This window comes from Parasteatoda tepidariorum, chromosome 3, assembly GCF_982258835.1.
Source record: "Parasteatoda tepidariorum strain Cologne lab strain chromosome 3, Ptep-v5.0, whole genome shotgun sequence".
Classification (NCBI taxonomy): domain Eukaryota; kingdom Metazoa; phylum Arthropoda; class Arachnida; order Araneae; family Theridiidae; genus Parasteatoda; species Parasteatoda tepidariorum.
This window is the reverse complement of record NC_141757.1, coordinates 114230604-114336440: the sequence shown is the minus strand read 5'-3', so window position 1 is coordinate 114336440 and position 105837 is coordinate 114230604. Positions and strand designations below refer to the sequence as shown.

Below are 105837 nucleotides of genomic sequence, written 5' to 3'. Positions count from 1 at the left end.
TCAAAAAGATTATTGGCTCCATAAAGAATTGATTTATTATTTGTTTGGTCTGGTATTCCTTGAATTATGTAAGTGATTAGAGCTAAGTCATCAATATCTCTTTGAGTAGCAATTTCTTTCACTTTAAGGAAATACTCTTGAAGAGTTTCATTATACCTTTGCTTTCTTTTTTGCTACATTGCATGTACTTCTGCACTATTACAATTAAGTTCAAATTCTTCAAGCAAAAGATTTTTTAATTTTTCATATGAATTTTACTTCTAATTAATGTTAATGCACTACCCTTTAAGCATCTTTTTGCAAGTAAAAACTTTTGCATTTCTGAAAGCTTAAATAAATTTGCATGAGTTTCAAAATTTTCAATCCAAGAATTAATATTTTCATGTTCATTTCCTTTGAACATTGGAGTAACTGCTTCAACATCAGCGAAATTAACTATTAATTTTGTTTCTGATTCTCTATTATTTATGTCATTACAAGAATTTTGACTATAGGATTCCTTATCTTTATCAACACCAATTTTTGCACAGATAGAATTTAAACTAATTTGTGTAAATTGATTTGCATAAGTTTTAATTGGTAAATGTGGTTCAAAATCAGTTTGAGTTTGTTTACTTTCAAACTGATTAGTTTCATCCTCATCTTCAGAGGGATTTTCCATTACTACAGAATTTTTTAAGTAATCAAAATCACATAAGCAAGTTGAAACATGTTTTGCAATTTCCTTTTTATTTCCCTCACTGGAAATATTTGGAATGTTTGAAATTTTGACTAATTCCGAAAAATTAAAAGTATTACAAATTTCTTTCAGTTTGTTAGAAAATTCTTCATCATTTAGTTCAAAAGAAAATTCTGAAAAATTCAGTATTTTATTACGATTTAATCAAGATAAATCTTTGGGAAATAAAAGTTTGAATAATAACTTAATTTTATTTGCCGTCACTATTTTAATTGACGTTTAAACCACATTTATTTCCTTCAAAAATATTTTAAATGCACAATAAATACAATATTATATCATAATTTTAAAAAAAAGCAATATGAACACTAGAAATGCAATCTAATCATTAATAAAATACTATACTCAATTATTCAGAATAAAATATTTAGGTCATTTGACCTACGTAATCATAAATTTATCACTACTAATTATGAAGAGAAAAAAAAATATCACTCGATTTTAACACTTTTCCATTTGTAAACAACACTTCGACTTTCATTTTTGTGAAGAGAAGGAGGAAAAAAAAATCATTTTCTTATGAAAGGAACTTTTAATAAAGAAGCAAAATTTTTGGAGGCCTTACAATACGCGCACATACGTAGCTTTTCGGGATTTTCACTTTTTCACAAACTTGAGCACTAAGCAATTGTAGGGTCAACTCAATGGATGGGACACACATCAACTCAACTGGTTTCAGGGGACAATCTCGATCCAACATCAGCATTCCACTAGCGACGAGGTACATGTAGTTGGCGATGGGATGAGGAATCCTTCCTTTCCTTCTACGCTTTTTTCACCGTCTATGAAGCAAATTCTCCCCCCCCCCCCGGTGGGTGATGGGATGAGGTTATCCGAAGTCACAGCCGGCCTCTAAAGAACTGCGTAAGTTTCCTCCTCAAGCAACTATCCTGACATCTTATAATAACAGGGTTACAACCCCGTTATTTTTGGATTGCCATAGTTAAATTAGGAGAATTCAGAAGGCCATAATTCTTTACAAGCTTTTATTGAATTGTTCGATGGTAGAAGCAGAAGTCGCGCCCACTCTCCCAGATGGAGGGGGGGACACAAATACAGACAAATCTGACGAAGTTTAGTTAATGTACATCATACGGCAAAAGACACGCGAAAACCATTGCTCCTTCATTATATACTAACAGAAAAGAATGTGAAAAGGCTCAGTCAATGCATAGTTTGTAACTCTACGCATCATCGAAAATCATTTAATTCTTCCTAATATGGAAGGGAAAGAGGACAAGATTCTAAAAATAACTCCTCCTTTGAAATATAAATCTAATTATCATTCAATGGTATGTTTTCAGCCTTGAAGTCCCGAAATAGAATTTCTGCACCTATTCTTTACCAAAGACATTTTATGAAAACGAAAGAGTTTTAATGTTGTTATTAATACAAAAGTATTTATAATTTTTGCAATATATATATATATATATATATATATATATATATATATATATATATATATATATATATATATATATATATATATATATATATATATATATATATATATATATATATATATATATATATATATATATATTTGAACACTCTTTCCCGCAAAAATATCGCAATAAGCTTATAATTTGCGTAAATTACTTTAGTTATTATATGCAATAATTGCATTTAATTTCGCAAATCTATCTCAAATACTCATGGAGAAGTGGAGATTTTTACATAAAAAAATACATTTTTTACCTTACGTTTTCTTATTATTAGTTGTAGATTGCAATAAAACATACATACAATAAAATCAAGCAAAATATTTTGAGCAATTTCAATTAATTACAAAATTATCGTTTAAAAAGTTGAGAAAATTCTTTAAAATAATAATAAAATAATTATAATTTGAGTATTGCCGTAAATCAATTTACAGGTTTATAAATATTTTTATGTATTTGTAAATACATTCATTCATTCAACTATTCTCTAAAATTTCCTTCATTGATTCACCCCTAAACAAATTCATTGTTATTTATTGTTGACTTGTATTAATTCACTTATTCACTGATTGGTGTCCATTCATTCCGCACTTTATTCACTCTCTGTATCTAAAAGTGTTTATGATATCAGGGGCGTTTAATATGAGCATTCAAAGTAGCTCTTTTATATTTTTCCATAATTTTGATGTTGAATAGTATTTGGTTACTTAAGAAAAAGTCCTATTTGAATATCATGAAAATTTAAAAAAGTTTCTAGTATTTTACTATGTAGTTTCTTGAAAGAAAGCTCTGAATGGTAAGGGGTTTTGTACTACTAAGCAAGATTTAGTAAAAATAACCCCAGCATTACAGAGGGTTCGATTATAGTATGCTTCCTTACCCATGATTTCATTCCATATACCATCTCATTTTATTGTCCGGACAATCACAAAACTTCACTTTCACGATCACTTTTAAAAAGCATCAAAGTTACTTGGAAAATTGCTAGAAACTTTTTAAAGTTTCAAGATATGCGAATCGAACCTATAAGTAACCAAGTTATCGGGTCAAAATAACTAATAGTTACCAAATACGAATCACAACAAAATAATGAATTTTTTCTTAAATGTTTCGTGCGTATGAGCAGTATGAAAAGACTACTTTAAATGCTCAGTTCTAGCACAATTTTTACCTAACTCTTTTTAAATAATATTTTTGTTACTAATTAAAAATTACTCCTAAAATTTTGTTTAATTTTATTACATATTTCTACAATTATAGAAAGAAAACCTAAGGCAAAAAATTTACTGTTTTCCCTGAATATTTAAGCTAGGTTAACGAAATTTTGTGCAGTTATTGCACATGATAATCAAATTAACTGATTCAAATCTTAAGCTTATTGCTGTATTTTTTGGTACATGATGTTCACAAAGCATTAATTTATTTTCGTTCATAATTTATTGCCGGTGCCTCTGAAAGTTTTAAATTTTATTGATAAGTATGAGTAGGGTTCATGTATGGCGACATGGCTACAATTGGGCACTTGAATAAGAAGAAGATCTCCCATACCCTCACATGTGATCTATGACGCCAACTAAGCAAAATGGCGTATTAAAGTTGAGCTAAGTTTCACTACATAAGTTAGAATGTTAATTAAAGATAAGTTCATTAAATACAGAGTCGTATAGAGCATCGAATTTGTTGAAATATATTTATTTCTAATCTACTTCTTTTACTCAAGTTAGATTTATTATTTGTTTATGTATTTTATTGTAACCGTGATATATTTTTGTTTTGCGTACCTGGTAGGACTGGGCGATATAAAAAATTTTATATCGTGATGCATCGTCAGTTTTGCATCGCGATATAGCGATGTATGGCGATATAGTATTTTTGAAATTCATTTACTTGTAAGGCGCAAAAAGTCGGATTTCTATCAAAACTTCATACTCAGATTGATTTAAATCAATTTATGAATTTGATGTATATGTTTTGCTTAAGAAACATATTAATGTTATATTTTCTAAAAATGATCACGTAAATAACGAAAGACTTCTTAGTTTAAAAATCTATTATATATAATTCTCTTACGTGGCTCCTAAATTTTGGCTGTATTTCTTTTCCGCTGGTGGCAACGTTTGCTTTGTTTTGTTTACGTTTTGAAAACACCAAAGCATTCTGCCTTTTAATGATGTGTTTCTGATCTAAGCTATATAACTTTTACTTTCATTATTGCTATGACCCTCTTTGATTACATTTTACAATTTGAGGACTTTAAGCTGTTTTGTGGTTGAATACTGACATTTAGAAATGTGTACATAAAAAAATAATATTTAGAGGTTAAGAGTTGCCTCAGAAAAATTTGAATTGTTGAAATTGAATTTAAGAATGGAAACAATCGTTTTTGTGAAAAATTGAACTGTATTGTTGACATCAAAACTAAAAATATTGTGTTTCAACTTAATAATACTACCTTAATTTATACTTCAGAATTGCCTCGGAGAAATTTGAATTGTTAGCAATGACTTAAACAAAAAGTTTTATTTCAACTGACAAATACTATATTATAATTTTAACTTTTTCTATGACTATACTCCTTTTCTTACTCTTTTCTTTGTTTTTTTATACATTTATATTTTTGTGATAAAATAAAAAAACTTATAGTTGTTCTGCTTCTGAACACAGATGAAAACACAAAATGATGGGCTTTATCAACAATCAAAAATATATACATTTATTTCACAAATTCCATATTAGGGTGGCACCCTTCAGAGAATTAAAAATACAAAATTATCTTCATCGAAGCCGATGCTTTACATCCGGCGTTCAGTGGCAGACTACTATTTCATATTGTTTTACAACACATTGTTTTAGTCCTCTGTTGGGAAAGACTTTAAAACAAAACTTACAACAGTTACTTTTCTCAACAACTGAAATTTAGAATAGTGTGATTTAGAAAAATATGTAAACTGTTTGCAATTTCAAATTAATATTGAAATGCACAGGTTTAGAATTTTCTACAGTGAAAAGTTTTCGGAACTTCAGTATTCAAAAAAGTATACAAAAGCTAGACGCTAAGAACGTATCCAATGAGCGAGCAAAGCGAGCATTGGATTGCGAAGTAATCCGAATTGAACTGCGAAAGCAGTTCCGGGGGTTGGCGAGCACCAGCGAGCAGGGGGCGAAGCCTCCTAGTAAATAATAAAAGAATAAATAAAATTGAAATTTATCAATATATTTACCTAACACTATAGAAAGAAAATTTAAAAAATAAGTTCGTCAAAAATTATTTGTGTGCTTAAAACAAAGTGCTAAATTAATTAAACAAACAAAAAAACACTTTTAAAACAACACTATTTTTTATCATTATTATTTCACATAAATAATAAAGTAAAATTGAATAATTACCGAATTCTGAACGAAAAAACAAAGTAAGGTTTAGTTTCTCAAAAATAAAAACAAAAGAATTATGATATTCGATTATATATTCAACTGACAATATTGAAAGAAAATTAAAAAACACGATTATACTCCTTAATAAAACGAAGTGCTAAATGATTTTAAAAAAAGAAGCCGCAATCGCAAACATTACTAATTTTTTTGAATAAACAAAGTTGATTGCCTTATGTCCAAATCCAAAAGAGGAAAAATAAGTTTTGTTATAATTTTATTTATAAAAATGAAAACAACTAAAGATTTATAAATTTAAACTAAGTAATAAAAACCCATTAAATTATTATTTCATCCAAAAAGTTTTTATTAAATTAAAATAAAGTAAGAAATAGCCTAACAAATTTAATTACTTTTTAATTTAATTCTTTATGGGCACCTTAAATTAGATTTCTGTTTGTAATAAATTCAATAATGTAAAATAATACTTAAACATGTAATATCAAAATTAATTTTCACTTTTAAAAATAAAAAAGAAAGTTTTGTTTAAAAAAAAATTTACCTAATAAATTAAGAAACACTTCTTTATATATTCTTTTCAATAATAGATTACGTTCAGAACAAGGTAACGATCACAAAGTCAGTCCCACTAAAAATAATCTACAAGAAACGATATCAAGTCGCGACAAAGTCTTGTCCTTTCTTGTCTTGTATCGCTATATCGTATATCGCTATATCGTTATATCGCTGTATTGTATATCGCTATATCGTTCGTCTTCTTTACTCGACGGCTTAAATCAGATTTTTGATGCATCACCTGGAACGAAAGTCGCTGTATCGGCCTGCCGATACAGACGTTAAACCGATATGTCGCGATATATCGATTTATAGCCCAGTCCTAGTACCTGGTAACTTCGATGCATGATTGGTTTGTTTATGTTCCACTTGACTTCATGCCTGTTTTTGTGTTAAAACTCTGTGTAAATAAATAGTGAAAAACTTTAAATCTTTGAGAAAGAATTAAAAAAGTGTCATTTAAGATAATTTGATACTTGATGGGCTTGGCTGCTTACTCGAAACAGAATGGAAAGAACAGTTGTTAATGTAAACAAATGCCACGTTTCAACAACAATAGGAATCCAGATACCCACACTATGACCTATTGTCGCCAAATGTTCCACAAATGTCGCTAAAATCACAGACATAGGCGACATAAATTTGCCGTTTTTAAATAAGTTTGCAATTTACGAAATAATAATGAATAACATTCTTTTGCATCGAATTCTCCGCATTAAAATGTTTTTTTGTTCATTGCGTGATAGGAAATTTAAATTTGTAGTATTCAAAATGAATAACAAGAGTGCCAAGACAAAGTTTTTTTAAAATTTAAACGATGAAATTTCAAATTTACACGTTGTGTTGTGCTTTGCATTCATGTACTGACATTATAATTGTTCATCAATAAATAATATAACATCAATAAGTATTGTTTTTTGCTCTTTTTGATTGGACTTTATTTAAAATTTTATTTAAAATTTTATATTTAAAACTTCATAATTTTCAAATAATTATATTTCAATGTAATAGTTTTTCAGTTCTTACTTTCTTTGTTTTCCTCATTTATTTATTTATTTGGTCTCAACATTCTAATCTCTACATTGAATCTATTTATTAAAATTATTTTAGCTTTTTTTTACATTTAATTTTCATAAATACTTAGCTTCAATTTTTATGGCCTAATGAACCTAAAACGTTTTAGAGTGTTTCATATGGCGATTAATAACTTTGATGTGTACCATAACATGAATTATGGAATTGTAGAGTTTAATTTTTTCCTCAAGTTTGTCAAACATAATAAGTTTTTGGGCCACTTTATGAATACTTAAGTGGTCCTAAAGGACCACTAAATTTTCCTTGCTGCTGGTGTGAACCCTACGTATGAGCAATCGCATGATCTAAACACCTCTTAAGTTGTAAAATAATTCTCGAAGTATTTCTCGAGAAATTTTAAGCACTTCCAAAAGCTAAAAATGTCTCTTCCATTATTGTAGGGGGCTTTGTTACGAAATTAACTGAAATGCTGGTGAAAGGATTCACCCAATTTTTTTAAAAATTTAGGTGAGTTTAGCGTGATTATTTTCTCGAAAGATCGTTTGTCCACTAAGTTGTGTTCAAAATTACAAAATAAAAATGCCTCACCTTACACCTACAATTATCACTTACATTTATCACCTTAAGACCACGATGTTGATAAAATAGATTCGTGAAGTTGAAATTTTAACGTACTAAAAATTGCGCATCTCAATTTTTTATCAATAAATATAGTGCTTGATCAATAAAAATGTTTGATAAAGAAGATGTTTTCTTCTATATCTATATATTTCAAACTGCTTTTTTCATTAAACAGTACTAAAAACATAAACAAGAATAATTAATAACAGTAAATAATTTAATGAATAACAGTAAATAATTTCGAACAGTACCGGAGTCTCCAAAGTTAATTTAAGTTCAAGTTTCCTAAAGGAATATTCCTGACTTTAATCTTAACCTTATATCATTTAGTAAAATCATCAAATAACGACATAAAGGCGTTGTGTCCATCTATGTGGTTAAACAAGTGTTAAAATGCCGCAGGGGGATAATGTCGCGAGAAAAGTCTTCCATCTTTCCTGAAAAAGAGGAAGTTTCTGTCCTTCCTGCGATCGTTGAAAAGAAGGCGTGAAATTTCTAATCTAATAAAATTCTAATTTACTGCCCTCTCACCTCAACTCATTTCTTAAAGGTGAAGCATGCAAGGAATAATTTAAAAGTTAGGAATTATTTCTTATGATTAACGAAAGAATAATTTATATGCGTTTGATTTTAACATTTTATCAATGGTAATAGATTAAAAAAAAATCCTCAATTTAAGTGCCCTTACACTTGAATCAAAGCTATAATTTTCAACTATTTATGCCATCTTGACTCTTTAGAACTGAGAATATAACTAAAATATTTTCTTCTAATGCCCACTGATTGACTCTCGTCATTCAGGTATCGGCTGGTTTGTCGGCCACTGTTTCAGGGTTACCCTTTTATGTGGGCCAACAATAGGTGCTCCCACAGCACGGACAGATAGTACAGAGAAGGAAAGAACATCCATGCCTTAGTGCCCGGGACTCGAACCTAGGACCTTCCGAATGTGAGGCCAGCTCCCTGACCAATAAACAATCCGGTGTCCAATAACTAGAATATTTTAAAAGTTATTGAAAAATTTAAAGATTGCAAATTTGGCGACATCTTTTATCATAGATAAAAATTATCAAAATCACTATGCCTCATTGTCAATTTTTTTGCAAATTTTTATGATCCCAAAAATAATGCTGTATTGGTGTAAGTTTTCAAGTATTGAAACATTCGAACATAAACGCTCATCATTTTCTTAGAACTGTGGCATTTTTCCATATTGACTTCTAGCTTCATTTTCTGATAAAACATCGAGTGCGCTGGATATCGCTGCAGCTTTCGACCCGATAGGTTTTGACATGAAACTCATGAATAACTGTTTCAAATTCTCAGCAGTTACGAAAATAGCATGTTATTCACATAAATAAAATTCTCAAAATTCTCCAAATTTGCTTGATATCATAGGCGTAGCGCGAGGAAAAATTTGGGGGGCGCAAGAATTTATTTTTAGAATCTGCTATATATATTTTTTTAAGAATTTGACATTAATATGTCGCCTCTTGATTTCAGTAACATTTTAATTTTACAATGATAAATTTATATTAAAAAGGAAGAAAAACTTCAAAAACATAAATAAATTTGAAAATTTTTCATTGAAATTTTAAAATGAATTGAATAATGAATCAGAAAATGTAATCATTAGACAAATTTTCATCACATCCTAATTTTTTTCATTTAATGAAGATAATATACCCATTATATTATTACTTTTAATGTAACTTCTCGAAAAAAATGACAACATTTCAAAAGATATTTACAAAATTAAATTTAATATAAATATATGTTTATTGAACCTTTAGAACAAAACTATTTATTGCTGAGAAGTTCGTTAAAAATAACCACTGAAAATGTTTTATAACTTAAACGAAAGTAATAACTAAAATTGCAGTCAATATGTGAACACAATTATTTATACTGAAACCAACATACATAAAATTCCCAAGCATGTAAGAATATGAACCGTTTGAATAAAGTATACAAAAATGAAAGAAATGGAGTTATTTCAGTTTACATTCGAAAATTTGTTTGAGATTTTAGAGGATAAATCTAATTTTGCTTATATTAAACACTGAGCATACATTTCAGCATTTATTAAATGCTTTGATACAGGAAACAACTTAGACTAAAATCATTCTTCTTGAAGATTAGGCGAAATGATGGGTCGACATTTTGAGTCCTTCAGGTTCCATTAATTGTTTCGTTATTTCTTGCTCTCTGTAGTCATTAGAGCTAGTCCAGATTTGAAATTAAAAATAGATTTGAAAATACAGTTGTCGCATATTACATGAGATTATGGACTTTTATAGTTTCGAAAAGAATGAAACTTTATTTTTGATCTAGAATTATCATCTTTTAAATATAACAAAAGGTATAAGAAAACTTAATTTTAAAAGAAGACGGCAACTTTTATATCATTTTCATTGACATTAGGGAGCGAATGAATTAAAGTAAGTGATATTGAGTGATACAATTCAAAAATAAAATATTATAAATTAAGAAGAAAGGCAATTCAAAACGAAAGTATTTATTTAAAAATAAATATAAAGGAGAAGACAATTATTTACTTTGGTTTTCAGACAATTATAATGACTGACATTTATGCGCATAAGAATCAAATTATTCAAAAATGTGCCGAATGCTTAAACAAAGGCATTAAATGTGTGCGTTTAAATTATGCAACTAAACTTTTTTTTTTTAAAATTAAAGTAAACATACTAGAGAAGTAAAAAGTTATAAAACTTTGTTTAATAAATTCTTGTTTCGATAATTAAATTCAGTAATATTTATGTCTTATCAAATTTTATCGATTTTATTTATTGTTTTTCAGTTCGGTATATTTCTATGGCGATATTTGTTATATTGAAAGGACATGATTTTATTTCTTCCCTACCATCTGCAATTATTATTTATGCCCTGTTTTTATTTTGATTTAACACATAAATTAAAAATATCTACTAACTGATACTTTATCCAGATAAAATTAGTAAGTATACCGGTAAAAGTGACTAATTAGAAAAGTAACTATGAAATTGGTAAAATAAAATTATGTTTTATAATTAGACATTAATGTTATTAACACAATTTAAATAAATGATTTTTCTTTAATCTTAAAATAAAAATACTTCATTTACTTTAAAAGAAATCATTTTTGTTAAAAAATGGGAAAAAAAGATAAAGTTTTTAAGAAGATCTTTTCCTTTCGAGTGTTAAAATTCTAATTTTAAATTAAACAAACGATCTTGTTTTGAGAGATTTAACTTGTGGACAGGTACATTCCAGTAAATGGGTGCATTACCGAAGCAGGGCCGGATTTACGTATAAGCTAAATAAGCTGTAGCTTGGGGCCCCGAGATGGCAAGGGCCCCCAGATCCAACTTTTTCCTTCATTTTTTAAAGTTTTATTCGGAGCTGGAGCCCTCTGAAGCCTAAAATACATTTTTTTTCTTTTTTACATTGGCGAATGCTTTTCAAAATGTAATAGAAGTGTTTACAAATATAAAATAATTGTTACTCTTCACTTTTCTAACCAAAAGAGCAATAAAAAGGCCTATTGACTGATGAAAATATCCTGTAGCCTTCATAGCTACCAGTGATGAGAGTAGTCCATGGATCCTAAAAAGCAGTACTCTAGACTCCATGGAGTAGTCAAACAGCCGCCTCAATTTACACTGTGGAAAATGTTTTCAGCTTCTTTAAATTGCTGTGGGCTCTTTTGTCCTTCTCCACAGAAACACCCTTTTGTCTGATTTCTGGGCAAAAAATTTCTAGGGCTGTGTGAGAATCTTGTTTAGGGTCACTCTGTTTCGAGTTTTCCGTTGTGTCTCATTGCCGTTAAGGAGCCTCTCGTTTCCTTTTTGAAAAATATATTTTTTCCAATTTATTATAAAAGCTTTTTTTCCTTTTAATTATCCTAAATGTTTTAACTAGCTTAATTGTTTAATTTACTTAATTATTGTAATTGATTTTAATTTGTTATTTTCCAAATTAATCGTATATGAATCCGTGAACTCCTTTCTTTATTTATTTAAATGGTGGGCCACTATTCAATTCCCTCTTTGACAGGCCTATCTGTCAAAATTCTTGATTTAGTCTATTTTGGATGAAATTGAGATAACAGATGTGGTTTTACTTTAATTTTACTTACTGCTAATAGACAGAAGCAACATGTGATATTGCTTGATAGAGCATTGATCATCAGCTAAACAAATGTTTAAATATATAGTATGTAAAAAATATTGTTCAAACCTCCTGTCTGACCAAATTTTCCATGTATCGTCGAAATATGAATTATGTTTAATTTGTAAAATATGATATTTCGTACACAAAATTCATTTATTTAGTTAGCTTATGATTTTATTGTTTATTGATCATACTTGTTTCTATTTTTAACTCCCTGATTTTTGTTGTTATTATGTGTTTAAAGTTAATAAGGCATCTAAATTTTTTAATTTATAAGGATTTCAAAATTTTAAAGCAAAGTCGAAGTAACTTTTAAAATTGCAAATTGAAACTATTTATAAAATTTTGGCAGATTTGTTTTTATTTTAAATCTGTGCATTTAATTTAATAAAATAAAAACAAATAAAAAATAAGTTTAAAGAATACAAATAAATGACTAGATAAAATATAAAACTGTGTTGTCAATGAAAAGGAACATATCTTTTAAGCAATTTGAGTATTAATAAATTATTTAAAAATAAACAATTTTAAAAGGTAGAAAAGTTTTTTGATTTGTTTAAAAGGCAAATTTTGTCCCATCATTTGATCAAGAGACTATTTAATATCTGTTTCTACGAAGCAGTCAGTCGCGTGTGGGTGTGTGGATGATGTAAGTAAAAGAGGCATACAAAAAATGCCAATTTAACTTCAGTTAATCCCCTCGATATTATATTTTTAAACTCCTCGAAAAAATGTAGTAAAAAAGTTATACAAATTAATTGTCGCAAACATATTAATATTAAGAAAGAACGAATCAAAAATGATATAGAAATATGCTGAATCACTAATGAAACTGGCGGGATGAAAGACATCGAAACCAATTTGATTAAATAGTAAAACTAGAAAGTGTTTCAAAAATCCGGACATGCATCAGGCTTCAATTTTTTTACTGCCACAAAATTTATCAGGGACAATTCGTTAGATTTCAATAAGGGTTATGTGTTTTCTTTAATGAAATATTAAACATTAACTAAGATTTGTCTTTCAAAGCTTTTCATTCTGCAATAACGAATGTCAAGCATTAAAAGTATCCAGTTCAAGAATGTCAAGTATCCAAATGATTTCATTTATTAAATTTTAAAAAAAAAGAAATAATAATAATAAATAAATATCCGCAAGGCAGGTGTGTATATTTGGGGCTGATGATTATGAAATCTAACACAAAACTGTGAGATCGCGGGTTCTATTCCAGCTGATGACAGTTTTTAATTATTATTTCTTAATACTGAAAAATGTATTTCTTATTTTTTTTAAAGTATGCATGTTTAAAACTAATAATTTAACAAGTATTTAAAAAACTAGAAAGCTACACCCCCTGTTACTTTTGCATACTAACCGTCATGGTTGCTTCTGATTAATCAATGCAGATTAAGAACAAAAACGGGTTATTTCCATCTTTTTATTCTACGAAAATTCCGATTGAATTTCTATTTACATTTTGACGATGACTAAAATTTGGCAAATTAATAAAATTGGTACCTCCTACAGAGTTATTACCCAGTGAAGATGGACTCAAGGGCACTGAGTTCGAATCCCGGTGTTGACGGGTCGATACGAATTCTATACCCGGCTTACCCCAGCCACTGTGCCGAAATAAAATATCCTCAGTGGTAGACGGATCATAGGTTAGAGTCCCCTTGTTGTCAGACTGACAGTGGAAAGCTTTTGTGGTTTTCCTCATCATGTAACTTAAATGCTGGTCAGTTCCATCAAAACGTCCCCCTCCAAGACAAAAATTTCTTCCAATACTTGATCCTGGAGTTCCCTTGTGTTCTGAATTGAGTTTAAAATTACAAGTCTAATAAGTTGAACATTAGTAGTCGTAAACTCGAAATTGGGTTGGCTGTTCAATGACTGTTATAAAATAAACTAATAATTTGGCCGGTATAGCCTGGTTGGTAGGGCGTTGAACTCGTGTTCGTGGGAATTGGATTTCGAATCCAGCCGGGCGAAGAATACCCATGTATAAAATGCTGACTGGTGCATGTTAAATCTGCCGTGGTCACAAAGTTCTCTAAGTTCTCACAACAAATCAATACCTCTGGGTACTGATCCAGCTCTCTTGTCTTCTGGATTGAGTTCAAAATTATAAGGTGATTATTCAATATTACACGGAGTTAAACATTTGTAGTCGTAAACTCAAAATAAGTCGGTTGTTCAACGGCGGTTATAAAAAAATAAAACTACTAATCAAATTGTATTTTCTTATGTTCTTTCTAACTCCTTGCTTATTTTTGACACACCTTCATAATTTCATGTTTCTAAGTCATAGATCAGCAAAGCGAAATGTAACGTTGAAAAAATAAACAATTTAAAAAAAAAAAAAACAAAATTGCAAAAAAAAAATAATAAATAAAAAAAAATCATTTAAAATTCCAAATAACATATATTCAGAATTTTTAAAAAAAAAAGAAACTCTGTTAAACATATAATGGTTCTTCTAACATGCCAAATCTTCACTCTGTGCTTAAAATGTGCTTATGATGTTCTTAAAATGAGTTTCTGTTTTTTTTCCTCGTTCAAAAAATATGTGCAATAATAGAAAGGCTCTACAATTTATTCCCATCACAATCAAGCAATATTATCAAATTTTTATTAATATAATGTTAATATTCAGCAATAAAAAATACGACAGTTTACTTTAGGTGTATAGAAATAGAATTGAACTTAAAAGGGCCCCATCATTTTCAGTAGCTTAGGGCCCCGCCAAGCTTAAATCCGGCCCTGTACCGAAGTCTTAATTAGTAATCAACAACACTTTTCACCCTTTTTAAAAAAAATACACTGATATTCACTTCCTCCGCTTTCTTAAACAGTTGCTTTTACCAGCAGCTACAAGTTAGTATATGGAATAAAAAATGCCTAAATAACTTCTTAAAGCAGACGATTATTATGTCAATATTTTAAAATCTCTCTTTTTTTTTTAACGTGACCGTATATCGTTAATAAACACTTTAGAACAGGTGTTCCCAACTTACATGAGGCCGGGGGCCACAATTAAAAACACAAATCGAATGGCGGGCCGCAACTTTATAAAAATTTTATGTAGGACTCTTTTATGTTTGAAGGAACATTAAATATTACTGTCAGAATTTTAACAAGTTGTACAAATCAAAAGTATTGAATTACAAATTAAAATGAGAAGTAGATTTTTAAAAATATTTAATTGTTATATTAATAATATTTAAAAAAAATATTGAATAAACAATAAAAATTCGGGCTACAATAAATTTAATGTGCACCTATGTATTTAACAATGTGCAACAGATATCTAATTGGTAAGATATAAAACTATAAAAAGTTCGGTATTAAAACTTACATAGTAGCACACAAAATGTTCAATGAGAAAATTGAGGTTTGTCTGCTACAACCACCACAGAATAGATATTTAAATTTTAAATTTACGAATGTGTGTGTAAATATTTTCATTCTAAATGAGTGGTTTCAAAAAATTGAATCGGAGAATTTCTTCGAGAAAATTTCTAATATGCACTTGTTAAATTATGTTCACTAAATACAAAAAAAAAATGAAATAAAAAAGAGCAACATACACGATTATTTTTGTATTTGAATAAATATTTTTTTGGATGCAAAACCAGAGAAATAAATTTTTTTGCACCGTTGGTATGGAAAATTTAACAGAAATGAAGTAATTCGGTTTTTATTAACGAGAAAAGTGTTTTAAACCCATATAGATTTTTTACGAAAATTGTCTGCAAAAAATGACAACTAATATATTTCAGATTGCGGGCCACAAAAAAAGGCTTCGCGGGCTGGATGCGGACCCCGGGCCGCCAGTTGGAAACCCCTGCTTTAGAACAAACCAAATAAATAAATAAACAGTAAGGAGGAAAAGGTATAAATAAAAATAAATAATAGTGGATGTAATAATCTTAATTTTTGTTCAGCTATTAAAAAAAGATTTTTTTTTAAATATGCAATCAACTGCGGAAAAATTTGCATGTTGGTAAGACATTGGGAGGGGGCACGTGCCCTTCCATGCCCCCTGACACAATGGCTATGCTTGATATACTTTGAGCGATGCAGTTATCATTCGCCGAAATTATCATCTAGAATAATTTGCTTTTACATTGAAATTATTGTGTTCTAAAATGTATTAAATTTGACATACACCGAATCCTTGTTTTAATTGTATAATGAATATCGAAAATTGACCCTAGGAGATATGATTGTTAATTATACTCAAAATTAGCTGAATACTAACTACTAATTTCTAATTCATAATTGTAAGTCTTGTCAGATTTTTTTTAAAAATTGCATTAAACGTACAATTTTATTTATTGAATAAATACCTGCAACATTTTTACTTATTTAACATAAAATTTTATTCATTAAATAAAACAGTATTCATTAAATAAAACAATTCATTCGTCATTTTCCCGTTTTTTTTTGTGAACTTTTATAAATCTAATTTTTTAAAAAAAATATACAGTGGATACAGCTGACAAGGTCACCGACAAAATTGGTTTTTAGTCAAACTTCTATGCGAAGGAAATTTAAAGAAGAGCCCTTGAGGAATCGGCAATCAGTAACCGACAACTCTGACGAAATATAATCAAAATACCAGTTTTGAATATCTCCTGACATCTAGAAGTCAGAATTCATTTTTCGGTGTGACATCTTAATGAATGAATAGGATTATTCATGACCACCATTGAGACTTATGCAATCTATGAATACTCATGTATCTGATAAATTCCTCCGTATTAAATAACTCATCAATACGCTGATCATGTGAACATACCCATAATAGAAGTTATTTTCAACGTTAAAAGATAAGAAATGTGAGAGAAGTGGATTATTTCTTGGGTAACAATTTGATTTATTCTATTGTGCCTTCGGCGCCTAAGTGTCAAGCTGGATAAAAAAAAAATTAATAATAATAAAGAATTAGATCTTATCTCTTGAGGTTATCACTTATTAATGATGGACATGGTGCAATCTATGAAGGAACACCTCCGAATCGCGATCTATATCAATTTAGAATAGCTTCATACATCAGTTTGACACATCAATGTGTGCGGTTCGTGGAATGCTTCTTAGCTATGAGGATATAGCTTATTAATTTCAAAGGTATATAATGTTGGATGTCTCTTAAAAATTGCACAACTAAATAGTAATAATATTTAGACATGAAACACGTTCATTCGAGTATTTTAACCCTAAATTTTTATGTTGAAAAAATTGTGCAACTAAATGGTAATAATATGGAGACTTAGGCCAAGTCTATACTAGTATTTTTACCCCGCATTTTTATGTTGGACAAACTGCAACTAAATCGAAAGAATACTTAGAAATGAAACACGCTCGTTCGAGTATTTTAACCCTAAATTTTTAAGTTGAAAAAATTGTGCAACTAAATGTTAATAATATGGAGACTTACGGCAAGTCTATACTAGTATTTTTACCCTGCATTTTTATGCTGGACAAACTGCAACTAAATCGTAATAATATTTAGACATGAAACACGTTCATTCGAGTATTGTAACCCTGCATTTTCTTGTTGGAATATCGTTCAACTAAATGGTAATAATATTTAGAGTTTATATAAATATATTAACATTGCATTTTTATGTAGGAATACAGTAGCATTGGCCACTTTTCCTGATATTGATTTTTCAGACCATATTTTCATAAATTTGAGCAGCACTTCGGAGACGCAATTTATCAATTATAATTTTTTTTCTTTTCAGTACTAGCAAAATTTATGTTTTTTTTTTATGTGTGACTTTCAGTTAAGTAAATTTAAAGTTATTTTTCATATGTATAAAAATTCTCAAGTTCATATACAATGCAGCTCAATGATAATTATCTCGTGGTGAACATTTTATAAAATTGGCGAAATTAACAATAATTTTACAAGTTTTAATTTTTAATTCTCCATTACTTTAAAAAAAATGTATAAAGAAGAGCAGTTGAAAACCCTGGGGACTAATAAAATATTGAAAATGATAGTCCGTGCATTGAATGAGAGCTAGTCCAGTATATATTGTACTTTCTAAAAGAAAATTATTAAAATAAGCAGTTGTATTAGATTTTCCGACAACAGGTGCCCTCAATAGTACAAGTCGTAAAAGCATCGACTTGAATGAACAAGATAAAATCTTTTTTCTCTATACCGCAGAAATATACAGTCATTGCAATAAATACAGCTCATTGGACTTCTTTTTTTAGTTCAATTTTCTTCTTAAGTAAATATTTATTTAGATCTGAATTTAAACTTTTTAGGAAACAGGTACGATATGAGGCCATGATGGAAAAAAAAAAAAGGTTCTAGGATGTTAGGTCCAGCCACTGTGTCATTTATGAAAATCGTGAATCTGCGAGCACGAGGGGGTGTTCTGCAACGGCCACCCTCACATATCTTTAAAATTCTTATCCATAATGAAGACAAAAAGTATGCATAAATTACTGTTTAAGTTTTTGAAAAACGTAAGCGGTTTCAAAATTTGTTGGATTGACAGAGAAAATACACAGGACTCGAAGCAACATTAATAGAAATACCTTCAAGCAGAGATGGGTATTTGTCATTCAGAAAAATGAATTTTGAACAATTATTCAAAATATTTCCGAATAATGAATAAAGATTGATTCATTAGTCAGAAATATTTTGAATAAGGAATAAATCATTCATTATTTTCAGTCATTATTCGTTATTCATTAGTCAAGAATAACTGAATAATTTCACTGTTCAACAAAAATGGGCATGGAATATTCTAATTGACTACGATTGTGTGTCTTTGAATAAAAGGTTTGCCTACCGTTAAAGATTGAGACAAGATCTGAGGAAACGTTTTTCGTTCGTAATATTTGGGACAGCTGAGAAAATTCGATAGAAAAATGTGAAGTTTTCTCACCTTTCAAGATTAAGCTACGTTGCGCTGATATCCAGTGAAAACATGAAGAGACTGGATTGGTTATCGAGGTCTTCACGTCACGAGATGGAAACATCAGACTCGTAAAGTTAAAGACAGAAGAAGGTGGTGAAGTTCTACAAACAACATCGAGACTGTTTCCTCCTGAAGTTGGTGAAAGCGAGAAGAATGTTTTGGGCAATCGTATTTGAGTTTCTGGATGTAAAAGCTCAAAGTTGGGAGGATGTTGGAAATTGCAATTAAATTTATTACTCCCATCACTTAATTTCATCTCGTGAGTGCATGATCATCACGTGCTCAAGTTTAATCCCTACTCTTCCCACACACTGACTCGATGGAGAACTGATTAAAACTCCGATTGCGAAGCATGTTGTTCTTTTTTGTGTGCGTCCATGAATAATCTGTGTGTCCATATATTTGTAAATAAAATTTCATCTTGAATGTTACACTCTCAACTACAATTATTTAGATGTTTTATAGAAGTTTATGGAATATTAAGAAGTGTTCCCGGCCTTTTTGTGGAGGTAAGCTATCTCCTTTTTTGATATCTTTTGGTAATACCCAAAAAGTAATTTGATTTAAGTGATTTGGATCAGTGATTCGAATTGAGTGTTTGTTGACGCGTTAGCAGAGTAGCACAGTAGTGAGTGAAAGTGTTAACTCACATAAAGAAACTTGAAGATTTAAACATTTCTTTATTTCATACAGTACCATCTCGATACAGCGTACAACTGAAGATATTAAACATAAATACATCTTAACAAAAATGTTGGTACGTCACCGGAAAAAACAACACAGTGACGTGACATAGTGAAGAGACAAGACAAGAAGTCGACTGATCCCATGTTTACAACAATGCATGCATTATATACAGATTCCATAATTATATGCACGGATGACGTCACTTACGTTATCTGAAAAGAAAATGTCTGTTGCCACCACACGACCGAAACTTAATTCTGTTAACTTAATGTATTCAGAGGAGTAACAAACCACTCCAACAGTGTTTATAGTCCGTGGTTTGAACCAAGTTATTCTCTACAGATTCAAATCACTAATTGCAATCATGTGATTCAAATCACTATATGAATCAAGTCATTCTGAACTGTGATTGGAATTAAGGGATTCGAATCAAGTGATTCCAATCACTATTTGTCCTAGTTCGATTCAGGTGATTTTGATCAATGATTACAATATAAGCTTACCGGAAAAAAATTAGTCACCCTAGTGCGCAAGCACCGATGAATATAGTTAGGTTTCGTTAGAATACGCAGTGGTCGAGTGACGGGCTTAACTGCCTGCGCAATACCTCAATGTGATCAAAGGCAAGTAGCTATCAGTGAGATATTTTTGTTTTAAGCGGAAATTATGTGTAAATATATGGGGTAAGTGTAAGAATGTGACAGAGTGACGAAAAAGGGCAATTGTTTGGCCGTGCCCATGGTTATACGGTGAATGAAGTTGCTAGATTTGTAGGTGTTTCGATGCGGACTGTTCAAGCTGTCTACAAGCAGTGGTGTAATACACGTGGTCAACAGGAACGATGTCAGAATTGTGGTCAGAAAAAGATCCTGCATGAAAGGGACCGGGGATGTGTTTCAGGACTTGCCAATCAAAATCACTTCCGAATCCAACAGAAATTGCTTCAGTTAGTGAATGAAGGTCCATCCCAACTTGTTTATTGCGAAGGGAGCTGCATGCAATGGACATTTGGAATCGAACACCTTGTAAGAGGCCATTCCTAACACAGGCACATAAAGCTGCACAACTTCAATGGGCACCGAACGTGGACAGTGGCGGACTGGTGGAATGAAATATGGTCTAACGAATCACGTTTTTGCCTTTATTCAAATGACGCACGTCGTCGAGTGCACCGAAGATCAGGTGAAGCACTTCATCCTGACTGTGTGCAAGGTCAGGTTCAAGCTGGATGTGGGTCTGTTCATGTTTTGAAGGTGCTTTTCTCATTATGGATTGAGCCCCTTCACTGAGGTGGTCACTGGCATGAACCTACTTTTATTACTATTATTCACTTGAAAATTCTGGATGATCAGGCGTTGCCTTTCAGTCAACATCTTCATGAAGAGTATGCTGTCAATACCCCTATTTTTCGAGATGACAACAGCAAAGTTCATCGGGCTGGAAGAATGCGTGACTGGTTTTACGATTACTCAGACACTCAATTACATCTCGACTGGCCTGCAAAATAGCCTGTCTTGAATCCCATTGAAAATTTCTGGGACATGTGGGAACAACGGGTAAAACGCCGAAATCAGCATCCTCGCAATTTGATGGATTTGTGTGATCAAATCCGTTGCGAGTTGCGTAAACTGGATTCAACATACCTACAAATCGTCGTAGACTCACTTCCTAACCGAATCCAGGCGGTTATCGATTCCAGAGGTGTTACACGTTATGAAATGATATTTTTCATGATTGCTCTAAGGGTGACTAATTTTTTGTCCTGTGTGCCTAATCATGAGATGATTCAAATACAATTCAAACAAAGTGATTCGGATCAGTGATTCGTTTAATATGGTTTGAACCAATAATTCAAGTGATTTGAATTAGTGATTCGAATAAAGTGATTCAGATCACTGATTGGAATTAGAAAATTTTAATCTAGGGATTCAAATCACCATTCGAATGAAATGATTTGAAAAAGTCACTCGAATCAAGTTATTCAAATGACTAATAGAATCAAGTGATACAATGTGATTCAAAACAAGTGATTCAAGTCAAGTGATTCTGAAAAGTGTACAAATCAAATGATTCAGATCTTCATTCAAATCCAAAGATTCGGATCACTAATTTTAATGAAAGACCATAAAGACATTTTCTAATGGTCTCTCCCCACATTGGTGACCCGGACAGGGATGTTTATATAGAAGTGGGACTTTCTGTCAATTTAGGCATGCTCACATCACTTCCGAAAGTCACCAATGTGGGGAGAGACCATTAGACAATGTCAACCTTCATCTAGGAAAAGTTTCCCCACCATATAGAATCGAGTTGACATGCCTTATATACTTGTGAATTGGAATTGCATATTTGTAGTGGTAGGCGCACTACAAGCTTTTTTTAAAAAATTGCAATGCTACAAATTTTAAAAATTTAAGCAACAATTGCTTATTAGCAGTATAAGCTCTTTTAAGAAAGGCAATTGAAAGATTAAATAAAAAGTCGAGCTTTTGTTTAAATCATTGTGTTGACAATGAAATAGTTTTTTTTCTTTTATTTGAAGGCCATTGACGTATTTTTAAGGGTTTTCTTTTGCCGAAACAAAACAATTTTTCTCTATATTGCGTAATTTAAAAATTCTATGTGTAAAGAAATACATGGCGTTGAACTGTATTTTTACTCCACCTTAGGAGACAAAACATTTTGCAAGTTTCCATTTATTCATTTTTTTCGATTTGCAAAAATATTCTATTAATTATCTATTTATTTTCTAATATAAAATATTATTAATTTATTCTGTTCAGTTACTTGAGCTTTATTAGATTTTCTTAATTATTTAATAATAATAACGCCAGCCCTTTCATATATTTTTGGATCCATCAATGTTGTTTTTTTCCTTGAAACTCTTGTGTTAAATTGCTGAAATACTTAGTTTTTGTGTTAGAAAATTTCACGGAAGTATGTTTAAAAAATACAAACTCTAAAGTTTTTGAATGTGATTTAAGTATGAAAATAAAAAAAAAGTATTCTAAATATTTTTGCAGATTCATTTTGAAGAATCTCAAGTAGAAATTAAATAGAAAACATGATAACGAGGAATTAAAACGTGATGCTATTCCAACAAGTTTCTATTAGTTTATTCTATTCATTCTATTTATATAATAATAATGGCTAAAAATCTTAATTGGTTTTGTCCTTTTATTTGTTAAAAAAAAATTCAATGTCTCAATTGAAAAAACTAATTTCAAATTACTTCTTGATTTTGAAACAAAATGTATTACTTCTCATGATTTATTACTTCACATATAGATTTAGAACATTACATCATAACTTTAATTATTTTGATTATAAAAACATACTTGAAAATATTTCAGGTCAAAACATACTTTTTTTCTATTTTAATTTTGTTAAAGGAAAATCTGAAAAGATATTGAACAAACCCAGATCTAACAGAAATATAAAATTTATTTCCAAATTCGCTTTGAAATCATTTATAAAAAAGATTTATGTAATCGACATATAGCACAATTTTTTATTTAAAACTTTTAACCGGTAACAAAATTTGCAGTGAAGCACACAAAAAAAGTTTTCAAAAAACAATGTTAATCGATGCACACTTTCATTATAGTTGAGGTTAAAGTCGTTTGTAGCGATAAGTTGCCAAATCTTGTAGCTTTTCATTATTGGAGGAAAAGTTTTTGTTCCGAAATGGCTGATAAGTCGGCCTCTCTAATTGAGGGGCTCTACATTTGTCGTGATGTCGCTTATAGGCATCCAATTAAATCTGATTTAAATTACATGGTTAGGCGAAATCACTTCACTTTCTCGAGTTGCAAGTAATCAATATTTCCTCTTTGATTATATGCCATTGATTATATAGGTTATATACCATCCGCAGCACCATCTGCCAGAAAATGTTCGGACCAAAACAAGGAACTCTGGGATATAAATTTATGCTGTATCACATGAATTTGTTGTAAGAGTTATTTTATTTGTTTCTTATAATTATTTTTGTGAATTTTAATCATTATTTTAATTATAATTTAAAAAAAAACATCAATCTAATTATAGGACACTCTGTAGTTGTTGCATTAATCAAGGCAGTAAGGAAACTTGGCTGAAGTTTTCAAGTAGCATTTGGAATGAGCAGGAAGATTTGGTATTTTCTTGGAATAGAAACCCATTCTACAGACAGGTGCGCTGGAGCATTTCCCTGCGATAAAGTCTTCATAACTATCACAGATGCGTCCTAAGAATTTGCAGGTTTTGTTGAAACTGGCAATGTAGTAGTCAAAGCACGCATCGTGGCTACAATAATTCTTTTCCATCCCAGATGTCACTGAAAATAACGAAAATTTTCTTATCTAATGTGTAGAGGTGAAAATAAGATTATTATTTGTTTATTTGTAAAAATATGATTAAGCCAAAAAATATAAAAAATAATTTCATAGGTGTTTAAAAAAAATATTAAAAATGTGAAATATTTTTTTTCTTCATAAAAACTAAAACAGAAACCCAATAACGTTAATACCTGGGGAAAGTATGAGACCATCTTTTTTTGAAATTCGAAAAAATTGAGGAAAAAATAAATAAAAATTACTACTTCTGTTAAGTACTTAGAATTCACAAGCAGAAAATATAAATTTATTTATTCTAAATTGCAATTGAGTAATTTGTTTTATGAAAAAGCATAAGTTCAAACAACTGACGGATGTGAAAAAATATTTCTTTTTCAGAGTGTGGTTTAACAAAAAACAAATTGCTGTTCAAAGACTTAACACTGCTGAGCATAATTTTTTGTTGAATGTAATTGGTTACAGCATGAAAAAGAAGCAAAAATCTTCTTGTTTTCAATATCGTATTACAAGGAAGCAATTCCAATTAGTAAATAAATAACTCCATTAATTACATTCTCAGTGAAACTTTCTACACAATACGAAGCATTTTAAAGTGTGAAGTTTTCTAAATTTAATCTAAAACTGCTAAAATGGCACATTCAACAAAAACTTATGCATGCTTCATGTAATATTTTATGAAAACTTGGGCTTGATGATGGAAAAAGTTTAATACAGACGGGGCAAGTGAGTTAAGGTATTAATGGCATAATTTCAGACAAGATGCTTTCTAAATTAAAATGGAGAATTTTTTGAAAAATTTGAAAAATAATGGTTTTTCTTTTAATTTCTGTAATATTGAATTTGAAATCAGAAAGTGATTGAAAATTATTAGTTTCGTTTTTTCTTTTAATAGGGCATGATCAAGTCCTGACCTAGTTACCTCGGTTGAGCATTTCTGTAAATGATGGCAACTACATTCTTACTCTATTTCTTTTCTTTTTTCTTCCTTCTGCGCATTAAATTAGGGGGCGTTGTTTTTTCGTTTATTTCCATTTAGTTGATGCTTGGTTGTCAGTTGTGTAATTTGGTTTTGGGATTTGTTTTTAAGTAAGCTTTTGGACATTATATTCTTATCTATTAGTTTAGATTTCATATTTTTGTATTTGTTTTTTGTATTGTATTTTCTTTACCCGGACTTTGGCAAAGCCTTTGGGGTACAGAGAGTGCAACTTGGACGTTTGTCGTCCTCTTTTGATAGAAAAGGTTTTGCATTTATGATTTCCTTTGTATCCCCTGACGACCTCAGCTTTGGTTGTCATATTTTTCATTTTTTTTTCTTTCTTCATTCATTCTTTTGGTCTCAAATATGCTAATTGATTAGTGCTGACGATATTCTAAGTTTCGAAATCACACACAAAAACGTACTTTCTTTCAATAAACATGACTTTTTTTTCGTTGGATTCGGATTTCTGAGCCCTTAAATATAGGAGGTAGCTGCATCGAATCGAATTTCAAAAAAGCCTGATACATAATATTTCATTTCTCAGGAACTATTTGTCCCGCAGTGGACTGATCGTTAAGACACGGTTCCTAGCAGATCACCTAAGTCATGCATCACTGGCTGTGGTCAGTGTGCGGGTGGGTGACCACTTGGATCAGTCTGCGTAGGGACCGAGGTTGCGCGGTATTGGTCCTCGTTAAACTGTTCTACTGTAAAGTGCTCGACTTCGCGTGCAGGTCGTCGGGATACCGAAAAGGGGGTGCCACCCCCTCTGCAGAGGATCAAAATTGTGATGGCATGTCTTCGGATCATCCTCAGGGATGTTTCCCAACCCGTCGCCAATAGCCCATTGTGCAGCTCTAGTGCGACGTAAATGAGCAACAACAACAACTCAGGAACTATTCGCCTTATTTTGCTCAAATTTTGTATTTGTTATATAAAATTACATTCTTAAAAATGAGACAAAAAATTGCATAACTTACAATTCAGAATTTTTTTGACCATTTCTGAATAAAATAATAAAAAATAATAAATATTTACTTGAAGTTATTTTTGCATGGAAAACAATTTTCGATTCAAACAATTATAAACAATTTTCGTGTAAAAAATGTTCAATTCACTTTAAATATTCTAGAGATATAGCGAAATACGCAAAAAGTAAAATTAATATTAAGGGGTCCGAACTTTGAAACCCTCTCCTGACCAAGCTACCCCTCTATATTTTGATTGTCAAAAAACCAAATACGTTGGAAAGAAAAGACATGCTTATTCAGAGAAAGTAAGTTTTTGTGTCGGAATTGGTAATTTAAAATATCGTCTGCACTTAGTAATTAGCATATTTGAGGTCACCCCCTCAAACCATTAAGAATGAATACTAGAACGCGAAGATCCAATCATTAGAACAAAAGTTATTTAGGGGGGGGGGAGGGTTTCCTTTTGTTCTTTTTTTTTTTCTTTGGTGAACTGTACGTCATATACTTGTCAGTATGAAACCGGGTGAATAATATAGGCTAACCGTGTACTTAAATGTCTTACCCGTATCAATTTCTCCATTCTCAGTTCTATATTTTGCTCCAGGTACACATTTTGACTGAGACGGACCTCCATTTGGATAATAATCAATATCTGCAAAAGGCGGTCGTAATCCATATCCTGAAAAACCAATGAAAACAATGCGACGTAACAAAATATTAAACAAAAGGAATAAATTAAGAAATGCTCTTATGTTTAATTCTGAGCCACAGTGGCTCTGGTGATAGAGCGTTCACCTCCCAAGGAAGTCACCAAGTTCGAATCCCTGCGTTGGCTGGTGGATACGAATTCTGTTCCCAGCTCGCAAGAACCACTGTTCTGACATAAAATGTCTTCAGTGGTAGGGGAATCATGGATCAAAATCCCCTTACCGTCGAGCTGACAATAAAAGGTTTTCGTGGCTTACTTCTCCATGCAACGCAAATGCGATTTAGTTCCCCCAGAAAGTTCTCCACAAAGACTAGCTTGTCCCAGATTATGACCCAGAAGTTTCCTGGTCTCCTGGGTTGGGTTTAAAATTACGGGAGCAACGGAGTTAGCATATATAGTTGCAAACTCAGAATTGCGTCAGTTTTTCTACATCATTAATGAAATAAAAGAAACAAAATATTTTTGATTTCAAACAATTAAACGAAATGAGTGCTTGCGGTATTTTATTTCAACAATTCAACTTTTTACGAAAAAACCTACAAAATAAGCATTGGTATTGGATTACAGTGGTAACTCTCACATTTGTTAATATATTTGATAAGATTTTATTATTTTTTGAGTTATGCGTAAAGTCACTTGGATAGCAAATGTTGTTTTGCAAAAAACTAGTTTGATCTAGTTTGACTAGTTTGGTGGTGATCAACTCTTGTAAGTATCTGAATATTGGAATTAAAACAGACAGAAAGATATTTGAATGAACACAAATTGTTGAATTACGTATAATTATAGTGCTTTGGAAAAAAAAACGCATCTTATAATCATAGACGCATTTTTAAATACATTATTTTTATAAAATAATAAATAAATTTTAAGTAATTGTTCCCTTAAAATAAGTGATAGTCTATTAAATACTAATAATCGTAGGGAAACAATCAGTAAAATGTTTGATTGATTTTTTATAAATGAAAGAAAAAAATTATTTTTATTTAATTAATAAAAAAACTAAAATTTACCTTTCGATGCTATATAAATATTTCTTAAATAAGAAAAATAACATCTTTATATGTGAAAAGTAATTGAGGGGAAGGGTTGTAAAGTTGGAAATTTAGTTACTTAACAACCTCATAAAATAGTTTATACGAATAGTAATACCTTTATCTGTAATAGTTCCATCAGTGTGAATTGAGTCAACAAAATAAGCGTCGGTATTCATTGGTTGCAGGAGTATTAATAGTGATTTATACAATGGCCCAGCAGCATCCAGATCTGTCAACAAAAAAAAAAACAAAAAAGCCTTATAAATGAAAAAGAAAAGTTTAACACTGTAGATGATTTTGCTATCAAGATTTATAACACCAGATGGCGCTGAGCGCAAACAATGTATTATTATTTTTTCTGCACTTCCTAAGTTTCAATTTACTTTTACCACTGAACCACGATGGAATAAAATCAACTTAATCATTACAATTTGTGTAAATTATTGTTGAATTTGAGTTATGGTGAACTGGCCGAAAAATAGGCCACCTGCATGAAATGTAAGTTAACATTTGTTTTGGTCGCCGAAAAGTCGGTAATTTATTTTGATATTTCATGTATTGTATTTAATATACATGCATTTGTAATTTATTATAGTAACGGTCGAGCTGTTTACTTTTACAATGGATGATTTTGAAAAATTAAAGTCCAAATGAGCTGTAATCAGACAGCTGATTACAAAATTAATAAATAAAATTGACAAATTGTTATCAGAAATACTTCCTGATGATACTTTGTATGATTCACTAAATCAGTTAATTGAGAAAAAAAAACGAAACTTTAAAGGATCTAGATTTGAAAATTGAAAATTATTTTGATAAGAGCGAGGAATTAGAGAGTGAAATTATACAAAGTCAAGAGTATCAAGATCGAGTAGTGGCTTCTAAAGGCAAAATTGAAAGATATTTACTGAAATGCCAGACTACAAGACAGGAAGTAACGGCTAGTGGTAACAATAATTTACAAGAAAATTTAACTTATGGAAATATCTCGCACGTTGCTAACGTTTATTATAATCTTCCCCTTAACGTCCGGCAGGTGGCGCAGCGCCGCAACTGTTGTGTCTGTTTTGTTTTTGCAAATGTAAGAGAGCGTAGAGGTGCGCGCTAATGAGCCTGTGCAATTATGATATCTGTAAATATTTTTGTAAATAAATAATTAATATAATCAAACTCTTACTTCCTCCCCCCCCCAAACGAGCTACTTGACACATGAACAAATGAAATGGGATTACAACAAATTCAGAAGAGGGATGTAAACCCCGTGAAAGAACCTAACGTAAACTCAAGGTATGTCTTTCTTGATTTTAAAATTATGCATGAGTCGAGTATTATGAATTGAAGAAAGTATTACGTATTTTAAGAAAGTAAAAAGTATTTTATGGAAGTAAAACGTATTTTAAGAAAGTAAAAAGTATTTTAAGAAAGTTTAACGTATTTCTATAAACTATCAAAATGTCTTTTCTGGGAAAAGGCAGAAAAAATGATTTGATTGAACTGGCTAGCGAAATAGGTGAAACTGTACCACCCAATGCAGTGGTAATAGAAATTAAGAATATTATCACAAAAAGTAAAAATTATGAGGAAACATTCGTTAAACAAATTTTAGAACGGATAATTGAAGAAAGAATCCAACGCGAAGAAAATGAAAGTAAAGAAAAATTAAAACAGTTAGAGTTTCAAGAACGAGAAAAAGTTAGAGAATTGGAAGTACAAGAACGTGCAAAACAACGCGAGATAGAGGAACGACTTAAGCTTAAGGAAATCGAAGACCGTGAGAAACAGAGAAATTTTGAGTTGCAAAAACTGCAATTGCAAAACGAAAATAAAATTGTATGCCAAACGTCAAATGAAAGTAATACTACGGTGCCAGAATCAAATATAAAGACTATTGATTTTCGAAATCTAATGCAAAAATTCGATGTAAAGGAATCCGAGATTTCGTCATTTTTAATATTATTTGAGAGACAGGCAAAACGTGTAGGGCTAGAAGAAGGTGATTATGTTTTTCACCTGTTAGGATTGTTACCCCTCGAAATAACTCAATTAATTGCGAGAGAATCTGAGGAAGAGGCTAGTAATTACGCATTCGTTAAAAAATTATTGCTGAAACGTTTTAAGTTAAGTCCAGAAAAATTTCGTCAAAAGTTTGTTAGTCACGTTAAAGATTCAAAAAGTACATGGTCAGATTATGTTTTCGAAATACGTAACTTTTTTAATGTATGGTTGTCAGGGTTAAAAGTAAATGATTTAGATTCGTTAAAAGAACTAATAATTACGGACCAATTGAAAAAACGCGTCCCAGGTCTAATGCGAGAGCATTTTATTGATTCATGGCCTAATTACGTAAACGCAAATGAGTTAGCCAATAAATTAGACGAATACGATAGTGTGCGTTCCGGATTAAAAATAAACAGTGAAAAAAGTACTAAATCTGTAGGTCAACACGATGATTACAAAAATTATTCGCGAGTATCAAACTTCCCCAACTCAAGTAGATACGATAATAAATATGATAACAGAAATGCGATGAGCCATAAATCTTTTGAAAAGGAGAGTTCGTCTAAATATGATAGTAATAAATCGTTTAATTCTAAAATTCGTAATGAACCAAAGTGTTTTGCTTGTAATAATTTTGGGCATATCTCAAAAGATTGTCCGTATCCCTGTAATTTATGCGGATTAAAAGGGCATAGCAGAAAGAACTGTTTTAATAAGAATAAAAAGGAAGTTAATTTAAGTGCGAGTGACCCTGAATATTTCGCCTGCGCCGATAAATACACTGGTTATCATAAATTAAGGAAAATTCACAAAAATCGCGATAACTCAAGAAATTACACATGGAATTTTATGAAACTTACCCACAATATACAACACATAGTAAGGTATTAAACAACATAAAAAGAAATTATCAGACATTAATAGTAGTATAGAAATTAGCACATGTATAAAATAAACAAATTGGAAGTATCGGTTTGCAATAGAAAAAGTACCTTTAATATGGAATATGATTGCCTCTAGAAGCAATACAGCACAAACAGCGATGTGTGATGCTTTCAATTATGCGGTCTATCAGTTCAATAGGAAGTGAGAGCCATTGCTCTTGTAAAGCAGTTGCAAGCGTGGCAAGGGTCTGAGGGGGCGGATTGATGGCAGATACACGCCTCCCTAGAGCATCCCAAACGTGCTCGATAGGATTCAAGTCCGGGGATCGAGCTGGCCACTCCATGCGAGTAATTGTTTCCTGTTGAAGATAATCATCAACAATGCGAGCTCTGTGTGGTCTTGCATTATCGTCCTGTAACAGGAAGCAATCACCAATTGCCCCGGCATATGGGCGCACATAAGCATCAAGGATGTTGTCTCGATAAACCTGAGCATTCACGGTTCCCCTTGGAAAGACATGGAGGTATGTGCGCCCTCCTAAGGATATGCCTCCCCAAACACAGACACTGCCTCTTCCGTATGCATCTCTTTCACGGATGTTTGATGGATGATAACGGGTCCCAGGTTCTCTCCATATCAAATAACGTCTACTGTCACTTTCTAGACTAAACCTGGACTCATCCGTAAAGAGAACAGGCCTCCATTGATCTGACGTCCAGTGGACATGTTGTCGGGCCCACTGCAAACGGTCTCTCCTATGGCGTGATGTGAGCGGCACGCAAATGGCTGGTCGTCTCGCATACAGACCACCTTCGTGGAGCCTTCTGCGCACAGTTGACGTTGACACCAACCTTCCGGTGGCTGCAGCAAGAGAGGATCTAAGATGTGTCGGAGTAGCGGTTCTATTCCTGCGTGCACTTAATGTCAAATATCGGTCATCGGCACTGGTCGTAACAGTTGGCCGTCCTTGACTGAACCTCCTAGATGCCGAATCTGTGGTTTGAAATTGCCTCCAAAGTCTATGAACCACAGATGGACTCACATTTAGCCATCTGGCCACTTCTGATTGACTCTGCCCTGCCTCTAGTCTCCCGATGGCTCTCCATCGTAGTTCTTCAGGCAAATGATGCCTAGAGGTCATTATTACGAATTGGCTATCTCAGATTTTCAATGTCGCAATCACAGTAAAATTTGTGTGCTTTCTCTCAAACTTGGACTTTTATGCTCCAGGCAGATGACGTAAGCCGAGTGCAGCGCCACTAATTTGCATATTGCAATTTTACTCAGCTACTCTTAGTGGACAACATATGCAAATTTTGCACGGTTTGGCTTACTTTTGAAAGAGTTATCGCTATTTTTGTGATTTTTCCTTAATTTATGATAACCAGTGTATTTGAGGAGTGCTTCAATTAATACACGCACCGTCAGCTGTATTCTTGATACCGGCGCCTCTTCTTGTTTATTGAAAGAATCTGCGGCTAAGCATGTAGGGGTGTGGGAGCGAATAACGCCGTGTAAAAAGGATCTTTATGGCTTTGGAAACAAAACAAACCCTGCTTCGCAAAGCATGGGAGCAGTGTTATTAGATATTAAAATTGAGGATGTATTGGGAAAAGATATTTCTGTTTTGATCGTCCCGGATGCAGCACAAAACGTTGACTTAATTATCGGGAGAACATTCTTAGACCTACCTTACATCGCGTATGCTAGAGTCGGCGATACCTTGCATATCGGTTATGAAAAAGATTACCCATTCATTAAATTAAATTGTATCGAAGAAATGCCTTGTGTTAAGTTGAAAACGCAAGAAAGTACGAAAATAATAAACAACAGCGTGAATTTTGTAATGGCAAAAACTAAACAAGTAAATAATGGGTTAATTTTGATTCAAGGAAATGAAAGTAATTTTGATTCTTTACTAGAAGTAAGGGAGGGTGAGACGATTGTACCAATCATTAATATCGGAAATAAAGAAATAACATTAAAGAAAAATCAAAACATTGGTAAGGCGGATTTAGTGAACGAGGTGCTAAATGTAAGTAATTTTAATTCACTTGAGGATAATTCATCATTAGAATGTTTTAGTGTTAATCCAGTAAATGTAGAACAAAAACCCATAACTTTAGATGAAATAAAATTTAATGAAAACTTAACGGAACAGCAACGACAGGATATCGTTAAGCTTTTGAATAAATTTAGAGACTGTTTCGCATTAAACATTTCGGAGTTAGGTTGTACAAATTTAATAAAAATGGATATTAAGGAAATTGAGGGATCAAAACCCGTATGCATGAAACCATATAAAACGAATGCAATCGAAAGAAAAGCAATTAAAGAAATCGTAAATGAATGGAAAGAAAACGGTATTGTAACAGAAACGCGTTCACCATATTCGAGTCCTGTACTTTTAGTGCGTAAGAAGACAGGTGAAAATCGGTTAGTTATTGATTACAGAAAATTAAATAATCAAACGATAAAAGATAAATTTCCCCTTCCGAAAATCGATGACTTATTGGAACAACTACACGATTGTAGTCTGTTTTCAATTTTAGATTTGGCTCACGGTTATTTACAGCTTCAATTAACCGAAGAAGCGAAATTAAAAACCGCGTTTATCACTCCAGATGAAACCGGACAATTTGAAAGAATGATATTTGGTCTTACCAATGCTCCAGCAGAATTCCAACGTTTAATGTATCTCGTGTTAGGATGTTTATGTAACAAGGATGTTTTATGTTATCTTGACGACATTCTTGTTCATGCTAAAACGTGGGAAGAAATGCTAAATAAATTAATTAAGGTATTTGAGGCATTACGGGAAGCAAATTTGACTTTAAAATTTTCCAAGTGTGAGTTCGCAAAAAATGAAGTTGAATTTCTGGGATTTACTGTCAATAAGGATGGGATAAAACCGGGCTCCAGAAAGGTTGAGGTAATTTCCAAGTTTCCCGAACCTAAAAATGTGCATGAGATTAGACGTTTTCTTGTTTTAACAAGTTTTTTAGAAGGTTTATTCAGAATTACGCCATAAAAGCTAAACCCTTAACCGAATTAACTAAAAAGAATGAAGAATTTAAGTGGGACGAAAATAAAAAGAAATCTTTCGAAATATTGAAAAATGAACTGGCACGACAACCAATTTTGGCACTTTACAATCCCGAAGCTAAAACCGAAGTTCATACTGATGCAAGTGCAGACGGCATCGCAGGAATGTTACTTCAGTTGGGGAGCGATGATAAGTGGCACCTAGTTTACTGTGTCAGCAAGAAGACTACTGAACCTGAAAGGAATTACCATTCAAGTAAATTGGAGTTGATGGCCATAGTTTGGACACTAGAAAGACTCAGACAGTTTTTATTAGGTATCAATTTTACAGTTGTGACAGATTGTCAAGCATTAATCTACATGAATGCCAAAAAGTCAAGTAATCCCCAAATCGCACGATGGAGTATTCTAGTACAAGAGTACAATTTTGAAGTTCGCCACAAACCAGGCATTAAAATGACCCACGTAGATGCTTTGAGCAGAGCTCCTGTCTCAGACCCAGAAGACACCATGACAAGCCTTATCGAGGAAAAATTTGAAGTATGTCTAACACTGAGCGAAGATGAGCAAATTTTAATTATCCAACATACTGACAAGGAGTTAAAGACATTAATAGACATTTTTAAGAAAGATGAAGGAGAAAGATCTGCAGAAGAAAGACAGAAAATAAGTAATTATGTTTTCAAGAGAAATCGATTATACCGAAGAATGCTAGAAAAAGGAACGGAAAAACTACTCTACGTGATCCCAAAAAGTATGAGAAAAAGTACCGCTGTTAAATTTCATGATTTGATGGGACATTTCTCTCTTGACAGGACTGTCAACAAAATCAAAGAACTTTATTGGTTTCCCTACATGAAGCGTTATTTAAGGAAACACATATCCATGTGTTTTGAATGTCTAGTGAATAAAATTCCCGGGGGAAAGCAACAAGGACATTTACATCCAATTAAGCCAGGAAAAAGACCATTTTCAATTATACACATGGACCATTTAGGCCCATTTGTGAAGAGTTCTAGAGGAAATCAGGATTTGCTCGTTATCATAGATAATTTTACAAGATTTACCAGACTCTTTCCAGTGAAAAACACATCTTCTCAACACGTTTTAAAAGCTCTTGAGAATTTCGTTCAGGATTTTGGACTGCCTGATCGGATTATTAGTGACAGAGGTTCATGCTATACGTCACATCAATTTGAACAATACTGTCACGACAATGGAATAAATCACACATTGAATTCTACCCAACATCCCAAGGGTAATGGAATGGTAGAACGGGTTAATAGAACAATTCTATCCACAATAACAACATCGATGAGTGATCCACGTCATAAAGATTGGGATTTACGAATCAAAGAAACTGAAAGAAATTTAAACAACACCGTCAATAAAACTACTGACAAAACACCTTTTGAAATCTTGCATGGATATTCTCCAAGATTCACTGATGGTATCCTTCGAAAACTTGCCGACGAGAGTGCAGACAAATGGACTGATCCCAAGGAACTTCAAGAAGAAGCAACCAGTGTGATTGAAAAGAAACAACGTAAAATGAAGGACTACTACGATAAGAAAAAGTGTCGAACCATGACTTTTGAACCGGGAGAAATAGTGGTTGTCCGACGTCCAGCAAAAGCAACAGGAGAACCAACAAAGACTCAGCCAAAGTACAGAGGTCCTCTACTTGTGACTGAAGTCCTCCCCAACGATACGTACAGAGTGACCCAATTGGAAGAAAAAGTGGGAAATAGGTACTATGCAACAACGTCCCACGTGAGTCAACTTAAGGCATGGAGACCACCATTACACGATGATGATGATGAGGTCTCAGGTAACATATAAATTGGAAACAGGTAATATGAACTTTTTTTTTACTTCTAAGAAAAGAAATAACTTTAGTATTGAACATCTGAAACTTTTCATTTTGGAACAATTAAAAACAAACAAAAAAACAGAACTATTAAGCAAGTCAAAAAAGAACTGTAATAGAACTTTAAAATTTTTATTCATTCATATTTCAAAAAAATAAATAAATGTGTATTAAGTATGAAAAAAGAATGTTAATTGTCTATATCTATTATGTAATAATCGATGTATGTATCTTTTGTTAAGAAAGTGTCAATTGAGGGCAATTGTATCATCAGGATGCCCGAATATTATAATCTTCCCCTTAACGTCCGGCAGGTGGCGCAGCGCCGCAACTGTTGTGTCTGTTTTGTTTTTGCAAATGTAAGAGAGCGTAGAGGTGCGCGCAAATGAGCCTGTGCAATTATGATATCTGTAAATATTTTTGTAAATAAATAATTAATATAATCAAACTCTTACTTCCTCCCCCCCCCCAAACGAGCTACTTGACACATGAACAAATGAAATGGGATTACAACACGTTAAATTACCTAAATTGGAGATAAACAAATTTTTTGGTGATGCCTGTGACTGGCACAGTTTTTGGAATAGCTATACATAGTAATGAGAGTCTTAAAAAAATTTATAAATTTAATTATCTTAAGATGTATTTAGGCAGGGGGAGTTGCTTTGAGTGCAATTTCTGAATTTTCATTAACTGAAAGTAATTATGATTCTTCTATTAAGTTGCTAACCGAAAGATTTGGTTGACAAGATTTAATTATTAGTACTCATATGAATAAACTTTAATCCATTAATTCTGTAAGAAATTCACATGACATTAAAGCTCAACGTATGTTCTATGACGAATGTGAAATTCACTTTCGCAGTTTGCAATCAATGAATGTAACAAAAGGTAGTTATGGTAATTTGCTCTGTCCTGTTATTTTACAAAAGCTACCAGAGGATTTAAATTTAGATTACAATAAAAATAGAAAATCAAGTGTAGATTTTGACATTGATGAACTAATTTCATTTATTAGAAAAGATTTAGAATGTAGAGAAGCCTCACATGTGTTGTCTAATAGTTCTAAAAAACAAAGTGTTCATTTCGAAACACAGCAACGGTCGGAGAGTCATAGTAAACATAATTATAATCGAAAGTTCTCATCTTTCTCAGCGTTAGTTTCGGGATCTAACAACATATTTTGTTTGTTTTATAATTCCAAAAATCACGAATCGAAAGATTGTTCTCTGACCATCGAAAAACACTTAAAGATCAATTTCGCTGTTTCCGGTGCTTAAAGAAATATCACACATCCAAAAAATGTTGGAATAAATGTATTTGCACATTATGTAAGAAACCGCATAGCGAATTAATTTGTGATAAATCAGCAATAAATAATGAGTCGAAAGAGAAAAACAATACTTTGGCATCTGTTACCACTTCATGTGTTTCAAAATGAAATGATCAATTTACAGACTTCTTTAGCGTATTTGTTTTATGGTAATGTAAAGAAGTTGGTTAGAATTTTTTTTGACTCTGGTAGCCATCGCAGTTTTTTGAAACGTGATATTTGTAATGAGTTGAACCTCAGAACTATTAAAACTGAACGGTTTCATGTTTTCGGTCTTGGAGAAAAAATTTAAAAGAGGTGTTCTTACGATTTAGTGAAAGTGAATCTTCAAAACAAAAACGATTAAAAATTATTTGTTTGCATTGAAGCATTTGTAGTAGAATAAATAACGTGTGGGAAAATAGCCACACCCCATGAGAGAATTAAACAATTAGCAAGGGAAAATAATATTTTTCTTTCTGATACCGGAGAAATTGCCGATATAGACATTTTGATCGGCGCCGATTTCCTACATGACGTAATCTTTGATACGTCTTTGAGGCTGGGAAAAGGACTCGTTGCAACCGATAGTTTATTTGGTTTTGTGGTTCAAGGGAGATTCATGAATAATTGCCAATTAAGTAGGATTGTAAACAATACTATAATATCTGATGTTGATTATTCTTTGTTTTGGAACCTTGAAAGATTAGGAATAAATACTATGAACGAAGAAAATGTTGATAATAAAAGTGAATTGTTAAAAGGTTTTAATTCTGATTTACATTTTGAAAATAATAGGTATAGTGTACGACTTCTCTGGAGACCTAATACAAAACATTTCTTAAATGATAACTTTGAGCTGGCTTCAGAGAGGTTTGACAAATTAAAGAGGAGATTAAAAAATGATAAATCCTTGTTTGAAGAATATAAAAAAGTTATAAAAACTTACGAAAGGATGAAGGAATGAAGGGATAATTGAGAAAGTTAAAAACACTGACCCCCAAAATTATAAACAATGTTATTTACCTCATAGGGCTGTTATAAGAAACGATAAACTAACTAGCAAATTAAGGATTGTATTTGACGATTGCTCAACTTAAGGACTGGTTCCACTTCCCCGGAATTGACAATCCTGCCGATCTTAGTAGAGGTACTTCCATGAGTATATTGAAGAATTCTGACATTTGGTGGAAGGTTGTCCCTTCCGACCGAAATGTGGCCAGAATTGAAACTCCTCAAAGAAAATGATGAACAAATTGAGTATCGTAAAAATGAAGTCACCGTTATGAAATGTGTAGATGGTGAAGAACTTGAGTTGATAAATATCGCTAACTTTAGCAACCTCGAAAAAGTTGTTAGAATCATAGCGTGGGTAGTGCGATATTTGAACTGTTTAAAGAAAGTTAAGCCGAATATGGACACTTTGACTGCAGAAGAGCTCCGAAATTCTGAAGATATACTAGTAAAGTTTACTCAAGCAAAATTCTTTGAAAGTGAGATACGAGCTCTCCAATCTAGTTTGCCTATTCCAGCTTCTTCTACTATTTTCAATTTAGCTCCTTATCTTGATGAAAAATGTATCCGGAGAATCACAGGAAGATTGGACGAAGGAGATTATTCTTTTGATGAGAAAAAGCTTATAATTGTACAAAGACAGTCTAATTTTGCAGAGTTGCTTGTCAAGCGAGAACACGAAAATGTATTTCAATCTCTGGAAATGTCTGGAGTAGAGAGCACTCTAGTACAAATCCGGAGAAGATTTTGGGTGCCTAAAGGAAGACAATTAGTAAAAAAGGTTGTCTCGAAATATTTGATTTGTCGCAGATACACAGCCAAGACTTCTACCCAAATGACTGGACAGCTCAAAAAGATCGAATTAGTGAAACTCCTGCTTTTACTGTATGCGGAATTGATTTTGCCGGACCAATCTACATCAAGGGTGAAAATGGAATAAAGAAATCATATATAGCCTTGTTCACATGTGCAGTCATGAGAGCCATCTTGAATTAGTCACAGACATGTCTACCTCAAATTTTCTGCTCGCATTCAGAAGATTTCTCTCTAGAAGAGGTAGTTGTCATACAATTTACTCCGACAACGCCAAGACTTTTAAATGTACCGGTAAAGAGCATCAGAGACTATTTGATATTTTGGTAAATTCAGAATTCAAAAACTTTCTTGCTGCTAAAAGAATATCCTGAAAATTCATCGTCCAACTTGCCCCCTGGTGGGGAGGATTTTATGAGAGATTGGTAAAAAGTGTCAAAGAGCATCTAAAGAAAATACTTCGAAAAACTCTTTTAAATTTTGAAGAGATGACCACTATATTGACTGAAATCGAAACCATCGTTAATCTTCGACCCTTGTCCTACGTCACTAACGAAATTGGAGAACCGGAAATTCTTACCCCATCACAGTTTTTAACCTCTGGTAAAGAAAGGGCAGAATATCCAGCTCATTTCATAGAAACCATCCATAGAGAATCCACCAAAAAGATTCTTATAAAAGAAAAGAATACCAGGCTACATTATTAGCTAATTTATGGAAGCGCTGGAAGGAGCGCTGTTTGTTTAATTTGAGATCTGCACACAACTTTACTTCTCCTAACCTAACAAAATGTTTGAAAGTGGGAGATGTGGTTATGATGGAGGGCACCATAAAATTAAAACTATTATGGGACATAGGTATTATAACAAAAGTATTTCAAGGGCGTGATGGACTTGTAAGATCTTGCCTTATTCGCAAATCCAACGGCGAATATAAACGCCCAGTACAACTTATTTATCCTTTAGAACTCAATGGCTGAAATGCACAATGATAAACTTTAATAGTTTATGTTTTTTTTATTTTCTTTCAAGTGAATATTTGCATTTCATTTCAAATTTATTTGCATTTAAATGTTATTTTTTTGATATGTTTATGTTATTTTTGTCATATTTTTATGTTTAAAATTTTAGTGAACTCGGAGGAGTTCGAGTGGGGAGTGTAGATGATTTTGCTATCAAGATTTATAACACCAGATGGCGCTGAGCGCAAACAATTTATTATTATTTTTTCTGCACTTCCTAAGTTTCAGTTTACTTTTACCACTGAACCACGATGAAATAAAATCATCTTAATCATTACAACTTGTGTAAATTATTGTTGAATTTGAGTTAAACACAAACAATTATTTTCGCTATAGAAAATTAAAAGACGAATTTAGTGCTTTTGTTTAAGATAGTTCGGATATAAATGAACTACAGCAGGCAAAAGATTTAAATTTTCATTGCAACACAATATAGTAGAAATACTACAATATAGGAGGCTAATTGAATAACCCAGTTTTTTCAAGCATCCGCTGTTGTTTGTGCTAGATAAATTTAAAATGTGTTCAATATTTTATAAACAGTCTGACACTTCTTAGGCTTTTGCAGTGAAACTTCATAGCCTCGGGCTAATTATAATTCATTCCATGATAATTCATTGCTCAATTATCTTGGTTTATTTTTGACAATTTGAAATAAGTCTAGAATAGTGAATGCTTATTAAAAATCACACATTTAAAGTTTATTGTAATAAGCCCAAGTAACTTCTGTCTAATCTACACAAATTTCCTAATAAGATTAGCGTGAAGCTTAATGATTTTTGTGTGTTGTTTATGTAGATGTTGCAAACCGGGAAGCCGACGGTTGAGTTTAAATCTCAAATAATCTATGAATGGCAAATTTTTTATTCTAAGTGGTTGTAATTTAATTATGAACTTTCTTGCAATGTGGTTTTTATTTGGGAAAATTATTGGGTTGGTTTTTTGTATGCTATATTTAATATTTTGGTAATTTGCCTAGTTGTCATATACTTTGAGTATATCGGTCGCTAAGTTATTCTCGAAATCAAAATTAAGAAATCGTCAGCAAAGTCTGCAGTAATTGTTATTGGGTCTTCTTCTTTGATTAAGATGGTGTCTGCAATGAAAAGACACAGAATCAGGCGGAGGTTTGGAGGCAATCCTTTTTATAGCTTTAATTTAATCTATTCATTACCAATTATATGACTACTGAAGAGAAAACTTCAAATAAGATTTGTCAAAGTGTTTGTAGATCTCATCCAATTCAATCCATCAATTAAATGTTTCCATACGACACGCTATCAAAAGCTCCCTTCATTTCCAAAGCTGAATACGTGCTTTCAGATTTTGCTGCTTTCATAGATGGTGTGATGTGATGAGACTAGACAAGAAACAGCACGCGCTTCTAAATCTAACTTTATTCCTCTTTGTTTACACACACACACTGAACAACAAAATTAATAGAAATAATAGAACATGAATAATAGTGCCCTCTAGTGATGAGGCAAACTGAATTTAAGGCCGAACATGCCGCCCACCTTGAAATACTATTTCAAAATTCTTAAATGTGATACAAATGCAGTAAGACATTAAATGAATTGTTTACATGAATACACTTAAATAAAGACAGTACAAATTACAAATAGTATAAATTTCTGCTTATTTTGGTAAGAGACACAATTTTGTTACATTTCTTTTAAATATGCCATCTGATGTTCTAACAGTTACAACTCTAACATGGTTGTCAATATCGGGGTGTAATTGAACTACTCAGCACATCTTCCACTTGGTAGGTGGCAAATTATCATCTTTTAACAAACACAAATCATTAACTTCGATGTTTTTAGTAGGCAAAATCCATTCTGGTCGTTGTTGCAGTCTACACAAGTATTCCTTGTGCCAACGTTTCCAAAACTACTGTACCATTTTTTGAATTATCTGCCATCTTGTAAGATAAGAAATGTTAGATTCGGTATAATTTGGTTCGGGAATGCTTGTTAATGGTCTTCCGATTATAAAATGACCTGGTGTTAAGGCCGATAGGTCGTTAGGGTCACAAGATAAGGCAGTTAAAGGTCGAGAATTGAGACAAGCTTCGATCTGGGCTAAGAGGGTCTCAAATTCTTCGTGTGTTAATTTGATATCACCCACAACCCGTTTTAAATGATATTTCGTGGATTTAATGCCCACTTCCCATAGGCTCCCCATGTGAGGAGCGCCGGGCACGTTTAGATGCCAACGTATACCCATATAAGACAAAAATTTGTCAACATTTTGATTATAACCCTTTGAATTTGCTAGTCTTTCATATTCCATTAGTTTACTCTTAGCTCCAATAAAAGACCCGCAGTCACTGTATATGTCGCTACACTTACCTCTACGTGAAATAAATCGCTTTAGGGCTGCAATGAAGGCATCTGCAGAAAGATCAGGGACCAACTCTAAATGGATAGCTCTAGTTGTAAAGCAAATAAAAAGAGCTATATATGCCTTGAATGTTTTAAAGCCCCGTCCTTTAGTTGTTTTAATTTGGAACGGGCCTGTATAATCAACTCCACATCGTAAAAATGTAGGAGCTGGAGAAATTCGACTGGATGGCAAATCACTCATCATTTGGTTAGTGACAGATGCTCTAATTCTACAACATTTAACACATTTTCTAATTAAATGTCTGATAATATCTCTAGCACCCATGATCCAAAAAGTTTCCAGAATGGAAGATTGTACAAGTTGAGCACTAGCATGTAATAAATTTTGATGATAATGTCTAACAATGAGATCAGTTAAGGTATGCCTTTTTGGCAGTAAGATGGGATGTTTTTGGTCGTATCCGATATTTGCATGTCGCAAGCGACCTCCCACTCTCAGAATACCTGAATGATCCAAAAAGGGATTGAGAGTTAAAATTTTTCTTTTGCAAGATAAGGGTTGATTTTTTTGGAGAGCATTGATCTCATTATTAAACTCAACAGATTGAACTAATTTAATCAATACATTCATAGCATTATTAAGTTCATCACTTTTTACAAAACCAGTTACCTTACTTTTGGAGTTTCTGCAATTGTGAATGAACCTTAAACAATATGCTGTTACACGTTTAAGTTTAGAGAAATAGGAGAAATTGTTTATCAATTCATTTGGTTCAGATGAATGGCTGATTGTAGCAATTGACTGCACAGTACACACTCTTTCTTCAGGCATAGGCTCACACATTTGAGATATGAGCATATCTGTTTGGAAAGAAATCGGTTGATACAGAAATGTTGGACCACTAAACCACTGAGATGTGAATAATGTTGATGATGACACACCACGGGTTGCTATATCTGCTGGATTTGTATCACCACTAATGTGATGCCACTGATTTGGGGAAGATAAGCCTAGGATCTTTGCTACTCTGTTGGCAACAAAGGTTTTCCATCGGCTGGATGGCGATCCCAACCAAGAAAGAACGATAGTTGAATTTGTGTAGAAGTGAGATTGGGATATTGGAAAATTTAATGCACTGCACGTAAATTTCATCAGCTCTGCTAGAAGCATATATGGCAACGTTACTTTTAAAAAGTAACGAGTAAAAGTACAAGTATTTTTGAAAAAAGTAACGAGTAAAAAGTAAAAAGTTCTTATTTAAAAAAGTAACGAGTAAAAAGTACAAGTAAAAGTACAAGTACAAAACAAAAAAAGTAACGATTTAAAAGTACATTTCTAGGAAATCGAAAATTCAAAGTAACCTAAAATTTTATTGAATAATATTCTTATGTTCTTCAATGTTTTTGCAAAATTGGTTTTATTTATTTAATTATTTTTAATTTTGAAAGTTATGGACATTAATTTACTTTTAAATTCGGAAGAATGTTATAATATAATTTTATGATATAATCGTATAATATAATTTTAAAATCAAATATAATTTTAATATCAAACTTTTTATGGATTTGCACTAAAAAGAAATTTTATCTATTGATTTTAATTTTTAGTTTATTATTTTTATTTATTTAAATTACCATTGATTTAAAATTGTTTTACTCTATAGAAACGCGTTTTAAAAGCACAAAAATAAACAAAGCAAACATGGGATTTCAGATAGCTTTGTGATCTTTGAGCTGGTAAAAAATAATTGAATGTGCAGTATAAGTTGAAACAGAACAGTTTTATTTGTAACAATGGCTAATGCTGAAGTCATGCGAGAAAATCATTTTCCAAACATTTCTGCCAAACGGAATGATTAAAATTTGTAAACGAATTTTAGTATCAGCAGCTAAATTAATACCTTCGAGTTTTCAAGAGTTAAAATAGTAAAATAGTTTTCAGTAGCACAAATAGTTCCGAAGTTCTTAGAGATTTGACTGGGCGTTGTTTGACAAGGTCGGGCATAAACATAATTTTAGTAAAAAATGTACTAGGTAAAAATGTATTTAGTAAAAAATGTATTAAGACAAAAATGTAATATTAGTGAGATCAAAAAGAAAATTGAAAAACGTAATAACAAAATCCAACAATTTTTATTTAAAATGTATTAAACAAATGCATAAAACTCGAAAATGAATGAAAATAACTTCCTAATTAATATTTTTATTCATTTTGCAAGATAATTGCATTTTGACTGCATTTTTTAAAAAAAAGTTTTTTTAGAAAGCTTACCGAGTTTTAGAAAAAAGTAACGATTTCATTCGACATTTCCGTTACAAATACTTGTACTTTTTCCCAAAAAAAGTAACGAAAGTACAAGTAAAAGTACTAAATTTAAAAAGTAACGAAGTACAAGTAAAAGTACGTACTTTTTACTTGTACCGGTGGTACAAGTAATGAAAGTAAAAGTACTGCCATATATGGCTAGAAGCAAAGCTCCGCATAGTTCTAGTCTTGGAAGAGATTCATTCGTTAGTGGTGCAACTCTTGTTTTGGATACAGCAAGTTGAACACTGATTTGTTTAGCATCTAGCACTGAGCGACAGTATATGACAGCCGCGTAAGCCTTTTCTGAAGCGTCGCTGAAACCAAATAATTGAAATTACTTGTTAGGTGACAAGAGTCTTGGTATTTTGATGTCTTTTACGAGCATCATATCTTCTGCAAGCTTTGTCCACTCTTGTGAGATGTTTGGAGAGATCGTTTCATCCCACTGCAATTTATGCTTCCACAGTTCTTGCATAATTAGCTTGCATTTAATTGTAATAGGTGCCAACCAACCTAGAGGGTCGAATGTTCTGGCAATAGTGGAAAGAAGTAGGCGTTTTGTCAAGGTACCTTCAAAGGATGTTGGAGTAATCTTGAAAAGGAACACATCGTCTGCTGGGTTCCAAAGAACACCTAAGGTCTTTATGTTATTTTCACTGTCTAGGTCAAGGGATGTATTTTTCAAGCACAAGTCTGCATCAATTGTCTTCAGAAATTCATTGCTTTTTGATGCCCATTTCCTCAGACTGAATCCTGCGCTTGATAACATTTGCATTAATTGTGTTTGTAATTCATGAGCTTTACTGAGTGTCTCAGCTCCAGACATTAAATCGTCGACGTAAAAGTCTTTCATGATTGCATTGGAGGCCAAAGGAAAATTATCTGCTTCTTCTGCTGCTAGTTGTTGAAGACATTTTGTAGCAAGATAAGGCGTGGAAGCTGTGCCGTAGGCGATTCTAGTGAGTCGATAATCTTGAATAGGCTCAAAAGGTGAGTTACGCCATACGATTCTTTGAAAGTCAGAGTCCTTCAAAATAACCTGTCTGTACATTTTCTCAATGTCTGCTGTTAGAGCAATTTTATGTGTTCTAAATCTTATGAGCAATGTTGTTAAGTCATCTTGCAACTGCGGTCCTACCATCAATTTGTCATTAAGTGAAACACCAGTTGAAGATTTTGCAGAACCATCGAAAACAACACGGAATTTATCCCCGATTTTGTTTGGAACTGGGTGATGAGGGAGATAAAAACTAGATGTGGCTGGAATGTCAATGTCCGTTTCTGGTATTAATTCCATGTGTCCGAGATCTAAATACTCTTGCATGAATTTATGATACTGCATAGAAAGTGACTGATTTTTGACAAACCTACGTTGCAAACGATGAATAGCAAAATTCCTTGATGAACCAAGTTTTTCAGATGATTCACGAAAGGGAAATTTGACAGCAATTCTGCCAGTGGAGTCTCGAGAAAATGTTTCTTTCAAATGATTTTCGCATGCAATTTCTTCCTCTGAATAGGACTTTGCTTCTGTAATTTCTTCTAGCTTCCAGAATTTATCTAGCTGATATTCAGCTTCACTGCAACTAGCATGATTTGTTATGATTGTAAGTGTTTTGATAGGTGACTTGCTTTCTGTTTTTCCAGAATAACCCATCCAAAAATGGATTCTAGAGCAGTTAATGAAAGTTCTGGAATAGTTAAACGTCCGTTGAGCAATATTTCGCCAAAAACTTCTGCACCCAGTAAAATATCTATAGGTTCAGGTTGGAGACAATTTGCATCTGCTAATTTTAATTGTTCAAAATAATTTAAAACAGACGCATTGACCTCTGTTTGAGGAAGATCACAAGTTATTTTGGGTATAATTAAAGCTTCTGTTGTGATATTAGCATTTTTGTAAAATAATGATGTAATGTGTAGTTGAACTGAACCTGTAACCTTACCTACTCTTTGTGAACTTAGGCCATCAACACTGATGCTCGCGCGATTTCTTTTTAACTTTAATAAATTAACACAACTCTCCTTAATGAATGTGCCCTGACTGGCTGAATCTATAAGGAGTCTGCATTTATGTAGTGAGCCATCACCGCCCTGAACATTAACAACAGCGGTGGGTAATAAAACGCTTTGTGTGACTGGAATAGTTGTGTTGTTGCTACTAATAGTAGAAATTGTTTCGTTTTCCCCCTGTGCTCTTAATTTTGTTTCATTTGAATTTTTTGAACATAATAATGTATTATGCGGCTGAGCGCAATTCTTACAAGTTCCCATACGGCATTTCGTAATTGAATGAGTTTTATTCGATTTGAGACAATTCGCACAAAGCTTATTTTTGTTTGCTACATCCCATTTTTCTTTCATCGGAAGTTCAATAAAACTATTGCATTTGAATAATCCGAAATGAGTATCACTTTTGCAAAACAAACAAAAATGAGAAACTAATTGGGATGAAAATGATTTATTTATTTTTCGATTTCGATTGGCTCCGCTTTCAAAGTTTGCATTTATTTTTCTTTTTGGCGTAGAGCCAAAGACGCTAGCCCGTTAGCTTTATTCAAAACAAAAGTTCTAAATTCTGCGAACGAAGGGATATTTTTTGTTTGTTCTAACGTCCAAACGCGAAGTGTTTCTGGATCAAGTTTCCCTTTTAAAAGAAAAATAATGATAGTGTTCCAGTGCTCAACAGGCTGTTTAAGGACCTTTAATATATCAATACATTGCGAAGTAGTATCAATTAATTTTCGTAATCCTGACGCGGACTCCTATTTTAAGCTAGGTTGAGAAATTAACCGGTTTAATGCTGCGTTAATGATTTCTGTTTTGTATTCATAACGTTCTTTAAGTGCATTCCACGCTCTTTCGTAATTTTCATTAGTAATTTGAATAGATTGTAATAAAGTAGCTGATTCCCCTTTAACAGAGAGTTTAAGGTACTGTAATTTTTGACAATTACTTAGAGAACTGTTATTTCCTACGCTTGCTAAGAATAAATCGCGAAATGAAATCCAATCAAGATAATTAGAAGTAAATAATGGTAGCTCTATACGGGGAAGTTTTAAACTATTTACATCAGCATTGGATGTATTTTGAGACGCAATATTATTTACATTAACGTGATCTTCATTACGCTTTTTTAATTCATTCTTTAAAGTAATTTTTAAAGTATCTACTTTTGAAAGTAATTCATGCATTTCTTCTTCATATTTATCGAATTCTGTATCAGAACAAGAAAATAGAATTTCATCATTTAAATTATTTACGTCAATACTTAATGAATCAGTATCGTTTTGATAAACTTCGATATTGGAAACAAAAAATCTCCTGACTTTGCAAGCTATTTACTTGAGTAATTAATCTGGTTAGCTTACCTTTAATGATTTTCTTACGTTTTAGGAGGGAATCCGTGTTTGACTGTGATCTCCCGCAAAAAGAGGTGTGCTTCTGATTTGAGTTGGGATTTTCTTTTGGGTTTTTTAAATGTTATTCCATGGAATTAGAAGTTTCGTTGACTGTGTCATTGTCATTCATCTTAAAAATTATGTACTGGGGCTAGGACGAACCATTTCGATGATGAGACTAGACAAGAAACAGCACGCGCTTCTAAATCTAACTTTATTCCTCTTTGTTTACACACACTGAACAACAAAATTAATAGAAATAATAGAACATGAATAATAGCGCCCTCTAGTGATGAGGCAAACTGAATTTAAGGCCGAACATGATGAATTGATGTTTTCTGAATCCATGTTGATCTTTTATTGTGTAATTTGCTATTTTACAGGTAAATGATTAATCTTTTTGTTAATAGCGTATCAAGACTCTTGCCCTACACCAGAAGTAAAAATATAGGTCTGAAGCTGTCTGGTTATTACAGATCTTTGCCAGTTAGTACAATTTTGGCAATTTTCAAGTCTGTTGAAAAGTAGTTAAGTTCAAAGCATTTGCTAATTATTTTAGTAAACCATGCGGATTCTATATTGAAAGAAGCTTTAGTTATTTCCAGAGGAATTTAATCTGGACCTAAAGCTTTATTGTTTTTAAGGTCATTGATAACTTATTGGACTTTCTCTTTTGTAAATGGTTTGATAAGGTCGGTTCTAGAAGTTCGTCTTTCAGGTTCTGCATAAATTGACATTGAAGAATTGAATTGATTCTGTCCTTTCGCGACGCCATGTGAGTTCCATCTGACTATAAGATCTTCTGTATGGCTTTTTTTCTTAAATTTTTCCCCTGACAGCCAGGTCTAAAGCAATCTTACGTCACTATATCGATAAGTAATTATTAAGTTTTACTTTCTTAGTTTCTGTTATTGCCTTTTAAAACAGCGATTTTTCTTTTTCATTATCTATTTTCTTTTTATATCGTTCTCAGCCTGAAATAATCTTCTTTTAACTCTAAACTGTTTTCCTTTAATAAACGAATATTAAGCCCACCACAAGGAGTTTTTGTTTGCTAGTTTGTAGATTTTGCGTATCTTTTTCTTAGACTAACCGTATAATATGATGATTTCTTTGGTGGTTTCTGAGATAAAAGCATTAAACTTCTGTTCTGTATTTATTTTAGCCAATTCTTCCATAGATTGTAAAGCAATTTGTGTAATACTCAGTTCAATTTGTTTCAAACCTTCTTATTTAATTCGAGTAAAAAAAGTCATTCCTTTTCTTCCTAAACCAATGAGCATGGTCACTAATTTATGATCAGTAAAAGTTTCACAGCCCACGAACTGCCATTCCCTGATATCCAATGTAACATTCGCTAGAATCAAATCGATCCAGCAACGGCTGATTTTATTTTTTAATTTTATAATCGTCGTTGAACAGCCAACTCAGTGTTTTGGGTTTACGACTACTAATGTTCAACTCCATAGCCTTGTTATTCGGAACTCAATCCAGAAGACAAGGGAACTCCTGGATCAAATATTGGGAGAAATTTGCCTTCGTGGGGGACTAACCCACGTTACATGGAGAGGAAGATCACGAGAACCTCCCACGATTAGCCTTGAAGGCAAGGGGACTCTAATTTATGATTCGTCAACCACTGAGGATATTTCATTTCATCACTGTGGTTGGTGGAAGCCGGATGTGGAACTTTTTATTGACCAAACATCTCTGGAATTTGAACCCAGTTCCCCTCATTGGAAGGTGAATGCTCAAAACTCAGAGGCGGCTCAACAGTGGCTGATTGTTGAATCAAAAATGGAAAGTGAGTAGGCATCATGAAGAACATTTAAATCCATGAGAGTTATGAACTCCACAAGATCGTTCATCCGTTCGTCGCTCATTGGACCACACAAGGCACTTTTTGCGTTTAAATCTCATGAGATGACGATGAGAATTGCTCAGATGGGATGGAATCTCTTATTAGCTTTAAGCGAGTTTTAATAATACCACAGACAAATAGTATTATTGTTGAAAATAAATATTTCCTTTGGCCGTAGTATATTTCAAATTTTGCTTACTTTTAAAGGCAGAAAAACATACCTTGTTAACCTTGTGTAAAGAAGTTCAAAAAGCTTAATAAATAGGAACAACCATATTGAGATTGCTGAAAAACAACATCCAAAATATCTGATAATACACTGAAGAGCCAAAAAAATTTGTACAGGCATGAGTATGCAAATAAATGTTTAGCTCTGCGATCGGCAATGCGTATATAAGACAACGAGTGTCTAGCACAGTTCTTAGATCGGTTTCTGCTGCTACAATGCCAGGTTATACATATTTAAGTGAGTTTGAACGTGGTGTTATAGTCGGCACACGGGAGATGGCACATAGCATCTCCGCGATAGCAATGAAAGTTGGATTTTCACGTACGACCATTTCACGAGTATACCGTGAGTATCGGAAATCCGGTAAAACATCAAATATACGACATCGGAAAAAGATCATGCAAGAACGGGAGCAGCGACGATCGACGAGAATCATTAAACGTGACAAACGTGCAACCCTTCCACAAATTGCAGCAGATTTCAATGCTGGGCCATCAACAACTGTCAGCGTGCGAACCATTCAACGAAACATCATCGATATGGGCTTTCGGAGCCGAAGGCCCACACGTGTACCCTTGTATGTACCGTGGTATACCAGTTTTTTTGACTCTTCAGTGTATAAGAGATAAAAATAGTGATCGGTAAGAGGTAAAAACTTTATGTATCATGAATACTATGGTGACTAGATTAATAAATAATTTAATGAAGTGTGTCTTTATAATTGAAGTTTTGTATAAACATAATTGTTTTTCTTCTAATAACCCATAAGATGATGTGATACTCATTATAACAATTATCAAACAAAACAATCATGGAAAATTAAAGCAAAAAACCCCGCATTCCTTAAGAAATGCCCTAAGTATTGAATGTTTCATTCAGTAACTGTAGGTAAGGCATTCTGAAACTAAATTCTACTTACATGTAATGTGTCCCAAATTGCAAACAGGTTGTACAGCAAGGTGAATTAAAGAACATCCCAAACTGTGACCTATCAAATGGAAATGCTTCGTATCTGCTCCATGTAACTACAAAAATAACATAGTATTTTAAAAATTATTGCTGAAGAATATTGCAAGTCAAGAAACAAGGATCTTTCCAATTTAGGAAACAAATGGTTTGAGTAGTTTTTGATCAATAACCTGACTCATCATTTGTAATAAAAATTTAATCTAGGACACTACACTTCTTCAAAAGTCTCATAGTAAAGAAAGAACTTAGCAAAAGTAATTTAATGTTTATTTGCAACATTACCAAATAATGGCTTCAAGAATATCTGTTTGTGGGGCGAATGTTATCGGCAATGTCAATCTATGAAAAGGTACTCCAACATCGAAATGAGTTAACATATCTTATATATTAGCGAATTGCAATTGAATAATTGTAGTGGTAGACACACTACAATAGTTCCCCACCAAAATTTTATCTGTGATAGAATTCGATGGACGGATATTACTATACTCATCGCTGTTTAGTGAGAAGCCGGGAGAGCTGTATAGTAAGATCATCGGACTTTTGAGAGCTGTTCAATGTCGTGGTGTCTGCTATGTGGCCATTAGCAGTCGAGTGTATACAAGCCAACAGCAACAGAGTCATGAGGACAATGTCGCAGTCACAAACAGCAAGTGAACTGTTAAATGTGAACCATCTTTCGAAGTAGGCTTATTCAAATCGAAGTGGAGGTGTCTAGTGATGTAGGCGTGTTCAGATCACGTGCGCAGGTCACCAATATGGGGCGTACCTCATCATAGAGTCGAGTTAACATATATTATATACTAGTGAGTCGGAATTCAATAATTGTAGCTACACGTTAATCTCTGAACCATACTATCTTTACCTATGTTTCTTCTTCGCACCTCGTGGCTCATAAAGTTCTCTGCTTTATTCGTCATTGCTACAGGTCAGTTGTTCCAGATCACTCTCTTTACCTCCTAAAATGTTATTTTTTAATATTACGGTGCTGAATTGAACAACATATCCTATCCTACATCGTTATCTACCGTTTTCTTTTTTGTGTGTGTTACTAAAGATCTTCGTTTTGTTTCACCTTCCGGCTCCCATTGTTAAAGCTATTGCTAGAATTGTAGCTGGAGCATTCTTAGTCTCCGATTTATTATCTGACTGATATTCTCCTGATGTTATTCGTGAGTTTTTTTCTTGTTGTAAAGGTCAGAGCTTCAAGCGATTTTTTTTTCAAAACATTTTCTGAATTATTTTATGATATAAATTTCTTCAACTGTATAAATTTTTATTTGTAATTTTCCATATTTCTGTTTAGTATAAAAATAAGCTTCCTACCATTAAATTATGTCTATTTTTTGTATTGGAATTCTCCTCCTTTCCTTAAATTATTGTGCCGGTCAATTTATCTTCTATTTGGATACACTCAAGTCTTACAATAATCGTACAAATTTGCTTAAATAAGGGGAGTTGCATTAGACAATATTTCCATTTTAATAAAACAATAGCATTAGGTAATCAAGTTTCGGGTTGGTAGTTGTCAAGCATGGTTTAATCAAGTTTTAAGAATTTGGTAGTTTAGTTTAACACACAACATTGTATTAAGTGTAAAGCGATTTGTCACTATATTGAGGTTTAAAGCACACACTGAAAATTCTAACTTTGTACAAAAAAGAAGTAAAATAGTGAAATTTATGATATCTGACCATTTTTATATTTATTTCATTCATAATTTCATTTTGCTTATCAATTCATTTACTTATTTATTTTCATTTTCTTATGAATCATTTTATTAGTTTATTTCATCAGTTAATTAGTGAGAGAAATTATAAGTTCACTTTTTGATAACCGTAAGAACCGAAATCAAATTTGAATCTTTTTTCTTTTCTTTTAAACTTTCCTAAGGACTCGAGTGTCACAACCGAGTGTCATTAATTAATTGTTAATACTAGATAAATAATCCCGAGGAATTGAAGTGATAAGATATTACTTGATTAAAAAACTCCATTGACTTCAAAAATATGCAGATGGAAATAAAAGTAGACATATTTCAAGAGCTTAAAAACAGGCGCCCATTCTCAAGATTTGCCAGGAGGACTGGCAAGCCTCGAGTTCAATTGAGTGTTTTAATCAAGTAATCTATAAATTTATTTTTTCGTGAAACATTAATAATTTAATCTAATATTTTACTTACCTGAAGAAAATGCATCCATGAAGACAATTTATAAGCCACATAGAAAGTGTTAAGTATTGAAAAATCATAACTGATTACAACGTTGATTGGTATGTTATTGGAATAAGCTGTCCAATTAAACACAACTACATTGTAGTCGTCAACTTGTAGTAGCTTGTCTTTAATGGACTAAATTAAAAAGATAAAATACGATAAAAACTATTTTAATCTAAATATATAAAGTGGGAAAAGTAATTAGAAGCATTTGAACTTTTTAACTATTTTTTCACATTTTGAAAGTAAACGCAGTACCTCTGTCAGTAGTTATTCTTGAAGGATTCCCAAAAGTTATCTGTTGAGTTTTTAATTTATCTATTGCATCTCGACTTGACATCGATTTTGTTTGGGACAACCGAACAAATTTGGGGAAAGCATCTACTACGGTGAAAATATGTTTATAGTTTTTATTGGTTGAAGGCATTGGACCAATGAAATCAATATATGTTAAGTATCTAAGAGAATATTATTTTTAGGAATCGGGCTCAGAAACCCTTCTCTTTTTCCTGCCTTCCTATTTGCTAATAATTATTCAACACATTTCTTCATATTTGAAAAATAATAGTTTTGTTTAAGTACATCAAGGGTTTAATACCAAAATGACCATTATCATGTGCGGATTTGATAATGTCAGTTTGTATTTGTTGTGAAGCCACTGACAAGTAAGTATCATTCTTAAGTTTATATAAAACATTATTTTTTACCACAAAATCGTCAATTGATTTATTTTCCAAAAGTTGTTTAATAGAGTTAATGTATTCCTCATTTATCTGGTTAGTAACAATTTTAGAGGTTAATTCGTCACAAGTAATATGCGTAATAGGATATCTACTAAGACAATCAACATGTTTCATTTGTTTACCTGGGCGATGTACAATTTCGTAGTCAAAGTTTTTCAAAAATAGTGCCCATCTAGCAATTTCAGGATTTAATTGTTTTTTACTCATAGTCTTTTGGAAAGGTGAACAGTCTCTTACTAGTTTAAATTTATTTCCTACCAAATAATTTCGAAAATTTTTTCAAAGCCTTAATCCTTAATTATTGCCAATACTTCAAGTTCATAACTTGAATAATTCTCCTCTTGAGGAATCGTTTTTTTACTCATATATTGTATTGGGTGCAGTTTGGAGTTTGTTGGAGTTATTTCTTAAGTTATCATTGGGAGGGGTACATTTCCTTCAGAGTTATAGGTTCTTTCAAGACGGAATTTAACACAGTTTATATATATATATATATATATATATATATATATATATATATATATATATATATATATATATATATATATATATATATATATATATATATATATATATATATATGTAATACAAAAATTAATACTTTTGTATTAATAAAAGCATAAAAACTTCATTCGTTTTCATAAAATATCTTTGGTAAAGGATAAGGGTAGAAATTCTATTTTGGGACTTCAAGGCTAAAAACATGCCAATGAATAATAATTAGATTTATACTTCAAAAGAGAAGTTATTTTAAGATCTTTCACTTCCATATAAGGAAAGATTAAACGATTTGCTATGAGTAATAAATAAATTGATGAGGCGTAGGAATACAGAAAAAGGTGATAATGACTGACCTCTTCACAACCTTTAATCATCCTATAAAATGCAAGAGGAATGTTTTTGCGTGGCTTTTTGTTGTTTATCATGCTTAAATAAAATCCGTCAGCTTAGACGGGACATGGGGTCTCCCCCCATCTCTAGCTTGGAGGCGGCTAAGATATATGCTTTCACCATCGCTACTAAATAAAAAAGATTATGCACAATATGGACTCGTTAATCATGCTGCTTTGACTGTAAATAACTAAAAAATAACGGTGTGGTTCCCCCGTTATTACAAGCCGGCCGGATTTTTGCTTTGCGGAGGAAACCTGTAAAAGAAAATTTGTGTTTATAAATTTGAATCTTAGGCCTGCTACGCAGTTCTTTAGAGGCCGGCTATGGTAATTTCTCATCCCACCAACCAATGGGGGTGAAAAAGAGAATCGCCGAAGGTGAAAAAATCGCCTAATTCCGTTCTGAAGAAATCCCATCCCTTTACTTAACAAGTGACCTACGGAAAGTTTAGTTATGCCAGTGCTACTCTGGATTAATCGTCGATGAAGTGTTTTCTCACCCCGGAATTGTTTACGATGGTCTACTTAGATGTTCGACATTCCCTCCTCCTACTCAGAACTTAAAGAAAAATAAGCTTCAATTTTTCCTTCACTCTCGGTGAATTTATGAATCATTTTCACGAAAAAAAAAAAATGTATAATTCTTTCCTATCAACTTTTATTTGATGTTGTGGCTTTCAAGATATGTTTTGGATTAATTCGAACTTTATCCATCTACGTATCCTTTAAATATTTTTTTTTAAAACATTTATTTCTTTGATTTTTATTGATTAATTAGATCATGATTTTAAATTTTTTTTTCATACTTGATGTTTTATTTGAAACTATTGTTTTTTATACATTGATCGTATTTACTGTTGAAATTTTTTTTTTCGTGAAAAATGTTTATTTTTAGTGAATTGGTTTTGATTGGCATAAAAAATGTTCGAGAAATTATTTTCATATATATTGTTTTATGTGTTACAGTTTCTAAGATTTATTGATTAGTTGAATTTATATTTTTGTTTTATTATAGTGTTTAGGGGGAAGCTAAAAATGCTATTAAAATATTCTTATTTTGAATGCAATTGCGGTGTGGTAGAAATTAGAAATTAAATCAAGAAATGATAAAAATAATACAAATAGTTTAGAAAATGAATAAAATATTTGTTTTAAGAATTGGAATTAAAATGTGAAACCAGACATTAATGCTTGAGTCCAACGTTAGTAATTAGTTCTAGCTCAGAGATTTCCATAAATAAACAAAGTTTCTTATTGCTCAGAGTTAATTCCAACATAAAGATAAGAAAATGATAAAACACAAGATGAAATGTGTTAGTAACTGAATACACTCGGAAAAAAAAACTTTAAGGAAATTTGTAAAAATTTTGCTTTTTCGGACTTGGTTAAAACTAAATATTCCTATGAAAAAAAATGTGAATACTTAAAATGTTACCCAAACAAAAGGACAGTTAACACTTAACAAAATTTGTGAGTTTCCCTTATTACGATAGGCGAAATTTTTAACTCAGTTAAGTTTTTATACTTGATACTGATTTACCATATGCTTTAGTAGGGTTGTAAACTTGCAAAGATTTTTGTTTGTTTATTGATTGTGTCGAGCCAGTTGTTACTTAATTTGGTAAGAGATTGATCACCTCTGCTAATTCACACAATGACAGCTTATCTTTGCACATTAGACAGCAAACTTCTCAAAATGTTAAGGTTAAAAATTGTGGGGAAAAAAATGAAGTTTGATGTTTCAGTAAAAGTAAACATCGAAAAAATAAAAAAGTTGAGGATGTTTCAGTAAAAGTAAACATTGAAAAAATAAAAGTTTGATGTTTCAATAAAAGTAATCATCGAAAAAATGAAAGGTTTGATGTTTCAATAAAAGTAAACATCGAAAAAATGAAAGGTTTGATGTTTCAATAAAAGTAAACATCGAAAAAATGAAAGGTTTGATGTTTCAATAAAAGTAAACATCGAAAAAATGAAAGGTTTGAGTAACATTGAAAAAAATAAGGTGAACATTGAAAACATTGATAAGTAAACATTGAAAAAAATAAGGTGAAGGGTAACAAAAAGAAAAAATAGGAAAAAGAAAGAATGACCAAGAAACTGATCACAAAATAAATAAAAAATAAAAATGTAAGTAAGCAAAATTTCGAAATACTACATGTATCAAAACTTAGGAAAAATCACAACTTACAAATGTTAAAATTAAATCATGAAAAAGTGGTCAAATATGAAAATTTTTCTGCTTTCTTCAAAGGAAGAAGTAATCACTATATTTTTGAGAGATCCGAATCGCGTGTGGAGATGTTTGGCGAGGAAACTTGAATTTTTTTTTCTCAACACAGTGAAAAAAAGAAAACAAAAACAATTTATAAACTATTTTTGTTTTATCCAGTCTGGATCTCTCCATTTCACAGTGCTTCATGAAATTCTGTTTTCCTCCATTTTAACGGGGAATACAGAATTTCATCAAGTAAATAACCCCATTAACCATACAGAATCTTAGATTCCGATTAAATGACACTAAGTTGTCCACCTCTTTCACATAAAAATTGTGAATATTCTTTTTAACCATACAGTATCGTAAATTCTGATTAAATGACAATTGTTGTCCAGGTCGTTTTGCATAAAAATTTTGTATATTTTTGTGTGAAAATTTTTGAAAGGTTTTTTAGAATAATATAAAATGTTTCATTTTTTCTTTCTGTTTAGTTCACTAAACAGATAAAGTGCATTATTATGTTTTTATTGTTGTTGCTGTAAATAATTTTTTTCACATATTGGAAAAATGTTATTTATAGTAGGTAAGAGGACAGTCATACCAACGTAAATTTTATAAATGCATAGTATTCTAAATTTTATTATTATTATTATTATTTTTGGCTTACCAAAAATTTTTTTTTTGGGGGGGGGGGATGTAGTACAAAAATTAATACTTTTGTATTAATAAAAGCATTAAAACTTCATTCGTTTTCATAAAATATCTTTGGTAAAGGATAAGGGTAGAAATTCTATTTTGGGACTTCAAGGCTAAAAACATGCCAATGAATAATAATTAGATTTATACTTTAAAAGAGAAGTTATTTTAGGATCTTTCACTTCCATAAAAGGAAAGATTAAACGATTTGCTATGAGTAATAAATAAATTGATGAGGCGTAGGAATGCAGAAAAAGGCAATAATGACTGACCTCTTCACAACCTTTAATCATACTATAAAATGCAAAAGCAATGTTTTTGAGTGGCTTTTTGTTGTTTATCATGTTTAAATAAATTCCGTCAGCTTAAGGTCTGGTTTCTTAGGACAAACGCCTTATCTGGGCGTCAGCGGGACGTCAACGTCACGCTGACGCCAACGAAATACTGGTTTGTTAGCTCAAGACCTGGTTTCTTAGAACTAGCGCCTTATCTGGGCGTCAGCGGAAAGTTGACGTAGATCTGACGCCAAAAAAATACTTTTTTGTTAGCTCAGCGTGAGCAGTCGGTCTAACGCAGACATTATCTCTCATTGCGCATGCGTTAATAACGTAAACAAATATTTATTTTGAATTTGCATTGATTTTGTTATTGTCGACCAGTGTTTTAGAGAACAAATAATGACTTTGTCCAAGAAAAAACACATTATAGCTGAGCTAAATGAAGAGTGCTATGTTTAATGAAGAAGCTATGTTTAATGTCAAAATCAAAATCTTGGCTGATTTTAATGCGCTGTTGGATGTTGTCCGCCATTGCTTCTGTGGTTAACGTCACGTTGTAATCCAACTGCAGTTGAGTTGGACGGCAATTGTAGTTCAAGATGAGCCTTCGATGACGTATACTATCAAACTCACAAATGGACCAATCAGAGGTTAACGCTGATTTCCAGCTGACGGCGTCCTGTCCTAAGAAACCAAGCCTTTAGACGGGACATGGGGTCTCCCCCCATATCCAGCTTGGAGGCGGCTAAGATGTATGCTTTCACCATCTCTACTAAATAAAAAGATTATGCGCAATATGGACTCGTTAATCATGCTGCTTTGACTGTAAATAACTAAAAAATAACGGTGTGGTTCCACCGTTATTACACACACACACACACACACACACACACACACACACACACACACACACACACACACACACACACACACACACACACACACACACACACACACACACACACACACACACACACACACACACACACACACACACACACACACACACACACACACACACACACACACACACACACACACACACACACACACACACACACACACACACACACACACACACACACACACACACACACACACACACACACACACACACACACACACACACACACACACACACACACACACACACACACACACACACACACACACACACACACACACACACACACACACACACACACACACACACACACACACACACACACACACACACACACACACACACACACACACACACACACACACACACACACACACACACACACACACACACACACACACACACACACACACACACACACACACACACACACACACACACACACACACACACACACACACACACACACACACACACACACACACACACACACACACACACACACACACACACACACACACACACACACACACACACACACACACACACACACACACACATTATATATAATATATATATTATATATATAATATATATATATATATATATATATATATATATATATATATATATATATATATATATATATATATATATATATATTATATATCTATACATAATAATAAACGCGGCTGTGTGTGTGTGTGTGTGTGTGTGTGTGTGTGTGTGTGTCTGTAATCACAATATATCGCCCCAGAAGCCTCGCCCGGGCACGAAACTCGACCCATAATTGTGTTTTGACATAATGAAGAAGTATTTTTTTTCTTTTTCAAAAATTTTGATTAGTTATTTAGTTATCAGTCATTTTGTAAGTCTATGCTTTTCGTCTGCTTTTTCGTCTTCAAAGAGCCATATTCAAAAAAACTATTAAAAAATGCATATACTTTTCCCCACTCTTATAAATGTATGCTAATGCGAACCTCACAATTGAAATATTAATTTTCGACAACTTAAACCAATAATATACGAAGGAATTAATAATTTAATTATAAAGTTCGCATTAGTTTACATTTATTAAAGTGGAGAAAAGTTTAACTTTTGTATTAAAAATGTGGCAACATATTCGATACGTAAATAGAACGCTTCGCTTTGATATATTTGTCGCTGTTCATAATTGTTATAATAAGTTTTTCTTCTTCTTTCCACGCTCTATTTTTTTTTTTCTTAAGCGAAGACGATAATTTTTATAGCGATATTGTTGTACTTTGTACAACTAAAAATTCTTTTCACAACACTTTAAAAATATTTACTTTATTTTCTTTATATATACAGAGAACAGTCGGCAAAGAATTCGATTAGGTTGAAAAACATTTCGCTAAAAAGGAACGAATTCCAAAAGAAAAAATAAACAACTTAAAGAATAAAAATGCTGATGCCAGCCAATTTTTTGAAAGTTAACTTAGAAATAACAAACCAAACGATGTTAAATAACAAACCAAACGATGTTAACAAAATGACGTAGAAAGCGCAACTAGATCAAAATTATACAAGCTCAACTAGATCAAATTATAATACCTGAGTGCTTGACGTAACAGATATAGAAATAGAATTTGATACCATAAAAAATTATATAGAAATAGAAATTGATACCATAAAAAATTTATTCGTTTTCGTGTTCTTTTCATGTATTTAGCATTTTAGTTTTTTTTTTCTTAAGCGTTGTAGCTATATAATTTCAAACATCCTCAAGAGCTATAACACATCTGCAGCAGAACTGGATATGAAGACAAAATTGCTGGACAGGAACACTTTAATTGTCCACTAATCTTCAGATTTCCTGCTATGTTTTAAAAAACTTTATTTGTGAAAACCTTCAGAGTGGCGGACAGCTGGCCGCCGTAGGTGGCTAGTAATAAATAAATAAATACAAGAAAACACTAAGAAAGTTAAGAAAAACAATAAGTAACATTTATTGCGCTTAAGCTGCAAGTAAACAGCACTCATTAGATAAGTTCAAAATGAAGAATAAAACAAAGAAAAAATATAGACATATGAAAAAAAGGGGGTGGGAAATAATAAGTAAAAAAACAACAAACAAAATTTTATTTAAAAAAAAAAAAAAAAAAAAAATTATCTGCTAAAAAATTTTTTCTTTGTTAATTTTTCCATGTACAAATCCATTTCGGGCAAATCCGTGTTAAAAATTATCTATTAAAATTTTTTCTTTGATAATTTAAATAATTTTTCTATGTACTAATCCATATCGTGCAAATCCGCGGCTAAAATTATTTGCAAAGCAGGCAATTTATGTTTCTCTTTTCTATTTTATATTTTTTCTTAAATAAACATCTATCTTCTAAAACTATTTATGATCAATTTTTAAAATTATCCAGTATAATATTACCTTGTGCACATCCATTACGGGCCCATCCTTGGTAACTAACAAATCAAAACTCAGAATAACAAATCACTTCAGCAGTGCAGTAAGAACGACACTTTAGAACCCTTTTGTTACACTCAATTTGCGCTTTTGTTTTCATATTTTGTAATCTGGCAATCTTTCTGCGAAAACATTTTTAAATCATTCTTGAAAAATAACTGTCCATGTAAGTTGTTATGATTTTGCTACTCGCTTTATAGTCCCCCCCTTTTTAATGTTTTTTATTTTTATTTTATTTTTTCTTTTTATTTTATTTTATTATCTGTTTTTACATGTTATATTTACTTTTTATGATCTATTTTTATGTAGTTATTTTATAAAAAAAATTTTTTTGAGTGCTCCTCACACTATTGTATTAATATATTTTGCTTTGGCTTTATTGATACAATATCAGAAAGCACTCTGTTTTGCGGATATAATCGTGTGGGCTGAAGAAAAGATTATATCTTTTTTTTTCCGACTTTTTTCCGGTTTTTTAATTATCATTTCACTTTTTTTTTTTTTTTTTTTTTTTAAATAAAATTTTGTTTGTTGTTTTTTTACTTATTATTTCCCACCCCCTTTTTTTCATATGTCTATAATTTTTCTTTGTTTTATTCTTCATTTTGAACTTATATTATATTATATTATATATATATATATATATATATATATATATATATATATATATATATATATATATATATATATATATATATATATATATATATATATATATATATAAACACAAATTAACATGAAAAACATGAATAAAATAAAAATAAAAAACTAAATGGTAGAGAAACAAGAATGGTATAAGCAAATAGTCGTTGTCAAGACACATCTAATTGCCATAAATAATGCGATATTTCTGAATAAAGAATAATTATCCTAAGATAAAAATTATTCTTTATATGTGTCGATATCGCAAAAAACCTTATTTTGAAAAAAAATCATGAAATAAAAGCAAAATGTAAAAGGAAATCAAACTTACCGGCGTGAATTAAAACGCGGTTTAGGTTTTAAAGTACAATAATAAAACAGTTAACAAAAATCGCGAAGATGTAAAATATTGCTTATAGCTTGAATCGAATATAATAAAATTAAAAAAACATTTGATCGAAGAAGAAGAAAAAAATGTTTAGGTAAAATATTAGTGCTGCCATCTATGAGAAACAATTAGTAAAAAGGTAATAAAATTGAAATAATCATTAAAATGTTTAACGGATTGAATAAATTAGCAGTCTTAAAAAAATAAAAAATAAATAAATAAAAAAATAAATAAATAAAAAAATAAAAAAAAAAATAAAAAATAAAAAAAAAATAAATAAAAAAAAAATCATTAATATGGAAATTAATTTAAAAGTCATTCTGTCAGGATAGAAAGCCGTTTATAGACTTATCCTTCATTCATAAAATCTAACATAATTTTACAGAATACACATATCCATCTTTCATAGGGTGACTTATTTAAAAATCAGAGCCTGCATACAGGAATAGAAAACCGTTTATAGGTTTTATTCTTCATTCATACAACCTTACATAATTTTAAAGTATACACGTATCACCTGCATTCATTTGGGGTGGTTCTTTACGAACCAGAGCCCATTCCACTTATACAAAAATAAAAATAATTAAATAAATAAATAAACTGTTTATTATACTGGACAATTAAAATTAAATTAATTTTAAGAGGCTACAAATATTAAAAAGTAACTAAAAAATATTTAACTAATCAAGTATAAAAGGTCATACATCCAAACTATTCCGTCCAGTGGCTTTAGGAATAATTTATCATAGTTAGTTCCTACCTTGAAAAAATCAGAGCTTATTCTTAAAACAGAAAAATTAAATAAAAATTAAAAATTATGTACCAAGTTTTTTAAGATTTTTTTAAAATAGAAATTAAGAAATGAACTAGGAAAATGGCTATTAATTAAATCGTTTTTATATATATCAGTATCTAATAAAAACTCGTTATAGTTAGAATTATTCCTGTAAAATCTATGAATTTGATTGGCAATAATATTAGAAAAAACCTTATTGGCTAAGTTAGAGTTGAAATCTATGCATTTTTTAACTGGAAATTTAAATTCATTTCTTTTGTCAAAAAGTTTAAATGTAATATTTTTATCTGCATTAATATTAAGAGTCAAATCTAAAAAATTTGCTGAAGAATTACTATTATTTGTTTTATTAAGAATTAATTCATTTGGATAAATATGTTTTGCTAGAATATCGAAATCATTAAAATTAATAACTAATAGATCATCAATGAATCTGAGAAAGAGAGAATCAATTGGAAGATTAACATGTGATTTTACAAATCTATATTCTTGTAGAAAAAGAAAAATATTGCAGACGTTAGTACTGAAATTCATAGTAGCATATAAGGGCCCTCTGCCAACACCCTCTGTAAGTAGGCAAGGCCTGAGCTCTCCTTCAAGAACGGAAGCATGAGTCATCAAGAGAAGTCCTACTCGTTCGTAGCGAACTGGAAGTCGTCGAAGCTTCTATTCTGCTGTGTGGCGTAACTACCACTACAAAAGTTTAACATCATTCACTAGTATATAAAGAATGCTAACTTGATTCTATCATGAGGTACCTTTTGATAGAGGACGGTTGGCATGGTCGATTAACTCCGCCCCCCACATGCTGTATCGCCATTACTTTTTTTTCGTGAACGCGTGGATTTTTATCTTTAACGTTGTTTTAAACGATAATTACTTCTAGCTAACTCCATTCAAAGGGAAAGAAAAGCGTCTTTTGACAATAAAGTAAGTTCATTTGTTATTTTTATTTTTAAATATTTGCTATTTTGTAATCTTTTTGATTGTTTATGTTACTTTGCTTAGACTGCATATTTTATTCGATGAGTACCAAAGTGAGTGCTCTGCTACACAAATTTTACTAATTTAAAAATGTGGTTATTAAAATTAATATAACATTAACTAATTTTTGGTTATTATTAATATTAACTGATAAATTCAAATCGAAAAGTTTGTCTTAATTTAACACTATATCTTAGATTCCTGTTGATTTGTTTATCTTTGAGAAATTGTATTTGCAAGCTTTACAAGTCTACGTTTATTACGTTAAGTTAAAATGAATGGTTAGTGAAATATCTATAAATACATTTTATGCTTTTATAAAAGCATTATGCTTGTTAAACACATTTTATGCTTGTTACAATTGGTTACGAAAATTGAATGATAAAATACAAAGCAATGATAAAATGCATTTTTAGGATGAAATTTATTTGAGTTCAAAAACAAGATAAATAAAGGTTTTTTCCAAGAAATAATAAATGGTATGTAATTACAAAGTATAATAAGTTGCAAAGTATAATAAGTAATCAATAAATTTATTTAGATCTGCACTTTTAAAATGTTTACTGTAGTAGCTCATTCTTATATGAATAGAATTAGTTAGTATAATAAGTAATCTGTTATAATTAGTTAGATTAACTAGGTTTTTTCCAAGAAATAATAAATGGTATGTAATTATAAAGTATAATAAATAATCAATAAATTTATTTAGACCTGCACTTTTAAAATGTTTACTGTAAGTAGCTCATTCTTATAATTAAAATAATTTTTTTTCTCAAATCCCAGTCAAATTATAATAAATTAACCCTTTTCTCTGTATTCATATTTTTTCGTTTAATAGTTTGGCTGAATATCTATGAAAAGTAAGATAACTTGATAATCATGTCGAAAAAATGTCCTTCCGTTACCAGTTTTTAAATTTGAATTTTAAAAAAAATTATTAACCGAAAATCTCTGGTTTTAACTTAGTTAGTTTATAATTTGCTTCAAAGAGTTTTTAAGTCTGAATAATATTCATGGAAAAAATGTGTTAAATTTTTGGTTACTATCAAAAATGCATTGATTTTGTTAGTCAAACTGTTCTACCATAACAACCTCAATTAATCTTATATGAACTTATTTTTTTCAATATAGTATTACTTAAATATTGCTAATTTATATTGATGTGCTTATTATTATAGCAAATAATTTTAAATTATTTTTGATCTCTCTTATTTCAGATTAATCTTTAAAAATGCCTTTTCGTTGCTGTGTTCCCAATTGCAAAGGCAACTATGACAGTTCTTCGGAAAAAGTTTCAATTTTTAAATTCCCTGAAGATAAAGAGCTCTGCGACAGGTGGCTAAAAAGTATACCACGAGAGAATTTTACTCCATCCAAATCATCAAGAGTAAGTTTTCATTTCAATACTAACATAAATCTTATTAGAGAAGCATGTTTTATTAGGAAACATGCTGTTATAATTAGTTAGATTCCCTGGTTCATAAATGTAAACCCTAAAAAATTACATAATCAATTTAAATGATGGCTCAAATTTAAAGAATATGCAATAGATGAAAGTTTCACAAATCTTGTTTGATGGTAATGCATTCTAGTTCTGCAAAACAAAAGAGAGTCCTCTTAAAATTTAAAAAAAAATTTACTTAGAAAATTTAAAAACTTGCATGGAAAAGTTAGAAATTGTTTAAGTTTAGAAACTGCATCAAAACTTATCTTTTGTTATCCGATAAATTACTGTGGAGTACAAACAATGTAATATTTAATTTTGAATGGTGATAATTTTGTATATGAACTGTACTTTGTTTTACATTTAATTGTTTTTTCGATAAATTGACCATTGTATGTCAATCTCAGTATTTATTTTCACGTCATTTCCTTAATTTCTATAGTTTTTTGCCACAAATGTGGCGGCCAGTAATTTTAACCACCTTGGCAGAAACGTGCTAACCTTTGCTATAAAATTCCTTGATGAAGAAATTCAAACAAACAATATAAGTTTTTAACTATTTAAAAAATTTGATTCTGATGGCTTGGAACTTTTAATAATAATATTTGCATAATGAAAAGAGCATTATGAATTGAAATACTGTTTGTAAATATTTAAATTTGTATTAAAAATTTCCTTTTTTATTTTTCAGGTATGTGAATTACATTTCCATTCCCATGATGTGGAAAGAGAAACATTTATTTACGACAGTAAAACCGGGCAAAGATTGTCGACTAGATTGCGTTATCCTAGGTTGAAAGCTGAAGCTGTACCTGCTTTATTTCCTGGTTGTCCAACTTATCTATCAAGTGCACAGAACCATCGAGAAAATCCCGAGGAAAAAAAGGATCGATTAGAAAATGCACAATTTCAAACTTTTGTTCATCGAATTTTTATTCATATTATTTAGAAATGCTTTTTTTTTCAAATTAGGGACTAAAAATGTCATTAATACTACATTTAAAAATTCATGATCTAAAAGAATTAAATAATATTCTAATATAGTATTTGATTTTAATTAAAAAATTTTTTTTTTTTAATTTGTTGTGTAATACAAGCTTATGAAATTTATAATTTTCTTTTCACTTGTAGATTGTTTTTGTATAATATATTTTCAAATCTATTTTATTTACTATTATCATGCTATAATTTTTGTATAATTGTTTTGAAGGACTTTTTTAACATTGCATAAAAAATTCAAAATTATATATTTTATTTAATGAAAATTTTTTTCAACCAGGATAAAGAATAGGTTTTTATATTTTATGTATTAAAGTCCTTAAGAAAATAGCAGCTTATTTGAAATCATTATGTATTTAATTTTATTGAATTGGTTATTAATATTTGTAGGTTATATTCATGACTATATTTAGAAGTAAATTTTTCATTCCATTTTGTGAATAAAAACTTGTGTGACTAGTTCATGATGTATTTAAATTTCATTAATGTTCTGTAAATAATTTGACTCTTTTATATAGCTTTATATTTTGATATTTTTTGTCTAATAAAATAGTAAAAATACTCTATCTTCTCTGTGAGTCGATAATTCTGTTTAACAGTTGTGAACTACAGTTGTGAATGTACAAAAAAATTAAAATTTTAAAATGTATGATAATTCAAATTTGATTTTTGGAAGTTAAACATTTTATCTTTACTTTTAATTAAATAGGTTATGTACAAAAAATAAAATTTAAATTTGTAATAACTTTTTTTAAGTGTTTCACCCTATTTAAAATCAATACGAAATTAATTTGGTTATATAGTTATCTATCAGTAAATTATGTTCACTAATAGAACAGTTAACTGCATTGTGGAATAAAGCTTCCATTCTATGACAAAAAACGACAAATTTAAATTATGTATGAAATAGATAAATTAGAATTTAAGAATATTAAGTAAATTATTTGATTTTCATTGTATTAATTTATTTGCCGTATTTTCGATTTGCTAATAAAATTGAGAGAATATTAATAAAATTTACAAAGTAAATAAATTACTATTTATTGAGTGATTATATATTAAATTTGTCAAAAAAAAAGTTTTAAAAAATCACATCGCGTTTCTTAAAATTTGTTAAAAATAACTATTTGTGATTCATTAGAAAAATAAATTGGAAATTGCATAAAATATTTCCATACAAAGTTTCAGTTAAAGGAAAAAATAATTTTTACAAAAAATATTAATTACGATCTTTTTTTAATATTATTAAATTGAAAGATGTTGTCTTTAACCATTTATGGAAATGTTTATTAAAATAATATTATAAGCTTGAAAATAACTTTTTCTCGCGAAAATCACATAATGGTAATATCTTTGCTCAACGAGAAATTCTTAAGTTAAGCGTACATATTCTCAGCCGCTGATGCAGAGAGGAAAAGCGACGGACTACTATTGATGACTCATTCTTCACGCGCTCAGGCCTTGTCTAGTTACAGAGGGTGCGCAAAAAATACAGAATTATAGAAATATTCTCTTATCGAGGAAAGAACAGCCTACGCGCCGGTTCCTCTTCATCTCCTCTATTCTTAAATCTTTAATTGGGTTAGTGATTAACTCGCCCTCTAGCGGTGAGCCAATCACTACAATAAATGTTAACTTATTAAATTTAATGTTTCTAGCATTCATTTTTATTTCATTTATTTCTTTTTATTTTTACGCATTCTCGGACCCACATACTTGTTTGATTATTGAACCTTCAATCATGCTCCGTTCGTAACGCTGTGTCGGTTACTGAAATTGTAGTTTTCGAGTATTTCAACTTGTATGTGGAGTAATTTAATCAAATCAAAAAACGTTAGCTAATAATTATAAAAATGCCTCAAATGTATGTTTGATTAAATTATACAAAGAAGATTTTTTTTAAAAAAAACTATAAAAAAAATTAGGTTTGGTACGTGAAAATCATAAAGATTATTCTTTCCAAACAAATTTTACTTTAATAGAATTCATTAATGGCAATAAAATCTGTGTTACTAAGATCAGACGTGGGAATAGAAAGGATATTTTTGTAAAATATGAACTTACAAAAAGTGGACTGTTTGTCGTTAACTGGTTTATAAATCCATGAACGATAATTGCAGTTTTATGATTTGGATTAAAATTGCACTTCCTGAAAGCTTCTTCTGTTGGCTGAAGGTCACAAGCATCCTGCGCATTCGATCGAGTAAAAAGCATGTACTTCAAGTTCGGATCTGCGCCACCAAAAACTGAATAGATCAGACGAGAAAAACCACCGCAAAAGCTGAATTTATCATCGCTGACTTGGCAAAAACCTGTTTAAAATAATATGAAGTTCAGAAATACAGTAATGATAATTGTCAAGCAGAAAACTGATAAAAACTTATTCTCTATTAATCAAGGTAAGTTCTACTTTTACCCCGTTCTCCGGGACTGCCACTTTGGAAGGTATTAAATGTCAATTTGTTTAGTCATAAAACATGTTTCATCATCGACAATCATGTTAGTGACGAAATATAACAAACAATTAAGCATCTAATTATCGTACGGTGCTAAGCATGCTTGTTCTCAGATCGAGATATTAACATCAACCGGTGGCGCTGTAGGCGCACCAAAAACAACATGCGCAGGAGAGCTATTGCGAGAATTCGCAACAATAGTTATATTCATTCACAAAAGAACTGTTCTACGTTGAACCACATGATTGGTACCATGGTACCTCAACCGTGATACTGTGCATTTTTTTATATCTGTAATAAAGTGATAAATTGAACCATGCTTCTGACAAGTTTAACCATAATATCGTGCAATCTTAAATTTAGATGGTTTAAATTGCATGATAATTAAGTTCATTTAAGTGATGTATAAAAGTTACAGATAACATGCTCCGAAGAGCCATTACATTATGACCATCCTGCTAATAACATGTAGGACCGCCTTTAGCCATTAAAACTGCTAGCACCCGCAGTGGCGTTGATTCCACAAGGTGCTGATGGGTAGTCTGAGGTATCTGGTACCAAGCGCTCATCAACTGGTCCTGCAATTCCCTCACATTGCGAGGGGGTAGCGTGACAGAAAAAATTTGGTTTTCCAAGTAGGACCACAAATGCTGTATTGGATTAAGATCAGGTGAATTTGGGAGCCAAGACATGACTTGAAAGTCACTGAAATGTTCCTCGAACCAATCCATGACGATTCGACCCTTATGACGTGGTGTATTATACTGTTGGTAAACACCATCCCCCGCAGGAAAAACTGCTGCCATGAATGGGTGAATCTGGTCTGCAAATATGCTCAAGTAGCTTACAGACGTCAGGGATTGTTCTAAGAGGATTATGTGTCCTAATGTGCCCCATGAAAACATTGTTCTTGGGCGAGAAACCATGAAAACCTGGGCGAGCCCATTGTTATTGATGGAGGGTGGTCATAATGTAATGACTCTTCAGTGTATATCCTCTTTTGTGATTTAGTGTGTCTAAAATATCTAAAAATATGTAAATATGTATATACAAAATATCTAAAATTTTAATAATATGCAGTAATTACTACATCCAAGAAACAAAGTTTAGCTGTTGTTCGGTCTTAAACTATCAAATAAAGTTCATTGTTGTTGGAAAAGATAAAATAAATATACTAATTATTAAACTTTTGAAAAGTGAAGAAATTTCTGCAAGATTTTTAATTTTTTCCCCTTATTCTTTGAAAAAAACATTGATCGCCATGTAACCTGCAGAAATATATCTTAAGTTTTTGTGTTATAACTCTGAATGCATCGTGGCCTCACTGGCGGATCAACTTACATGCGCAATCTTAATTTTAGATGGTTTGAATTATTACATGATAATAGAGTTTTCTAAAATGTACAGGTAATATGTCCTTATTTACGGTTTAGTGAGACCTAAAAAAGTGAAAAGTATGAACTTCAAATTTGGGTCTTCGCCACCAAAAACGGAATAGAATCGACGAGAAAAATCTACCACAAAAACTGAATTTACCATCCCCGAATCAGCAAAAATCTGTTTAAAACAATATCAAATTTAAACAATAAAGTGATGATAATTACATTGTACAGTGAGCAAATTAAAAAAGTTGTTTGGTCGGTTCTAATGCCACTTGCCACACGGCAAGCCTGCTTGGTGAAACCGAGCAGATTTAAGGCAGAGTGTGCTTTTCTTGTTTTTCAGTGGCGCCATCTATGGCCAAGAATTTGACTTCTGCACCATCCATCGCACCCATTTATAGGGCGGACCCATTCATACATCCGTTCATTCATCCACAGATCGTAGTTTTGACCTGAATCAGAGAACGATCGATCTCCAATCCAGTACCCCCAGAGGTGTGGATTTGTCATGGGAGCATGGAGGACTTTTGAGACTCGACAGATTTAACGTGCATCAGTCACTTTACTACACGGAGAGTCTTTTGCCGGCGGGATTCGAACCCATTAACTCCCGGACATGGGCCCAGCGCCCTACCGACATGGCTATCTCGGCCTAGTTAAAAAAGTTTATACATTGAATAATTCTTGATCTAATGATACATTTTTCCCGTCGTCATTGCGAATTTTAATGGTTCCTGAGGTGACCTTAAATATGATAATCAATTTATGCAGATGATGCTTTAAAAGAAAAAAAAAAACAGATTCAAAAACGAATTGATATGTTTTTTATATGTTTTTTTAAATTTATATGCTTTAAATCAATATTTTTCCCCAACTGGTTTGGGTTATTTTTGAGCCTTTAATTATGAGGCTAACCAAAATATGGAAAACGTGATCTCAAAAAATTGACCAGGGGAGCACTCGGAAGTTTGGATCTCTTAATGTTAATTTTACTTTTCGTATATTTCGTCATATCTCGAGAACTTATGAAGTGAATTAAAGAAAAAAGATGCACACAATTATAAAATTTGTTTAAGCAAAATTATTAAGTCAAACATGCAAAAAATATTTTTTTAATAATTACTTATTATTTTTAATAATTTCATTTGTTGATAGTTTGAAAATTTTTTTTTAATAGTAAGGTATACAAAATTTCTGCATTTTATAGATCATAATTTCAAATGGCAAAATACAAAATTAGATTTAAATCAGTTAAATTAAATCAAACTAATCGTGATAAATATAAGATTGAACATACGACGCTTTTGAAATTTCATTACTCAGAAACTGTTCAACCGATTTCGTACAACTTTTGCATTTTGCGATTTAAAATTGCACTCATCAAAATGATATAAAATTTTGGAAATGTTCGTAAAAATTTATAAATCTTTGCAAAAAAAATACAACGTTTGATGTAGATATTTATAAAATATTTGGATAATTTGATGTAAATATTTATTAAAAATTTGGATAATTTGATGTAAATATTTATTAAAAATTTGGATAATTTGATGTAAATATTTATAAAAAAATTTGGATAATTTGATGTAAATATTTATTAAAAATTTGGATAATTTGATGTAAATATTTATAAAAAAATTTGGATAATTTGATGTAAATATTTATAAAAAAATTTGGATAATTTGATGTAAATATTTAGGTTACAGAAAATTTGTCTTTTATTTTGGCACTCGAGTCAGTCTTCTGCTGCCATATCCCATTACAGACAAATTTCTCCATTTTACGTCCCGCGTTGCGGTTATTTTACGCCAGGGGTGGCGAACCTTTATGCACCAACGTGCCATTTTTTCTAAAAAATTGTTTAATTTGGTCATAGACGTACCATCAAACAATTTTGACTTCGTGATTATTGGGAAAATAATAACACTACATACTATAAACTCAAAACTCTTCATTTACTATGGAAAAGAATACATTTCACAATGTCTCAGTTATACGCGTAATTCAACTTAAAGTAACATCAGTGTGATTTCTGTTGTTGCAGATTAGATGACAAATAACTTATATTAGGTTGTAAGATGTTATTTTAAGCAGGTCTGTTAATTTTTTTTTGCTAGTTATTTATTGTTAGCTTGTTTTTTATGGTAATTAATTGTTTTTGGCATTAATTGTAATTGTTTTGTTAATAATTGTTTTTTATGTTTGTTTTTGTGAATTTTAATTTAATTGGTAAATTGCTTCACAGTGAACTTCGTGATCGGTGGCGTGCCCAAAATATTATGGGGCGTGCCATAAGTGGCACGCGTGCCATTGGTTCGCCATCCCTGTTTTACGCAATATTACTGATAATTTTACGCTCACGTTGGACGTGGCCATGGTGAGCCTGAAATTAGGTATTCTCCACCCACTTCTCGGCACACTCTTCTGTACAATTCTCTCATAAAATGGAATGTCCCCTGCGTCTTGTTCAACTTCCATTCTACATTCAAAGTGTGTTAATTTTCACTTTGCTGTCATAATTACATTAGAAACATTCTCAGATGAATAACTTGAACACAAATAAGAGTCTTGCAATACACATATATACATTTTGTCACCTCAGTGTATATCAGATGTGATGCCATCAGCATTTTAAATGGTCCAGTAAAGTAATATTTGAATTGTGGAAAAATCTGGCATAATTTTAGATGGGTAGAAGAGATGTCCCTTGAATTCTCTATATTGCAATCTTTCAAACAAATAGAACAGTTACGGGGAAAGATTAATTGATGATTGACTTCAGAAAATGTGTTTTACTGAAACCGTAGGATTATGGGGACAGATAACAGAGAGATTTTTTTAATCACTTATAATTATATTTATTTCCAATAATTGATTCATATTTATTTAATCTTTTGTTTTATACGAACTTATTTCTGTATAAAACTAATGAAAAAAAGTTGCAAAACAAAGTTGTTTTTGATAGAGTGTATTTTATTTTATAAACGTCGTTGAACACCCGGCTCAATTTTGGGTTTGCGACTATTAATGTATAACTCCGTAGTAAATAATAACTCCGAAGCAATTTGTAAACTTGTCGACTTGTAATTTTGAGTCCAATCTGGAAGACAAGGGAACTCTCGGATCAAGTATTGGGAGAAATTAACCTTTGTGGAAGACTTTTCAATTGAACTAAACGCATTTGCGTTACATGGAAAGGAACACCTCCCACAGTTAACCAGGCGGGAAGAGGATTCTAACCCAATATCTCCTGTTTTTTTTTATTGCGATTATTAATGTATAACTCCGTAGTAAATAATAACTCCGAAGCAATTTGTAAACTTGTCGACTTGTAATTTTGAGTCCAATCTGGAAGACAAGGGAACTCTCGGATCAAGTATTGGGAGAAATTAACCTTTGTGGAAGACTTTTCAATTGAACTAAACGCATTTGCGTTACATGGAGAGGAACACCTCCCACAGTTAACCAGGCGGGAAGAGGATTCTAACCCAATATCTCTTGTTTTGTTTTTTTATTGCGACTATTAATGTATAACTCCGTAGTAAATAATAACTCCGAAGCAATTTGTAAACTTGTCGACTTGTAATTTTGAGTCCAATCTGGAAGACAAGGGAACTCTCGGATCAAGTATTGGGAGAAATTAACCTTTGTGGAAGACTTTTTAATTGAACTAAACGCATTTGCGTTACATGGAGAGGAACACCTCCCACAGTTAACCAGGCGGGAAGAGGATTCTAACCCAATATCTCTTGTTTTTTTTTTATTGCGACTATTAATGTATAACTCCGTAGTAAATAATAACTCCGAAGCAATTTGTAAACTTGTCGACTTGTAATTTTGAGTCCAATCTGGAAGACAAGGGAACTCTCGGATCAAGTATTGGGAGAAATTAACCTTTGTGGAAGACTTTTTAATTGAACTAAACGCATTTGCGTTACATGGAGAGGAACACCTCCCACAGTTAACCAGGCGGGAAGAGGATTCTAACCCAATATCTCTTGTTTTGTTTTTTTATTGCGACTATTAATGTATAACTCCGTAGTAAATAATAACTCCGAAGCAATTTGTAAACTTGTCGACTTGTAATTTTGAGTCCAATCTGGAAGACAAGGGAACTCTCGGATCAAGTATTGGGAGAAATTAACCTTTGTGGAAGACTTTTTAATTGAACTAAACGCATTTGCGTTACATGGAGAGGAACACCTCCCACAGTTAACCAGGCGGGAAGAGGATTCTAACCCAATATCTCTTGTTTTTTTTTATTGCGATTATTAATGTATAACTCCGTAGTAAATAATAACTCCGAAGCAATTTGTAAACTTGTCGACTTGTAATTTTGAGTCCAATCTGGAAGACAAGGGAACTCTCGGATCAAGTATTGGGAGAAATTAACCTTTGTGGAAGACTTTTTAATTGAACTAAACGCATTTGCGTTACATGGAGAGGAACACCTCCCACAGTTAACCAGGCGGGAAGAGGATTCTAACCCAATATCTCTTGTTTTTTTTTTTTATTGCGACTATTAATGTATAACTCCGTAGTAAATAATAACTCCGAAGCAATTTGTAAACGTGTCGACTTGTAATTTTGAGTCCAATCTGGAAGACAAGGGAACTCTCGGATCAAGTATTGGGAGAAATTAACCTTTGTGGAAGACTTTTTAATTGAACTAAACGCATTTGCGTTACATGGAGAGGAACACCTCCCACAGTTAACCAGGCGGGAAGAGGATTCTAACCCAATATCTCTTGTTTTGTTTTTTTATTGCGACTATTAATGTATAACTCCGTAGTAAATAATAACTCCGAAGCAATTTGTAAACTTGTCGACTTGTAATTTTGAGTCCAATCTGGAAGACAAGGGAACTCTCGGATCAAGTATTGGGAGAAATTAACCTTTGTGGAAGACTTTTTAATTGAACTAAACGCATTTGCGTTACATGGAGAGGAACACCTCCCACAGTTAACCAGGCGGGAAGAGGATTCTAACCCAATATCTCTTGTTTTGTTTTTTTATTGCGACTATTAATGTATAACTCCGTAGTAAATAATAACTCCGAAGCAATTTGTAAACTTGTCGACTTGTAATTTTGAGTCCAATCTGGAAGACAAGGGAACTCTCGGATCAAGTATTGGGAGAAATTAACCTTTGTGGAAGACTTTTTAATTGAACTAAACGCATTTGCGTTACATGGAAAGGAACACCTCCCACAGTTAACCAGGCGGGAAGAGGATTCTAACCCAATATCTCTTGTTTTTTTTTTATTGCGACTATTAATGTATAACTCCGTAGTAAATAATAACTCCGAAGCAATTTGTAAACTTGTCGACTTGTAATTTTGAGTCCAATCTGGAAGACAAGGGAACTCTCGGATCAAGTATTGGGAGAAATTAACCTTTGTGGAAGACTTTTTAATTGAACTAAACGCATTTGCGTTACATGGAGAGGAACACCTCCCACAGTTAACCAGGCGGGAAGAGGATTCTAACCCAATATCTCTTGTTTTGTTTTTTTATTGCGACTATTAATGTATAACTCCGTAGTAAATAATAACTCCGAAGCAATTTGTAAACTTGTCGACTTGTAATTTTGAGTCCAATCTGGAAGACAAGGGAACTCTCGGATCAAGTATTGGGAGAAATTAACCTTTGTGGAAGACTTTTTAATTGAACTAAACGCATTTGCGTTACATGGAAAGGAACACCTCCCACAGTTAACCAGGCGGGAAGAGGATTCTAACCCAATATCTCTTGTTTTTTTTTATTGCGATTATTAATGTATAACTCCGTAGTAAATAATAACTCCGAAGCAATTTGTAAACTTGTCGACTTGTAATTTTGAGTCCAATCTGGAAGACAAGGGAACTCTCGGATCAAGTATTGGGAGAAATTAACCTTTGTGGAAGACTTTTTAATTGAACTAAACGCATTTGCGTTACATGGAGAGGAACACCTCCCACAGTTAACCAGGCGGGAAGAGGATTCTAACCCAATATCTCTTGTTTTGTTTTTTTATTGCGACTATTAATGTATAACTCCGTAGTAAATAATAACTCCGAAGCAATTTGTAAACGTGTCGACTTGTAATTTTGAGTCCAATCTGGAAGACAAGGGAACTCTCGGATCAAGTATTGGGAGAAATTAACCTTTGTGGAAGACTTTTTAATTGAACTAAACGCATTTGCGTTACATGGAGAGGAACACCTCCCACAGTTAACCAGGCGGGAAGAGGATTCTAACCCAATATCTCTTGTTTTTTTTTTTATTGCGACTATTAATGTATAACTCCGTAGTAAATAATAACTCCGAAGCAATTTGTAAACTTGTCGACTTGTAATTTTGAGTCCAATCTGGAAGACAAGGGAACTCTCGGATCAAGTATTGGGAGAAATTAACCTTTGTGGAAGACTTTTTAATTGAACTAAACGCATTTGCGTTACATGGAGAGGAACACCTCCCACAGTTAACCAGGCGGGAAGAGGATTCTAACCCAATATCTCTTGTTTTGTTTTTTTATTGCGACTATTAATGTATAACTCCGTAGTAAATAATAACTCCGAAGCAATTTGTAAACTTGTCGACTTGTAATTTTGAGTCCAATCTGGAAGACAAGGGAACTCTCGGATCAAGTATTGGGAGAAATTAACCTTTGTGGAAGACTTTTTAATTGAACTAAACGCATTTGCGTTACATGGAGAGGAACACCTCCCACAGTTAACCAGGCGGGAAGAGGATTCTAACCCAATATCTCTTGTTTTTTTTTTATTGCGACTGTTAATGTATAACTCCGTAGTAAATAATAACTCCGAAGCAATTTGTAAACTTGTCGACTTGTAATTTTGAGTCCAATCTGGAAGACAAGGGAACTCTCGGATCAAGTATTGGGAGAAATTAACCTTTGTGGAAGACTTTTTAATTGAACTAAACGCATTTGCGTTACATGGAGAGGAACACCTCCCACAGTTAACCAGGCGGGAAGAGGATTCTAACCCAATATCTCTTGTTTTGTTTTTTTATGACTCTGTAGATTTTCATTTTAACCATAAATTGCTTAGAGCATCTCCTGTGATGTGCAAGCTGCTGATATTTGTCGACACAATTATTAGAGTAGAAAATTTCTAAATCGTTTTAATTTTCGACAATTTTTTTTCTTTCTTATTCTTCAAATAGCATTCACTTTAAGGCAGATTTTTTTTCTTTTTTAACTTTTTGGAGACAAGCATGTTAAATCGCTATTAAAATTGTCGTCAGCAAAATGGATTCGACAACAGCACGACTTTAATATCTTTTTTTTTTTAAACATTTTATCCCGATAATAAATGATATTGGCTAATAATAAATATGCTATCGCTTATTTAAAACATTTTTTTTTTCCCGAAAGAGATTTTTTTTTCCCGAATTTTTTTTTTTAGAATAAAATACAATTTAACACACATAAAACAACAAACAGATAACAAAATATTTTTCTTATTTAAGTTACTATTTTATAAATATTGTGCACATTTAAATTTGGGAACATTGTAAGTTTGAGTAAAATAGAGAATTTATAAAACAGTTACATAAAAATTTACATGGCCACTTTTAATGTCAAATGAAAGTGAATGATATTGATGCTTGTTCCGTTGTATCGAAAGTATTTTATCTTCATATTGAAAATTATACCATTACATAAATATATTCTATCTTTAAAATTGATATTATATATTTAAAGATTGTAGTTAATCAGAAACTAGAAAGTATGTCTTGCACTGTATGTCTTGCACCAGATCAAATTACGATTAATTACCGGTACTTACAGTATAAAGTACTAGGTGCATCATGCTTAAAATCCATTTTTTTCGTAAAATATTATGCCGTAATCATATATGGCAACGTTACTTTTAAAAAGTAACGAGTAAAAGTACAAGTATTTTTAAAAAAAGTAACGAGTAAAAAGTAAAAAGTTCTTATTTTAAAAAGTAACGAGTAAAAAGTACAAGTAAAAGTACAAGTACTAACAAAAAAAGCAACGATTTAAAAGTACATTTCTAGGAAATCGAAAATTCAAAGTAACCTAAAATTTTATTTAATAATATTTTTATGTTCTTTAATGTTTTTGCAAATTTGCTGTTATTTATTTAATTATTTTTAATTTTGAAAGTTGTGGATATTAATTTTTTTTTAAATTTGGGGGAATATTATAATATAATTTTATAATATAATCGTATAATATAATTTTAAAATTAAATATAATTTTAATATCAAACTTTTTATGGATTTGCACGAAAAAGAAATTTTATCTATTGATTTTAATTTTTAGTTTATTATTTTTATTTATTTAAATTACCATTGATTTAAAATTGTTTTACTCTATAGAAACGCGTTTTAAAAACACAAACATAGCAAACACGCGATTTCAGATAGCTTTGAGCTAGTAAAAAATAATTGAATGTGCAGTATAAGTTGAAACAGAAGGTATTTAAACACGAAGTTAGCTATGATAGCACATATGTTATGGCCAAAGCCCGAAGTCGGCCAATTCGCGATCTGGCCGGTCAGATCGCTAATTGGCCAAGAACGCTGTAAATTAGCTGGCCAAAGTCCGAAATTTTTCTTGATTTCGGGAATTGGCCGCACGAATCGCGAATTGGCATGGGAAGATCAGCCAAAGTTGGAAGAAAAAATCTTTATACCAGGCAAACTGGGCAAATGTATACCGGGCAGGGGCACTTGACCTTAAAAAAACATCAGTGTAGGATATACCGGGCAAATGAATACCGGGCAGTGGCACTTGACCTTAAAAAACATCAGTGTAGGAAATACCGGGCAAATGCATACCGGGAAGGGGCACTTGACCTTAAAAAAACATCAGTGTAGGAAATACCGGGCAAATGTATACCAGGCAGTGGTACTTAACTAGACTTAGTATGACATGACCTTTGGTATGCCAGTTAAATAGACAATTTAATAATGATTATTAAATTAATGATTATTTAATAGATAATTTAAAAACTTCTATTTTTTATATTTTTTAATTAGAAGATTTATAAGAATTATTTATATAATTATAGAAGGCAGCCAAAGTAAAATATTCACTGATCGTTTCAATTATTTCGGACTTTGACCCGCGATCCTCGGTCACTTCGCGTTCCGGCCGGCCAATTCCCGAAAAAAAAATCGGACTTTGGCCAAGAGGGTCGGCCAATTCACGATCTGACCGGCTAATTCGTGATCTGGTCGGACTTCGGGCTTTGGACGTAACATATATACTGCATTCACAGCTTTTTTTTTTTTTTTTTTTTTTTTTAGGAAAGCTTACTGAGTTTTGGAAAAAAAGTAACGATTTCATTCGATATTTCCGTTACAAATACTTTTACTTTTTCCCTAAAAAAGTAACGAAGGTACAAGTAAAAGCACCAAATTTAAAAAGTAACGAAGTACAAGTAAAAGTGCGTACTTTTTACTTGTACCGGCGGTACAAGTAACGAAAGTAAAAATACTGCCATGTATGCACTCTAAAAACTGTACCTCTTAAATAAAAGGCACAAGCTAAATGTACCCTTTATTTTCTCGCGTTAGAGGCACATGATGTGCCTTTAAAAATGAGAGGCACCACAAGAAATGAAAGGCACCAAAGCAAACGCGAGTCAGTGCGCGGTACGAAAGGATTTTACCGGTTCCCTGTGCCTTTCAAATGGGCTTCCCTTTTTTTTCTTCGGTACGATGTAACGGAGAAGAAGCGCATGCTCACATCAACGAAATATTTTATGACGAAATACAAATAATAAAAGCAGACGATAAAATTAGAACACAGAAAGTTGTTGATTTTTTAGAATTAGTTTTGTGTGGAATTTGAGTTTTCATATTACCCGTTACGGGTTTATCTAGTTTGTTTTATGATATTTTATCTATCCCGTTACGGGTGAGTTTTCATATATCTCGCTACGGGCACTTTTTCTAGTTTCCTTTATAAGATTTAACTATCCCGTTACGGGTACTTTATATTTGTTATTGTATTTGTTGTGGTGTGAAATAAATGCTTTTATAAAAAAACTGAACAGTTCTTTAATATAGCTTGATACGCTACAGCTATGTATTAATTGGTGGCAGCGGTGGGATCCGTTCCAGAAATGTTTTATTAAGTTTTTGAAAGAATTGGTGACAAATATTATTGTTATTAAGGATTTACTACTTTAGAAAAAATTAGTGAATGAGATGTTTAAAATTGATGCCAAGAAGTGTGGAATTCGACGGTACTTCGAACTCTTTGAACAGAAAGCGAAGAGATTTAGTGTGAATTTCGATCTTTGGTTTTCGTGTGCTTTACAGCTTATTCCTGCTGAAAGGTCAGAAATTTAGGATGATAATTATTATTACTTTAAAGAAAATCTCATTGCCAATTTTCAGTATGATCCACAAGCTATTCTGTGTAATAACGATCACCAGAAAGAACATTTTAATGAGAAATGGAATTCGCCAAGTATTGTGAAGAAATTTAGATCTGAACGTGAATGTTTCTATTGTGGTGAAATAGGACATTTTAAGAAATACTGTAGACATCGAAATTCGGATTATAGAAAAGAGAATTATATCCGATTGTTGTAATCAAGTTTAAGCACGAAAGTAATTTTTATTTTAATAATATTTATAAAACAAATGCATGTTTAATGATTGGGGCAAAAATGCAGAATTTAACGTTTTTTAAAATACAATAAAATAAAAAAAATTCTGAAACAAGCTTTCCAAAAAAATTGCAGAAGGCTTTTCATATATTCTGAGCTCAAATAAAATCATCGATTAAATAATATTAATTACGTTACTTCTAAAAAAATTGAAAGCTAATGTTCCCAAAATGGGAATGATGGCGCCTAACGGATTAATATGTTTCGCCAAAATCTGGATTTTAAAAAAAATCATTTCAATGGAAAGAAATCTTTTATTTTACACTTGTTAAGTCATTTGTTTAAGCATATTTCATGTTATAAAATATCCAAGTTGTCAAAATCTACATCTATCATTTTAAAATATTCTATGTTTTTCCAAATTTGTGCAACTGTATACATCATATTGCAACTGTTACTAAATTATGTAAAATTGTTCTTTATGTGTGAAAATAAAAGATATTCGATTTCATGATATTTAGTGTTTAATTTTTGATCCTTATAAAACTATTTTATGAAATCTCTAAATATTTAAAAAATATCTAAATTTATAATAAATTTCCATTTTGAGGATGCTTTTTGGAAAAGAAAAAAAATCCATGAATTATATTGACTTGGCTTAACAGAAATAAATATTATCTTTTTGTACCTATATCTGATTAAAAAAGCATCATTGTAGTTGTTGAAGTATCATTAAACGCTACATAATTAAAGAAATGGTATAAATTTACATATTTTATAATTGTCTATGAAAAAGCCTTAGATGGAATCCCTTGAAATGATCACTTTCAAGTGGCCAATATTCAAAGAATTGAGAAATATTTTTCATTAAGAATTATTATAATTAATATCTTGGTAATAGTGTAAACCAAACAGAAAGTCCCTTTTTATATAAAGTGCTAGCAAATTACAAATAGGTAAAAAAAAATGTGTTCAAATCTGGTAAATAACAGGTTTTGGTACCACTAAATGCTTGTTTCAATGAGCGGTACATAAAAGCAAAATCTAAGGTACAATGTACCTTCCAAGTTAAGAGGTACATCTGATTTTGCCTCTGAAATCAGAGGTACATTGTGCCTTTCATTTTTAAAGGTACGTTGTGCCCTTAAAATTCAGAGGCACAAACGATCCAAATGTGCCTCTGAAATCAGAGGTACATTGTGCCTTTCATTTTTAAAGGTACGTTGTGCCCTTAAAATTCAGAGGCACAAATGATTCAAATGTGCCTCTGAAATCAGAGGTACAGTTTTTAGAGTGTGGCCGTAATATATACAAAAATAAAGATTTAATTAGAGTGATTAATAGATTTTACGGTAATCATTACTGTAAAAATTATGGTATATCAGATTTTTTTTTGTTCCTTAAGATCTCACTGTAAAGAGTATCGGCACCTTGGGTGCCGATATTTTTTAGCGAAATTTGATCCAGAATTATTTACTATATGTAGACTAATGGCCTGACAGTGCATATTTTTTAATTTATTACAGAATGTAATGTATACAGAGGAAAATATATGAAAATTGTAATTACCTGATGCAAGAATAGTACACAATATTACTAAAATAAACATCTCTCTCCTTCCTACAGTTATTTTGAAAACCATTTTGAGTGTCTCGTTTACCACAAACTAATGTGAACTTCTAACTAAATTCGAATCAATAAATATCACATGAATAATCTACTTATAATATCTTATTTAATTTGAAAAGCTGAAATATTATATTTAAAATAATTTAGATTTGCTTTACGGCTGTTATTGTTTAAACATGCCACATTACGCGATACGCTGTTTGCTCGTTAAAGTATAAGCTGAACCAAATTCCATAGAATGTTCTACAGCTAGAAATCACGCGTTTCAAGCAAAAAGATAAACATTCCCTTATTCTCTATCGAAAGTAGACTTTAGTTAAGGCATTATAAAAGGTGAAACAGTTAATCTTCGTAGCGGGCAAATACAATCTATAACTATCTATAAGATTTTGTCTTTCTGCGCGTCTCTCTCTAATGAATTCAAAACCGTTTGTGTTAACGTCGTGATATCAGGACTGGAAAAACAATTTTAGATCCCAGAAAACGCAAAAATACGTTCGGCAGAGACGGTTGAAAAATAACTTTTTGATTTAGTATTAGTCATTGTTTTAAATTAAACTATAGATCATTCTGTTTTTTTGTTCTTCCAAATATTTTTAAGATAATATAAATCATGCTTGCTAATACGAGAAATAACTGAAAAATAAACAATTAAATCAAAATAACACAATAATATTTAGCCCAAGTGAATATAAATTAATAAAATAAGCGCATTATTTCAAGTAAATAAAAATACCAGTTTAACAAAGCGTCAATAAATATTGTAAGGAATGGTTAAATGACATTTCTATGAATTAAGGAATTATAATTTGAATATATATTACGTGAAAGAAGTGGTAATTAATTCAAATCAACGCATATCAAATTATTACAAATTATAATTTTTTTAATAATGTCATATTAAAAAAAAATTGAATAAAATCATTGTAGTCCATTTCCAACAAATTATAACAAAATTAATTTAAGAAATTACAAAATGAAAAAAAATAGTAAAAATAATGCAATATTAAAGTTAATTATAACTATAAATATTAAAATTGTGTTAAAAAAATATTATATATATGGTAAACAATACTGCAGGTAGTAATATTAAAATTATGAAAGAATATTTGTTTAAAAATTTTACCATTTAAAAATTTTACGGTATTTTCAATAGGTCTTTTATAACCATCATGGAATTTTTACATGCCGTAGAAATTAATATAATTTTAATTCAAACATTGTAAGTGTTCGGCCTTAAATTCAATTTGCCTCATCACTAGAGGGCGCTATTATTCATGTTTTATTCTTTCTATTAATTTTGTTGTTCAGTGTGTGTGTAAACAAAGAGAAATAAAGTTAGATTTAGAAAGGCGTGCTGTTTCTTGTCTCGTCTCATCATCGAAATGGTCCGTTGCCATAAAAAAAGGAAAAAAGGAAAATTTGCCATAAAAAAATGCCATAGGATATTCCTATGGGGTTTTGCTTATGGCAAACGTTTTGCCATATACGTATGGCAAAATTTTGCCATACATGTACGGCAAAAGTGTATGGCAAATTTTTGGCATTTTTTTGTATGGCAAAATTTTGCCATACACGTATGGAAAACTTTTGCCATAGGCAAAACCCCATAGGAATATCCTATGGCATATTTTTGTATGACAAAAGTTTGCCATGGGCAAAACCCCATAGGGATATCCTATGGCATTTTTTTATATGGCAAATTTTTGCCATAAACTAAAATGTGCTACAGTTTATGAAGAAATATTTTTCCATAGGTTAAGGTACGCCTTTGTCATACAGCTATGGCAACATTTCTCGTTGATATTTTACCATACGTCAAAAAATAATTACTTACAAGAATCTTTCGCAATGGATATTAAAAATGCAAAACTTAATAAATGTAGTATAAATATACATCCAGAAAGCTGTTTTTAAAATTTATTTGATAACCTTCTCCTGTTTTACTTGCAGAATCATTTTTGTTATGCTGTTCTTATTCAAATAAATTTCAAACGGTTAGTACTAACCGTTAGAAAATGGGTCCGGTGGTCGGAGCGAGTGGGGAAAATATTGGTTATGTTGATTAGGAACAAAATATATTGAGTACAGGCAACCAATATTTGAAAAAGCTGTAGAAAACAAGAAAATAGAACGTGGGTCCGGAGGTCGGAGCGAATATAAAAAACGCTAATTTGATTGATTGGTATCATAATTAGTTAGATAAGCGTCAGATATTAGAGGAACCTAAGAGAAAGCAAATTAAAATAATGGTCCGATGGTCGGAGCGAGTATGAAAATTTTTTAAATTTTGATATGTGATACTAAGCTAAAAATTAAACAGACTACTAAAACAATGAAATACTATGAAAACTCATAAGATAAAGAGTGGGGCCGGTAGTCGAAGCAAAATTAGTTTAAAATAGATCAAACGGGACAATAGCCGAATATGTAACTGTGCAACCAGTGGTGGCAAGTGAACAAAATTTTATCTATAAAAAAGATGGTATTAGGCTATGAAAAGGTAAGAATAGAAAACAGGTTAAATTAGTTTATCCCCTATTAGAGAGGGACATAAAACTCAAAAAATTTATGTTGAGTTGCGTTAAGCACAGTTAGAAAAGAGAACGCAATATAGAAACATTGGTAAATACAAAACTTGTTTAAGACATGTAAATTGGTAAAATTAGTAATTGCTATTGACAAATTGACACTTGGTCGGGATAGTAAATAAAAATTAATTGTAGCTGTAAGCTTAAGGAAAGATTAAATTGTTAAAAAGCATTTTTAGTAACAGCAACAAATGATTTGGCCAGGGACTGTCCCGTTGATGATATTGAAGCAAAAAGATTGTCAAACAGTAATCCAGCAAATCTAGTTAAGTGATGACCCTAAGTTATGTATAAATATGCAACAGAACATTGTACAAATTTATGTGGATACTTAAGAAATATTAGTTGTAAGATAGTAAAACACAGAGACATGATAAATAAACAATTTAATGGCAAGCAAAAATTTAACACCAAATAGAAATATAAAGCCCTAACATATGTAAGATAATGTGAAAAAGCATTGCAAGAACCCAAGTGGAATTAAAATCAAAAATTAATGAGAATGTAAACACTGACTTTGATATTGATATATGACAGCAATAAAATGAAATTGTCGCCGAACAAGTTAAAAGAATTAAAAATTTTTAATTATTAAAGAAATGATGGATCTGGCTTAATGATAAGCACTTAACTGCGTTTTTCATCATGAGATTGTTTACAAATTGCTATGGGGAATAGAACACCATTAATAATGGAAAAGTGATGTGACTTTAAAAATTTATATAAAATCAGAGGGAGGGGATAAAATAAAAAGCAAGATGTCGTTTAATCAGAAACAGTTGGGAAAAAGAAATATAAAAATTTTAGATAAAAATATAAACTGCAAGATATTAATTAAAGTTGTAACGTATCAAGCTATATTAAGAAACAGTTCTATGTTTTATTAAAAAAACGTTTATTTCACACCACAACACATACAGTAACAAATATAAAGTACACGTATCGGGATAGGGAAAAGATAAACAACAAGAAAAACCCGTAACGGGATATAAGGAAACTCACCCGTAGCGGGATAGATGAAATATTATAAGACAAACTAGATGAATTGCCCGTAACGGGATATATGAGAACCTAAATTCCACACAAAACTAATTCTAAAAAATCAACTGGTGTTCTAATTTTATCGTCTGCTTTTATTTTTTTAAATTTATCTCTTTATATGCATATTTTATTTTATTTATGCTTTTGCCAGCCCGTTATTTTTTTAATATTTTTACTTTTATTCATGCTTTTGCAAACCAATTATCTTTCTTATATTTTCATCCTTTTATAAAGTGTACAAAGTCAGCGTTAACAAACGGCAAAATTTAACATAGCGAAAACCTATGCCCAATCGCGACTTATTTTGAAAAGATACAAATAATAAAAGTACCAGACCACCAGAAATTAGAAACTTAATAAATTTAGATAGATAATCACATAGACGTTTGCAACAAAATGTTTTTGACCAAGAATGAGATCGAAAAAATTTTAAAGTAGCCAAAGTTAGCGAAAGATTCCACTTGTAGTGGATGACACGTTAATATGGCGGTCTGATACTCTAAGCCTAAATCAATGGAACATCGAACTTCAAACACTCGAAAATGAGAAAATTAGCCACCTGGAGGCAGGAAAAGACTCACCTGGAATGCCTTGTGGGATTACAAGTTGAATTTAATTAACTTCGGGGTGAAAAAAATGGATATTTCTTTCTTTTAGAAAATGTTTTTGAGGATTCCATAGAAGTTGTTGTTTCGTTGGTGGGGATCTAGATCAGCTTTTCCCTATGGTATACTGCCATACAAATTTCTATGGTTGCCATAGGAGAATGGTGGCGTGCCATATAAATGCCATACAGGTCTCTATGGTTACCATTGGGCTATGGTATCTTGCCATACAAATTTCCATGGTAGCCATAGGCTTATGGGGTTTTGCCATACAAATCTCTATGGTAACCATAGGCGTATGGTATCTTGCCATACAAATTTCTATGGTAGCCATAGGTTGCCATAGATTACCATAGGCTCCTCTATGGCAAATTTTCCTAAGGGCCAGCATATAATTTTTAAGATGAATGACAGTGACGCAGTCAACGAAACTTCTAAATCAACGGAATAACATTCAAAAAACCCAAAAACAAATCCCAATTCAAATCAGAAGCCTTTTTGCGGGAGATCACTGTCAAACATGGATTCCCTCCTAAAACGTAAGAAAATCATTAAAGGTAAGCTAACCAGATTAATTACTCAAGTAAATAGCTTGCAAAGTCAAGAGATTTCTGTTTCCAATATCGAAGTTTATCAGAACGATACTGATTCATTAAGTATTGATGTAAATAATTTAAATGATGAAATTCTATTTTCTTGTTCTGATGCAGAATTCGATAAATATGAAGAAGAAATGCATGAATTACTTTCAAAAGTAGATACTTTAAAAATTACTTTAAAGAATGAATTAAAAAAGCGTAATGAAGATCACGTTAATGTAAATAATATTGCGTCTCAAAATGCATCCAATGCTGATGTAAATAGTTTAAAACTTCCCCGTGTATAACTACCAATATTTACTTCTAATTATCTTGATTGGATTTCATTTCGCGATTTATTCTTAGCAAGCGTAGGAAATAACAGTTCTTTAAGTAATTGTCAAAAACTACAGTACCTTAAACTCTCTGTTAAAGGAGAATCAGCTACTTTATTACAATCGATTCAAATTACTAATGAAAGTTACGAAAGAGCGTGGAATGCACTTAAAGAACGTTATGAATACGAAACAGAAATCATTAACGCAGCATTAAACCGGTTAATTTCTCAACCTAGCTTAAAATAGGAGTCCGCGTCAGGATTACGAAAATTAATTGATACTACTTCACAATGTATTGCTATATTAAAGGTACTGAAACAGCCTGTTGAGCACTGGGACACTGTCATTATTTTTCTTTTAAAAGGGAAACTTGATCCAGAAACATTTCGCGTTTGGACGTTAGAACAAACAAAAAATATCCCTTCGTTCGCAGAATTTAGAACTTTTGTTTTGAATTAAGCTAACGGGCTAGCGTCTTTGGCTCTACGCCAAAAAGAAAAAACAAATGCAAACTTTGAAAGCGGAGCCAATCGAAATCAAAAAATAAATAAATCATTTTCATCACAATTAGTTTCTCATTTTTGTTTGTTTTGCAAAAGTGATACTCATTTCGGATTATTCAGATGCGATAGTTTTATTGAACTTCCGATGAAAGAAAAATGGGATATAGTAAACAAAAATAAGCTTTGTGCGAATTGTCTCAAATCGAATAAAACTCATTCAATTACGAAATGCCGTATGGGAATGTGGTGTGATCATGGGATCACCACAATGTTTACTTTTCATACTGGGCTGTCTCCAACAGGAGCGCCCTCTTCATTGCCTTAGCAGGATCTCTAGGGCTCGACTCATAGCTCGTCTTTAGAGATTCTTGCAACCGCTAGGGAGGGGACGCTATCTGTTGTGATGTCAACCGACGTCACCTTTCTGTCATCACTACGAGTCAACGACGACAGCCTGTAGTTTCTGAATAGCGGCGCTGCCTTACCTTTCCAGAGAGTATATTCCTAATAGATGTTCATCCCATTCCTAATAGATGTTCATCGCTAACCTTGTTACGTGCTGTAAGCATGTTATTGTTATGTTTTATAGTTTTATTAAACTTATACCTTTGTTATTATGTGTCTTAATTGGATACCACCAAGAATATCTCACAACACAATACTATCTTTTGCAGATAGACCAGTATTCCCCGTGGATCTCGAACAAGTGGTTGCTTCTTTAGCAGCAGGATAATTTTTTGTCCCCCCCCCCCTGTGTGCTCTAGAGTTCAATCTTTGATTTTTACCGTTATAAGTTTCTGCTACCTTATCTTCTAATTATTTATTTGATGCATCATGTAATTCTACAAGAAAACAATTATTATTTCATTGACTTAAATTAAATTACTATCTACTCCCTGGAGCACACAGGGAGGATCCAGCATCCACGTGGTGGATTCAATTTCTCGTGCATTGGTGAGCTGTATACTGGAAATGAACATGTTCTTAAAACCAAAATAAAATAAAAGATGGATGAAATATAATCTACGAAAACCTGTGTTTTTCTTTTGAAAGAAAAAAATGCACCAGTCATCGGTGTGATTTAGAAAGGTGATGTATCAAATCATTCACAAGCAGTTAGCGGATGATCTACACCTCAATTCCCTTCCTTCAACCACACCTCCCGACAAATTTATGGAGCCGCGTGACCAGGATCCTAGAGTATCTGATGGTTATGGAGGCTTATGTAGAGAAATACCGGAAAGTACAAAGTTTCTGTGCGCCTTCTAGTGAAATCGTCTAGTGAGATCGTCTTCCATTAGAAGTCCAGTAAGTGGTTTCAACATTTTATGATGAAAAAGAAACCAAGGATGAAGATCGTAGTGATATGTTCCGCGTGTTTCGTAGTGATGTGTTCCGCATGTTTCGTAGTGATGTGTTCCGCGTGTGCTAAACGACATCATAATTGACGTTGTGCTTTTGGAAAATTCCACCTGTGAGTATACATGATATAATGCTTATGAAAATTTTTACATGTTAGTATCGGGGGGTGTTCTGTTTATATGTGTCAAGCTCACCGTTATATCTTATATATTTATATAATTTTTACATTTGATATTTACTGCATTTTATTGATTACAAAATTTTTTTTTCAACCATTTAAGTTTAAATATAATATTTGAATATTGTTATTTAATTGGTCTCATAAGAATTAAATTAATATAGTAAACAGTTCATTAATTTTAAACAAATTAATATGTTGTATTCAATTTTTATATTTTTAAAATTTATTCCTTATTCAATGTGCCTCATTATAAATTTTATATAAATAACTATTTTAATTTTAAGGCATTTTCATTTGGCAAAACCAAATTATATAACTGTATTTTCTTATTGTATTTCATTTTTTTAATGCGCACTACAGCCCAAGCAATGGCCGACGCTAAAAATTTTTACCTAAATATTCAATCCTTTTCTGGAGTGGAATTCATTGCTTGGTTTCTGGAGCAGATTTGCCAGATGAAAACATTGTTCGGCTGGTCGGAGGAGGTTGCCTTACTTTTTTTGAAAGGGAAATTGCAGGGGGTTTCTCAGGATTTCGTCGCCAATAATCCCAAATTTATAAAAGCAAATTTTGAGTCAACGTGTAAGTTTCTCAAAGATTTTTTCCAAAATGATGTGAACCCTACCAGTAATCTGATATCACTCAATAGTATGTTTTTGCTGCCAGGTGAATCGATTCGAAGTTTCGCACATAGAATCGAGTCCCTGGTTGTTCAAAAATATGCCAAATACTTGAACAAAGGCATTAAATCTGCGCGTTTCAATTATGTAACTAAACTTCTTTTTTTTAAAAAAATAAAGTAATCATTACTAGAGAAGTAGAAAATTAAAAAACTTTGTTTAATAAATTCCTATTTAGATAATTAAATTCAATAATATTTATGTCTTCAAAAGACTAAAAATAAGCAACCAAGGGAAAAAAGAACGTCGAATGAACAAAACCCTTATCCAGTGTTTCTTAACCTTTTTTATATAATGGACCTCTTTTAAAATTTTTTAAGAAGTCACGGACCACCCCCGCGTGAAAAAAATAATTGAAAAAAACATCAATTGTTAGAAAACATTTAATTTTATTATTTTAATAGTATACAAAATTTTTAAAATTAAAATTTTTAATGTGAAGGTTGCTGCTGCTTTTCCTTATTTAATAAATTGAACTGGCGGATGGTTTTCGACAAAGCAACGTGCATATCATGTTTTACATTCAATCGATGTTATGTTTTTATTGTCACAAGTGTGGAAAATCCCGCTTCGCAAAGATACACTGTAGCAAACGGAATTATAGCTGCCATAGCTCGCTTTACAAGCAATGGGCTTCCCAACGTTTTAAAAATTAGGAGCAGTCAGCGGACCCCCAAAATATAACTCATGGACCCCTTAGGGGTTCATGAACCACAGGTTAAGAAACCCTGTCCTAATCGATAAAAAAAGCCGAAATTGATATTACGAGGAGCACCGAGACATATACACTCCATTCTTTATTTTAATTCAACAATTTGGCTTGATTAGTGGCGGCTTAGACTGAATTATGAACATAGTTAATTATACCCTTTTATTTCTCCCATCGGTATCCAATGATTGTATGGTAATGAGTTTCTCTCATAAAAGCTTTAACATTCAAATAGTTTAATATAAATAAACTATTTTTATGGTGATATATGTTATATTGAAAGGACAGGATTTTATTTCTTCCCTACCATCTGGATTTATTATTCATGTCCTGTTTTGTTTTGATTTAACATATAAATTAAAAACATCTACTAACTGATACTTTATCCAGATAAAATTAGTAAGTATACCGGTAAAAGTGACTAGTTAAAAAAGTAACTTCAGACATTAATGTTATTAACACAATTTAAAGAAACGATTTTTCCTTAATCTTAAAATAAAAATATTTCACTTACTTTAAAAGAAATTATTTTTGTTAAAAAATGAAAAAAAAGAGAAATTTGTTTTAAAAAATACTTTTCCTTGTGAGTGCTAAAATTCAAATTTTAAGTAAAACAAATGATCTTGTTTTGAGAGACTTAACTTAGGGACAAGTATATTCCAGAAAATGGGTGCATTAACGAAGTCTTAATTAGTAATCAACAACACTTTTCACCCTATTTTTTTAAAAAGAAGACTGATATTCACTTTCTCTGCTTTCATAAACAGCTGCTTTTACCAGCAGCTACAAGTTAGTGCATGGAAAAAAAATGCCTAAATAGCTTCTTAAAGCAGACGATTATTAAGTCAATATTTTAAAATCTCTCTCTCTTTTTTTAAGGTGACCTTATATCTCTGATGAACACTATAGAACAAACCAAACTAAGCAAATAAATAATAAGTGGGAAAAGATATAAATAAAAAAATATAATAGTGGATGTAATAATCTTAAATTTTTGTTCAGCTGTTAAAAGAAGATTTTTCAAATTATGCCATCAACTGCGGAAAAATTTGACATACTTTGAGCGATGCAGTTATCATTAACCGAAATTATCATCTATAATATGCTTTTACATTGAAATTATTGCGTTCTAAAGTGTATTAAATTTGATATACACCGAATCCTTGTTTTAATTGTATAATGAATATCGAAAATTGCCCCTAGGAGCTATGATTGTTAATTATATTTAAAATTAGCTGAATACTAACTACTAATTTCTAATTCAAAATTGTAAGTCTTGTCAGATTTTTTTTTAAAATTGCATTAAACGTACAATTTTATATATTGAATAAATACCTGCAACATTTTTACTTATTTAACATAAAATTTTATTCATTAAATAAAACAGTTTTCCTTTAATAAAACAATTCATTCGTCATTTTCCCGTTTTTTTTTGTGAACTTTTATAAAAAAAATATACAGTGGATACAGCTGACAAGGTCACCGACAAAATTGGTTTTTAGTCAAACTTCTATGCGAAGGAAATTTAAAGAAGAGCCCTTGAGGAATCGGCAATCAGTAACCGACAACTCTGACGAAATATAATCAAAATACCAGTTTTGAATATCTCCTGACATCTAGAAGTCAGAATTCATTTTTCGGTGTGACATCTTAATGAATGAATAGAATTATTCATGACCACCATTGAGACTTATGCAATCTATGAATACTCATGTATCTGATAAATTCATCCGTATTAAATAACTCATCAATACGCTGATCATGTGAACACATCCATAATAGAAGTTATTTTCAACGTTAAAAGAAATGTGAGAGAAGTGGATTATTTCTTGGGTAACAATTTGATTTATTCTATTGTGCCTTCGGCGCCTAAGTGTCGAGCTGGATAAAAAAAAATTAATAATAATAAAGAATTAGATCTTATCTCTTGAGGTTATCACTTATTAATGATGGACATGGTGCAATCTATGAAGGAACACCTCCGAATCGCGATCTATATCAATTTAGAATAGCTTCATACATCAGTTTGACACATCAATGTGTGCGGTTCGTGGAATGCTTCTTAGCTATGAGGATATAGCTTATTAATTTCAAAGGTATATAATGTTGGATGTCTCTTAAAAATTGCACAACTAAATAGTAATAACATTTAGACTTGAAACACGTTCATTCGAATACTTTAACCCTAAATTTTTATGTTGAAAAAATTGTGCAACTAAATGGTAATAATATGGAGACTTAGGCCAAGTCTATACTAGTATTTTTCCCCCGCATTTTTATGTTGGACAAACTGCAACTGAATCGAAAGAATACTTAGAAATGAAACACGCTCGTTCGAGCATTTGGACCCTAAATTTTTAAGTTGAAACAATGGTGCAACTAAATGGTAATAATATGGAGACTTAGGCCAAGTCTATACTTGTATTTTTACCCCGCATTTTTATGTTGGACAAACTGCAACTAAATCGAAAGAATACTTAGAAATGAAACACGCTCGTTCGAGTATTTTAACCCTAAATTTTTAAGTTGAAAAAATTGTGCAACTAAATGGTAATAATATGGAGACTTAGGGCAAGTCTATACTAGTATTTTTACCCTGCATTTTTATGTTGGACAAACTGCAACTAAATCGTAATAATATTTAGACATGAAACACGTTCATTCGGGTATTTTAACCCTAAATTTTTATGTTGAAAAAATTGTGCAACTAAATGGTAATAATATGGAGACTTAGGCCAAGTCTATACTAGTATTTTTACCCCGCATTTTTATGTTGGACAAACTGCAACTGAATCGAAAGAATACTTAGAAATGAAACACGCTCGTTCGAGTATTTTAACCCTAAATTTTTAAGTTGAAAAAATGGTGCAACTAAATGGTAATAATATGGAGACTTAGGGCAAGTCTATACTAGTATTTTTACCCTGCATTTTTATGCTGGACAAACTGCAACTAAATTGTAATAATACTTAGACATGAAGCACGTTCATTCGAGTATTTTAACCCTAAATTTTTATGTTGAAAAAATGGTGCAACTAAATGGTAATAATATTTAGAGTTTATATAAATATATTAACATTGCATTTTTATGTAGGAATACAGTAACATTGGCCACTTTTCCTGATATTGATTTTTCAGACCATATTTTCATAAATTTGAGCAGCACTTCAGCGACGCAATTTATCAATTATAATTTTTTTTCTTTTTAGTACTAGCAAAATTTATGTTTTTTTTATGTGTGACTTTTAGTTAAGTAAATTTAAAGTTATTTTTCATATGTATAAAAATTCTCAAGTTCATATACAATGCAGCTCAATGATAATTATCTCGTGGTGAACATTTTATAGAACTGGCGAAATTAACAATAATTTTACAAGTTTTAATTTTTAATTCTCCATTACTTTAAAAAAAATGTATAAAGTAGAGCAGTTAAAAACCCTGGGGACTAATAAAATATTGAAAATGATAGTCCGTGCATTGAATGAGAGCTAGTCCAGTATATATTGTACTTTCTAAAAGAAAATTATTAAAATAAGCAGTTGTATTAGATTTTCCGACAACAGGTGCCCTCAATAGTACAAGTCGTAAAAGCATCGACTTGAATAAACAAGATAAAATCTTTTTTCTCTATACCGCAGAAATATACAGTCATTGCAATAAATATAGCTCATTGGACTTCTTTTTTTAGTTCAATTTTTTTCTTTAGTAAATATTTATTTAGATCTGAATTTAAACTTTTTAGGAAACAGGTACGATATGAGACCATGATGGAAAAAACAAACGTTTCTAGGATGTTATGTAAGAAACAACTTTTAAAAGAAAAACAAAACAATACTTTTATTAAAATTTACGCACACCGTTATTCTAAAAAACTCAAAATCTATTTCGTACACAAGAACTGCTGTTGCCAAAACATGGAATGCTAAATATGTAATAAGAATATAATTAATGTTCACGTGCACACTTTTACACTCGACCATCCTGACTTTTGGACGACCTCGTCCCTTCAAAACAAGTTATAATCCTTCAAGTAATGCGGCACTTTTTTACATCTCTTTGGTCTACTGTTATCTTGACTTAAATTTTTATTTGGATCGTCGTTGCATTGATTTGTACTGTTGTTGTCGTTTATGGGTTCACAAGCAATGAAGTTTTCCTTACTTCCAGTAATATTGTCCCCATCATCAGACAGATCTTCGTCGTTGACCAGATGAAATAGTTTCATTTGCGAAGCGTGGGCGGTAGTCGTATAATTATGTTGCCTTCTTCTTCCTTGTCCAACTACGCGTAAATCAGTAACTTGATAAGTGTTGGATGGTAATATTTTGATGACTGTTAAAGGACCTCTGTACTTAACTTGGGTTTTAGTGTTAGATAAGGCAGTTTGTTCAGGTAATCGTCTTACGACCACAACATCACCTATATTGTACTTAAATGCATCACATCGATGTTTGTCATAATTCCTTTTCATCTTTTCCTGTGCAATGATAATACGTTCCTGGGCATCTCTTTGCAGTTTTGTTGGATTTACGTAGTCATTTGATGTTGGTAGTAGATCTTGAGGAAAATATCCAGGCTTTACTGGCGTGTATCCATACAAGAGTTCAAAAGGAGGTTTTCCAGTCGACTTACTCGGAGACCAGTTAATACACCGTTGTACTTCTGGTAATATTTTATCCCAATCCTTGTGAGATTCCGTTTGGACATTGGAAGATATCATTGGAATAAGTATACGATTGATGCGTTCAACTTGTCCATTAGCTTGTGGTCTTTGACTGGAATTTAATGTATGCTTGATTCCTAATTGCTTACAATAGCCTTCAAACGCCGAGGACGTGAAGCAGCTCCCTCTGTCTGTAATGATTCGCCTCGGAGAACCAAAATCATCAGTAAATTCATCGAGGTACTTCAAAACGCTTTTAGTTGAGCAACTAGGACATGGACGAAGGCGCACAAACTTAGTCATATTGTCGACAAAAACCAAAAGCTCCTTATTGCGAGCTGAACTAGTTACAAATGGGCCAAGGAAATCCATATGCACAACTTCAAATGGGCGACTACCAGGTGGAATGGCATTAAGTTTACCTTGAGCTTTCCCACCTGGTACTTTTGTAAATGCACATACGACGCACTGTCGTATATGTTGCTTGATATAACTTGCCATACGAGGAAACCAAAACTGTTGACATATCATTTGAATTACTTTCTCAACTCCAAAATGACCAGAAAAGTCGTGGAAACGAACAGCAAGATACTTTCTCATTGATTTTGGCATTACAAACAACTTTCGTGTCTTGTTTCTATCACCTGATTCATAATGGAGGCGATAAAGTATTCCGTTAATCAACTCGAAATTATCGGCTAGTTGTTTTTCTTCTAGTGATCTATTTGTCTTTATTTTTCTTAACGAAAATACAATTTTTTGCAAATCTTGATCTTGAGCTTGTATGAGGGCTACCCTGTCTTCTTCAGTAGAGATGTAAAATACCGTAGGCTCTCTTGTTAGTTCTACAGGACTCGTAATGTCTATTTCATGCAATGGTGTGCAAATTCTTTCTTCGACTGGTGAACGACTAAGGGCATCTACATGAGCCATTTTAGTACCATCTCGGTGTTTAACATTATAATTAAATTCGCTCAACAGTTCAGTCCATCTCGCTACCTGGGGTTTAATATTCTTTTGCGTATTCAAGTATGTTATTGCTGAACAATCGGTGACTAATGTAAATTGCAAACCCAACAACAAAGGACGAAGTCTAGTCATTGACCATACCGCAGCTATCAGTTCTAAACGACTTGAATGATACTTTTCTTCTTCAGGAGTTGTTCGGCGACTTACGGAATAAACTAACTGAAAAGCACTAGACTTATTTCGTTGCAAGAGCATTCCAGCTAATCCAACAGAGCTTGCATCAGTGTGTAATTCAGTTTCATCGCGTGGATCAAATAGTTTCAACACTGGTCTCGATACTAATTTAGAACGTAAGTTTTCAAAAGCATCATTTTGATCATCAGTCCATGTGAACGATGAATTTTTCTTTAGCATCCTTGTGAGGGGTTCAGCAATTGAAGCATATCGTGTTATAAATCGGCGAAAGAAACTTGTTAAGCCAAGAAAACGACGCAATTCATCTTTGGTCTTAGGAGCGGGGTATTCAGCAATGGCAGCAAGTTTTCTTGGACCTGGTCGTATTCCATTTTTATCAATTACAAATCCCAAATACTCAATATCTGACATTCCGAATTCACATTTAGATAGCTTCAGTGTTACCCCAGCTTTTAGCAACTTTTCAAGTACTTGTCGAAGCTTCACTATCATATCATCAAAGCCGATCGAACCAAAGAATATATCGTCAATATAACACGATACACCGTTCCAAAGCAAATCACCCAAAGCTAATGACATCGCTCGCTGAAAAACAGGTGGTCCATTCGATAAGCCAAAAAACAAACGTGTAGGCTCATAATGTCCATCAGGAGTTGTAAACTGCCTTTCGTGAGGATTCTTCATCCATTGCTATCTGATTAAATCCTTGACATGCATCAAGGATGCAGAATAAACTAAAACCAGACAGTCTTTCAAGCAAATCATCGATGCAGGGTAATGGAAATTTATCCTTAATAGTTTGTGAATTTAAATGTCTGTAATCAATTACCATACGATGATCACCAGTTTTCTTAGATACAAGCAAAACAGGACTACTGTATTCAGAAGAATTGTCACGAATAACACCCTGATCTTTTAATTCTTGAACGATTTCTCTTAAAACTTGTCTCTCGTAGTTCGAAGCTCGGTAGGGTGAACGAGAAACAGGTTTACTACCTGGTGTCTCAATGATACGCATTATAGTATTATTAATGCATCCTAGTTCATCTTGTTTTAAAGCAAAACACAGCCTAAATTCATTTAACAAATCGCATAAAATTTGCTGCTGTTCCTTATTTATTGATGGTCCAATTTTAACACATTCTCTATCGATAGGATTTCGCACAATTTCTTTTGCTAATAAAACGGCTGGGGTTGAATCCGCATCTTCTTTAACCATTGAATTGTAACTATTTTCAGATACCAAATTTCCTCGCAAGATAACACGATTTTTCTTTAATTGTAATTTTACGCTACTAGGATTCACGACGGGCACTTGGGATTTACCATCGTGGATAGCAAACGTAACATCCTTGCATAGACCATCTCGATCACTGCAGGAAATAAATCCGTTTTGAGATTTGCATGCACTGAAGACAGTTACCATTTGAACTGTACGCGGTTCAATCGCGCACTTTTCGAGGGTCTTCAACACAACCCTATCAGGCATTTCATTAATCTGGAAATCATGCAAAAAATCCAGCTCTTCCACGTGATCTAACTTGGACCTGCCTTGATTTCTAACCATTATTATCTCGGGTGAGTCAATGATGTCGTTTCCGATGAGAACATCCGGGCCTTCAAATGTATCATCAGTTACTACATAAAACAGAACTTCCTTCAGCTTTACCCTGTCTATAGTCACATTAAGTATGATAATTCCTAGTGACTCCCTTACACCTCCAATACCTCGAATTCGTGTAACTATATTTTTATGAATATTTTTATTAAGCCTTTGTGCAAAACTATATTTTAACATAGATATATCAGCAGCGGTATCCATAAGAGCACTAGTATTTACTTCTTCTATGATAATATTCTTCGTTGTACTATTACTGGAACTGGGTAAAAACGAAACTGCATTGACTAATGGGAAAGACGCTCTCCTTGGACATTCCTTTGTACCATGTCCTTCTGTTTTGCAGGCAGTACAAAACTTTGGACGTTTTGGCTTTACACAATCACGGGCAAAATGGCCGGTATCATAACAATTGTAGCAAACAGTTTGATTATTAGTTGTACTTCGACTTGGCTCTGTTTGTTTGCCCTTGGCGATATTTTCTTCTTTCAAAAACTTATTGTTACTATATTTATTATTATACTGAATATGATTCTTAAAAACATCTTTGAGTTCAATAAATTCATCTACCTTTTCAGCTAATGTATAGGGTGAAATTATATGGGTCCACTGATCCAAGTAACGTTCTCGTATATCTGGCGGCACCCGAGCTTTCATTCGATCTGTGATGATCAGGTCTTTTAAACTCTCAAAACTACTTATTTTAAGTCCTGCAGTCCACCCATTAAAATACGTTTCAAGCTCGTGGTAATATTCTTTCCATGACTTTCCATCAGTATTCTCATGAGAATAAAAAAGTTGTCTAAATTTTTCAGGACTTAGTCTGTAGCACTTAAGCAAAAGAGATTTAACATAGTCATAATTTTCTGACTGTTCTTCTGGTTCTCTCATTATCATTTGGACAATTTCACTTGGTAACTGGTTAATTAAACATGCCATCCACAATGAACTTGGCATTTGTACTCTTTTCATTACTCTCTCGAAATGTACTAAATAAAGGCTGATATCCTCATTACTCGTAGAAAACTTTCTCAGTTGTGACTGCCAATCAACTTTTGGCGACGATGTTATTACTTCAGTTTCGACTACTTCTGAAGTTTTAGCAGCAATATCTAACTTCTTGAGTTCCAATTCATGTTCCCGATCGATTTTTCTTTTTCCGATGCATGTTAGCGATCGGCTTTTTCTTTTTCCAATGCATATGCATGTTGGCGATCGGCTTTTTCTTTCTCTTCTTGACGAAGGCGCTCGGCGTCTTCAACTAAATTTTCTACCATTCCTCGAACCATTTTTTCATCGTATTTCTCGCTATTCAATATTAACTTTCTCAAGTCAGGGATTTTCAAAGTAGTAGACGAAACATCTTCAGATAACTCATTAGCTACGTAACGTAACTGATCTTTGCGAAGTCGCGATAAAAATGCCATTTCAAACTCAAAACTAATTACAGTTGCCTGTTTATCCCACTTCTGATAATGTAAGAAACAACTTTTAAAAGAAAAACAAATCAATACTTTATTAAAATTTACACACACCGTTATTCTAAAAACTCAAAATCTATATCGTACACAAAAACTGCTATTGCCAAAACATGGAATACTAAATATGCAATAAGAAAATAGTTAATGTTCACGTGCACACTTTTACAAGTTACTCTAGAGACGTCTTTAATGTAGCACGTAGCATTACAACGTTCCTTCCTTATTGTGGCTAATTAAATTTAAAAAAGGAAAATGTTTAATATTCTTTCTTATGCAAACGAAAACAAAATGGTATCTCTTTTTATTAGAGAAGAAATATCCAAAACACACCGGAAAAATATTTGCACATTAACAGAAAAAAATATGTATATTCTTATAAGAGTTAAAACCTAATGCCCGAAAAATAGTTTTACTAAATTTTATGATATAACATGAAAGACCTATTTAAACTTTACACTCCATAATTTTAAGAATCATATTAGTTCAAAAATTAAAATGAACAAAAAGTATACCTAAGTCTCATAATTTTATGAAATTTAATTTAGTAAAAAAGGTTTTTTGACAACAATTTTTATTAAAAAATTTCAAGTTTCAATAAAAATCATTATTTCGAAACTAAAAAATGTAAAATAAAGAATGCTTACGATGCAAAACAAAAAAGAAAAAGCCAATTCTAAAAATTCCTTACATTAAAATAAACAACTTTCATGTTTTTTCTTTTTTGATTCATAATCGGACGCAGAAAACCATTCTATAGAAAACTATCATCAAATAAGAAAAAAATTACTTAAAAGTAAGATTTTTTATTTTATAAAAATTAACACTTACCTGCTTTATAAATCTGAAGAATTCCAAAATGATTTGTTCTTCGATTTTTGTTACCATTTTTTAGTGCTACGAAAATGCGTCTTTGGGATTTGCCAAAAATAGAACAAGATGCAATTTTATTTTTTCAGGAGCGAAATATTTTGCCCATTGTCCACCGAAATCCGATAAACTACTTTGATTTTAAATAAAGTGTTTTATTTTATGATTTGTCGCAAAAATTTTGGTGTAGATTGGTGGCATTAAAAAACCGCCAAATCTGTAGTTGCGGTGGCGTTATTACGTAAGTACCGAATTTTTATTCCATACTTTTTTGAATCATATTACTTCAAACATTAGAATATGCAAGAAGTATACATTAGCACATAATTTTATACCATTTAATTTTTCAAAACAATTATTTTAACAACAATTTTTATCAAAAAATTATAAACTAAAAAACGTAAAAAAAAAAATTCTTAGGATATAAAAAACGATTTTAAAAATTCTTCATATTGAAATAAAAAACTTTCATATTGTTTCTCTTTTTATTCTTATAGTTCTTAATCAGACGTAAAAAAGCATTCTGTAGAGAACTATCATCAAATGAGAAGAAAAAAAATTTACAAGCTAATTTTTTATTATAAAAATCATGACACTTACCTTCTTTATAAATCCGCAGAATTCCAAATGAAATGTTCTTCGTTTGAAAGTTTTATTTTAAAATAATATGTGCATAGATTATCCCTTTATTACTTTTAGATAACATACCACACATCAAAATTTTATAATTGTAAGATCTCGATATGAATTTGAATATGTAGCTTAAAAACAGAACAGCTGAATTCTAGTTGAAATTATCTCTTCTTTCAAAACTAAAAATACTTACCAATAAAACGATAAAAAATTTATTAATCATCAGCACAAATGACTCTATTTCAAGTAATTTGGATGATTCTATATTGTTGTTTTCCGAATTATATAGATACAGAAATATATACCGTTCTATAATAAGGAAGAATATTCTATAACAATTGCTGTTCTTGACGTTCTGAATTCATATTTATTTATTGGAATGACGAAAGCAATGTTGACTTCACTTCAATTTGTAATGAATTGAAGACAGAAGAAATGCATTTTACCTTAAAACACACATCTGTAACAGTATGCGATAGCGAAATCGGAAGTTATCAGTTGCAAGTTTGTTGATAATAGAAGTTGAAAATTATTGAGGAATTTTCTTCAAATGTTTGGCGTGTTCTGTTTCTGAAAGATTTAACAATGTTCTGGAGAGTTTTTTCAAGTTTTTCGGCTTTTTCTTTAGGAAAAATTTGCTTCTTATTTCGTGCAAAGAAAATGGCGACCGACTCTGCTAGTGATTCTGATGGAACTGAATGAAAACGTGATAAATTAATGTCTGATATTAACAGGCTCCCGCTAGAGGGCTTTCTCGAGCGTTGCGATCGCGAAAAAACTAAAAAAGTATTCTAATCCTTTCCAGAAAGTTTTTTCAGAACGTGCTATTCAAATAGCTATGTAAACAAAACCATAAATTTTGAACAGGATTATAAAAGTAAAAAAAAAAAAAAAAATGCTGGACTCAGCACTACCTAAGTGTGGCAACAATTAAATAGAAGGATTATTAAAAACATAAATTTTTTTATTTACTAAGTACTTTGATATTTTGAGAGACACAGACATTATATCAAGCCTACTTCGAAAGACATAATTCGCGATCGCAACGCTCGAGTACGCTATCTAGCGGGAGACTGAAAATATCGGACATTAAGTCCCACAAAACCATTAGCAATGACGGACGCCATTTTATTAGCAGCAAATACGAAGCAAAATTTCCCTAAGGAAAGGGTAGTACTTCTTGAAAAAACTAACCAGAACATGCGAAACATTGAAGCAGAACACGCCAAGCATTTGAAGAACAATTTCTCAATAATTTTTACCTTTCTATTACCAACAACATAACTTCCAATTTCATGATCACTTGCTGTTACAGATAGTGTGTATTACGGTAAAATAATTTTTTCTGTCTTCAATTCATTACAAATTAAAGTGAAGTCAGCATTACTTTCGTCATTCCAATGAATAAAATAAGATTTCAGAATATGCACAGAACTGTATAATAGTTATAGAATATTGTTCTTCTTTATAGAATAGTATATATTTCTGTATCTATATTATTCGTAAAGCAACAATAAAGAATCATCCGAACTACTTGAAATGGATTCATTTGTGCTGATTATTAATAAATTTGTATCGTTTTCTTGGTAAGTATTTTTTAGTTTTGAAAGAATAATTTCAACTAGAATTCAGCTATTCTGTTTTTAAGCTACATATTCAAATTCATATCGGGATCTTACATTAATAAAATTTTGATGTGTGGTATGATATCTAAAAGTAATGAAGGGATAATCAATGCATATATTATTTGAAAATAAAATTTTCAAACGAAGAACATTTCACTTAGAATTCTGCAGATTTATAAAACAGGTGATTGTTATGATTTTTATAATAAAAAATTTGCTTGTAAATACTTTTTTTCTGATTTGATGATAGTTCTCTACAGAATGGTTTTTTTATGTCTGATTAAGAACTATAAGAATAATAAAAAAAGAAACAATATGAAAGTCTTTATTTCAATGTAAAAAATTCTTAAAATCGTTTTTTATCCTAAGAATTCTTTACTTTCCGCTTTTTAGCTTATAATTTTTTGATAAAAATTTTTGTCAAAATACTTTTTTTGAAAAATTAAATGGTATAACATTATGTGTTCATGTATACTTCTTGTATATCCTAATGTTTGAAGTAATATGATTCAGAAAAGTATGGAATAAAAATTCGGTACTTACGTATTAACGCCACATATTTGGCGGTTTTTAAGTGCCGCCAATCTACACTTAAAATTTTTGCGACAAATCGTAAAATTAAGCACTTTATTTAAAATCAAAGTAGTCAATCGGATTTCGGTGAAAAATGAGCCGATATAGAGTTTAGCATAGATTCAAAACAATCATATCGCCATATGAACTCTGATAAATGAGATTCCAAATGAAATAACATTTCCAAAACGTACGTTTACCAAGATAAAGTTTCATATTGTGGGAAGTGGTACATTTTCGTTTTTTCGGTAAAATATTTCGCTCCTGAAAAAGTAAAATTGCATCTTGTTTTGTTTTTGGCAAATCCCAAACACGAATTTTCGTAGCACTAAAAATGGCGACAAAGAAGTATTTTTTTTTTGTTTCGTCAGCATTCTTTATTTTACATTTCTTAGTTTCTAAATAATGATTTTTATTGAAACTTGAAATTTTTTGATAAAAATTGTTGTCAAAAAACTTTTTTTGAAAAATTGAATTTCATAAAATTATGAGGCTTATGTATACTTTATGTTCATTTTAATTTTTGAAGTAATATGATTCTTAAAACTATAGAATGTAAAGTTTAACTGGGCCTTCCATGTTATATCATTAAATTTAGTAAAACTGTTTCTCGGGCATTAGGTTTTAACTCTTATAAGAATATACATATTTTTTTCTGTTAATGTACAAATATTTTTCCGATGTGTTTTGGATATTCCTTCTCTAATAAAAAGAGATACCATTTTGTTTTCGTTTGCATAAGAAAGAATATTAAACATTTTTCTTTTTTAAATTTAATTAGCCACAATAAGGAAGGAACGTTGTAATGCTACGTGCTACATTAAAGACGTCTCTAGAGTAACTGAATCAGTGTTCATATAGAAATCGCAGGTATCCGTCTCATACAACAACGCCCGATAGTTCGTTGCGATCGCGAATAATTACATCATTAATTACTAGTAAAATTAACTTCAACATTTTATGCTTAAAGCTACCTTTAAAATAAGTATCTATCACAGATCTGAGTGTCGATCATTGACGTCATATTAAGATGTTATTGAGATGAGGAGAAGTACTCGTTTCTCTTCTGACTCAATTATATTTGGACAGCCCCAAAGTGAATGGGTTAGCATAAGTAAATCAAGCAAATAAATTAAATCAGTCAAAATAAACAACTGACTTGTATTCAAAATTGACATCTAATTTCACAATTTTATTTAATTCTTATTTATGATTAAAAAAAAATTAAATGCTGTCGATTTTAAAACATGCAGTTTATTTCTTATTACACTTACTCCGAGAATTGTTAAATAATATCTTCTGTGATTGTTCTTCTACAAGTTCGAAACATCTATCATTTTCGAACGTTGAATCGACAATAAATGATTTTCACAGAGCTGCACCCGACAAGCAGTGTATTAGGTATTTTGTATACTCTGACAATGTCATGACAGAATATAACATGCTCCGACCCCTAACGACGGAGGAACAAATAATTGATTTATACTCGAACTGTTTGACGGAAATAAGAAGACAACGTTGATGTGTATCTCAATTGAAATGGGTTGCATTTAAAAAATAAATAAAAGAGGAAATATATTAATGAGTTCAGTTAAAGATTGCAGATATGATGTTAAATTAAATATGGTCTGTTATCTCTTTAGCCTTGGCACTTCAGTGTATGTTAGTATTCCGGTTGCTAATTTACAATTCAGCTGACTTTAACGACTCGTTGTCTTTTCTGTAGGTTTTTCTCTTCGTTGCAGTGGGTCGTCAATCGTCATAACAATGCAAGCTTTTATTCATTTTAAAGTTTATTATCTGAACTAAAAAAAGTTAAGAAGCAATTTTTTTTATAGCTGGATTGGAAAATTGCGTCCCGATTATAGTGACGTACACTAATTTGTAGCCGTCAGTTTATGCATAGTCGGTTTATATTATTACTATCTTTGGTACTTATTCATTTCGCCGACGCAGGTGATAAAATCGCCAATGGAAAGTGATTTGGCGCAAGTAAATTCGTGTTTTTTCGAAGACAGTTATTTTTTTTTAATGCAAATAAATAAGGAAAATAACTGAATTTACTTGCGATGTCGAAGAAGTCCTCATATTATTGTTATTTATATAAATTATACATGAAAAAACGAAATTATTAAGAAGCTACCGTGCATTTTCTTAACCGATTTACTATAATCCAAACTTAATTACGATATTGCACATTAAAACAGTGTTTAGAA

At 31.6% G+C, this 105837-nt stretch overlaps 2 protein-coding genes across 2 annotated transcripts; one reads left to right on the top strand and one right to left on the bottom strand.

Moving 5' to 3' along the window:
• Positions 1-23018: 23018 nt before the first annotated feature.
• LOC107442357 (lipase member H) lies at positions 23019-82616 on the bottom strand. The gene is made up of 7 exons (XM_087159947.1): positions 82350-82616; positions 68407-68654; positions 52885-53052; positions 50653-50758; positions 27744-27857; positions 26445-26561; positions 23019-23910 (listed from the first exon to the last, which is right to left on the bottom strand). Exons 1-7 carry the CDS (start codon positions 82420-82422, stop codon positions 23663-23665), a joined length of 1074 nt encoding a protein of 357 aa, XP_087016073.1. The 5' UTR covers positions 82423-82616; the 3' UTR covers positions 23019-23662.
• Positions 63569-66908, top strand: LOC147814200 (THAP domain-containing protein 1-like). The gene is made up of 3 exons (XM_087159948.1): positions 63569-63845; positions 65117-65286; positions 66035-66908. Exons 2-3 carry the CDS (start codon positions 65131-65133, stop codon positions 66290-66292), a joined length of 414 nt encoding a protein of 137 aa, XP_087016074.1. The 5' UTR covers positions 63569-63845; positions 65117-65130; the 3' UTR covers positions 66293-66908.
• Positions 82617-105837: the final 23221 nt, after the last annotated feature.

Coding starts and splice junctions, on each gene's coding strand:
- LOC107442357 (XM_087159947.1), bottom strand. CDS start 82,422: ATGGTTTTCAAAATAACTGTAGGAAGGAGAGAGATGTTTATTTTAGTA. Junction 68,655..82,349: donor GTGTACTATTCTTGCATCAG/GTAATTACAATT, acceptor TATTTTAAACAG/GTTTTTGCCAAGTCAGCGAT. Junction 26,562..27,743: donor TGGAACTATTACAGATAAAG/GTATTACTATTC, acceptor TTGGTTTTTCAG/GATATGGATTACGACCGCCT.
- LOC147814200 (XM_087159948.1), top strand. CDS start 65,131: ATGCCTTTTCGTTGCTGTGTTCCCAATTGCAAAGGCAACTATGACAGT. Junction 65,287..66,034: donor CTCCATCCAAATCATCAAGA/GTAAGTTTTCAT, acceptor TTTATTTTTCAG/GTATGTGAATTACATTTCCA.